The 142,055-nt window shown below is 55.1% G+C and overlaps 1 protein-coding gene and 1 long non-coding RNA gene across 16 annotated transcripts; both read right to left on the bottom strand.

Annotated features, from left to right (window-relative positions):
• Positions 1 to 17,769: 17,769 nt before the first annotated feature.
• On the bottom strand, positions 17,770 to 18,995 carry LOC140636357 (uncharacterized). The gene is made up of 3 exons (XR_012033622.1): positions 18,760 to 18,995; positions 18,513 to 18,652; positions 17,770 to 18,269 (listed from the first exon to the last, which is right to left on the bottom strand). It is a non-coding gene; the product is annotated as an uncharacterized lncRNA (long non-coding RNA).
• Positions 18,996 to 24,610: 5,615 nt separating this feature from the next.
• Positions 24,611 to 141,447, bottom strand: GRM4 (glutamate metabotropic receptor 4). Of its 15 annotated transcripts, none has more exons than XM_072833403.1 (12): positions 141,340 to 141,434; positions 129,130 to 130,024; positions 85,942 to 86,158; positions 59,412 to 59,547; positions 56,397 to 56,551; positions 54,109 to 54,249; positions 42,116 to 42,316; positions 41,766 to 41,902; positions 38,194 to 39,129; positions 31,906 to 31,938; positions 31,692 to 31,827; positions 24,611 to 25,604 (listed from the first exon to the last, which is right to left on the bottom strand). In XM_072833403.1, exons 2-12 carry the CDS (start codon positions 129,646 to 129,648, stop codon positions 25,555 to 25,557), a joined length of 2,661 nt encoding a protein of 886 aa, XP_072689504.1. In that variant the 5' UTR covers positions 129,649 to 130,024; positions 141,340 to 141,434; the 3' UTR covers positions 24,611 to 25,554. The 15 variants fall into 15 exon arrangements, 12 of the variants coding, with proteins under 12 accessions (XP_072689504.1, XP_072689502.1, XP_072689499.1 ...); XR_012034425.1 differs by lacking the exon at positions 24,611 to 25,604 and adding an exon at positions 32,218 to 32,335 and having other exon boundaries at positions 31,729 to 31,827; XM_072833401.1 differs by having other exon boundaries at positions 31,692 to 31,938; positions 129,130 to 130,016; positions 141,340 to 141,447.
• Between the last annotated feature and the right edge of the window lie 608 nt (positions 141,448 to 142,055).

Below are 142,055 nucleotides of genomic sequence, written 5' to 3'. Positions count from 1 at the left end.
ACCAGGTATTGATCCTCCCCCAGGGTTTGAAGAAAAGCCTCACTCCAGCTTGGGGTGGCTGAGGGCACTGCTCTGAAATCCCAGCCCCCTACCTCCCTTTCCCTCCTCCTCCCACCCCACCAGCTCCCCCTACCCTTATCCAGCTCCCAGCTCCAGCCTCTGCTCTTCACCCCAGAACCCCTACCCCAGGAAGCCCTACCTGACCCTCCTCCCACACACCACCACCGGGGAGTGGGAGTGGGAGCCCTTTCTCCATGTGCTCTTCTGTGTGAGCTTTGCTCCACCTCCACACCCACCTCTGTGTGTTGCAGCTCCTAGTTTAAGACAGGGCCCTGGGATCCCTGGGGGGTTCAGCGGGTTAGCATCTACCTTCTGCCCAGGGCGTGATCCTGGAGTCCCAGGATCGAATCCCTGCGGGGAGCCTGCTTCTCCCTCTGCCTGTGTCTCTGCCTCTCTCTCTCTCTCTCTCTCCTGTGTGTGTGTCTCTCATGAATAAATAAATAAAATCTTAAAAAAAAAAAAAAGACAGGGCCCCATTAGCTGTAAGCAAGTTGGTGTGTGCGTGGCAGGTGTGGGGGGAGCGGTTTTTCCAGCTTCTGGGTGGCCATCTTTCCTACTGTGCCCTAAATTCACTGGTAGCTATTCAGCTATCACTTCAGGTTTGCACCCTGCTGGTAAAATGGTCTATCTCTATGCTTCCTTTAAAAGAGGACACAGCTGGGGTGCCTGGGTGGCTCAGTCGGTTAAGTGCCTGCCTTAGGCTCAGGTCATGATCCTGGGTCCTGGGGTGGAGAGTCCACATTGGGCTCCCTGGTCGGTGGGGAGTCTGCTTCTCCATCTCCCTCTGCTCCTCCCCCTGCTTGTGCTCTCTCTCTCAAATAAATAAAATCTTTTAAAAAATAAAATAAAAGAGGGCACAGCTGTCACAAGTAGGATGTAAAGATATGGATGGGACAAGTGGTTGGAGTTCAGTTTCTCGGTGCTAGATTGGAGTGGGGGGCAAATCCTGGAACTCACAACCTGCAGATATGACTGATCTAGAGAGACAATGGCAGCGTGTTACTACTCCACGTTTCCTTATAAGGAGAGGGGGAAAAACACAGCGGAATATTATGAGTGAGAGATAAGATAGTGGCAAGACTCAGGGAAGTTAGGGCTCAGCACCAAGGTTATGGGCGTGTTTGTTACTACAGCATAACTGCACCTATCCTGACAATTGTGGGATCAGATAGGAGAGCAGCCTCTGTCTCCCCTTTATACAAAGAGAGGTGGTCACAGAGACACAGGGCAGCATCTTCAGCCTCACAGCACTCCCCAGTCAATCATTCAATGAGTATTTACTGAGCATATACTGTGTCAGGCATGTTCTAGGCACTGAGAATGCTAAGTAACAAACAAGAGTTGAAAGTCCCTGCCCTCATGGAACTTACAAGTCCAATAGGGAAACATGAACAATAAAAAAAAAAAAAAAAACAGATACATATCATGTTTTTATAGCACTAATGAAGGAAGAAAAAGCAACACCAGAAGATGGAGGCCTGGGGAGTGTGTGCTATTTTAGATGGAGTAGTCAGGGGTGCCTTTCTGAGGAGACAACATGTGAGCAGAGGCTAGAAGGAAGTGGAAGAGTGTACTACATGGTTATCTGGGGAAAGATGGGTCCAGGCAGCCATGATAGCAGGTACAAAGGTCCTGAGGTCTGCTCAGCACTTGGTATGCATCCTGGAAGCTGAAGCTGGGACCAAGACCTAGCTCACTCGCTCTCACGCTCACTCTCCAGCAGCTAGGAAGGACAATATTGGACCAGGTTCAAGAGAAGCAAGTCAGGCAGGCTGCCCTGGGACCTCCTTCCTTTGAATCCCCCCAAACCCCAGCTCTGGATGCCCCCTGCCAGCCCTGGCTGCCCTCCCTACGTAACAGGTAGCCACATAAGCTGCTTCATGCCAGGAATCCAGAGCATGCCTTATTTGCAAATTCCATAACGTCTGACTACCTATCATGACTCTCCCCAACCTGGATGCGATGAGCCGGGAACCAGACAGGGGCAAGTCCTGTCCTTGCCCACCCTTACTTAGGCAGCCTCTTTATTGTACAGGTGTGGGAGGAAGGAGGAAACCTTGTTGGTATATGTCCCACCCCCAACCCCTGAGAGCAACTAGCAAATGAGGGCCCTGCAGAGAGCTTGGAGCTTGTGGCTATAGGCCCAGTGGAAGGTTACAAGGTTACCTGGAATGCCCCAGGTGCTTCTAAATGATGCTGCTTTGAGGCCAGTGAAGCTGTATTCCAAGCAGGCCATCAGGGCTGAGCCATGAGGTCATAGGGCCAGGCTGTCTGGGCTTGAGTCCCACCTCTGTCCCTCACTAGCTGTCCACCTTGGGTGGGTTAATTACCCTATAGGTACCTCTCCCCTATAAACTGGGGATGGTAACAACAAGGTTAGTGCAGAGCTAAATGAGATAATATGTAGCCCATGACAAGTGCTATGAAAATGTTTTTTAAATAAAAAGGAAAGTGCTTAGTAAAGTGTATTTTAAAATCAGTCTCTTCCATGTAATTGTATTTAAAATGTTCAGTAAGAAAAGAGTTTGCCCCCTTTAAGAATAATCTGGGGAGAAACTGCTTCTGTCAGCACAAAGTCAGTGATTAGGAACCAAAGCAAGAGTTGCCAATGGTTTAATTAGTTCAGCATTAAAGCCAAACCCTCAGGTCTGCACAGGTGGGTCTGCTGGAGTGGTGGCAGCTTGGGGAGAGCCAGCACTCCCCGGTTTGAAGGCACCTGCTGGCAGTGACCTGCCACCCGAGCCTCAGCCAGCGGGCAGAACTGAGCTGTTTGAGCCCAGGACCTGTGGTCCAGAAGCTCAGCCTATAGGCATCTGACCCTCAACAGCCAAGGAGGCCAAATGTGAGGGGGACTGTAGGTGCCCGGGCTTGGAAGCTGGGTGATAGAATAAAATATAAGTGTATCAAGAGAATGGAAAGTCTAGTGATAACAAGAGGAGTATGTCAACAAGCCACCAGGGCCTGGCCTGCATTATCTGTTCAAACTTTCTGGACAGATGTTATCTTTCTTTTTCCAGCTCTTTGATTACAAAGGCACTTTCAGTTTGCGCTTAATCGGGAAAAAAAGCATGACTGGAGGGAGGTGGGCCTGAGCCTGGTCCTTTCTAGTTCTATGCCCACACTGGTGGCATCAGTCTTCCCTTGAGGCCAAAACAAGCACCAATATTATTTATTCAGCATCTACTGAGTGCCCTGCAATGTATATTTTTCACTCTTCACAACTGCTGCTCCACACTCAGGCACACTCCCATTGCCATCTCACAGATAGAAAGACACTGTAAATGGCTGCTCTGCAATATTGCCCACAGAGCAGGTTTTCCTCAAGAGTGGTGTTCAGAGGGGATCCCTGGGTGGCTCAGCAGTTTAGCGTCTGCCTGCGGCCCAGGGCGTGATCCTGGGGTCCCGGGATCGAGTCCCACATCGGGCTCCCTGCATGGAGCCTGCTTCTTCCTCTGCCTGTGTCTCTGCCCACCCCCCCCCCCCACCTTTCTCTGTGTCTCTCATGAATAAATAAATAAAATCTTTTTAGAAAAAAAAAAAGAGTGGTGTTAGTGATCAGGACGGTAGCCAGGGTCCCGGCTGCCCATTTATCTCCTTAGATCTCTCCATATATCCCTTTCCTTCTCTCAGGGCCTCATCCCTGGGTGTCCCTCAGAGGCACTGCAGTCAGGCACTGAACTTCCTTTGAGCAACAGCAGTCACAGGGATGGAAGTTAATTCCCACCAAGTGCCAGGATGCAGTGGAATTTAAGAGAAGTCAGGATGCTAGAAGAAATAAAGGAAGATATTCATAAATGGAGAGATACACCATGTTCCTGGACTGGAAGTCTCCATATGGGTACTGTCAATTCTTCCCAAAATGATCTGTAGATTCAGCACAAGCCGAGTCAAAGGCCCAGGTGGTTTCTATGGAAATCGACAAGCCTATTGTAAAATGTATATGAAAATGCAAAAGACCTAAGATAACCAAGAGAATCATGAAGAAGAGCAAAGATGAACAGCTTACACAACCCGGTTTTAAAGTTTTCTATAAAGCTATGGCTATTAAGACACTGTGATATTCGTTTAAGGGTAGACAAATAGACTAATATAATAGAGAGAATCCCAAAATAGATCCACTGATTTATAACAAGGGCACTGAGACATGACCCCAAAGTATGCCACTTTGGCATGAAGATTTTATATATATATATATGAATTTATTTATTTATTTGAGAGAGAATGAGCAAGAAAGAGAGCATGAGCAAGGGGAGAGGCAGAGGGAGAAACAGACTCCCCACTGAGCAGGGAGCCTGATATGGGACTCTGGGATCATGACCTGAGCCAAAGGCAGACGCCTAACCAACTGAGCCACCCAGGCATCCCTGGCATGTAGATTATATTGAATTGAAGGCAATTAAGACACAGCGGACTCAAGAAAAACTTTTACTTCTCCCTTAACTACTGGAAAGGATTTGATAGGGAGCGTGAGTCACAGAGCTATTACCAGAGATAACTTTTATCTGAAGGACCTACTTCTATGTCAGGGTAAACATCTAATCACCAAATATCTGCCTTCCTTATTGCCCTGTGAATTAACCTTCTCCCCTTCAAAGCCCTGGGTTCCTAAACCATTCCTAAGCACAGGACAGAATCTTAGCCTCAACTGCCCAACTGGCCCTTGGGTCTCATATTTTTATAGGCCTCCCACATGTGCACATTTTTTAAAGATTTTATTTGTGTATTTATTTATTTGAGAGAGAGAGAGAGTGAAAGCATGAGTGGGGGTGGGAGCGGCAGAAGGAGAAGCAGACTCCCCACTGAGCAGGGAGCCAGATGCGGGGCTCAAACCCAGGACCCCAGGATCATGACCTGAGCTGAAGACAGGTGGTTAATTGACTAAGCCACCCAGACCTCCCAATTTGTTTTTCTCTTGTTAATCTGTCTTCCATCAATTTAATTACTAGACCAGCCAAAGAACTTACAAGGATAGAAGGAAAATTTTTCCTCCTCAATGACAATTCAGTGGAGAAAGGATTGTTTTCAATAAGTGGTGCTGGACCAGTTGGCTTATTTGGATCATATAGGGGGATAAAAGCTTGACTCCCTCATACTATAAACAATAATTAATCTGAAATGGATCAGAGATCTAAATGTGCATGGTGAAATAATAAAGCTTCTAGGTAAAAATATGAGAATATTTGCATGACCTTGGGATAGGCAAACATTTCTTACACATAACACAAAAAACAACTAATCAAAAAAGAAACAATGGGGTTCATTGAAATTTGAAACATCTGTTCATCAAAAGACAACCATTAGGGGGCCCCTGGGTGGCTCGGTTGGTTAAGCAATGAACTCTTGGTTTCAACTCAGGTCATAATCTCATGGGTCTGCATGCAGTGGGGAGTCTTCTTGAGATTCTCTCCTTCTGCCCCTCCCCCACTTGCTCCCTCTCACCTCTCTCTTTCTCTCTAAAATAAATAAATAAATCTCTCCACTTTACTGGCAGAAAAACTGAGACCCAGAGAAGGCAACTAGCTTACTCAAGAGTGAAGCCAGGACTCAAAGCCAGGACCTCAACTTCATCAGGACCTCAACTTCATCAATTAAATATCTATTTCACTCAGGCCAGCAACTCCCCAGTCCTCTACTGGAAACCGCTGAGAGCTTGAGGCCCTTCTGCCCATCTCAACATCTTTGTCCCTCCAAATAGCCTCGTCCCATGATAGGCACCAGAGGGAAGAAAAGGGCTAGAGAGGGGGCAACTGGGGACAGAGGGGGGACTCACCTAGTTTTTGATGAGAGGGGCTGGGTGTGTATGTGCCACTTGTGTGTGTGTTGGGGCTGATCTTCCTGTTGAGGCAAGGCCTGGAGGGCTCGCTTGCTGAGTGGAAAGCCTGAGGGTGCTCTGGCCAGCCTGGGGAGATCCTGAGACCTGAAAACCCTCCTAAAGCCTTCAAAGGCATTTTTTTTTTCCAAAAGGGAAACTGGGCTGTTGCCACGTCAGGCTGAGCCACACAAAATCAATGGTGCTTGCTAATGAGGAGCCACTGTCAGTACGAGTGTTGATCTGAGCACCCCAGATCCCTCCAGTTCCATATGTGTTTTGTCCAAAACCCAGGCCAGCCCCATTATCCTGCTTCCCAGTCCCACTCGTCCACTAAGGGTCCCTCTGGAGATCAGAGCAGAGGCAAGAGACGTCAGAGGCAGCAAGAGGGCTTGTAGGTGGAAATGAGGGAACACAGGAGCTGAGGGCTGGGGAGGCCATGGCGAGTGGCCATGGACTGGTAACAAGAGGTGACCTCCGTGCCCACACAGGTGTTCTAATCCCAAAAGACTAAACACAGAAGGAAATCATGAGAGACTTTCTTGCAGGAGGCTGGGCGGTGCGGGGCTGGGGCTGTTCTCAGAGGACAGAGGGAACAGGAGAGACAGGGCTGGGGTCAGGGCCTTCCTCTCACATAAAACATGGCCTAAGGTTTGAAGAACAAAAGCTGACACTTCTTGAAGACTCAGTGGCACACTCTTCAAGAAGAGAAGACTCTTCTTGAAGAGTGTGCCACCCCTCTTCTAAGACTTCCTATATCTAGATCAGTGAATCCCTACAGCAGTGCTATGAGATCAATACAATTATTCTCTTCGTTTCCCAGATGAGCTAACACTGGCACAGAGATGCTAACTAGCATTCCCAAGACCACACAGCAGTAAGTGGGGAAGACAGGAGTCAGACCCAAGCAGCCAGGCTAGCCTGTTCTCCAATATCCACCATGGTAGGATGTGGGGGTCCCTCTCTCAACACTGAGCAGCCCATGCATATTAAAGTGCACACCACTGCCACTGCCCGGCAGGCATCCAGCCACAGTGTGCATCACACAGAGCTCCTGCCATTACACAGATCCCAGTCTAGGGGGCTCCCCAATGCTGCTGTGGGGGGTCTCCCATCGGCATGTAAATATGCCTAGGGTGTCTCACCAGAGCAGCTCAGGGTTGAAGATATATTTATCTGCCGTCACAAGCACGATTCCTTCTCATCCTCAGCCTCACCCCAATCTTGCAGGAAGGAAGGAGGAAATGAATGAGGACCAGAGGGGGAAGAGATTTGCCCAAAGTCTCGAAGCCAAAGGGGCAAGCAGAAATGTGAACCCCACACACAATGGATGCGGTCTCTCAGAGGCAAGGCTGTCGGCTTCCTCGGGCTAGGCTGTGATCACAGCTGGCTGAACAGGTGGTGGTGGGTTGAAAGCAAGTTTTGGGGTGCGGTTCAATCGGTGAACCAGCCGCCTCTCTCAGACACCCCCCCCTCCCCCCCGCCATGGAAGAGGCTGCGTGGTGGGTGCAGGTGAGCTAGCCCAGGCGGGTGCGGGCGAAGGCCAGACAGCGGGGGTGGGGCTGGGGCGCTGGAAGGCTTTGGGGGAGCAGAGGTGCAGCTGGAGCCGAGCTGGGTGCGGCGGCTTCTGCGGTCTCCATGGCGATGCGGGGGCGGGGTGAGGGGAGAAGGAGGGAGGAGGGAGGCCTCTGCGCATTGATCTTGCTCCAGTCAGATTCAATCCCGAGTGAAAATGGATTTTTTAATGCGTCTATTAGCTGCTTTGAAAACGCAAATTGAGTTCAGGAGAGACGGAGGCCGCCAGCAGAAACAATTTGGCGTCTGAGGCCCTCAGTGACAAGGAACACCCCAGCATGGGTACCCGCAAGGCTGAGCTCAGCCTCGATTGGGGGGGGGGGGGTGATACACTGGGGCTTTTCCTCCTCTCCGGTCTCCAGGATTTACTGGGAGCTGTGACTACCCAGCGCTTCTACAGAAACTACCAAACTGTGGTCCTGGAGGAAAGCCAGTTCCAGGGAAGAGCACGATCCAGGGAGGCTTCCTGGATGAGGCAGGATTCTAAGAGGCCTTTGAAGACACACACTCCACCCATCCTGGGGTCAGGTAAAAAAATAATGCCCAGCAACCTTTGGCCCAGCACTCTACAACTTATAAAACGCTCCCTCACTTGCTCTTAGCATAGTCGTCTTAAGGACTGCAGAGGGCGGGTGTGCAAACTCATTTTGAAGTAAGGAAATCTGGGTTGGGGAAGAATGTCGTTGCCAAGATCACTCAGGTAGAGCCAAAATTAGACTTCCCCATGGCTGCTTTGTGAGCCTGGCCTCTCTGCGTGCCAAAGGAGCTGCAGGAGCTGGTGTGGGGCAACGGGCATGGAGAGCAGGGGTCCTGATTGGCGGCGCTGCTGGCTGGCAGCAGGGCTGGCATCTCAATCCGCTTTCTAGAGAGGTTTAGGAGGGGGCTGGAGGAAGCAGGATGCTGTGGGGAGAGATGGAGGTGCCAGTCAGATACACAATTACTTCTCTCCATTGTCATTTGCTGTGTAGGGAGACTTCTTTGCATATGCAAATGAGTTCATCCTCCTACAATTACACAGTAATCAGAAGCAAATTACCTTCTTGCTGTTTACTTTTAGCGTCCTTAATTAATCTGGTTATTAGACGATTAATGAAGCTTGTTTGGTGAGAAATTCATAGCAAAAAGTGTGTGTGTGTGTGTGTGTGTGTGTGTGTGTGAAGGGGTGGGTGACACTGCATTTATCCAGAAATAGAGGCGGTCCCTGGGCTTCCCCTCAACCTTCTGAGCCTCTCTACTGTCCTCTCTCCTTTCCTGCACACACCCTAGGCCCACCTCTCCCCAGTCCTGCCACGCTCGTGTTCCTTCACCACACCTATGTGGATTGGAGAGATGACCTCAGGATCCTCCAGAGTCCCTTGAGGGCATGGGTCCCAAATAGGCCTGGAGGCAAGGCAGTGAATTCCCAGAGCCACTCCAGATCCCCTTAATTCACACTCCTTGTATTCACTGCCACCCCTGGGCTGTGCCCAGGCAGTGTTCCCAAGGTGGCCCTTTCTCCTCTCAAGGTACAAGCAACCTCCTGCAGCCTGTGGGCCAGGCTCTGCCCAGGTATTACTTAGTGTGCCCCAAACACCCACATACTAGGCTGTGCAACCACCAGGCCCTGGCTAAGGGGATACTAGGATTATATTTCTTTTTTTTTTTTTTAAGATTTTATTTATTTATTCATGAGAGACACAGAGAGAGGGGGCGGGGGCAGAGGGAGAAGCAGGCTCCATGCAGGGAGCCTGACGTGGGACTCCATCCCAGGACTCCAGGATCAGGCCCTGGACTGAAGGCAGAAGCTTAACCACTGAGCCACCCGGGCTGCCCCTATTTCTTTTAATATTTGAACCATAAGGCCCTACCCACTCATGTTGGCAGCAGTTGGACATTCCTCTCAAGGTACCCTTCCCTTGGTAGTCTTTGGGCATCCCAAGGCCAAATGTCCATGTCCCATAATTCTATCCTGGACCCTTTGTGATCTGACTGTTCCTATCTGGCTACTTTTAAGGTCTTCTCTTCCCTTTGGAGTTCTGCACTTTTTTTTTTTTAAGATTTTTATTTATTTTTTCATGAGAGACAGAGAGAGAAAGAGAGAGAGGCAGAGACACAGGCAGAGGGAGAAGCAGGCTTCGTGCAGGGATCCCGAGGTGGGACTTGATCCCGGGTCTCCAGGATCATGCCCCGGACCAAAGGTGGTGCTAAACCGCTGAGCCACCAGGGCTGGCCCAGTTCTGCACTTTCACATGATGTTTCTAGGTCTGGGTTTCTCCTTATCGATCTGCTTGAATTCATGCTTCATTCCCAGCTTTTGTCTTTTTTTTCATTTTTGGAAAATTCCTAATCAATATATTGTTAAATATCACTTCCCCAGTTCTCCCAGTTGTTGCTGCAAGAATGCCTAGATGACATTTGTTAAATTTCCCATTCTATATCCCATGTCTTTTTCCCACTTGTTCATATTGTTCTTTGTGTGCCCCATAATAGCTAACAAATTCTTTATATCTATTTTCCAGTTCACTAACTATATCATCAACAGTATCTAATCTGTTGTTTAACCTGTCCATTGAGTTTTAACTTTCAACATTATCACTTTCATTTCTGAGTCTTTGTTCATTTTCATGTTTGCCTGATTTTCCTGGAGGCATCTTTATTTCTCTAAACATTTTAAACAATTTTTTAAAATATTTTTTAAAATTTTTTTTAATATTCACCCTAATCACCCCAATCACCCCAATATCTTAAGCCTTGAAGGCTAATTCTATCATTTGTTGTTTTCCACTGACTCACGTATGATTATTTCCTCATGTGCTTTGTAATTCTGTATTGTAAGGTCAAGTTTGGTTGAGTACTATCCATGGGAATCCTGTACAGCAGGAGTCAAGGGTATGTCCTTCTCAGGAGAATTTGCTTTTGCTTCTGCCAAATGCCCCAGGTACTACCAGCATACTTCGGCTTAAATTCATCATTTGGAGTTTCCTGGAACACATGGGTAATGCAAATGCTTACCCTAAACATTTGTGTGGGTAGGCATGTAGTTACAAATGGAAAAGCTTTTTTTAATTCCTGAAGCATGTGCTGAAATAGACAATTATCATTTCTCTTTGCCACTGGATGGGTATTTTCCCTCTCTATCCTTTCACCCAAGCGCAGCCCTGGCTTTTGGCAGAGGTCTCAATTACAACTTCCCACCATGAGTGCCCACAGACTGTTTCTTTCTTCCTCTAGACCTTTATTTCTGGACCTGGAAAACTTTGTTCCACATGAGACATATCTGGTTGTCACAGCTGGAGGAGGGAGTTGCTATTGGTATCTCCCGGGTAGAGGCCAAGATTGCTGCCAAACATCTACAATGCACAGGACAGGCCTCACCCCAACAAAAAACAATCCAGCCCAAAATATCAACAGTGCTACTACTGAGAAACTCTGATATAGGTCATGGAGATGTATGTGCAAATAACCTGAGGTCTCCTTGCAGCTTTGGAGCTCCCTAACACCCAGGCTTCCAGCATCCTCTTTATGTTTGACATTCTAAAGGTTTTCCTTTCATTCATTCATTTGAAAGAATAGTTGTCATTTTAGGGAGCACTTCTGGGTGTTCTGTAAACTACTTGTCACTCCTGCCTCATTCCATCTATCCACCTCTCTAACATTTGCTGCTCTGGCTCACCTCTCATTGTCTGGTAACCACCTTCTCTATTTCTCCCCCTCTCCCTGTACCTGTGTGCACCTGGAAGCCCCAAGAATGTTACTGAAGGCTTGGGAGACCATCAAGACCATCCTGAGAGGGTATGACATGCCCACCAGCCCCAGTGACTCTTGGGGCTCAAGCCCCTAAATCCTACCCTCATGGCCCCTGCCTGATTCCATAATGCTGAGGCCTGATCCCCCAGACTTCCAGGTCTCTTCACCCACCCTGACCCACAGAGAGTGCCCTTTCCTCCTCCCAGGCCAAGGCCCAAGCAGTTCCCATAGCAGGAATATTCATCTTGTCCTTGGAGTCTGTGTTGGTCTTGTCCACTCTGGTGCCTGGTGCCTGGCCCACAGAAGGCACTCAGTATGGACCTGTCAAATGGATGAATGAATGAATGAATGAATGAATGAGTGAATGAATGAATGAATGAAAGGGGCCTAGTTTCTGGCCCAGGCAAGGTAGTCATAGTAACTGAGCATAGATTTCCCCTAGTCTGGATTATTCAATATCTACATGACACTGTTGGGAAAGCCACAGTTTAGCTGAGTTCCCCAAACACACATTTAGGGAAAATGGTTCTCTAATGCTTTAAGGGCACAACCAGGCTAGAAATGCTCCCAATTTACACAACTTAGCACACTTAACCTGATAAACTGCCACATCTGCACTCCAATTTGTGGTGACTTTATAGTTTCCTTCGAGAACAAATAGAGGTGGGCTCTGGCTTGTTTGTAACCACAGGGCCCAGCCTGGGATGAGGAGAAAGTAAACGAAGCCAGTTCCAAAGCCATTAGTTCACCACCTCCGAAAACCCAAACTGCACACAATGGCCTCTTCCTGGATGAAACAAAACAAGGTCTCTGTTGCCCTAGCAGTCCTTGGAATTCCAAGGTCATTCACGCCATTCGTTCATTCAACAAATGAATAGAACATCTTCCATGTGGGGGGCACTCTTTCTGGCATTCAAAGTTTCATAGAAAACAGTGTAGAGTCCCTGCCCACTCAGTGCTTTTGTCCGCCTCCCTGCCCCCAAGGGGAGAGACACAATCAGTGTATTGTGTGATGCCAGAGAGTGATGGTGTCCCTGAGGGAAAATGAAGTGGGGTGGCGAGGAGCGATGGGTGTGCTGTTGAGGGGCAATCTGGAAACACTTCTCTGTGAAGACAACTTAGTTGAGGGGAGCTCACCAGCATTAGGGAGAAGAAGGTTCCATGGTGAAAGAGCAGTACTTAAAGCTGGATACTGAGACATCCTGAGCTAGCCAACAGGATTTGCTGACACACCGGATGAAGGGTAGGGGTTAGGGGTCAAGGTTGAAGCCAAGGCTTCTTCTGACCACGAGGATGGTGGGGTCCTCTATTGAGAGGGCAGAGGAGGAAGGTGCAGGTTGACAGATGCTCAAAGGTCTGGATCTGCACACGCCGAGGTGGAGGTACTTGGTAATGGGGTTCAGGACATACTACCCCAAAATATGGCATATTGAATATTTTAAACTGAATCCCTTTGAGAAAACCGCTTTCTTCCCTGAAAGAGATCATAAAACTCTCATGTGAGAGGCACTTTCCCACCTGGAGGAAAGGAGCTTCCTTATCCCTGAAGACAAAGCAATGACCAGAAGAACCTTGTTACGTTCCCACGGTTTGCTATACTTCCCTCGCACTTTCTAACCCATCACATTTCTGTAGGACTGCCCACTCTTCATCAAACCTAGCATAAAAATACTCCGGTCTAACTGTCTCTCTGGGTCTTCATTTTTTATGAAGCCTCCTGTATCATGTAAGACCTACAGTAAATAAACGTGTATGCTTTTCTCCTGTTAGTATGTCTTTGTTTTTATTTTCAGGCCCAGACAGAGATCCTAAGAGGGCAGAGGGAAACTCTTCCCTTCTCTACACTGGCAGAGCTGAGGAGTGCCACAGGGGGCTACATGGGTCAAGCTCAGGTGCAAGAACAGGGATAAAGATGCACATCTGGGAGTCAAAGCCGCAGGACTGGGGGATGGGGGTGGACATTGGAGAAGCAAAGGAGGATGTGGTGGCCTGAGAGCACTGAAACATTTCAGAAGTCATTAAATGTACACATCAGGCTCATCCTGCTTCAAGCTTTCCAGAGGCCTTCTGGATGCAATCTACCAGGTCCTGGGCCTCTCTGTCCTCACTTCCTTCATCACTGCCCCCAAATCACTCTGCACCAGACTCAGCCTCCTTGCCAGACCCCTTCCCACCCCAGTGCCTTTGCACACGTTGTTCCTTTTGCCTAAAAATTTCTTCCCCTGCACTCGTTCCCTGACTTCCTTTTTCTTGGAGTCTCCTCTCAAAGGCAGCCTCCTCAGAGAGGACTTCCCTGACTCTCCATGCTAATATAGACAGACAGACACACACACACACACACACACACGCACACACACATGCACCATTATTCTCTTTCATAGGACCCTGTTCTTTGCTTTCAGAGTACTTATTACAAACTGTAATTATTTCTATATGAGTGTGATGATTTGAACAATGTCTGCTCCTCTTCCTCTTCTTGATCATAAACTCCATGAGACAAGGAACATTACCTGTCTTTCACCATTGTGTACAGTGAAATACACATTGAATGATAAATGGCTAAGGAGCAAAAACAAGCCCTGGTTGATCATTGCACTACATTCTCAATATCATACCAGACCTCTTACATAACTGACTGTGGCAGACGTCATCGCTGCTAACCAACTCATCTAGTCCTCTTCTCCTTCTGGGCAAACAGGATTACAAATCCTCATCTCCTTGGAGTTACATGGGGTTATGGAACCTGCTCTGGCCAATGCAGTATGAGCAGAAAGGAATGTGTCACTCTCAGGTGGAAGCATTTAAGAGCTATTATGCAAGTTCTGCATGTGCTCTTCTCCTGCCAAGAAACCCTTGTGGGGAGATGATAAGGGAGCCTCCATCATCTGTGGTCCCTGAGTAACTATGACAGGAGCACGGTCCTCTCCCCCCTTCCTGCAAGCAAGGTACAAAATCTTTGTGGTTTTAAGCCCCTGAGAATTTGGGGCCATTTGTTACACAGCATAACCTAGCCCACCTGACTAATACTCACTGAATTCTCCTGACAGCCCTGTGATGTGCTTCCCACACCCACTTCTCAGAATCACTCAACCACCACATATTGATGGAGTCCCCACTAAAAGCGGGCATTGACCACACAAAAAGAAATAAGGTATGGCCAGCCCCTGAGAAGCTTTGTGGTCTTGGTTACAGAAGTGGTCAAGAAAACTCAAGAAAGAGGAATGGAATGGAGGCACAGTAGGACTTGTCCCAGAGGAAGAAATACTAAGGTAGAATCTTGACCTGATGGTGCCCTTGTCCAAGCGAGTACAGGTGGAGGTGGTAGAAGGAATGGCATCCCTGGTACAGGGACCAACATAGGCAAAGGTGAAGACAAGGGTAAAAAAGTTAAACCAGCATGATGGAGAATCAGTGGAATATAGGTGCCTTAGTTCAAGGACATGCCAAGCTGCTGTTAGAGAGACTGCAAAATATAATGGCTTGAAGACAGAAGCTGAGTTCTTCCACACAAACAGTCCAGAGCTGGGTGCTCCTAGGCTTAAACTTGGCTCCAATCTCTGAGTTCAAGGCAGCTGCTCCAGCTCCTGCCATCACATCTATATCCCAGCCAGAGGGAAGGGGAAAGCATTAAGTGGGGTGCATACCCACTCCTCATAGAGATATAACCAAGAAACACAAGTTACCACTCTTCCCTTCTAGCAACTCCACCACCCAGTTATCCAAGCCAACCTCAGCCCCACTTTTTCCCCTAAGCTACCCTCTGCAACCAACCAAGTCTCTCCTCTCCAGCTCCTCACTTTTCTCCAGGTCCTCGCCTCTCCAGAGGTGCAAAGCAGTGGCTGCCTCATAGGTCTCCCAGTCTCCAGGCCAGGCCCTTCCAAACCATCATCCATATCATGTCCATCCCACTTTGTAGTTCTGGCCAAATCACTCCCTGCAGGCCACTTGGCAGATCCTCCGAGGCCCTCCTCCCCTCACCCTTGCCCACCTCTCCAGATTCACTTCTCTCCTCTGGACTGCTCATCTCCATCTTCCTGATGCCCCTACTTGGCTCCTCCTCTCAAATATCATGTTATTTATCACCTCTGTCTCTTTGCTCATCCCTGAAATAATCTTTCCTGCTTCCAGCTTACAGACCTCTCATCCTCCTGGGACTGGCTCAGGTGCTACTCCTTTAGGAAATAGACTCAAAGATCCTGAACTTTGGATGCATGGACCTACTTTCCCCCTTAGTTCATAATTATTTCTTCAAGCTAGTTGCTCCCCATCTCTGGTAACTAGCAGCGAACCTGGGCGCATGGCAGCACTCAGGAAACAACTGAAGGGAGAAATGGATGGTGGGCAGAAGCCAGTGCAGATTGGAGGCTAAGAGCAAGCCCCGGAGCTGCACCATCTAGGTTCAAATCCCAGCTCCACCATCCCCTGGCTGTGTGCACCTGAGCAAGTTATTTTAACCTCTCTTAGCCTCAGTGCCTCCACCTGTAGAGTGACAACAAAACCAGTACTCCCTTTATACAGTCTTTGCAAAGATGAAACAATGGGCGTTGTACTTAGAGTAGTGCCTGGCACTGAGTTAGCCCTTCTTGTTATTATTAGGCCAACATCACTGAGGAACCTCTGATAAAAATGAATATGGAATAGCATGAGCATATCTGCATCTTAGAAAGATAGGAGGACACTTCCACTTCCAACCAAAATGAAGTAGCAGGGACCAGATTTACTTTACTGTCTGAAATAGCAACATAATGCATGAACTACATGGAACCCTGGTTCTCAAATATTGGATATTAAACAACAAATGACAGTGGTCCTTGAGACATGAGAACAACTGAGGTGAGCTCTGCAATTGTCCCCCATATGCCCAGAGATAGCTTCCAGGCGCTGGCATGAGGAGAGGGGACCCAGGCAGACCCTGGAGTCTCCTATGTTTGGGCAGACAGAGAGGCCAAGGTGGGTAGAGTTCACAGGTCAGAGGCCAGGGAGGAAACAGCTACGCAGAGAGAATCCCAAAGAGTCCTCCCTCAAGAGTTCAGCTGAATAGCAATCATGTTCCAGCAGGAAGCACTGCAGCTGTTTAGAGGGAACGATCACTAGGATTATAAATGCCCCACCAGCCAGAGCAGGAAGCTTAGAGGTTTTGCTTCATAGTGGGACAAAACGAGCCCTGACTAAATGCTGTTCTGGCCCTCCCTAACAAAGCTGGAAAGCAAGACCTGAAAGGACTGAATCATTTCCAAGTAACTTAACCACACTCTGTACAAAGCTCAAGCATATTTATATGTATACAAAAATAACCCGCACCCTATGAGATAAAATTCACAATATCTGACATCCAATATGGAGTGCCTGGGTGACTCAGTCGATTAAGCAGCCGACTCTTGATTTTGGCTCAGGTCATCATCTCAGAGTCCTGGGATTGAACTCTGCATTTGGTAGGAAATCTGCTTAAGGATTCTCTCTTCCTCTCCCTCTGCCCCTCCCCATGCTCATTCTTTCTCTCTCTCTCTCTCAAATAAATAAGTAAATCTTAAAAAAAATTATCCGTTACACAAAGAAGGATGAATATGCAGCCCATAATGAGAAAATCAACCAATCAATTGAAAACAACCCAGAGGGATCCCTGGGTGGCGCAGTGGTTTGGCGCCTGCCTTTGGCCCAGGGCGTGATCCTGGAGACCCGGGATCGAATCCCACATCGGGCTCCCGGTGCATGGAGCCTGCTTCTCCCTCTGCCTGTGTCTCTGCCTCTCTCTCTCTTTCTCTCTGTGACTATCATAAATAAATAAATAAATAAATAAATAAATAAATAAATAAATAAATAGAAAACAACCCAGAAATGCCATGACATTGGTAGACAAGGATATTCAGTATTGTAACTGTATTCCACATGCTCAAGAAGCCAGAGGAAAACGAACACTTAACTGGAAGACATGGAAGATATGAAAAAAACCCACTCAAACCTCTGGAGATGAAAACTACGTACTGAGATGAAAAGTGCACTGAAAACAATTAACAGCAGCTGGACACCCCAAGACAAAAAGGTTAGTGAACTTGAAGACATAGTAATAAAAATATAGAAAATGAAACACAAAGAGAAAAAAGGCCCAAAATGAAAGAATAGAGCATCACTGCATTATTGGACAACTTTGAGGCCTACTGCATGTGTACAGAAGTCCCTGAAGGAGAGACGATAGACGGGAGGACACAAACAGTATTGAAGAAATAATGGCCAAAATCTTCCCAAATATGAAAGCCGCAAAGCCATAGATCCCAGAAGCTCCACGAAACCCAAACACAAGAAACATGAGGAGATGCCACACCGAGGCACATCGTAACCAAATTGCTTAAAACCAGTGATAAAGAAGAAACCTTAAAAGCAGCCAGAGGAAAGAGACATTATATACAAAAGGACAAAGATCAGGATTTTGGGCAGATTTCTCCCGGGAAGCACAGACGCCAGAAGGCAGGGAGCAACGTGTTTAAGGAACAGAAAGAAAGGCTGGAACCCCGGGGGCGGGGAGTGCGCGTGCGGAGGCTTGAAGTCCAGGGCGGCAGGGACCGCGGAGACTTGGGGTGCGAGGCCGCCGCAGGCAAGGGGCGGGGCTGCTGGCCCGGGAGGCTGGAGGCTGCGGATCACCAAGCGGACTGGACCGTGGGGCAGGGCCACATTTCGGAGAGGCTATGGCTTGCACCCTGGAGGATTCTGAGTGACTAGCACGGTGCACAGAAGGTGTGGTGGCTGGGAGAGCGAGATAAATTTGGCAGGTGCCCGATGATACATTAGTCAGAACAGGAAAAGCTAGAACTTAGAAACAAATCCTGAAATCTCAGCATCCTAACAAAAAAGCTTATTTTTTATTCATGCGAAGTTCACAGGGGGCTGGCAGAGGATAAGCTCCGACCAGTGAGTCGGAGACCCCGGCGCCCTCCACCTCAGATCCGCCGTCTGCACCCACGAGGACCGCCGCGGCCCCCGCGAGAGGCCGGGCCCGGGACACCCGCGCCTGCGCCCCAGCCCGGAGGTGATGGGCGTGGTCGCGCCTCGCCGCTAGCTCATTGGCCAGAAGTGTCACGTGGCCTCAGCCCACCTGCAAGGGACGCTGGGAAATGTGGGGGACGAATGTGGAATGTCGGGCACGTGCTGAGGCTGCGCGGCCAGACGCGAGGGACCCCGGACTTTTGAGGAGAGGGGAAGAGGGCGTGGAGGTGGCCTGGAGCCCCAGAGGGAGCCCCGGCGTTTGAGGACCGAGGGGAAGGAAGCCCTAACCCACCGGGGAGGGCGAGCGGGGCCCTGGAGGGTGAGGCAGCCAAGGCTCCAGCGCAGGCGCCGGGCCCCTCCGGACCTGCTGTGTGTCCACTCGGAGGCCTGAGAGCGTCTCGCGTGGGACTGTTAACTGCGTTCCACGGGGTCGGGCGGCCGAGTGGCCGAGTCACGGTGACCTGGCGGGGACCAGAGCCAGGGTCTTCCGTCGAGCTCCGCTCCCTGCTTTCCCAAGGGCCCCCCCAGAAGGGACAGTGTTTACCAGGAGAGGTCTGCCGGCGCCCCCGCCCGCCCCCGAGAACCGTGCCTCCCTGATTTCCCGGGCTGACCAGGGCGGTGGTGAGGAGGGTCTTTCCCGGGTCTCCCAGATCCTGACGAACTTCTTGACCCCTGGGCCTCGGTTTCCTCCACTGCTGCTGTTTGATCTGTAGGCCCGGACACCACACTGTGGCAGAGTGCGGGGCTGGCAGGCTCCCCCGGACTCGTCCTGCTCCCTGAGAACCCCACCACTCTCCATCCTCTTCCCCTGCCCCACCATCTTAACGGAGCCCCCTCTGGTCAGAGACGACCCAGACTGGGAATGCCAAAGGCCCTGATTTGCATACACAAGCTCCTCCCCCACCTCTTGGTGTGTGCACAGTCGCCATAGCAACATGCCCCCAAGACTCTCTTTTGCAGTCACCTCCCCTTACTGTACTGCTGGAATGCTGGCTCCCTACCCAGGCTCCCAGGGCTCAGAGCTCAATCCCTCACTTCACGGATAAAGAAACTGAGGCCCAGAGAGGGAAAGCAAGTTGCCCGAGATTGCACTGTGAGTTAGCAGCAGAGCCTTATGCAGATTCCAGGTCTCCCCATTCCAACTCTAGGATGCCTGTCACCCTGAGCGGGTGGTGGGGGTCACCTCCCCACCCAGTCACCAGTATGATACATTCAGGCTCACCTCAGGCCTCTGGAGAAGACCTTGGGCAGCTGCAATGAAGAAATGATCACTGGACTTTGGGCAGAGACTCAGAGATAGAGCCAAGCACTGGGGATTGTGGAGGGGGGGGTGCAGCTAAGTAGGTCCGTCTGGGTCTCCAGCCCCTCTCTTCACCCCCTAACTCATTCATTCCACAAATATTATATGCCTGTTATGTGTCAGGTACTGCGCTAGGCCCTGGGGTTCAACTGTGATCACGCTGACCAAAACTCCCTGCCCTGGTGGGCTGACACTCCTGTGGGAGGTTGAAGATGATGAACAAAGTACGTGAACATAATACAATGTTGGGTTGATGTGGGTTCAGAAAGTGGTGAAGGGATCACTTGCTGCTTGAGTTAAGGTAACCTGCATGTTCTTTCACGGCTTACCTGTCCCTTATTCTATGCCTCAGGGCAGCCGGTGTCCTGACACTTGACTCCAAGATGATTGCCGACCAACTGATGTGTTTTGGGCAAACACACCTTGGCCCATGAGTCTGAGGCTTTACCAATAGAATTTTCAGTGGCATAGGGGGCAGTTGGGAAGATGTTTGGGGTGAGTGGGCTCCCCGATGTGGGCAACTGCCTTTCCTGTTCCTAGCATGGCCTGTAGATTCACAGTCAGATTTCAGAGGCCCCCAAAAGATTGCTGGCCTGCCACCACTCGCCAGCATCAAAATACTGACTTTAGCGGAGTTCCTGGTGTGGAAAAACAGCCCTTCACCTCATAGTGAGAAAGAACAGCAAGTCACAAGTGCCCCTGAGAGCAGATTCCAGATACCAGGCTCTGTTAGCAGACCCTTTCCTGGGAGGGAGTTTTATCTCACTTTCTGCAGAAATTTTCAAACATGTAACAGGAGAGTAGTACAAAGCACTCCCAGGTGCCTATGTGCAGCTCAGGAAACATCAACTCCTGGCCACTATGGTTTTAGCCTGATCCCCTTCCTGCCCACTGGAATGCTCTGAAGCAAACTGGGGCTGCTATTATAAGGAAAGGAGGGGGAGAACAGGAAGGCCCTCCCAACCAAACTGGGAAGAGGAGGACCCCAGAAGTGCAATCCAGGCAAGCCAACAAGGCTCAGGGCGTGATCCTGGAGTCACGGGACCGGGCTCCCTGCAGGGAGCCTGCTTCTTCCTCTGCCTATGTCTGTCTCTCTTGAATAAATAAATTAAATATTAAAAAAAAAAAAAAAGGAGGCAGTCTTGGGCAGGGAGTACCAGGGTGGACCTTGAAGCTGAGGAAACCCAGGGGTAGCTGCATCCAAAACAGGGGCTCCTGGTTCTGCCAATGGGGTAAAGGAGCCTGGCTGTGAGCACCAAGCCCCATTTCCTGCCCCAGTTTCACCTCTTTGTTTTCTTTCCCTCTTCTTCCCCCTCCCTCGCCCCCCCCCCCGCAATAAAAACATAATTACGGGCTTTATAAAAAAAAAAAAAAAAGGCAAATTATGGTGACATGCTTTAATTATCTGCCGAGCAATGGTGGGCTGAATTACACAGGCAGGGCCTTGGAGGTTACCTAAAAATAAAGCAAGAAGCCTCATTAAATGCTAATTGCCACTTTTGCCAACTGAAGTGAGATTTGGGCACCATGTGCCATTCAGTGCCAGGCTGTCTGCAGCGAGGTCCAAGGCCTGGGAAGCTCAGAGTGCCAGGGCCAAGCCTGGCTGGGCACCCAGGGCAGTGCAGGGCAGGTACTAGGGGCAGAGAGAAGTTCTCGATGCCAGGGAGAGTGCCCCAATCTCCCCAGGATGTTGAGTGGGGAGATGGAAATCCAGGCTGGGAGGAGGAAGCCTCAGGCCTCAGAGCATCCAAGAGAAAGGGCCCACGGCCTGTCCTCTGCCTAGAGAGGAGCCACAGAGCCTCCTGGAAGTTGAGCATCTTCCTGTGGGCTCCTGACGACTGCTCCTCGGACCTGGAGGCCGAGATGGTGTGGGGGCCTCCAAATGTTCTTGGTATAAAAACAATCATGCGCTACATGGTGCTAACAGGCCACTTTCTGGTCCCCTTTGCCTCTGCCTCTGGGGCTTGAGAAAGCAGGATAGAAAAGCAGGTTTTGAGACATTGGAAACCACCCTCCCCCCATGAGCTGGAAGAGACCCAAGCTGGTATATCACCCCTCAAGCTAATACCCCAGGGAACTAGGAGTTCCATGAAGGTGTGTCCTGTGTGCCCCACTGACCCGGTAGCTTGGTGGCCTCCTGCCCGGGGCTGGTAGCAGCCCAGTCTTGGCTTTGGGCCCCAAAAACTCTTTAGTGGGCATTGTTCCCTCTTGGCTGCAGAAACCCCAAAGTCTGGTACCACATCTGTCCCATTCAGTACTGCGTACCTGGGGCCTGGCCTGCAGTAGGTACTTAATACCTGTTGAATGGATGGCTAAACATGAGGTCTGACAGGGTGGCCAATTTGTCTAGTTTTTCCAGGACTTTCCTGGTTTTAGCACTGAAGGTCTGGCATCCCAGGAACTCTGCTACCCATCCCCAAACCCTAGTCCCTTGATGACCCTAGGCCTGAATGCCACCTCCTCCCACCCCCCAAACACACTTCCACCATACACGTTGGCCTTCTTACACTCAGTTTGAAGTAGTGGTCCTCAACCTTGGGCTTGCATCGCAGGGACATGGAAGGCCTACAAGACAGAGTGCAGACAGCACCCCCAAAGCTTCCAATTCAGCAGGTCTGGGGCAGGGCCCATAATTTGCTTTTCTAACAAGTTCCCAGAGATGCTGATTCTGATTTAAAGAAAGAGGTCTGGTGTTAGAACAGCTTGAAAGCCACTGATTTACCTGGCCTGCTGCATGGCCCACACCTAGGGAGCTTGTAAAAGGTGTTGTCCCCAGCCCACCCCCAAAGGAGACTGCAGCCCTGGGTAGCCACCACAACTACCTCTGGGTCTCTCCCGGGGAGCCTGAGACCGGATCATCCCTCATACAGAACAAAGGTCTCTGGGGGGCACCAGCCCTCTCTCCAAGGAGCCTGGAGCCCTGCAACCCCACCTCCCCACCCCCAGCTATCTTACTGAAGTATAAAATTCTGAAGACCCTACTCATCTGTCCACCTCTCCTAGGTGTCCCGCATGAGCCCGGGGGATTAATAGCAGGACATAGGGAGTAAAGGGGAGCAGCCGTGGGTCTTTCCCACCCATGCATCAGAATAGGTCCCACCCAGGCCTCCCTGTGGGATCCCAGCCCTGGCTTCACTGGCCAGGCCTTCTGGGTGATGGGTGGCACCCACCCTCCCACACTGCTATAGCACGTCTGACTCCCAGAAGTCCTGGGGAGACTGGTCCTTCCCCTCTCCCTACCTCAGACCCATGGAGCCTGCACACCTCTCTCTAGCCCCCTGACATAGCCACTTAGGGTTCACACCCCACCCTTGGCTCCCCGCTTAACCCACACTATTCTCATAATTATGTTACTTTGGGATAGTCAGCATTTCTGGGTGGTGGGAATATGCTGGGGGCCGTTGTCTCTCCCATCAGACTGGAAGCTCCGTGAGGGAGAGGCTGTGTTTCTCCCCTTAGGGCAGTCCTTGAAGGTGGGGCTGTGTCTGCTCCATCTGACTGGCACCCCCTTGAGGGCAGGGCCTGTGTGCTTCCTCCCCTTTCTTCCTACCCCTTTCTTAGAGTCCCAGACAGGCTGGATGAGGCCAAGGCTCAGGAATGCCTCTCCCAGCTCTAGGTGCTGAGGGGAGCAGAGGAAGCAGCACCCTCCCTGGAAAGAGGGTGATTCTCCCCGCCGGAGCCTAGAATAGGGGCTCCACGGATGTGGGGAGGGCCCCTAGGAAAGTCCTGGGCTGAACAGCAAACCCTGCGCCTAGCTTTGGGCCTCAGCAGGGCAATCACCTTGAGGGGAAACAGACCAGAGGGGGGACAAGGTGCCCAGGCTGAGGATGCCACACTCCCCTTCTCCATCCGAGCCACCCCCCAGGGCGCACACGCGCTGCCCGGGGAGCTCCTGGCAAACACCCCTGGTCTGACAACCTAGTTTTGCCTGACTGGGCTGGAGCACCGGCTACAATCTATTCTGGGGTGTAGTCTTAGGAACTGTCCTGCGAAAGCAAGACCAACAGTGAGAAACAGGCTCTTCCCCCCTCCTTCCCTTACAAATACTGACTGAGCGGAACGCAGCTGCTCTACACACACGCAGTCTCACAGACCCTCCAGGGGAACAGATTTCCTGAGCAGAGGTGCGTGTGACACCCATCCTCCCCCAGGAGTACGATGGGCTCAGCCAGGGGCACTACCAGAGGCACAATCCAGTGCACCAGCCTCACCTCTACACACTCCCCCACACCCAGTCCCAGCCTGGCTCCGACCCGGAGAGGGGGGGTCCCCACACACACTCCTCCGCACTTCAGTCAGCTGGCCTAGGAGGTGGGCAGGGGTGCGGGGCTGGGGGTGGGGGCGCCAGGAAGGGGCGGGCCAGGAAGCCTGGGCTTCAGCTGCTGCCTGTGGCCTCATTGTGTCACCGGCTCTGTAATTTACCCCTGGCAGGGCCCAGCCCCTCCACTGCTTCCCCTTCCCCACCTCCCAACCTGCCAAGGACGCCAGCTGCTGTGAATGCACACTGGCACACTTGCCGCCGGCCTGTGACAGCCATCCTCACGATGTGGGTGCAGTGTGGACAAGCCCCCCTCCATTGGGCCTAAACAGACATTCACGCTACACAGACAAGCACACCTATGGAGGTGCCAGGAGCAGACATGCAGCCAAAATAGACACCCACACCTGTGTCACACCCCTGGCTCACATGGACACACGCTACACTCCAGGCTCCAGGACAGACACACATTGTCTCAGCACCTGTAACCTGGGGACAGGACAGGCAGCAGGGGAGCCCTGGAAGCCAATTTCTCAAGAGGAGAGGCTCAGGTTAGAGGCTGCGGGTCCAAGTCCCGTTGTGAGGAGTGAGAGTCAGGGGAGAGGCAGGGCAGAAATGGTACCTTCCTCAAGGGCTGCAGGGCAGGGGACAGGAATAGAACACCCCCCCTTACTTAGGGAACCTCCAGGGGCAGATTTCTGGAATCTGTTGCAAAGCCCTGGTCCCTCCCTGCCTGGGGCCTCTCCATGCTCCCACTCCCTGCCAGCCCCGGAGGCAGCCTCTACCACCCCAAAGCCCTAGGTCTCCATCACCCACTTTCTCCTTGCCTCCAATTCCAGGCTCTCCTGCTGAAGGTTGAGACAGGGGTCCCCCTGCAGCACCCCCAGTGGATGTGGAGCCAGGGTGCAAAACCATGTGTTTATTTTTATTAGAAATGTTATTGGTATAAAAACAATCATGCGCTACACATTGTCATCAATAACCATCACCAGACACCCAGGCACTGAACTCCATGTCATCAGCAGGAGGGGCAGGCGGGCAGGCGGGCAGGACTCACGGCAGACAGGCGAGGGCAGGCGGGCAGGCTGCGGGCCACAGGGACATACACAAAGGCCACCGGGAGGACGCGGCACTTCGCAACACACTCGAGATTTGTTTTTGTTTTGGCTTTTTTGTGTTTTGAAATTTTTTTCCTTTTTTTTTTCTCTTTCGCCACAAGTAAGAGTTTGTGAATTGGAAGACAGTGGCAGGGAAGAGAGCAAAGGCTGGATGTAATGAAGGCGAGGAGGGGGCCGAGGACAGGAAAGAAAAATGCACGAGAGACCCGGGTAGAGCACAAGAGAAAAAACTGGAGAGGCCTGGAGACGGAGGATGCACAAGGGAGACGGGGCAGAGGCAGAAAGGAAAGAAGATAGGGAAAAGCAGAGCACACAAACAGGTGGAGACACAGCGAGGAAAGGCAGTGATAAAGACAGGGATGGAGACAGACTGGGACGGTCACCAGTGGAACAGGCAGAGACAAAGGGAGGGTGAGAAAACCAGCATTGGGGCCCACTCGGTCGGAGCCCCTGTGATCTGGGGCTAGGAGGGGCCGTGGTCCAAGATGCAGGCTCTTGGGGTGGCCTGAAACTGCCCTGGCCCCTTGTCCTCCTCCTGTCACCTGACCAGCTTGCCCAGGCTGCCCAGCAGTGACCGCTGGGGGCTCTGCTGTCCTCAGCACCAAGCCACGTCCGTGGGCGCTCACGGGCAGGCAAGACATCAGCTGGGCCCCTGGGAGTGGCCCTGGCCCGACGTGTCAGCCACAAGGGTCTCGGGTCCTCCTCCTCTTGTTCGGCTCTGGCGGCCTAGCTAGATTGCATGGTTGGTGTAGGTGACGTAGGTCTGTTTGGTGGCCAGTGCTGGAAGGAGAGAGACCGGGGGTACCCAGGTATCAGGGGCTGGCTTCTTCAAACACCCCCTTCCACACGGGCACTGCCCTGCCCATGGCATCAAGTCCAGATTCCAAAAGCAAGCAGTTCACAGCCCCTCAAACTGCATGGTGGCCCCCCACCCATCCCATTGCTTCCCCCTGCTGCCCTCCTCCCACCCTGGGTCCCCACCCCCAGCACCAAGTTCCCCTATCCCTGGACTCGCCCAGTCTCTGAACATCCTTCCCACCTCCACACCTTTGCTGGGGCTTTAGTTGGAACATCCCCCCTTTGAGGACTCCCTCTCAACCCTGCTGCAATGGTAGGGTCCCCCAAAACCCAACCCCCAGTGAAGCCCCTGCCACCTCCCGACTCCACCACACTCGAGGAGAATCATTTTTATTTGATATATATAGCCTTAAGGTATTATCAACAGAAGTTTTTCAGGTCAACAGCACACATTCTGGAAGAGCACATGCGAAGAACAGACATGATACGTGGCCTGGCAGCCTAGGGGAAGGGAGTAGCCAGCTGGGACAGAGGGAATGAATGATGGAACCAGAGTGGGGGGCCTTGCGAGGCTAGACACCAACTAGTTGACCAGCCGGGCCCTCTGACTAACTCAGCCTCCACCCCTCACTCAAGGAAGGCGGAAGGCCTCCAGGTTCCATCAGGCCTCAGTGTGGCCAACTTCCCATTTCTGAGTGCCCCTGTCTCCCCCCAGCCTTGAGTCTCCCCTCTCTGCAGCCGTCGGCTCTGGCCCTCACTCAGCCACCACTGGGACCAGGGCTGCATGTCTGGGTACCCCTTGTTTCCCGGCCTCGGCCCCCTGGGGCCCTCCTCCTCCCACCCCCACAGCTGGGTGACAATGTCAACTCTTCTGGGAAGCACGAGTCTCCTCTACCTCCATATGGCTGGGGCTCAGGCCTCACAGCAGCTTACTGACAAGGCCAGGTAAGTGCCACCCTCCTGTGACAAATGAGGCACTGAGAGGCCAGAGGGGTGAGGACCCTGGCCAGGTCCTTGGTTTTGTCCTGTCCACACCCAGAGTTTCCCTGCATGGCCCAGGACAGCTCAGTGGAGAGGGATGCGGGTCAGGATTGCTGCCTGGGGTGGAAGCTGGGGGCTGAGTGCCGGTGTGCAGAGGAAGCTGGGTGGGAGACAGTCCTGGCGCAAAACTGCCCTGACGCTCCATCAAGGGCCTGTCTACTCAGAAAAGGAGTGCATCCACCAGGCTTGGCCAGGGACACCAAGGGGAACAGTATGGCAGGCTCCGGTCCCCTTTACCCCATTTTTGCTGGACGCAGGACAGCAGTTAAGGCTGCATTTCCCACACTCCCCACTTGATGACATTCCTGCTAATGGCATGTGAGTGAAAGGGCTGTGTGCAACCAGCATGTCATTTGATAAAAACAACCTGTTTCTCCTATACTTCCTCTCTTCTGCCTTCTGTGAGCAGAACAGACACAGAGTGACCAGCCTCAGCACAACCCCCTGGGAGCTGACGGAGCAAGATGAAGAAACCCGGTTCCTGATCCTGCTCACCCACTGCACCCGTGTAGCTGGAAGCCCACCAACATAGGCAGGGTGCTGGGCCCAACTCCCAGAGGGCCCATCAAGTGTGGCCAGAAGCAAACTTGTCGGGGTGGGGTGAGCAGAGGGGTACAACGTAGGGCCAATGGGGCAGCACAGGGGTGGCATGGAGTCCAGGTGCACTAAAGGAAGAACTTTCTCCTGCGTGGAGAGGGTGGCCCTGTGTGGTGGCTCAGTTCCCTACTTGAAATATTCAAGCAGAACATGAACAATCACTTGGCTGGGCAGCAGCCAGGAAGTTGCGAGTCTGCGGTGCCACCCGGATAGGTACAATGGGAGGAGACGGGCGCTGCGACTTCAGAAGAGGGTAAGAGCCCGGCACCTCACAGTGTGCCAAGACGTGCCCCCTTCGTTTCTAAAATGACCCATGTGCCTCCAGGGTGCCAGCTGACCGGGAGGGAAGAAGGACCATGGACGGGGCTGTTTTTGAGAGGGGAGCACCCAGAAGGGGACTGGGCTGGCACACTTGGGCACAGGAGCCAGGCCACGAGGGTAGAGGTGCTGAAAGGGAGGCGGGAGAGTGCACAGATCAGCACTCTGGGGACAGAAGCCTCTAGCTCCCTCCCTCTGTGACCTCTGGCAGCTCCTGCCCTGCCAGGCCTCAGTTTCCCCACCCACGACATGAGAGCACCCTTTTTTGCCCAGACTTCTTTCCCCAAGGGGCTCCCCACAGCCCCACATCTCCACCCTGCTCTCTCCAGCGCGGTCAGAAAAAGAGCCGGCTCTGTGAATCACGAGCTGCAGGCCAGGCCGGTGAGAATCAGTTCCCCAGGGCTCCATCACCCCCTGGGTGAACTGATAAAATGGAGTTTCCAAACCTGTAAAGCCGTCAGCAGCTGTGGCTCAGAGGTGAAGGAACACTGCAGCAGAAGCAGCAAAACCTCCACCAGCTGCAGGGCAACGGGCACCCGAGGGCAGGGGCATCGAGGCAGGCAGGAGGAGGAGACAAAGTGGTGAGGAGGTGTGGGACACTTGGGCCCTGCTGTCCCTCTAAGACCAGAGCTGTCTCCAACAGAAAATCCAGTCCTTGGGTTCCAGAACCTGGAAGCGCATTCGGCCCTCAGCTACAAGCCAGGGGCCCCAGAGTCCTTCAGCGGAGCTTCGGTCTCACCATCTGGAAAATGGGAGCAGTGAGTCTGCCCAGGCCCCCCGGGAGCTAACTGTGAGGCTCCAAAGGAAGCACTCTGGCCGGGAGTCAGGAGACTTCGGGTCCAGGCCTGCCTTCCCCAGTATGGGGGATCTCAGCACCTGCCAGGTGGCCCTTCCAATGAATTGAACCTCTCACAGCCTCGATTCCCTCATCTGTAAAATGGGGTCATAAACCTGGCTGGCTCTCAGCCACAGGGTGGACAGAGTTACTCTTCAAAGCTTGTGAAGTGGTGGGCAGAGGGGCAGGGCTGAAGTCACAGCAATAAGGACAGGGTGGGGAGAGCCACACTTCAGGGGCTTCCCCAGCCTGGAGGGAGGGACGGGGTGTACGAGCCAAGAGCCCCGACCCACCCCTTGCCGGTGACAGGCCCCTGCTGGTCTGCAGTCCCTGCCGCCTCAGATAACAATTAGCCGGGCGGCAGCAAGCACAAGCGGACAGCCCCCATTTGTTGCCCTGTGTCTTTGCGCCCCATCAGCCCACAATCGGGCCCCTGAATTATTTATTCTGTTGTTTGTTTAAAGATACATGGCCTGCCAGTGACAGAGTGAAAAATGTCCCTGCTCCACAGGAGTGACATCTCCCCACTCTTCCTGCTTACACCCCCCCAGTCTGGCATCCCCAGAATTAATCACCTGGCTCCCACCCAGCACCTCCACAGCCCCTGTTGTCGCCAAGCTAAGGGACAGGGGATGAACGAACCTGGCCTCTGGTTCCCACTGCAGGGTGGAAGGAGCAAACAGCTCTCATCCTTCCCTTGCAGAAAGTGGGGCCCGGAAGACTGCATCTCCCTTCACTGTGCCTCCACTGCCCTCCTTGTCTGGTTAGGGGCGGGTAGAGTGGGAAGGGGCATAATCCTACCCTGTACCCATGTGACCATGAGGTGCCATCAGAGCTGCCAGGGAAGGACCTGCCCTCTGGTTTCCCCTGGCCAGTGACAGCACCATAAGTGTCACCCTTTGGGGTTAGGGCATTATGTCCAGTGAGACTCCCCTCCCCCATAGCCCCCAGAGGGCTAATGCTCCACTCTGATGGGCCCTGGAGCAGAGCTCATTTGACAGACCCACTCCCGCACCAGCAGAATAAGGCATGACAGATGAATCCAGGAAGGATAAAGCTCCGTGGGAAAGAGGAAAACGGCAGTCAGGAGTGTGGGGTGGGGAGCAGTGAGGGATCCCTGCTTAGAACAGAAGGGTCTGCTTAGGGGCTGCATTTGGGGTCTCTGCAGATCTAGACACAAAAGGCCAGAAGAGGGGAGTCCTAGGAGGACCATGCCCCTTCCCATCTCAGAGTGGAAGGCCCAGGGGGCACCTGAAGGGAGTCCCAGGGCTGTAGGTTCCCAAGAAGCTGGTGGTCCGGGAGGAGGAGCAGGATTGAAGAGAACCAGAGGTCCTCTGGTAGAAGACGGGGCAGGGAAAAACACCTTGTCATCAGGATGTCAAAGAAGGGGGCATGTCAAAGCCATGTATCCTACTCCACACAGAGCATGGGACCCCAGAGATAGGGAGGCCATGTGAAGTCGGGGTCAAAGGAGAGACAGTGTGGGGCCAGCCAGCCAGCCACCGCCTTGCTGTGTGACCTCAGGAGAGTCACTCATCCTCTCTGGGCCTCTGCCAGGGATCAAACCTCTAGCCCTATCCTGACCTCACAGGACAGCTGTGAAGATCACTCAACAAGGAGAGGCTTTGGGAGTGAAAAGTTGTGTGTGGATGTAGGAAGTGACTTTCCTTCTTTCCACAGATGGCAGTCTCTCAACACGTGGGGGCCGTGCTAAGAAAGGAAGAGAAGATGCTTCCCTGGAGCCACAAGGCGGGGAGCCCATGAGAGGTGCTGCCTCAGCCAACACACACCAGGGAGGCCAGGTCTCCTGTTCTCCTGACCTCCTGGCAGGTGACCGTGGGCCTCCTCTCTGGAGCCTGTGTTCCAGACCCTCCTGTAGTCTAGCCCATGTCCTCCTGCTGCCATCAACAATGTCCATTTCTGGCCTTCTCCCCAGGACAAGACGGAAGAGCTGAGTGCTAACTCCCAGGTCCCGCTGATGGAAAGTCTGGGGCGAGGGGGTCTTCTCCTCCCTCCCCACCAATAAGAGCCCCCCAGGACTTTCAGAGAGCCGAGGAGGCAGGAGAAGCTGCCACTCAAACTATTTGGACACTTGGAGGATGTCCAGGGAGGGAGCCATGGTCTCAGTGGGGCGGGGATGACCACAGCCACCCCCACCAGAGCAGCTGGAAGTGAGGCCCATGGAGGTCCACCCCACAGGCAGGAGATCCCATGGCTCACCCCAGGGCAGAGGACTTCAACTCTTTGGAGGCGGTAGGGATACCACTGTGGCAGTCAAGTCCAGCCCCGCCACCTGCTGGCTGTACAACCCAGGTGAGTCCCTAACTTTGCTGAGCCTCCCTTTCCTCATCTGTGTTACACAGAGGATAAAAAATAACCTGCCTTCCAAGGTCGCTGTGAAGATGAACACTGGTACATGGTAGTGTGGGACACAGTCAGGGTTCAAGAGACAGTCGCCATTATTACTGGTGCCCCCGAGGTCTGATCTGTCCTTCACATGCCCTGCCCCTCTCTTTCTATCTCTTCTCCTCACACAGGGGAGGCTTCAGGGGGACCAGAGACACTGGCAAAGATGGTAGTCTTGGTCCCTCCCATGCACATCCCTGCCCAGGCCTGGACCTTAGGCCTGCCCCTCAGATGCCAAGGACCCCCTCAAAGCATGACTCTCTACTACAGAGGTGTCCTTGGACAATCCCTTCAAACACCCTGCCACCTGAGAACTGAGGTGCCTGAAAGCCCTCCATCCAATCTACTCTTTCCCAGACCCATCCTGGGGACTGGCCTCCTGAGTCCCCATATCTCAGGGCCCTGATCAGGGATGGCCAGGCTGGCACCGGGCCTCCATGCCCAGGAAGCAGAGACCCTCCAGACAACCCCTTTTCCCAGAGGGACTGAAAAGGCACAGGCCCAGATGTGGGTACCAGGGCAGAGAAATCCCAGAGTCCCCTTTTACCCTTCATGAACCAGGTTCCCTTCATGGCCTTGCCCTTGGCGGACAGAGGTCCCTGGAGGGGTGCAGGGAGGGCTACGTGGGGTGGGACCCTGAGGTTCTCTCCAGGTTACCACGATGGGCGGGGCAGAGGGGCACTAACTTGGTGCCTCAAGGTTCTCCTGTAACTCCCACTCACCTGTGGCCTTAGGGCTCTCCCGAGACCCTGGAGGACTAGGCTCAGGAGGGGCATGGCCAGGTTCAGGTTGGAGGGGGAGGCTGGCCTTCTCCCAGAAGGAGGCGGGCCTGGGTGAGCCCTGAGGGGAAGGGGGCAGGGCCGGGCGCTCACCTGGCGTCTCGAGGTTCTCGCAGAGCTCAGACTTGGCCTCACCATTGGGCCGGAAGCTGCCCTTCTGCGTGAACTTGTTGGACATGGTGGCGGCGGTGACAACAGCTTTGAGGCTGCGCTTGCGCTTGGGCACATTCTGCTCCGGGTGGAAGAGGATGATGTAGACCTTGGGCATGTAGAGCATCCCCAGGGACACCGAGGCGCTCAGACTCACCGAGACCGTCAGCGTCGTGGTCTGGATGTACAGCTGGAGGCGGGCGGGGGTTGGTGTCAGAGAGGGCTCCGTCCAGGCCTCACCGCCCCCAGAGACAGGCACGGGGGGATGGACCCAGGAGCCCCGCGCTGGGTCCCACGGACTTGGGCAGAAGGGAGTCTGAAGGGAGTCGTGGTGGAGCTGGGACTTCAGACCAGAATCTCTGGATTCAAAGCCTGGCCCCACCACTTCCAGCCGTGTGATCCTGGGTGAGTCCCACCCTGTGCCTCCGTCTCCTCACCTGTCACCTGGGTGTGATGTTACAGTACTTACCTCATGACAGGACTTGGTAAATGGCGACCGTATGTACAAGGGCCGGCACATGGTAGGTGCCTGGGAATGCTGCTCGCTGCTACATGCAGATACTGGGGGTAGCGCCCCTGGAAGGGCCCTCGGGGGATCACAGGGCCAGGAGTGAGATGAGCGTCTGCTGGTGCCCTGGAGTAACTCCCAGTGGCCGTGCCACAGCCCCTCCACCAGGTCCCCATTCAGTGACTGCGCCTCCCACCGCCACCCTGTGCAGAGCCGGCCACTGGCACAGGAGCCACAGCGCCCAGCCAGATATGGCGATGGCAGCACAGTCAAAGCTCATTTCACGCTCGCGAGCCAGCACTAACGGTGACAGATGTTTAGCAAAATGAAAGTCCATTAATCTGGGTGTCGGATAATCCATTCTTCAATAGTGGGGCCTTCCAGGCAGGGCCTGACAATTCCCACTGCCCCCCCCCGCCCCTCCCCGCCTCCTCCCTCCTTCCTAGTTCTCCAAGCCTCTGCTGTCCCTCCAGCACTCCTCCCCACCAGCCTGTGGGAGGTCAGAGGTGGCCAGGCTGTGGCCCCCAGGTCCAGGCATGGAGAGGGCAGGAAATGCTCAGCTTCCTAAATCTGCTGTTTCTAGGCCTGGGCCCCCTCCTGTGGGGCCTGGCTGAGGTGCCACCTCCTGTAGGACGCTCTCCCTGACCCGCAGCTCTATCCAACCCTCTATGACCCCCATTCTCATATTCCACCCATCTCCTGCCCTTCTCCAGAAATGCTTCATGACCTGGATCTGAAGGCTATCATTCTGGCTACCCTTTGGGAGAGAGGCTGGAGAAGCTCTAGGGTCTGAAAGGAGGGAGGGGTGTGATCCTGAGCAAGTCTCAAGCCCTCTCTGGCCCTCAGTTTTCTCATCAATACAATGGGATGATAACTGCTACCTCTCCCAACCCACAAGGTCACCCAAACCCAGACTGTGAAGCTCTGTGAACTTGCACAGCACCATGGGGAAGGAGGCTGGGACTGTGGAGAGGCTATTTCATTTGTCACCATTCAGAAAATGTCATGGGCCCAGGGAAATGACAGCCTGGTCCCCAGGCTGGAGGAGTAGGCAGGGGGACAGGTTCCACACCACTGGGGAAAATAATGAAGGTCTGGGCTAATCAAGATGAGGCTTGTTTTCTGGATCTTCACCATTGGATGGGGAGCTCCCTGGGTGAGGGTATATGTCTCCCTCATTAGATTGGGTGTTCCCTAAGGGCAAGGGCAATCTCTCCTGTTACACATGGGTTCTTGGGTACAGGAGTTGCATTTCCAAGTCAGATATCCAGTTTAGGCTCTCTGTCCCCACCTTGTTGATTGGGGGGTGGGGCGTGCAGTTGGGCCCATATGGAGTTGATAGAACCAGGGATAGAGGCCCCCTCTCTGGACAGAGTGAGTCCTGCAGTGGACACAGCCCTGTGCTGGGCGCCAGATTCTACTCTTCCCTGACCCACTGTGGGACGCTAGGCCCCTCCACTAACACAGGCAGAGTCAGCACCATGGGTACACACACTTGGTTTCATGAAACCTGAATCTTGAATCCTGAATCAATCATTTTTGAGCAAGGGGCCTTTACTCGCTTTTTGCACAGCGCCCTGAGAACTATGGAGCCAGCCCTGAGCATGGAAAAGAGGACAATCTTTGGTGTTCTTTTTTGCTTTTTCAGCCTAGGACCCTTTCTGCAAATAAAATAAAAGATGGGGTATCAACAGATCAAACCCAAGCAAAGCTGCCCCCATCTTCTGGGGCCCTGCCCTTCCAGCATGAGCCTCGGGGGCTCTTCTAGCCATCACACATGCATATACATGGATGTGGGGGTCTCTCCTTGCTCTGAGCACTGGAAGTCCCACCACACCACCGGCTCAGGCATTAGAGCCCCTGTGTGAAGGTGCATGTTGTCACCAGGAGGTAGTAGCGTGCCGATTCTATCAAAGAAGCAGTGGTCCTCTAGAGCCACTAGAACCGGCAGGTACCTCCTCCCCCCTAGGAATGGGGCCCAGGCACACATGCAGCTCTGCAAGGCAGGTGGGGTGAGAGGCGACCTCCAGGATGTGATTTCATCTTGTTTCCCAACCACCCATCTTCCAGACAGAGGTGTCTGAACTCCTGCTCCCATCTCTGATTAGGCCAGGCCTGCCTGCTACACTCTGTCCTCTGCAAGAAATCCTGTCTTAGCCTCACCAGTGAGTGCTCCTCAAGGTGAAAGAGGTTGTCAGAGCTAGGTCTGATGGGTGTGGATAGAGGTCACCGTAGGTGGGGCAAAGGGCAGAGTCCGAGGGGCCCTGTTGGGGGCACAGAGGAGTCCTGACGGCTCCATGCTTCTGTCCAGGTGGACCCAAGTGGCTACTAAGATCCCCAGAATCTCCGCAAACCGGATGAATGAACTTCCCCACAAGCTGGTCAGCCTGTGGCCAGGTCCCGCTCAAGTCCAGCTGAGCCGTAACCCCACGCGGTAGAGAAAGGACGCTCCAGACGGCTCAGAGTAATGCCTCGTGGCAGCAGCGACAACCCCTGAAAATCCGGACTAAGGCAGGGAAATCCATCCTCCTGCTCACCAGAGCAGGCTTCACTCTGCGCCACCATCTGCACGCTTGGGGAAATGGGTGCAGCTGAGCCCCTGAAAGTGCAGGTGCGCACACACCTGGGCATACCCACATGCCCACAAACACACACACCCATCTACGCATGCATCTCTGCATTCACACACACACCTGAACTCACAGCTATACACTCATACCTAACTCAGAATCATACTTGGGCATGCGCGTGCACACACACACAACACATTCTCCTTCACACACACTCACGTGCATACACACAGATACATTCACCCACATCTCCACACATTACTGAATATGCATATACAAGCGCATACACACATCTGCAGACACCGCTGGGCACACACAACTCGTCTGCACACCCACACCAGCAGCCATGAACCTCTCAGCATACACACCTGCCCATCCCCACTCAATGTGCACACATGCGCCCACCTGCACACAGATCCACATACCACCCAGCCACCCCTGAACATGCACAAAAAGGCACACACACCTCTCTAAGCCTACCACAACTCCCCACAGCAACCGCACCCACTCTATCTACACACACACACACACACCAGCCAGGCCTACAGCTTCCAATGCCCACAGCATTTTATAGTGCTACAGAACATGCACAGATACACCCCCAGGGCTGCCTTTGCCTCCTCACTCAGAAGCCCGGGAGGCAGGTCCACGTCCCCCCACCCCAGTGGGGGGCAGAGCAGGGCCTTATGGCCACACGTTGCTGTGAGGCTGGCCTGCTGTGTGACCCCAGGCAAGTAAGCCTCTGCCCCTTTCTGAGCTTCAGAGGAGATCATTTCAGAGGCTTCCTTTCAGAATCAATACTGAGCGGAGCCTCCTAAAAAGGGAGAAGTCAGAGGCAGGCCTGGGCGCCAGGAGAGATGTGGGGGCTGGGAGGGAGGGAGGGCCCGGCAGCTGGAGTAGGTGGGTGTGACACCCTGGGGGGGGGGGGGCCAGGGCAGCAGGATGCTGGCGGTAGCCCGAGGAAACTACCAGAAGCAGTATAAGGGGCGCTACCAAGCTGTGGGCCTTCCAGCCAGGTACCTTTCCTCCCTGAGGAACCAAGGGAAGGGGCGTCCTGTCATTGCTGAGGCTCGTTTCTCAAGCTGGAGTAGGGATGGCTTCTCTGGTGGGCTCTATGGGCCCCCCCACCCCCACACTGCGGGCCAAGGGGCTTCTGCCTGCATCTGTCCTCACCAGGGCGGGCCCCCCACAGGCCCTGGGTGCAGGAGCCCTGGCTCATAGTGTGAGCTGGGCCTGGTGGCTGCTTTGGCTCAGGGCACTCACTGCCAACCCCAACGTCCGCTTCTCCGAAGCCCTCAGCCCACAGGCCTCCCTGAGCCAGGCCAAGAGTTTCAGAACAAGAGCACAGCTCCTGCCTCGAGTTGCTGCGGCAGAAGAGGTAGCACCTCCAAAGGAAGCCCCAGGGCAGGAAGGTGTCCCAGGGCTGCAGGGACAGTGTGCACTAGGCTTGGGGTGGGGGGCTCCTGAGGTAGGCCAGCAGGGTCAAGTTCAGCCGTGCCCCTACCGGCGGAGTGATCTCAAACAAGTCACTTGGCCTCTCTGTGCCTGTGTCCTCCCCTAAATGGGGACAGTGATCCCTACCCCTACCCTGCTACAGCGGAGCCTGCTGGCCAGTAGGTAGTGCATCAGGCACATGACAAGCACCCCACCCATCGTGGCTTTGGCAGCAGCCTCACTGAAGGCCATGCATCCCCGGTAGTTCACACCTGGGCGGGCTCTGCTTCGGATGCTGTCCATGGGCTGAAGACCCCCCAGCAACATATCCAGCCCGGGATGCTTGCCCTTGGCCCCCAAACAGGCTCCTCTAGTGTCTTCCCCACCTTAGGACGCAGACATTCCTTCCTTCCGATCCTCACACCAAAAACCATGGAATATCATTCTTGATCCTCTGTACTTCTTACCCCACATGCAATCCATCCAGAATCCAGCCAGCCCACCTGCAGACACATCCAGGAGCCCCCACTTCTCATCACCCCTGCCGCCAGCAGCCCCTTGGTGGGGTCCCTACAGGCACCACCACATTGGCCGTCCAGCTCCCAGCTCGCCTTCCTCAGGGCCCCACCCAGCAGCCAGAGGGATCCTTCTAGACCTGAGCTATGTCACATTCCTCACTGTTCAGAACCCCGTGGTGGCTCCCTTCTCACCGACAGTAGGAGCCAGGATCCTTCCCACAGCCTCTGTCTTCCAGCATCTGCCCTGTCATCCTTCTGACCCTGCCTCTGTCACCCTCTGGGTTCCTCAGCCCCGGGCCTCCCTGCATTGGGCAAACTGTTTTCATGCCCATCATGCCATGTGACTGTTACAACACCTTAAGGATTGCTAGAGAAGAATCATGGCCCTAATACACTAATGAGGAAACTGAGGCAGAGAGGCCAGCTGGCTTGCTCAGGATCATGTGGAGCTCAGACCAGGCGCTGGGGTCCTTTGTCCCCATAATTCTCCCCTGTTTCTAGCCTCTGGCTTCAGTGACTCCCAGTCCTTCAAGATAAAACCACACGGGGGCACCCGGGGCACCACTCAGGGGCTGAGTGTCTGCCTTCGGCTCAGCGGGTGATCCCAGGTCCTGGGATTGAGTCCCACATCAGGCTCCCCTGCACGGAGCCTGCTTCTCCCTCTGCCTGTGTCTCTGCCTCTCTCTATGTGTCTCTCATGAATAAATGAATTTTAAAATCTTTAAAAAAAAAGAAAAAAATAGGTAAGACCCCCCCCCCCCCGCCCCCGCCAGAAGCCAGGCAGTGCTGGGGCTGCGATATGGGCAGAGTGCACAGGGCCCCAGGGTGCATCCAGGCCCATGGGATGGCCTGACAGAGCCAGCAGGAGGCAGCCCCTCTGCAGCTCTGGGCCGGTGGAAGGAAGGAGCCTCAGCTGACACCCCAGGCTCCCGGGCTTCGGAGGCTTGGGGACGAGGAGAGAAGGAGACAGTGTCGGATCCATCCCCCACCAGGGACCCATGGGGATCCTATCCTGTGAGGACAGAGAGAGGGGCAGACAGAAGATGAGGAAGAGAGGAGTGGATGGCAAGGCTGATGGGGCTGAGTAGGGAGAGAGGTGAGGGAGAGTCTAGAAGAGAGGGAAGGCTGACAGAGGAGAGAGGAAGAGGATGGGAGGCAGAGGCAGGGAGGGAAAGAGAGAGGAGGACAGAAGGAGAGGGGGAAGGGAGGAGGAAGGAAAGAGATGAGATGGTGGGGAAGGTAAGCTGGAAAAGAGGAGGGGCGACTCAGAGATTGGAGAACAGACTGGAGGCAGAGGAGGCAGTGAGGCGTGGGAGAAGGCATCTCCAGAGCAGGTGTGAGGCCAGGGAGCCCCAGAGGCTGCCCCCAGCTCAGGGCCCTCACTCACCCACCCCCACCCTGGCGCCATCACTCACCTTGTCTGCCGACTGCGAGGTGCCAAAGAAGATGGGGATGAAGGCGAGCCAGACGATGCAGGTGGTGTACATGGTGAAGCCAATGGGCTTGGCCTCGTTGAAGGTCTCGGGCACACCGCGCGTCTTAATGGCGTACACGGTGCACGTGACCATGAGCAGCATGCTGTAGCCCAGCAGGCAGATGAGCGACAGGTCTGAGATGTCGCACTTGAGCACGCCCCTGGCAAAGCGGGGGTCGAGCGTCCGCTGGTCCTGGAAGTCTACCACCGAGTGGGAGGGGTCCACCACAAACCACACACAGATGCCGAGCAGCTGCAGGGAGATGAGGCTGAAGGTGATGGCCAGCTGTGAGGCAGGGCTGATGAAGCGCGGAGCACTGACCGACCGCTTGCCCTGCTCGAAGATTCGGTAGATGCGGTTGGTCTTGGTGAGCAGGGCCGCATAGCTGATGCTCATGCCCAGCCCCAGGAAGATCCGGCGCAGAGAGCAGGTCCCCAGGTCAGGCTCAGCGATCATGAGGAAGGTGGTGGCGTAGCACAGGAAGATGCCGGCCAGCAGCACGTAGCTCAGCTCACGGCCTGAGGCCTTGACGATGGGTGTGTCATTGTAGCGCACGAAGGTGACCACCACGAAAAGTGTGGCAGCGATGCCCACCACCGCCAGGAAGAGGGGCAGCACAGCCCAAGGCGAGTCCCACTCAAGCTTGATGATGGGGATGGGCCGGCAGCCCGTGCGGTTCTCCGTGGGCCGCATGTCATACGGACAGGTCTTACAGGTGTAGCGATCCACCTGATACTGGTACCCCGTGCAGGGCTCACAGTGCCAGCAGCAGGGCATGCCCTTCACTGTCTTCTTCCGCTCACCCGGCTGGCAGGGCAGGCTGCAGATGGAGCGGGGCAGCTGCTGCCCACTCCCTGGCCAGTGCATCCGCTCTATCTGGCAACAACAGCACAGGGGAGCTAGCCTTAGGATATGCCGTCCAGTGCCTTGGGCTACCCTCCTGGCTGGCACCCTGGGGCCCCACACCTCCATCACCTGGTTAGGTGGTTAAAATCCAGCTGTCCTTCCCAACCATGAGCTGCTGCATCCAACAGCTGGATTTAAATAAGCCCACCCACATGACTTAGACACGGCATCTGGACCAAACCCGAAACCCTCAAGGACCATATGGAGACAGCAAGCCCAGAGAGCAGCAGTGACAACCCAGAGTCACATGGGGAAGCAGAGGGGACTCAGGAGCTCTGACCCCAGATCAGCATCAGCATCACCCAGGGGCTTGAGGGAAATGCCACATTTTGGCCGACCCCAGACCTTCTGTTTCAGGATCTGAGTTATAAGTAGGCCCTGCAGGTGACCATGCTGGAGATGCACTGCCCCACAATTCAGACCATGGGGTCTCCTCTGGGCAGCCCAGGAATCTGAGCTCAGCAGGGAGCAATGAACAGAAGTTTATGCCGAGGATACATAATCTGTGCCCAGGGGTTAGGGTTTCTTTATATTGTGCTCTAAATTAGTGCTAGTCACCGTTACATGTCTCCAAAGACACAATCGCTGTGAGCAAAGGAGCCACAGGCATGTTGGCACACCCTACTGAATTCAATGTTAGAGAAGCCTGGAAAGTAAGAAAAGTTCAGGGAAGTAGCTTATCCTGTGGCTCTGGGCACGACAAGGCCATGTGGTCCCCTAGAAGCCAAAGAGCACAGCAACAACCAGGGCCACCATCCTGTAGGAACAGTGAGGCTGGACAACCCCCATGCACGGGAGCTATGAGACCACAAGGGACACAGCGCGATGGTAGCTGTTCTGGAAAACTCTGGCTCCCGGGAGAAGAGCCGCGAATGCAGGCAGACCCTGCGATCACAGATGTGTTGCTAGCTGGCTGCAAGCCCTGCAGCAAACATCTCAACCCTTCCAAGCTTTTGTGTTCTCACCTGACCAAAGGGCAGCAGATATGAGGCCACTTTGCCCTTTGCTGCTTATTGTACCACTGCTATTGTGGCTTCCTCTGGCAAGTCAAAGCAGAAACTCTGAATATTTCCCCAGAATGGCTCTGTGCGTGTTCCCTGCCGCGTGTCTGGCGCCCAGCACAGGGCTGGCACACAGAGGGCCCAGGGAATCTCTGCGGAATCTGTGATAGAGGTAGTGAGTCCCAAGCACCAGCCACGAGAGGCCACCTTGCTCTCAGACCCTGGAGGAAGATAGCAGCAGGCGGGGCGAAGTCTCCTCCTCAGCGCCCCCTATCCCAGCCTGGCCTACTCAGTGGACCCCAAACTGAGCCCTCAGGAGAAAGTGGGGAGGGTATGAGGGCTGAAGCCCAGTTCTCCCTAACCCTCCCCACCCTCACTGCCCCAATCCATGCTGGCAGAGGGGCCTCGTATCATCAGGGAGGAGTCCGCTGTGCACCCCACACCGAGGCCCTGCTTTCACTTACCACATCTGTAGAATGAGACAAGAATAGTACCTGCCTCGCAGGGCTGCCGTCCACACAGTAAGGTCACATGCTTACAAGGGTCCCTGTACACAGCAGGTACTCAGTAAGCATTAACTGCCGATGCTGCTAGTCAACTGAATCACAGGCCCCCACCGCTCCTCCCACTGCACCCAAAAGAGACACGCCTCCACCTGGGGTATCGCCTCACTTGGCAAAGTGAGTCTCCGTTCAGCAGCCCAGGGAGCATCACGACAAGAACAGGTTCGGCCCCTGCCCTGCTACTTGGCCTTCAGAACATCCCTCAGGCTGGGCTTGCAGAGATAGTTCCTTTGACTTAGAAGATCATCGGAGCTAAATGGGATCATGGGCAGAAAGGGCTTTGAGGAGTTCAAGAGGTTCGCCGCTGGAACAGATTCTTACAAGAGGGGAGAGCAGGGACACGATGCAACTCTCCCAGGATCTGGCTCTAGGGTAGCTGTGGCCAGACATGGGCCTGGGCCTCCTGAGTCTTCTGGTCCATCCCTCTGACTGTCACACTGTGCCCACCCCAAGCTTGGCTCGCCCTGCCACCAAGGCAGGGGCCAAGTCCACTGGCATTTCCTCGGGGAATGAACCACAGGTCCTCGCTCTCCAAACACCTGGCTCTGTTCACCGCTGGGTACACTGAAGGAGAGGGAGAACCACCTTGTCCCTGGGACGATCACGGGCTGGGAAGATGTCGCTAAGAGGACCCAGGAGAAGACCCCCCACACCCACCCAGCTGCCCCAAAACCCAGAAAAATGATGACCTTCTGGGTGCACTTTGACAGCTTTAAGAAACGCTCTCGAACAATACTGTGCCCTTTGCCTTAGGCCACTGTCCTCCTTCGCCCCATGGCAGCCCCTCCCCACCCCTACTCACCTAGCTTCCCGACCCCTGCTGAGCCGCCAAGGCCCTGTTCCTCCATTTCAGGCAGGAGTGGTGCCCAGGGCCCTCAGAAGCCAGAGTACGGCACGGAAGGAAGCCCCAACCTGGCAGCAGCGCACCTGGGCTCAGGGCTGACCCAGACTGATCGGGGGCTGCCTCCCAGGGGCTGGGTGGCACGAGTGACTCTCTCCATCCCTCCAGGGGCCCCTCCCTGCCCTCCTGCTGGGCACTTACTCTGAGGTGCAGGTGGTCAGTCCAGGAGCCGATGACCTTATACTCAGCAGAGCCATTGCGCAACTGGTACTGGTAGATGTCATAGCGCCCAGGGGCGTCTCCGTTCTCATTGAAGGTCACAGGGTTCCCTGCGATGCCTGGAGGGGCCGGTGAGGGTCACACACTCAGTATATTGGGTGAGCTTTTACTGAGAAGCAGGGAGTACCACGAGGCCAGTGCAGAGACCCCTCGGGGGAGGCTCCTGCATGGAACATGCCCTGGAAACATCTGAGGAGACCGCCCCCCACACACTCCTACCCTACGGAGCCCCAGGACCCCTTCCCCTGGGCTTCAAGGCCCGGGACGCTCACCTGAGAAGTTGACACTGCGGATGTACTTGAGCAGTTGGGTGCCATCCACGGGGTCCATGCGGGGGCAGAGACCCACGCGGCCGGGACACAGGTCACGGTGCATGGCGTGCAGCGCATGGCCCATGGCATACACAGCATCGATCACAAACTGCACCTTCCCCTCCTGCTCATATGCTGAGTCCTGCCCAATGCGTTCTCGGTCTGCAATGAAACGCGCAAGGCGGGGGCAACCATGAGGCTCACCGTCCTCACAGACCATGTGGCAGGGACCAGAGACGAGAGAGGTGACACAGCCCGTGTCTGCACACCTGGGCCTCCTGGCTCCTAGCCCAGGGCTTGCTCTGCCACACAGGAGATGGTCTTATGGAGGCACACGGGGGCACAATTCCAAAAGGTGAAGGGGAGGGTCCACTACCCTCACCACGGTACTGCCAGACCCTATCCTCTGAGGCCCCAGAACAGCCAGGGCAGGTCCCCGTGTCACAATCGCCTTCAGAAGGCAATCGGCCAGGGGGTTTCCCTGTGGCTGTGGCCTCCCTGCTATCCCCCAGCCTGGCCTAGACTAATCTGGGAGCAGCTGGCCCCCGCACAGGCTGGGAAATCGCCAGGACAAAAGCTATGTCTTGCAGTGGTACCCTATGGCAGCCCACTGATGGGCAGCCGCTCCAGCCATGGGACAGATGGGGAAATTAAGGCCCAGAGAGGGTGAGAGCCTGGCTGCAGATCCCAGGACACCTGGCGCCCTCAATGGCTTCCAGTCACCCTGGACACCAGAAGTCACCAGCATCCCCACCCACTCCATCTCCATTAGCCAGGCTGAGTGAGATTTGCCAAGTGGGGAACCACTCCCACCTCTACCCTCACCTTGCTGCAAATGGCAGTAGCTCCCCAGGGCAGCATGGTCTTGGGGCTCTGGTCTCCTACCCTTACTCCCTGGGCCCAAGCTCCTTGGCTGCCTAAAGCTTCAGTGTCCTCTAGTAAAAAGGGGATCATAATCCTGCTCCACAGAGGCTTACATGAGAAGAGGTACAGAAAACACTTGGCACTGAGGTGACTAATCCATGTTATTGTGCAAAGTGGTCAGAGTGGGGGGTTTCTGAGGTCCCTGAGCCAGAGCAGGCCAGGAAGGCTTTCTGGAGGAGGAGGCACTACCTGAGCCTGGGCCAGGGTAGCAATCATAAGGAAGAATAAGGGTTGCTAACTTCTAGCGAGTACCTGCCCTATGCTCAGCATCATTCTAAGCTCTTTATGCATATCAACTCATTGAAGTCTCACCAGGGTGCTAGGAGGTGAGCAGTTATCCCCATACCAGAGAGGAAACTGAGGCACAGAAAAGCCCAGTGACATTCCAGAACCACGAAATGCCGATTCTGAACCCAGGCACGCTGGCTCCCAGCCTGGGCACCACTCTATGCCTGAGGGATTCTAAGAGCGGGATTGGGCGGCGGACAGGAAAGCAGGGAGGTTGAGAGGAGGAGGGGACAGGAGGTGGCTGCAAAGTGGAGGGAGGCAGAGGATGGCCAGAATGCCAGAGAAGCCTGGCTTCGCTCCTGAGGCCACAGACCCTGCCCACATCACAACCTGGAACCTCCTCCCTGGAGACCAGGACAGAGAAGCCCGGCCACAACCACCGCCTCTGTGCCAGAGGGCCAGTGCCACACCTTGCAGAGGTGATTCCCCAGCGGGCAGCAGGATAAGTGGCTGCACCCCAGCCTAGCCCCATGGGCCACAGTCTGAGCCTCTCATGTCTACTGTGTGGGGGCCAGGCCGGGCTGGGTCAGCCCCAGGCCCTGCTCCCCTGGGAACTCCAAAGGTCACTCTGTCCCTCCCTCTCCCTTGGATACCTCGGAAGCAAACACCGGGTAAAGGGAAACACACTGCTGTCCCCAGGCTCTCTCTACCATCTAATCCTCTCACCCCGGAAGGACAGATGCCACCCCACCCAGATGTGGGGATGGCTGGGCTATGCATCAGTCACCCCTCAACTGGCCAGGTCAGGTGGCCAGGACCCCACCCCATTCTCAGCTTTGCTCAGGGTTGAGATTCAACACTTGCTGAATGGACAGCAGAAATCATGGGATCATAGTGCTAGGAACAACAGGACCAAGGCAGGTCATCTGTTCCAATTCTGCTATTTTACAGATGACAAAACTGCCTGCCCAGGGCTCCTGCAGAGCTGGGGGCACATTTCGTATCCCTGCCTTGGCCACCAAGACTGACCAAGGGCAGAACTTGACCCCAGTCACCCCAACCTCGGGGATCAGAGATCAACAAGAGTCACTAGTACTCAGATTGCACAGCTGGGGGGCAGATGCCCACTTAGCTCGAGGCGGGGGGGGGGGGGGGCACCGTTCAGTCCAGACAGGGCCCCAGCTCCTCCAGGGTGGCCTTGGGGCTGGAAGCAGGCCAGGCTTCGGAGCTGCCTCACCGGCTCTCTCCTGATCACCAAAGGCCCTCGCTACCTGCTGTCACTGTCCTCTGTGTGCAGGAGCCTGGACTTGAGTCCAGACTGTCTGGGCTGGAACCCCAGCTCTACCACCCACTCTAGCTGTGTGTGACCTTGGACCTGTCACTCCATCTCTCAGACTTCAGTCCTCTCAACTGCAAAATGGGGACAGTGATGGTACTGATCCCAGAGGGTCAGGATTAATAGGTTAGTATGTACAAGACCTGAAGAGAGGCGTGGTGCTTCCCAAGTGCTACAGAGGTTGGTTAAATCTTTGCACCTGAGGGCACAGAGAGGTGTGAGTCCTGCCCTGCCTCAGAGCTCCTGGGCCAGCAGAGCCTTGCTAACAGGCAGCATTATTTCTAGGCCAAGGAGCAAACAAGAATGAACATGAAAGGCAAGTACTCCAGCTTTCCAGCCTGCCCTTGTGTCTGAGCTTCTGATGACAAGGTTCTGAGAACCAGAAGAGAAGCACAGGGATGATCCTGTCCCCAAAGGGAGGGCAGTTGGCGGGGGAGGGTCCTAGAGCAGGATTGCCTGGAAAGCTCCAGCCCTGGACCCTAAGGGGACCTGCTCCACTGAGCCTGAAGAATGGAAGACATAAAATCCCACTCAACAACCCACATTCCCATCACACCTTCATTTCATCTGGGTGAGAGACTAAATTATTAACCAGGACGGAGGGAAGGTTGTGGCCACTAAAGCAAGCTGGCAGCTCTCTCCCAAAGCCAAGGACACATGGGGCTAAGGGGATCTGGCTGCACCACCCCAGCTAAACTGCCCTCACCTCTCCTCTCTCCTCCTCCAAGGGTCCCTCCTCAGGGGGACCAGCTGAAGCATCCATTCCTGGGCCACTTTGGTCCAGGACAAGTGCCCTCGCTGGGGTCACGAGCCGCCTGCACCAACACCAGATTGAGGACCACCCTCACTGGGAGAAGCCAGCTCTGGCTGGGGAAGCTCCCACTAAAGGGGCTCTGGGCTCCTGTGGAGCTGTCATTGCCCCCTCAGCGCAGCCCCTCCAGAATCTCTACCCCAGAGCTGTCACAGTGCCAGCCACAGACTCCTAGAGACTTCTCGACACACCCGCACATCCTTGACTTTTGTCTCACGTCCAACCCCAATGACAGATGAGAAAATGTGCAGCAAGGCGGCTTGCAAAGGACCTTTATTTTCAAGGGTACCCCAGGCCTCAAGCATGTCCTCTACACACAGGCACCCCTCAAACCCCAAGGGCCCTTCCCCTGCACCCCTTGGAAGGCAATAATGAGAGGGCCTAAGTGGCTCACATGGTGGGGGGCGGGGAGCAGGAATCATAAATACAAGTTAAAAAGGACAAGATGCTCCATCCTGAATGTCTGAAGCTGTGCCAGTAACCAGCGCAGCTCTCCACGTTCCTCCTGATTCCTCAGCAAATAACCTTTTGGCGTAGCTGCTGCTCACCGAGAACCTTCACATGCCTGGCATTTTCTGTTCTGGGAGGCTCTGGGAGGTAGGCAGGCTAAACTGGCCCCTCTCACAGAGGAGGTAACTGAGGTGTGCGAGTGGCCGAGTGATGTACCAGAATCTTACGGAATCCTGGCACCTGGCATGTGCTCCTACGTCCCTGGGGATTGGCCTGGCTGGGAAGTGGCTGAGCAGGGATTTGAACCCGGATCTCTCTAGTTCCATAAGAGTTTTCCACCACCTGTACCATCCCTCTCCTACTTCTTCCACCCAGCCTCTAACCTGCCTCCTTCCCCTTTTCTGGGGTCCAGGCTCAACCAGGAGTTAAGGATCCCTGTCTGTGGGGCTAAAGCAGGTGGTAGCCGTGGAGAAAAGTGGGGATCAGAAAAATCCCCTCATGGGTGGGCAAGACCTTCAGAAGGTCCAGGTGGCTCTGGAAGGAAGCATGACACACACCCCTGAGAGCCACTGTAGGAGATAAATCCCAGACATACGGTGGCAATAACTGCAGCAACAGTTTGAAGATGTCCTAATTGTGTCCCGGGGTACAGTGAGCCAGGGATGCGTTTGGCTCTGCCACAGGTGACAGCCAGCGGGGGAAACTATTGGGAGAGGATTTTCTTCGTCAAAACCCTGCAGCTATGGTTACTACGGTGACTGCAGCCTTTGTAAGCAGGTTGTAAATTGTAATTGAAATGAGTTTTCAAGGTTGAAATAATCAGAGTGCCTCCTTGTCTCTCTCCCATCACCCGCCACGACTCACCCCGCCCAACTCACCCTGCCCAACCGCAACCCTCCGGAGTTCTACGCTCCCTACCCACGCACGCACCCAGTTCTCGAAGCGGTTCCCTCACATAAAGGAATATGAAATCCATTACGTACGCACGCACGTATATTCACATCCACCCATCCAGGGTGGCTGCACGCAAACCTGCAGGCGTTGATACACATGTCTAAACACACACCCATGTTCAAACACAGATAATCACAAGTATATGTATAAACACGGGTAACACATACATCGCTACACAACTAGCATGGCACTCATCCAAACACAGGGTCATCCAGAGTCACCCACTGTTGGGCTGAGATGCTCACAAGTGTTTTCTTTGGGAAGTGATACCTGGAAGGACCAGTAGGGGTAGGAACCTGGGATGGGGAAGGGCGGCCACTGATGCCAGGTGTGCGGCTCCATCCCTCTGGGGCCCTCCAGGAGACCATGTAGAGGACGCCTCAGGGCTGCCCATCTGAGGAGACAACCACTCCCGCTCCCACCAATCTTAGGCCAAGGCCTGCTTCCAAGGGCACTAACTGCACTGGCAAAGACGGGGCTGGTGAGCACTGCAGGGACCAGGGAGTGGCAGCGTGTCTGTATTCACAGGTAGAGGCCCACATGTGCAATCCAGCATAGGTGCACGTACACACATCTACACACAGAAGCTTGCATTTACATACAATATACAAACGTACACACCAGCTTTCATCTCTTGGGCAACTTCCGGGGAGTAGGATAAGAGGGTCCCAGGGTCCCCCCAGGAACAGCAGCCTAGCAAATAGCTGTGCCTGTCTCCCAGCCTGCCACGGACCAGCTAGTGATATGACCTAGGTCAAGCAAAATGCACATTCCTCAGATGTAAATGGGGGGTAATAATACTGGCCTGCAGGGCCCCTCAGAGGATTAGGGAGGTACAGGTACAACACACAGCATCATACCTTCTATACAGAAGCACTTTATAAACTTGTTTCCTCTCCTCCCAGGCACTCCTCCACGGGATAAGATCCCACATCCCGGGCCTCCCTGCTCCATCCTGCGTGGTGCATACAGGCCCTCCTACCCTCAGGATGACGTGAGCACAGGGTACCCGACCCCATGCAGACCGGGGCCCAGCTGAGGTCCGCCCGCCGAGATCTAGATTCGAGGACAAAGCTGCCACACTGTCCTTCCTGGCCATTCCCCTTCTTTCCCGACTCACCGGTGGTTGATCCATCCTCCCCAATATCTCCCTGAAACACCCAAGTCTTGGCAAGCGATAAATGCCATATAACTATTAGCTGTTATTATCATTGGTGGTGGTGGTGTGGATGCTGGCACAGGCTGGGCGACAGGAATCCCCCACACATCCTCAGCTGCCATGCACCCACCCTCCCTCTCAGAGCTCCCAGCCCCTGTGAACAGAAGGCAGTAAATTTTTCCTATTTCCTCATAAACCGGGCCTTCCTCCGCTCAGCCATCACCTGGCTGGCAGTGCTGTCAAAAAGATGGATGCCACATCTGCCTTGTTTACAGCTTTAATTCCCAAACCCTCTCTGCATGCTCCCAGGGAGGGGGCCAGGAGACAGAGAGGGAGGCAGGTGCTGCCCCTCCCTGGGCCTTGACAGCTGCAAGCCTCCCCCTCAGTGACTCCTTCCTGGCTCAGGTGTGGGGGGAGTCCCTGGGCAATCTGCAGGTGCTTCCCACAGATCACCTCCATCCCTTCTCCGGGAAAAGGTGAGCAAGGTGGCTCTGCAGGGATGGGGCTCTGTGGGGATGGGCGTGGGTAATAGGATTCCCATTTTACAGATGAGGAGACTGAGGCCTCAAGAGGTATAAGGCCCTGCCGAGGTCACACAGCTAGGAGGCAGCAACAGGGGGATTCACACCCAGCTCTGCAGGACCCTCACAGCAGAATGTGTGTACCCTCTCCCTCTTACCACTTTGAGACACACCGGCCCAATCTCCAGCTGCCAGCATCTGCTGCTCTTTGGAGACTTTCTGTGGTCACAGCAGCTCTCTGCCCAGCCATCCGGCAGGCAGGCTGGAGGCGCTGAGGAATTAGCACCCTCCAGGAGCAGCCTGTGGAAGCAACAGGCAGAGGCCAACTGTGCAATCTGCTGGCCTCAAGGGGACCAGAGTGGGCCAGTACAAGGCCACCAGTGCAGATGGGCAGGCCTCCTGGAAGAAGTGAGTGGGAAGCCAGGCTGGGAGATAGAGCAGGGGTAGGTGGAGAACACAGAGCACACCTGGGCTGGCTGGAGGCAAGAGGGGGTGCCTGGGAGAGCAGGAGGGCAGGAAATCGGAGATTGGGCAGAGCACCAGCCCTAGAGCCAGGCTGCCTGGGGATAAAGCCAGTTCTGCCAATTCTGGTGCCGTGATGTTCTCAAATGGCCTCTGCAGCCTCTTCTGCAAAATGGGTGCTGCACCTGCAACAGCCTCTACCAACTGCCCTCCCTCATCCTGGATCCTACAGCTGACATGCAACACCAGTACCAACAGATCTGGCAATCCCATCACTCCCACTCCCTATCCACATCAACAACCATTTTACCAGCACCGATCATGCACATCATCTTTCAGCCAGCCTCTTCCTACCCTTCACCTCCAATCCTCACGGCAGCCCACTGAGATGGGCAGTGACTCCCATCTTCTCTGAGACGCAGAGAGGTTAAATGACTTGTCCAAGGTCACACAGCAGGGAGGACACGGAGTCAGATCCAGGCCCGGGGCTGCATCCTTCTCCTGCCCCCCACCAGGTGCCCAGTGCAGAGCCAGCCCCCCACCACTTCCCGTGGGTGTCACCCTGGCCCTCCTGCCTAAGACACTCTCCCAAGGGAGTGGCTCAGCTCAAACCTGGACGGGGCCACGGGATGCTTGAGCCGCCTCCCCCTCACCCGGAGTGGGTCTCAGGTCCCGCACACGTTCCCAGCGGCAGCCCTGCTCCTCCCGATACCCTGAGGTGGACCCGATACCCTGAGGTGGACCCACTCACCGCGCCTGACGTGGGGCCACACGGGGACTCTTAGCAGCCTCTGCTGCCAGAAGAGCAAGACGCAGCAGGAAGGATCGGGGTCAGCTGTGAGGTGCCATCCTCCGCTCCTCCTCCCCACCCTGTGTTCATTCCAGCCTCTGCTCCTTGGTTCGCACCTTCCCCCTGCCCGGGGTGCGTGCCATCACTGCCTCTCCTTCTGAGCCAGGGGCTCCCACACTTTGCTGCACAGGAGAACCACCTAGGCCACTTTAAAAAAAAATCCCAATGCCCAGGTTGTACTCAGTACCAATACACTTAGAACGTCTGGGGGTCAGGCATCAGTAGCTTTAAACAATCTCCAGGTGACTCACTGTGAACAAGGCTTGGGGACGACAGCTCCTACTATGGTCTTCAGCCCTGAACACACACAAAATCACCCAAGGAGCTTTCATGAAGTCCACAGCCCAGACCCCACCCCTGAGATTCTGACTGAACAGGTCTGGGGGTGGAGTGCTGGCATAGTTTTAACAGCCACCTGGTGATTCTAATGCACAGCCAGGCCTGAGAGCCACCATTTTACAGTTCACGAAGTACCTCCATCCATGCTTTCTCATTTCCAACCCAAGACACTCTCTGGGCTGGCTCACCATCAATCCCATTCCTCCAATAAGAAAGCAAAGGCCCGAAGAGGTTAAAGAGCTTGCCTCAGGCTCCCAGCGAAGCTCTACACTCCTGAACTGTGCTCCAGCCCTCCCTCCTCCACCTGCTCTGACAGCCCAAACACCTCCCTCAGGGCTGCGGAGAGATGCCCCTGTCCCCAGTTCACCAGCCAGGCCGAAGACATTTGTGAATCCAGACCCCAGGACTGGGAATCTAGGTAAATAGAGTCTACAGGAGCTGACCAAGGTCCTCTCCTCTCCTGCCCCTCCCAAACCAAGAAGTGACTCCAGAAAGCCCTTTGCCCTTGGCAGGCTGGACACTGGAGGCCCTGTTACCCATCCTGCCCCCATTTCCAGTCTCACCATTCCCCATCCTCCAGCCAGGTCTGGGGATTTATAATCAGGGTGAACATACAATTTTCCATCCCCACTTAGGCACTTTTAAGAATAAAAGGGATGTGGGACGCCTGGGTGGCTCAGCAGTTGAGTGTCTGCCTTTGGCCCAGGGCATGATCCCAGACTCCTAGGATCAAGTCCCACATCAGGCTCCCTGCATGGAGCCTGCTTCTCTCTCTGCCTCTGTCTCTGCCTCTCTCTTTCTCTCTCTGTGTCTCTCATGAATAAATAAATGAAATCTTAAAAATAAAAGAAGAAGAGGAGGAGGAGGAGGAGGAGGGATGTTTTTAGGGGCACCTGGGTAGCACAGTTGGTTAGGCATCCAACTCTTGGTTTGGGCTCAGGTCATGATCTCAGGGTCATGAGCTCGAACCCTGCATCAGGCTCTGTGTTCAGCTTAGAATCTGCTTGAGATTCTCTCTCTCTCTCCCTCTGCCACTCCAGCTCATACTCTAAAACAAATAAATCTTAAAAAATAATAAAAGAGATGTTTTCCAAAATTATGTAAGATGCATAGTCACCCTACCCATGAAAGCTCAGTCTCCTGTGCTGTCATTTTTGCATTTCTTAAATCTTCAATTACTGCCTGACAAAGGCATTTGCTGTACAGCCTTTGGCAAGTTGCTTGGCCTCTCTGACTCTTCAGACCCTCCTCTATAATATGGAGATCAGAAAAGCCCTTAGAGCTGTTATAAAAGTGAAAAAAGTGAAATGAGGTAATGTGTATAAAGTGTCTGGAACACAGAAGATACACAACAGTGAGTGATATTTATGGTTATTAGCTTGCCTAGGAACATAAGCCCCCACATCAGACAAACACACACACCCCTTCTCCCATAGACGTACTGACTCATGTACATACACAGTCACACACACCACCATGTACACCCACACATGAGCTTGCCTGCTGGGCCCCTGGGGAATACCCATGATCCTAACTAGCCAATATTCCTGACTCCCAGAGGACCCAGGCCACCAGAGGGCAGCACCCTTCCCACCTGCCTGCCAACCTCCTCAAGCTTCCTCCTCCTGAGTTCTGTGACTCAGGAACCTAAGATCCCGCAAGCCAGGCCAATGGCCCCTTGCTCACCTGGCCCTCTGCCCAAGCCACATTAATCCGTCCAGGAGGATATGAGAGGGAGATCACCATCCCCTCTCGTGACCACTCAGGTTGAAGGCACCCAGAGCTCCCTCAGTGTCACTAAGGGAAGGTCCTGCTGCAGGCTACCCAGATCAAGAATATACAGGGACCCACATCTGAATGTATCCAAATGTGGACATACCACGATGACTACCCTAGGGGACTTAGGGCCTGGACCTGGGTCCAAATGCTGCTCAACCACCTTCCATCCATGGGAACTCAGATCCTTTTACTTTCTTGCACCTACAAATTGTTTTCCAATCTGTAGAATGGACCCACTGTCCCATTCTCAGGTGGCCCATTCCTCACCCTTTTCAGGACTCTACTCAAATGTTACCTTTATAGGAAAGCCATCTCTTTGTTCTAGTTGTTTCTAGTGTACATTTCCTTTCTGATATATTGTACAGTTCACTATTTATCTCGTTTAAACGTTTTCCTATTAGGATAAACATTCAAGAGATTTTTGACTCACTCATTCAGCGCCATATCCACAGTGCTTAGAACAGGGACGAGTATACCCTAGGAGTCAAATTGGTGTTTGTTGAATGACCAAGGGAACCGCAAGGGATTAGAGATGGTTTCTGCAAAATGCTCTGATGGGTGAATGTCTGGACTCCCACACGGGGCAGCTGGGGTCAATTTCGTGGGCTCATCCCCCAAGGTGGCTACAGGCAGGAGGAACCTCTTGCAGAGACCCAGGAGCCTCCTCCTGCCACACCCCACACCCCAGCAGCATCCCTGATGGCTGAGAGCAAGGCGGCTTCTACTGTTCTAAGCCCTCCTGCCCCAGGCCTCGGAGCCAAAGGGACCCTCCTAGCCCCGCCCCTCAGGCCCCACCCCGCACCCGCAGTCGGCCCGCCCCCAGCCCCTCCTGGCCCCGCCCCTCAGGCCCCGCCCCACCCCGCAGTCGGCCCGCCCCCAGCCCCTCCTGGCCCCGCCCCTCAGGCCCCGCCCCACCCCGCAGTCGGCCCGCCCCCAGCCCCTCCTGGCCCCGCCCCTCAGGCCCCGCCCCACCCCGCAGTCGGCCCACCCCGCAGTCGGCCCGCCCCCAGCCCCTCCTGGCCCCGCCCCTCAGGCCCCGCCCCGCACCCGCAGTCGGCCCGCCCCCAGCCCCCTCCTGGCCCCGCCCCTCAGGCCCCGCCTCACCCCGCAGTCGGCCCGCCCCCAGCCCCCTCCTGGCCCCGCCCCTCAGGCCCCGCCCCGCACCCGCAGTCGGCCCGCCCCCAGCCCCCTCCTGGCCCCGCCCCTCAGGCCCCGCCTCACCCCGCAGTCGGCCCGCCCCCAGCCCCCTCCTAGCCCCTCAGGCCCCGCCCCCAGCCCCTCCTAGCCCCTCAGGCCCCGCCCCACCCCGCAGTCGGCCCGCCCCCAGCCCCCTCCTGGCCCCGCCCCTCAGGCCCCGCCCCACCCCGCAGTCGGCCCACCCCGCAGTCGGCCCGCCCCCAGCCCCTCCTGGCCCCGCCCCTCAGGCCCCGCCCCGCACCCGCAGTCGGCCCGCCCCCAGCCCCCTCCTGGCCCCGCCCCTCAGGCCCCGCCTCACCCCGCAGTCGGCCCGCCCCCAGCCCCCTCCTGGCCCCGCCCCTCAGGCCCCGCCCCGCACCCGCAGTCGGCCCGCCCCCAGCCCCCTCCTGGCCCCGCCCCTCAGGCCCCGCCTCACCCCGCAGTCGGCCCGCCCCCAGCCCCCTCCTAGCCCCTCAGGCCCCGCCCCCAGCCCCTCCTAGCCCCTCAGGCCCCGCCCCACCCCGCAGTCGGCCCGCCCCCAGCCCCCTCCTGGCCCCGCCCCTCAGGCCCCGCCCCGCACCCGCAGTCGGCCCGCCCCCAGCCCCCTCCTGGCCCCGCCCCTCAGGCCCCGCCTCACCCCGCAGTCGGCCCGCCCCCAGCCCCCTCCTAGCCCCTCAGGCCCCGCCCCCAGCCCCTCCTAGCCCCTCAGGCCCCGCCCCACCCCGCAGTCGGCCCGCCCCCAGCCCCCTCCTAGCCCCGCCCCTCAGGCCCCGCCCCCAGCCCCTCCTAGCCCCGCCCCTCAGGCCCCGCCCCACCCCGCAGTCGGCCCGCCCCCAGCCCCTCCTAGCCCCGCCCCCTCGGGCCCCGCCCCCAGCCCCTCCTAGCCCCGCCCCACCCCGCAGTCGGCCCGCCCCCAGGCCTCGGCCCGCCCCCTACCCCTCCTGACCCCGCCCGCGCGTGCTCACTGGTGCACTTCTTGACGTGGCTGCCCTTCTTGAGCGCGTGGCGGCTCAGCTTGCAGTGGAAATTGTCCTCCCAGAACTCGGCAAACCAGATGTTGCGCCGGTTGTTGTCCAGCGTGCGGCTGGAGAAGTAGCGGTCGAAGCCTGGCGGGGAACCAGGGCATCAGGGCCTCGTGCCCCCTTCCCTACCTGCCCCCAGCCCTTCCAGCTCCCGCATCCCCCAAGGGTTAGAGATGCCCAGGCAGAGGGAGGGAGGAAGGCAAGAGCAAGCCTCTGATCCAGGGCCCAGCTGGCAAAAACAAAATGTGGAGCATTTCATTTCATTCAAAATGAAAAGAGCTGTATTAAGTCCCAGGGGTAGCATGTGTAATCTTACAACTGCTGCCTTTATGGAAGAGAGGTGCGTGGGGAGGATGCTTCACGCTTGGCCTTTTAACCACCAAAATGCTAATATCCGGGCTCTTTGAGAAGAAGCCACCTGGGGGTCCTGAGATTAGAGTAGAGAGGCTGTTGGGGGCTGACCAAAGCTGGGGGCACCTGAGCTTTCTGGTTCTGAAGAGGAGGCCAGACAAGAGAGGGAAAGGGGTAACCCAGGTCACATAGCAAGACCAGGGCCAGGATCTTCTGCCTCTGCGTCCAGAACTTCCCCATTTCTGACAGAGGCGGCTTCCTCCTCCAGATGTTCCAAAGGAGACTCCCACCTCTGCTCTAAGTGCAGAAAACCCCACCCCAGGGTGGGCAGCCTGGCCAATGAAGAGTGCCTACTCTCTCCCCACAGTGCTCCTTCTGCATTGATGACTGTTCCCAGCAACATGCAGAGTTGACTGAGCTGCTTGGGGTGGGCCCAAACACCTGAGAGTTCAGTAGGGTCCATGCCATGCAGTGAGTGTCCTGCCTGGGGCAGCGTTCAGGTGGAGATTCAGTGGCTGTCGGAGCTGTAGGAGAATGCTGACATTGATAAGGGATTAGGGTTAGGGCAGGGTTTCCCAAGCCGTGGCACCATTGACAGTCTGGGCCCTATCATTCCTTGTTGTGGGGGGCTGTCCTATGCATTGTGGGATATCGAGCAGCACCCCTGGCCTCTACCCACTAGATGCCAGTAGTATCACTCCCGAGTTGTGACAACCAAAAATGTCTCCAGACTCCCTTGTCTCCCTTGGGGGGTCAAATCGCTCCTCTCCCCTATGAGAACCAATGCTCAAAGTCTTCTCTAGTATCATAGGGAGAAGGGACTTGCCAGACAAGTTCTGGGTTCCAATCCCAGCTATGCCACTTAATAACCATCATATGTCACTTCATCTCTCTGAGCCTTAATATATTCACTTACTAAATGTGTATAAAAGTGTCCTGTGGGGTTGCTGGTAAGAGTAAATGAGATGTCTCTCAACAGCCATAGTCACTACTGTTTTGTGTTTACCATAGCTCGAGGCTGAGAGGGATAATGTGGAAACTTCTGTGGCCTGTGTCCCCTCTAGCTCAGGGTAAAGAACACGCTGCCCTGTGACCTTGAGCAAATGCCTCCCGTGCTCAGGCCTCCATCTCTTGGAAAGCTCAGTAGAGACGGATGTCTGCAGGCCTTCCCCACAATATCAATGCTGGCTTCTATTTACCGAAGCAAGAGCAGGGGAGAAGGCCCTGGGAGCCTGCCTCCCCCATGGTGAGAACAGTGAGGTCCCTGCCAGACTGGGCCACTAATGGGAACCTCACGCCTCACTCACAGAGAGGTTCTAGTCAGAGCAGGTTGTTCCTACCCAGGGTGATTGTGGGTTCTGCCCCGAGAGGAAGGGATGCCGGACAGGACAGGCCCAAGCTCGACAGCACCCAGGGCCTGGATCTGGCAGGCCCTGCAGGGAGAACCTGCCTCCACCCCCACCCCAGCACAGCATCTTCCTCTTGTCTCCTGCTCCCAGGCCCTTTTGACAGAGGACTGGCCCCAGGCAAGGAGAGGGCCTTGGCTCTCCGTCTCAGATGGGAGAAGGGATGGAGGTACGTGGGGATGAAGGGAAGTCCCTGATAAATAACCTTCCTGTATGTGCCATGCATCTCCACACCCAGAAATATCTGAGAAGGAGGAAGAAAACTTCTGAATCTGGATTTGAATCCTGCTGGGTTGAGTGTAGCCAGAAAGGCCACCCAGCCTAGACCGTCAGCACCAAGGGGATGTGGACCAAGGAAGAGGAAGGACAGGATGTGGGAAAATGAGGAATGGAGTAGGGGGACAATAAAAAGGGACAGCTGGGGAGGATGGTGGCAGCAGTCAAGAGCGGTGGGCGTGCCTTGCCCAGTCCTACCTCGCACAGACATCCTCTTGGGGAGGATAGTGACTGCACCCTCAGCCACCTCCTCCAGGTGCAGCACCGGTGTGCTCTTAGAGCCCCAGCTGTCCGAGCCCATCCAGAAGAAGTGGCCTGTCTGGTTGGCCTTCCGTGCCGCCTCTAGCACACGCCTGTGGGAACACACACCAGCCCAGCCCAGCCGTGTCTGCCCATGCCACGACCCCACCCCAGCCACACCTGCTCAGGGGCCGTTAGCTGACCCTCCCCACCCCAGGCACACACACATCCCCCTCATAGCCCATGCCTGTTCCACCAGGCCCATGCTTCCACCTGCATCTGGCCCACACCCTCCTCTGGCCCAGGGTGCTCCCCCAGACCCACTTCTGCCCCTAGGGCCACATCTGTCCTACAAAGACAAACCCATTTCCCTAGGTCCGTGCACGCCCCATATCTGACTTGCACCCCCGGCACCACATCTGCCCAGTCTGTGTCCTCTCAGGCTCATGCCACCCTGGTCCTGTGTCACAGCCACATCTCTTGGTTCATTTTCACATCTATATGCCTGCAAATGCGTACATACACACGCACGTGTGCAAACATACACACACTCCTCTACATGGTTACCCCTCTGCACCTGCTGCTCCCCTGCCAGCGGAGCCCTCTCCAGCCCACCCCCTTCTGTGCCAAAAGCCTGGGCCTCCAAAGAGCTGCTTCCCAGACCCTCCTGGGTAGATGAAAGGGTGAGAGGCAACCAGGTGCTCACCTCACCCCGTCCACAGTCCTACTGTGACAGTGGTTGTAATCAAATCAAATTGGGGACCCTAGAGCCCAGCACAGGGCGGTACCCACAGGAGGCACTCTGGAGGAGAAAACCAGCCAGAACTCCCCCAACCCAGCTCTGGGGAATGCCTCCTCAGAGGAGGGGAGGCAGAGGGGGGCAGGGAGGCCGGAACTCCAGGAGGCAAGCACCGAGCTCAGAAGCTCACAGTGAGGGAGAGGCTGTGATACTAGGAACTGGGACACGGCCCCCAGGGCTTGGGGGGGCTGCGGATCCTGGGAGCCTGTGCAGGAGGCAGCCGCTGGGGCCGGACAGCCCAGGGCTGGGGGAGAAACTCGCTAGCAGGCCCCAGAGCCCACGCCTTCCCTCCTCCAGCAGCTCTCGACTCTCCAAGTCCCCAAACCCACCCTCCCCAGGGCACATTAATGAGGGGGTGAGGGGGAGCTGTTCCCAGAAGCCATGCCCACAGCCTATTAGTACCCGCTAGCATCAGGCCAGCCAGAGATGACCAGAGCTCCCAGACCTTCCTCCCTGCAAAGTCACCTGGGTTTATTTTTACTTCTGTTTGCTTCTGAAAATGCATGTGGATTTCCCGAAATGCCTCTGCCCCCCCTCCCTGCGGCATTCCCTCTGGAGTCAGCCCCTCCCCTAGGTACCTCTGCTCTGGGAGGCATGGCCCAGCGCCCTCATCTTCCCTTCCCAGCACATGGGTCCATCTGAGCTAAGCAGGAGGCCTGGAGCAGGGTGCACTTCTGGATGGGGTATGGGTTCTGAGTCCTGGGCTTTGAGGTGGGGATAAAGATAGGAGTGCAGGGACCAGTAACTGAAGGAGAAGGACTTCTGAAGGGAACCTCCTCCTCCAGGAGCTGGTGACCTGTGGATAACAGGAATGTCCTGATGGCAGAATTTAGGGGGCCTGTAGGCCTTGAGGGGGTCAGGAGCAGCCCTAGGCTCCACAGCCTCTGACTCCTCCCTCCCAGCCTTGGGCTGCCTGAGACGCTGCCCTTAGAGCTGGTCTCTTAGCCGTTTGTGGCCTTAATGATCTTCCAGAACTTCCCCCTCCATCCCTGCAGGGACCTGGCAATGTCTCCTGGGGGAAATCTGTCCAGGATGGGGTCGTCACCAAGTGGGGAAAGGGCTGGAAAGAAGAGGACCCAGATGGACACTGGTTAGCAACAGGGAGGGAAGCACAGGGGGGCAAGGGCAGACAGGCAGCCCTGGCAGAGCAGGAGGGCAGGGGAGGCTGAGGGCACAGCAGGCTATAACACGTCAGGCCAGCCAACTGAGGGGGGAGGCCTGGGGAGGATCACATCTACTGACTCATCCTCCCCCGCAAATGTGGGGGCCTGCCTCCCCCATTGGACTCTAGCAGGGGCTGTGTGTCCCCTGAGCCTGGGGCTTCCTGAGCTCAGAGCTTGCATCTCTCCCCTTGGCCAGGACAATCACAGAGGCCTGGCACATCTTGGCCCTGACATCAGTCTGAGAGGTAGTAGCAGGGAAAAGGCAAGGCAGGAAGAAGGGAAGTAGGTTAAGATGGGTGCTTTGATGTGCACCAGACTCGGGACCAGAAGAGATGGGCTGGCCCAGCACTGCATCACATGGTCCTGGCACCCTAAAGTCCACCTGTTTCCTCAGCAGATGCAGAGACTGAGGCCAGGGAGGGGACGACACCGCCCACAGAGAGTGTGCACCAGAGCCAGGACTAAACCCACAGCCCAGGCCTCTTCCCACTACTCCAAGCTTTGCCAAAGAGAAGAGGCAGGGGCTAACAGAGGTGGGGGTGGTGGGGACTCCACACGCCCCAGGCACTTGCTTGGAGCCTGACTTTAAGCCCTTTAAGCACATTCCTGCATTCAGTTCTCAAATAACACTACCAGGCTTGCATCCTTAGCACCTCCCTCCTTTTTTTAAAGCAGAAAAGAGGCACAGAGAGGTTGAGAAACTTGCCTCAGGTCACACAGCTAGGAGGAGGGAGAGTAGGATTAGACCTAGTTCTTTGGCTGACAGTCCAGGGCCTTAGCTCCTTTGTTAAAGTACCTGCTTACCATCCCCAGCTGATAGAATGGATGCGGGGGAAATAGTGAGGGGGGATAAGAGTGCCCATTAGCAGTAGCCTGTGCCCCAGCTGTCTCCCACCCCACCCCTCCAGATCCTACAGTGCAGTCAGGCTTGTCTAGGAAGGTCTCCAGCGGGACCCAGGGCTCTCCCCGTGACTGGCTCCCAACCCTCACCCCGCTGCCGCCTGCTCTCACCTGATGTCATCCTCATTGGCAAAGATGATGACCGCCCTGGCGTTTGAGGTCTCCAGGAGGCGACGGATGATCTTGTCAAACTCCCCAGGCTTGGGTTCCCGCGGTATCTTCACTGACTGCGCGATGCACACGCCCCCTGTGGGAAGGGCGCCAGTCAGCCTGGGGCAGGGGGCAGCACCAGTCTCTCCCCGCTTCACCCTACACCCTCCAATACATACTCCCTCCAGGAGACAGAGGCCAGGGCTGCCCATGGCCCCCCCAGCCAGACTTCTAGCTCACAGGTCCTGATCTGTGCACAGGCACAGGCTGTGCAGTCAGAACTGCCACGGTACAAATTTTGGTTCCACCACTCACCAGCTGGATGGCCCTGGGCATGTCACTTCAGTTCTCTGTGCCTCAGTTCCCCAGCCTGTAAAGCAGGCTGGTAGCGAGAGACAATACAGCATCATGTTTAGGAGCTAGACTGCCTGGGTTTCAATCTCAGCTCTGCTGCTTACTGCAGTGTGACCTCAGGGTGGTGACTAAACCTCTCTGTGCCTCAAATTCATCATCTATAAAGTGATGACACTACTACTTACTTCACAGGGTTGTTACCAAGCTAAGTGAGTTAGTGCACACAAATACAATAATACCTGGCACATAGGGAGTACTTAGTAATGGTGGTTATTTTCGTTGAAACCATCTCATAAGGTTTTTTTGGAGGAGTAAATCTGAGAAGAGAGCAAGTTGCCCACCCTGGGCTATCAGATCACCACGCATCCACATCCATGTCATGTGCACCTCCCAGGGCTCTTGTCCCCAGGTCATGTGCTCATCAAAAGGTCCCTTGATGAGACCGCTGTGCATGGCTGCTGACTCATACCTGTGCATCTGAGGCCTATCCCTCCAGGTCTTCCCACCCTTTCCAGGCTCTTCAGCAGGTAGGCTCCCCAGCTCCCCCTCTATGCCCTGACCCCCACAGGGTGCCTTGATGCCTGCCTCTCCCCCCATTCCCAGTTCAAGAACTCACAGGAAAGCCATTCTAATGTGTGTGCTTCCGGTGGAGTGACCAGAGGAGCTCTGAATGGGTCAGGGGGTTTGGGAGCCCCCCTGTCTCTCCTCCTTTGGCCCACTGCCTGCCTGGCTGGGTCCTGGAGGAGGGGCCAAGGGCCGGAGCCTGACTATCTCTTGAGCTGTCTGCCTACAAGAAGCCCAACCCCCACGTCTGCAGAAGCATCCAGGAGGCAGAGTCAATACATCCAAGGCCAGATTCACATCCAGGCTGCAAGGCTCACAGAAACCCTGGGAGCACTTCAGACTTCACCCAGCCAGTTCCTAGCCTTAGACACGTCTCCAGTGTTGGCAGGGGACAGATGTCATTCGTGCATTGAAATCCCACCTGACCTCCTGGTACAAAAGCACCTATGGATCACTGTTGCTGTTATCAACAGCATTTGACAGATGAGGACGCTAGACAGGAGGAGAAGTCACACAGTCCCCTGCCCCTACTGAGATACAGAGCAAGGGAGCCTCCAGGGGCTGAGAACACCAGGGTCCCTGGTGGCAGAGTCAGGGCTCAACTGATGGAAGAGCATGGGGGATTATTCTTAAGGAAACAGATCTTTTATCTAAGACTGTCAGCCCCTCTGGGTCCTACTCAAGGGTCACAGCCCAGCTCCACCCCAAACAGGATCCCCTGGGGACCCAGCAATGCCTCAAACCATCTACCTTGGCTGGGCACCTGGCTGCTGCCCACGCTGGGGCCACTTGACACTTCTGCACAGACTCCATGTGCCTCTGTGTGGGGCCCACCCACCAGCCCCACCAGAAGTGCCAACAGTACCCAGCTCCACTCCAGAAGGAGCCTCTAGGGGCGCCTGGGTGACTCAGTTGGTTAAGCCTCTGCCTTCAGCTCAAGTCATGATCCCAGAGTCCTGGGATGGAGCCCTACATCAGGCTTCCTGCTCAGTGAGGAGTCTGCTTCTCCCTCTCCTGCTCCCCCTGCTTGTGAGCTCGCTCGCTCTCTCTCTCTCTCTCTCTCTCTCGTAAATAAATAAACATCTTTAAAAAAAAAAAAAAAAAAAGAGCCTCTACCCTTGGAACAGAGGTGGCAATCAGGGAAGGCTGCCCAAAGGCGGTGACCCTGAGCTGAGTCTGAAGGAGGAGGCATAAGCAGCCAGATATGAGGCATTCTGGAGAGGAACAAGGTACACTCACTAGAAGGGGGGTAGTTCTGTGCCAGGCACCTGCCAGGCCTGGGGCCACACGACACATGCACACTCTCACATCCCTGTCCCCAGGAAGTAGACCCCACCCTGGTTCTCCACAGCAGGCAAAGCAGCCATGGTGCTCTGCCCTCGCCCCTGACTAGAACCCACCTCCCTTACTTTCTGCCTCTTTCAAGCAGGCCAAGCTCCTCAGGTCTCTCCTAAGGCACCAAAGAAATCCAAAGCACCAGAGAAGACCATGGTCACCAGGAGCTCATGGGGAAGGAGGGAGGGTCCTTGGGCAGGACTGGTCCCTCCAGACCCAGGTCCCACAGAGAGAGCCAAAGGGAGCCAGTCTGCTGCCCACAGCACGGGCCATGTGCTAATGGCAGCTGGGCAGGCGCTCAGCTCCCAACTAAACCTCCATATGGTTCCTTTCCAGTTAGAAAGTGGGCCAATTGTGACATTTCCCTCCCATCTGGAGAGACAGATGGACAAGGGGAGGTGGCTGGACAGGGGGTAAGGGTGAGCCACCTGGCTCCAGGAGGGAGGAGGGGGGCCAGGGGCATAAGGAAATGGGAGTTAATTGTCTTCAAATGGGGAGAAACTCTCAGAAAAGGGGTATTTCTGGGCCACGCCCCCCCCCCCCCCCCAGGAGGATCCACGGGATGGTCCCACCTGACAGCCCAGGGCCTATCTTGCATGTTTCATTTCTCTGGTGAAAGAATTAAATGACCACCACTCCATCAGCTAGAATGAGAGTGAGCCACGAGGTACCTGAGATGGGAGGATAGTCCAAGCAGGATACTCTTACAACCACAAGAGAGGGAGGCAGTTGGAGGCGGGCGGGGGCGGGGGGGGAGGATGTTCTACAAAGCTCAAAAATACCAGTGAACATTTATGAAGCATCTAGTGTGCATTGACTATTACTCTGCAAATTTTACATGGATTCATTCATATGGGGTGTCATCAGCACATCTCTAATTTCTAGATGAAGAAACTGAGGCACAGAGAAGTTAAAGGGGCTTCCCAAGGTCACATAGATAGTCAGGGGGAGGGGGAGGGTTTAAACACAGGCCATCTGGCTCCCCCATTGTGTCATGGCTCAGGCCATGTGGGGAAGGGGCTGGTGTACAAGGTCAAGGGAACACCTGCAGCCCGTAGACATGGGCATGTCTGGGCACACTGCCCGTTCTGGAGTAAGAGCCCACTGGCGTCCGGGGTAAAAAGCGAAGTACCCACAGGGTCCCTTTGCATTGCTGCCCAAATGTCAGCATGGCTGCTCCAGGGACCCCAGGATGGGGATTAAGCAACTGGCTCACCGGGGGCTGTGCCGGTGTGACACAAGCTCCCAGCAGTGAGGGGCACGGCATCTATCTCAGCTGCCCTCCTGGCCCCTTGCTGCAGCCAGAGAGGACCGGAGTAGCCCCAGAGGGACCAGCATTTACTGAAGCATCCACTCCAAGCCTGGCACGCAGTGAGGCCTCACACCCCCCAGGGCAGGTGCTAGTAGTCCCATCTTACAGATGAGGGCTGAGGCTCAGAGGTGCTAGGCAGCCTGACGGAGGTCACACAGCCCGGAAGTAGGAATGCAATCTGGGTCTGTGTCCAGACCCTCTCTCAGGCAGAGAAAGAAAAGGCCTGGGTCACTGGGTCTCTGTTGAGCTCTGCTTCCCGCAGCCCCTCCCCACCCCTGAAAAGACCCCAATCACATGCGAAACCCGCCAGCCCTCTTGCCTGCTATCCTGTAGCTGTAGCTCCATCACCATCGCTGTGGGGATCGTGGCTAACACACCCCTGGGACCCCCTCTTCAACCCTCTCTACCAGGGAGGGAGTTCTCCTCACCCTACTCCTTTCCCCCATGGCCTCCCTCATTGGATAAAATACAAACCCATGAGTCCATACGGACAGTAAACAGAATTGAATTAAACCTAAGTAGCAAGAAACAAGCCCACTCCCTCCCTATCTCTGCTCAGAGGTTGAAACCTTCTACGTCTCCCAGACTCCAGGCATAGGATCATAAGAAAGCAGGGAGCATGGAGGAGTCCCTCCTAAGCGCCCCCTTGGCCAGCCCCTCACTCTACACCCCAGCCTCCCAGGCCCTGGGTGAGCACCCAGCTGCCAGCTACAAGCTCTGCTGCCCACCAAGTCAGTGCATCCACTCACAGGGCCACGGGCACGAAGCCATGACCGCTTGCCAAGCACATCTGAGCACTTGGGAGCGCAGGGACCTCACAGACCTCCTGGCCCAGGTTGGACAGGGAGCAAGGAGGACGAGGCCCGAGAGGAGGAGTGCTTTCCCCAGGGGCACACGGCAGTTGGGGCAGAGCCCACCTCCAGATGAGGCTCTCGCCACTGCACCAGGGGGTTTAAAATCCAGGCCAGCCCTCTGTGGCTTCTTCCCACCTGCTTTGTCACAGAATAAGCAGAGCCCCCCCAACTAAACCCAGTGAATGTTGGGACATCCCCTTACCTCTCTGGGACCCCTCCCACCCCCGCCCTCCCTCAGCTGTGCAGTGAGTGCCCCACGTACCCCCAGCTGTGGCAGCCCAGAGCCTGCCCTCTCTCCACGCCTTCCCCTCCCACTGGTCAAAACTGACCCATCCTTGGTCCCCTCAAGGCCCTGCCTCTGCTCCCAGAAAGCTGGGAGAGTGGCCACTGAACACTTTGGAGACTACATAGAGACATTCAGTAAAGTGGGGTGCGCTGATCACCTATAAGCTGGCACGCCCCTTTCTACATTCCTCCCACAGGAACGCACACATGGGCACAGGAGCCCCACGCAGCCATGCACTGCAGCACCGTTTGCAAAAGCAGACTATCGGAAATGACCTAAATACTTTACAACAGAATGGATAAACTGTGGTGTTTGTACAGTGGAAAGAAAATAGCTCTCACAACAGTACCAGCACAACCGAATCCTGAGAACAGGAAGTTGATCAAAAAGGCAAATTGCAACATGATGTGTCCCGTCTATGAGGAGCTTAAAGATCACATATAATAAGACTTAATGTATAGGGAGACACACATCCATATGAACAAAAGCTGCAGGAAGGCAGGAGCTTCTGTCTGTTGCACTCATCGCAACCTCCCCGGAGCCTAGAACAGTGCCCAGCACATAGTAGGTGCTCAATAAAAGTATGCTGAATGACTTCCTTCTACCACCTTCAGAGTTGTGGTTACCTCAAGAGAGGAAAGCAAAAGAACAAGACTGAGAAGGGCTCCATGGGGTGGGAGGGGGGCAGGGGGATTGGCTTCTAGACAATCCATGTTCCATGTTTTACTTCTTTAAGCAATAATCAGAAGCAAATATGGCAAAATGTAAATGCTTAGTAAATGTGGACCACAGAATCCAAATCGGACAAAACTTTCAGACACAAGGCACAATGATGGTATGCTCGTCCTCATGTGGTTTGTGCTGCCCGATGGAGGACACAACAGGACACACCCCAGCCTTTCCTTTCCATCTGTGGAATGGAGCCCCTTAGCCGCTCCCAGCCCAGTGGCATCCACAGGGCACTGGAGGGCGGGGAGTGGGGAGCCTGCCAGAGACCGCCCTTCTCCCACCAGCCTTCTGGCTCCTGAAATCCTATCTGCCCCTGAGGACAGGCTATTAGCCCTCCCCTGTGCCTCCCCCAGGGTCCAGACACCTGCCCTGACTTGAATGTGACATAGAGACTCCACTAGCAAAACTTGATACTGGCTTCCTGTTGTATTTTGTGGTCTCTGAGCCCCTTCTATTTGCGGTCTGATGACCTTTCCCGGTGTTCTCCGGGTCCAGCCAATGTATCTGTGTCAGTGTCTGCCTCCAACTGCACTCCCCAAGGGCAAGGCCGGGTCCGTGCGTTCGTGTGTTCCTTCATTCATGCATGCTTTCATCCAAGAAGCGCCCTGCTCAGTTCCCAGCACAATCAGATGCTGAGAAATGATAACAAGCGAGATCCCTACCTTGGAGCTCATGGTCTAGTTGGGAAAAGCAAGACCAGGAAAGAGAGCAATCAGCCGGAGGAGAAGTGCAAGGGGACACCCTCTGGGCTGGCAGGAGTAGACAGTGGCAGGGGATGGCCCCTGGGTGCCAGGCCCACCACATGCTTCTCTGCACTTCACGCATCCACCAACACACCCTGCCCGCATGCTGCTACTTTCCCTTCATGGAGTCAACAAATGTTTACCGAGCTTGTCTGGTGCCTGGCAAGTTTTAGATGCTAGGGCGCAGCCGTGAGGATGGGGCCCCTACCCTCACACAACCTGCTCATGGTGGCAGAAAACCTCTTGGAGGCGGGGCAGAGGAGGAAACCAGCAGGGTGATGGGGGGCAGGGGTGGGGGCTGCATCCCCTCATTCCACCCCGTTGGGTCCTAAAGGACAAGGAGGGTCAGGCCAGTCTGTGTAGCTTAAGAGGCAGAGGCAAATTTGAGTCTGCTCTGACTTTTCCCTTGGAGCTGCTGCCTTGCCCGAGAGCCAGGAACTGAAAACACTTTAGACTTGTAAATCCCACCCTCAAGTGAGAGCTCCCTGCTAAAATGACCTGGTTTCTCTGTCCCCCAGTGCCTGGGATTGTCAGCACCTGGCTCCCTCCATCAGCACGGGTGACCCAGGGAGTTTGTTTGAGCACAGGGACACAGAAACCGCCAGGCAAGAAGGGACACCCCGGGGGAGCCAGTCACCCAGCCTTCCTACCTGGAGGGCTCTCCCTCGTGCCCCAGGGGACTCAGGTTTACACACACTGCACCTGTGCCCAGCTTCCTCGTCCTCCCCACACCTCCCTGCCCCCCACTAGATGGCTCTTCCCATTCTACCAGTCTAAAGAAGCCCTCCCCACCATCCTGCCACCCGCCCCCAGGGAACCTCCAGGTCCCCTGCCTTTGCAACACCCCACTTGAGGTGGCCTTCCACCAGAGCAGCCTGCTTTCACCTAAGTCCACCCCCCCATGTTGGGGGCAGTCAGGGGACCCGGGCTCTCTCCTTTCTCCTTCCTCCTTCCTTCCAGAGGTCTCACCCTCCAGGCTTGGGCATCTGTCTCTCCGTCCTAGTCTCATTCTCTCACTCACCAGGAGACCTACCCTTGCCAGGCCCTGAGTAAGGAGCTAAGTGGCCAGCATGCAGGCAGCGGGATGGGCCCCGTTGGGCAGAGAGGCCAGGACAGGGCGCCGCATCCATGGCTCCCCAGGGGACTCCACGTCCACCCCGTCTTTCCCCAGCTCCCAGGGCCCTAGGGTCACACTCTTCTACCCAGGCTGTTCAACTGGCCTGAATAGCACCCTGAGTGCTAGGCTCTAGACTATGGAGGAGAAATTTCCCTACGGTGGAAGCATGCAGGTGGCCCAGGAAGGCCTGTTCCCTCACAGCACAGTGAGCAGCTGCAGACCAGCACAGACACGGGCTCCTCTCCTCTTTTTCTTTTCTTGCTTTTTTCTTTTTTTGGTCCTTTTAAATTTAAAAAGGGAGAAAAACAATAAAAAGACAAATCCTGGGAAATCAAGTGGAAAAATCTACATTACAGCAAAATGTGAAGACAGCAAATTGCAACATAGAAAGAAAGGTGGGGGGAGTTACACAACCCAAGGGGGGTCCAGGTTCCTATAGGTTCCCAGCAGAGGGGGAGGTGGGAGGAAGGCATGAGGCAGGCTAGGAGTTACCCTGGACCATATGGCACCACACACATACACATACGCACACGTACGGGCACACACACACATGCACAAGCACGCACACTCAGCCCTGCCTCCCACTCCAAAAGCCAGGTCCTCTTCCCAAATCCGCTTTCAGGAGAGGGACCCACTCAGGGGGTCAGTGACTAATCCAGTGCTACTTTTGTTTTCAGGCAGCAGAGCTGTGGCTGGAGGGTGTTTTGAGGTCAGGAAGATGCCAGGCCCTGAGAGACTGCCTGCCCCTGATGCCTGGCTGTTCCAGGGTGAGGAGGGCTGTGGGAGCAAGTGAGAGGTAGGCCTGGACTCTAACCAACCCTGGCTCCTGCTGGGTCTGGGGCTCCCCAGGGGGCTTAAGGCCTCTAGTTGGGGGGAGGGTGGCCATTCAGGACTGGTTCACGGCCACTGTCCCTTTCTGCTCCTGCTCCCAGACCTACTCCCCACTACTCTCCACTTGACACAGCTCCCTGCCTACAACCCCCAGTGACTCTGTGCGTGCATGCACGTGAATGTGAGACAGAGATGGAGACAGGGACAGGGATTCGAGGTCCACCCCTCCTCCTCAGGTCTCTAACATCCAGCCTTACCCGGGCCCCTACAAGATCTGCTATCCAACCACATCTGCTGCCTCCACAGGCCTTCGCAGAGGATGCTCCCTCTGCCAGGCCCCCACCTGGTGCTGCAGGGACCCTCTGCAGCCTTCCCTCCCTGCACCTTGGATATATCCTTAGTGTCTGTAGCTCTGCTCAGAGCCTCAAAGGGCCCAGGCCTCGTGCTGTACCTGCTCGAGAGATAGGCACTGATTCATGCTTGCTGCATGAATGAGCCACTGCATAGCTAACTGAGGGGGATGGGAGGGACAGAGGGACAGAGGGGCAGGGGCAGCTAGCAGGGAGTAGGGGCAGAGGCTCTGCAGGAATCCAGAGTGGGGACCCGTACCTGCTCAAATCCTTCTGCCTCCTCTGGGAGCCCCTGACCCCTGCACCTGTGACCTCCCCTTTGAGTTGCCGCCCAGTCATGCTGAGTGCCCAGACATTTGTATGCCAGGCACTGGGCACCCACTTTGTGCCTGGCACCTCGTCCATGCCAGACTCTGGGCTCCAGAGATAATCCATTCACAGCATCTGCCCTTGCAGGATGCACTTGTGAGCTCTGCGCACATGCATGGGCCGGGCATCACACACACTTGGACATCTTCCTCAGTCTTGCCTTGCTTGGAGATTTTACTTCTCCAACTAGATGAAAATTCCTTGCTGTGAACACTTAGGAAAAACAAGAACAAGTGAGGGGGCACCTGGCTGGCTCAGTCAGTGGAACATGCAGTTCTTGATCTTGAAGTTGTGAGTTCAAGTCCCACGTTGGGGATAGAATTTACTTAAAAAAAAAAAAAAACAGGAAGTGAAGAAAAGTGTAAGAGAACCATACAAACTGGCAGGTCCTCAGAGTCTGAAGATAGCAGGGCCGGTAGAAAAGCATGAAGTAGAATATTCACCCTCCCTGTATGACCAGGGTGACTCTACCCCTAGGGAAGAAGTGGGCCAACTGTGAGAGATTTGGCTGGAGCCAAGAAGACTCAGGTACCAAGGGACAATGAAGAGAAGACAGTCCCCCAGTTTCCTGTCCAGGTGCCTCCCTAACACATGCCACCAAAGGTCTGTGCCAAGCATGAACACTGCACCTGCATTCGGCTTCCCCCCACCCCCGCCCCGCCCCTCCAGCTCAAGAAAGAGCATGCTAGCTGCACAGCTTACTGGCTGTGTGGCTTTGAACAAGTCACCTAGCCTCTCTGAGCAAAAGACCTTCCAACTACAAAATGGGAAAGGACTGGGACACCTGGGTGGCTCATTGGTTGCGCATCTGCCTTTGGCCCAGGGCATGATCCTGGAATCCCGGGATCTTGTCCCCACATCGGGCTCCCTGCATGGAGCCTGCTTCTCCCTCTGCCTCTATCTCTGCGCCTCTCTCTGTGTCTCTCATGAATAAATAAGTAAACTCTTTTTTAAAATGGGAAAGGACTTAAAGAAACTGCACCTGATGGAGTTGCAGTGAGGGTCAAAGGCAGTGGCGCCTGTGAAGACCTGGGTCTGCCTCCTGGGGCCAATGCCTTTGGGGACAGTTGAGGACAGTGGGGGTAGGAGCTGCTCACACAGGAGGGCGGGAGCTGGGAAGACAGAGAACTCATTCCCCAGGCCAAATCAGGACCCAGGGCTGCTGAGGTGTGCTCTGGGGGACCAGGGACACCATGATAAACCAGGACCTGACCCCGGAAACAAATGCTGGGCAAAACATACACGTTTCCCTTCCTGAATAATCTCAGCACCTAGCATCACTCCCAGCCACACCCCAACACACACATACACACACACGTGCACACAGGCAACACACCCCTTCACAAGTCACATACCCCAACCTCACACTACCTTAGGGCCATGGACCCGCATGAGGCCAAACCCAGCCCCACCCCATCACCAGCACGAACCTGATGACAGCCTGTGCAGAGGACAGGCACATGGCCACACTCAGGCACCAACGCACAGTCCCACTCACACAACCAACAGCCACACAAGCTCACGTGGTGACTGCAAGGCCTCACATGACCACTCGCCGCACCCGGCCTCCCTCAGTCACTCAGCCACAGAGCTGGGTACACCAGCACACTCGTGTGTCCACTCCTCCTTGAAGCTGCCACACCAGCAGGACCACACCTGGGCACCATTCATACCTCCCCTGCACTGCTGCCTCTGAGGCGGGCCTGGCTTGGGAGTGCCAGGGGGGTGGGTTAGTGACCTAACGGCGGGGTATGGCACCCCTGTCTTCCAACAACTATTTACCTAGCAGCTTCGGTGGCTTCTCTGTCAAGGCAAACCCTGTCTTCCTGCTGAAATCCTGTCCCTCTGCCTCCACTCCAGCCCAGCCTTGCCCCTGTGGAGAAGCAGGCTGGCTCTGGGGATGCAGGGGACACAGATCCAGAGCCCTGGCCTAGTGTGACATAGGAGGCTGAGTATGGGCACAGAAGGGCCCATGTCGCACTTCAACCACCGGGTTGCTTTGTGGTAAAAGCTACTTTGCCCAAGCTCTCCGAACATCCATTTCTGCATCTGTGATGGAATGACATTACCCCCACCCCCAGAAATACAAGGTTGTCGTGAAGATGGACGGGATCCCCCGTGGACATATCTGGCCTCCAGGGCAATACTTAGGGGAGGGGGAGAGGGCAGGTTAGGGGAGACTTATCAGGGCAGCTGTGGGGCTCAGTGCCTTGGAGCTGAGAGCTGCTATCTCCTCCCCAGGAGGCTGCTGGGCAGTGGCAGCCTTGTTCAGAGCTGCATTATTCATGGTGCTCAGCTCTGAGCAGAGGGAAATTTGCTGAGTGATCGACCTAATATCTTAACACAAACCCATTTAGGCAAAACACCTTTGAAGCAAGAAAGGCAGGAAAAAAAAATAGAAAAGAAAGCAAAGAGGTTCGGAGGCAGGTAGTGACAAAAGGCTGGTTCCTATCTGCCCGCACCCCCAGCACCCCCCCCATCCACAGGATACCCCTGCCCCGACTCAGCCCCCCCAACCTCCACTTTCCCTGACTCTCAGGCATCCTTTGGTTGAAGGAATCCCACCCATTTCTCAGATTTGGCTCAGAGAGGAAGGAGTCTGCCTAAGGTTCACACAGCATGTCAGGGGTCAGCCGGACCCAGGTCTGCTGAGTGCTAGCTCAGAATTCTCTGCTAAGGAGCCCTTCACAGAGCAAGACCCCAGAGCTCCAGTGACACCCCTGCTTCCTCAGCCTCTAGCTCCATACCCTCATACAGCAGGACCTCTTTCTCCAGATCAACTCTGATTTTCCCGCCCTCAGCCTCTGCTGGTCCCTCTGCCAGAAATACCCTTCCTGCTCCTCTACCCATCCAATACCCTGGAGGGGCTCATTTTCTCCTCCACTTCCCCCTGGAAACATGCCAGCTCTCTGGCCCAGCTGGAGCTCACCATGCCCACGTGGGCTCTCCCCACACCCTCTCCACTGGCACACGGCATCCTCCTGCTTGTGCCGTGGCCCATCTGCTAACTCTCCTGCTTCAGGGTGCCAGGGCTCCCAGCTCGGCCACCTCTAGGCTGGGTGACTTTGGACAAGTTACTTACCTCTCTGAGCCTTATTTCCCTGTACTACAGTGTGAAGAATACACATAAGAGGTTAATACACATAAGGTGCTCCGAACACAGCCAAGCGCACACGCACTCAGTAAGTGTTTGCTCTTGTAATATTGTCGGGTTTCTCCCATCACCCCATAAGCCCCTTTCAGGGGAGACCATGTCTTTCTCCTCCCTAACTCCCCAGTTTCCAGCAGAGTGCCAGGCACACAGGAGGGACTCATCAACATTGGCTGAACTGAGCCTCATTTCCAGCAGCATCCTCCACCTGGCCTCTCCACACCAGACTCCTTGAGAGGAGGAGTCAGTGATGGGCTGGTTGCGGGGGTGGGGGGTGGGGAGGGGTGTCCCCTGGGGGGGGCAGGGGTGTGAAGATGACCTCTGGCTCGCTCCACCCCCACAGCAGGAACGTATGCTCGGATGGGCAGAGAGAAGCCAGGGCGAGGGGCCGGCTGCCTGGCCTGCGGTTTGGCCAGGGAGGAACAGGCAGCTGCAGGCCGGGATAAAATATTTAGGAGCCCACATCCCCAGGAAGTGGAGACTGACAAGCAAAATGAAATGTTGAGATGTAATTACCCGGGCAGGCCAAGCATGTCTCCCCGCCGGCGGCGGGCTCAGCACCGCCCCAACTGCCACAAGCAGGCACTGGGTAATGAAGTCCTCCTGGGCCCTCTCCCATGCCAGCCCTTGCCCCCTCCTCTTCCGGCCAGGCCAGCAGGAGGGGCAGCAGAACAGCAGGACATGCAGCAAACAGGGCGGGCGGGGAGGGCATGGTCCAGCCCTGGCATAGATCCACCCAAGCAATCCCTTCACCTCCACTGGGCCTCAGCTTCCTCAGCCAGAAAATGGGGCTGCTGAGCCATGCCCAGGAGGGAGGACCAGACGGCGAATGTGCGCGTGCTTCATTAACTGGCATGGGCAGAGGACAATGAAAGGACAGCAGTGAGGACAGCAGCAGACACCAGCCTGACCCAGCATGCCACGAGAGGCATTCTTGAGGCGCTGGGCTGCCCAGGACTCAGCTTAGCAGAAGCTGGTAGAAAAAGGTCTGGGGCTGAGGCCCAGATGTGGGTGGGCCAGTCTGCTGTGCTCACCTCACCCCCAGAAACCTTCCCCAGGCCCTCCTAACATGGTTAGGCCACATCCAGGAGCAGAGAGACAGGCACCTGGACAGGGGCTCCAGGCCTAGATCCTGCTTTGCTCAGACTCTTATTTCTGCCTTAGTGCCCAATCACCCTGCCCAGACTCCTCCTTCCTCAAGTCAGCACCTGTCCATTCTTGAGGATTCAGGGCATGGCCTACTCCTCCAGGCAGCCTTCGTGGGTATCCCCAGGCTCCTTCTCCCTTGGGAGCCTGTAACAATTCCAACATCTCCATCACTGCACTTAGCACAGTGAATGAAAATTATGGGAGATGGCCGCTGTGGGGCCCAGAGCATTCACTGATTCAGCAACCACTTGCTAAGCAGCCCTCCTCCCAGTACCAGGCACTGTCCTCGACACCTTGGCTACAGTTACTAATAGGACAACCAAGAATCCTGCCCTTGTGGAGCTGATAGCCATCTATGGAGTAGACAACAGATGCTGAGGAATGAACGAACGAATTAATTAAGAGTCAGTCTACCGTCCAGAAGGTCTTGGCCTCAGCTCTGCTCCTGTCTTTCTACTTTCCTCTTCCTGTCCTCTCCCACCCCATCTTCTGTCTCTTATCTCTCTCTCTCTCTCTCTCTCTCTCACACACACACATACACACACACACACTACCCCATTATTCCACAGACCCTCATGTTCATACAGTGCTCACATGTTCTCTCATTAATTCCTCCCAATCAGCCCACAGCTTAGGTGACCATTTTACAGATAAAGAAACCAAATCTCACAAGCCAGAGCCTCATCCTGGCTGCCTCCCTGTTCCCTTTTGCCAGCTTCTCTTCCCACCCCCTCCACCTTTCTAACTCTTTCTCCCACCTTCTGGGGTGACTGGCAAGTTGCCTCCTCTCTCTGAGCCCATTTCCCTCTCTGTAAAATGAGGCAGGCAAGGCAGGCTCTGGGAGATGGTAAATGGGACCCATGCTTCTTTCCCCCATTCTCCACTCAGCAGCCCAAGCTGTGTCCCTCTCCATCTTCATTCTCATCCCTCCCTCCCCTCTCCTCTTGCTTGTCACCTTGTCCTGCTTCCTCCTCCCATCCCAAGGCCTCCCTTGGGTCCCAAGATGTCTGTAAAATGGTCGTTAGCTTTCCTTCCGGCTCATTAAAAATGCGAATTTGCATAGAATACCCATATGACCATTCTGTCTACAGCAAAATGGGACATGAATATAAGGCACCATGCAAGTCAGGGAGAAAAGGGAGGACGGTCACAATGGGAAAGGCAGGAAGAGGCCAAATGCTCACCACTAGAGTCTCAGGCCTCAGAGTCAGCCCCCCTCGGGCCCTTCAGCCCTTCCTTGCCCTTTCTGATGGCTAATTCACCTGTTTTTTCATTCTTAACAGTAACCAGCAAAGTAGGGACTGCAATTATCCCCATTTTACAGATGGTAAAACTGATAGCCAAAGAGGAACAGTGGCCTGTCCAAAGACACCTACAGCAGGTCTGTGGCATTCCTGGGGGGCAGCACTCTCTGCCATGGACTGGACTCCCCCAACCCACGTAGGCCTGCTGCTCTCACCAGAATGCTGCCCCTCCTCCCTCTCAGAAGGAAGAGGTCATGAAGAGCCACACCAGTCATGCAGTTCTTCTACCCAGAACAGCCCCTGCTCCTCTGGGACAGGCCCACCTTTTTTAAATTCTCCTCCCATCGCCCTCTCCTCAAGGAAGCTTCCCCTCTCCAAAACAACCATTTAGCCAGGTACAGAAATTTTTGGAGACAAATGTTTCCAAACCTCTTCTCCCAGCTATAGACAGTTGACCCTTGAGCAACACGGGTTTGAACTGTGCAGGTCCACTTGTACGTGGATTTTTCTTGGCCCAGTAGAGTACTGTAAACATCTTCTCTCTTTCTTGTGATTTTCTGAGTGATATTTTCTTTTTTCTAGCTTGCTTTATTATAATATCACATACAAAATATGTGTTAACCAACTGTTTATGTTATCAGTAAAGTTTCTGGTCGACAGAAGGCAATTAGTAGTTAAGTTTTGAAAGAGTCAAAACTTATATACAGATTTTCAACAGCACAGGGGCCAGTATTCCTAACCCCTATGCTGTTCAAGGATCAACTGTAATTACATTTAGACCTGCCTCATCCCAAAAATAATTTGCAGCAGTGCCCAAAAAGAAATATACTTGGCTAAAAAGAATTTGATAACAGAATTGAGGAGATAGAACCTCTACTCTATAGATGAGGCTTTGCTCAGCAGCCACAGACTGGCAGAGAACTGGCAGTTTGTTGGGACCAGAGCCAACCAGGGCTTCCCCCAGATGGCCCACCTTGGGGCAATTGCCACTATCCGTGGTGCTGAACCCAGGTGTGCACGCGTGACCTCCCGTCCACATGCAATTTAGGAGCAAGTCCTTCGGGCTGGAGCTTCAAAATACACCCTAAATCTGTCCCTTATTATCAGCCCCACCCCCAGCCTAAGCCAAATCACTTCTCACTTGGATGATGGCAATGGCCTCCTCACTTGCATTCCTGCCTCAGTGCCTCCCTCCGCCCAGTCTGTTCCCCACACAAAGCCAGAAAGATTCTATTAATCTCAAGTCTGTTAACATCCCTCCTCTTCCCACAAACCTCCAATAGTTCCCATCTCATTCAGAACAAAATCTAAAGTTCTCCCAGTGGCCTACAAGGCCCCATGTGACCTGTCCCTCTTCTTCTACTTCCCTCTACCTCACTCACTCTGCTGCTTCCTCTTGGCTATTCCCCAAACGCCAGGAAGCTTCCCACCTCAGGCCCTTTGCACTTGCTGGTACCTCTGCCTGGGGCACTCTTCCCAGAGATCACAAGCCTCACTCTCTCACTGCATTTGGGGCTCTTCTCAAATGTCCATCTCTGCAGAAAGGCATCCCTGACCACCTTATATGAGATAATCTCCCCTATCTGGCCCTCTCTGTCACTTACACTGATTTATTCTTCTCCATAGAATGTCATCAGCTCCTATCTAAAATTGTATTACACAGTGATGCATTTACTTGTTTGTTATAAGCTCCTTTGGCCCTCTCCCCAAATGGGAGCTCACAAGGCCAAGGATCTTTGTCTGTTTGGTCCACTGCCATAGGCCCAGTGTCCTGGTTGAATGCCTGGCACACAGTAGGTGCTCAATAAATATTTATCCAGCAAATGAATGAATTACCACCCAAAGGCAAAAGATGAAGGAGGAAATCCCTCACTCCTCCTCACCAGCTACATCCCATGGAGCTGGCTCTGTGTAATTTAGAGGCCTAGACTCCATCTTTCTGAGTCCCTAAGAACTCTAGGAACGAACACGAGGGGAGCTAGCATTGAAGAAGTGACTAGCAAGGGATGTGTCCCTCTCTATCTTTGGGGACTGTTAGACAGGGCCTCTCATAGGCTCATACACAGCCATCATGATGGTGACACCTGACCCACCTCCCACCACCACCCCACACACACACACTCTCCATCAGAGGAACCCCTCTACCCTCTCCTCCTACTCTGGCTCTGAGCAGAACCTCTGGCCTTTCTTGGGGACAGTCCCTGTAGGTCCCTCCCTCTGGCTGACCCACCAGCATTTCCCTGGAGAAGGCCAGGTAAAAGGCAGGCTCAACTGCCTCAAAGAAGGCTCTACCTTCCTTCCCTCAAGTTCCAGAGTCACACAGACCTAAGTGTCAACCCCAGCTCTGCCACTGCCAAAGCAGTGAGGGCCCAGGCAAGCCTGTGGGTAACCTGAGCCATACTCGCCTCTACTAAAAAAAAAAAAAAAAAAAAAAAAAAAAGGGACAAGTCTCAGAGTGGCTGTGTAGGGGCTCATACTGGGGCCAGAGCCTAGCAGCTTCCGTGAGGACAGTTAATGAGATATCCCCAAGAACTATGTATATTAAAACAAAAGGAGATTCAGGGGTTTTCCCCAGGCCAGGCCAGCAGAGGAGCCAATGCAGGAGTCAGAGCCTGTTGGGGCTCAAAGACCCTGGGAAGGGGCTGGTGGACATAGAATAGCAAGGCAAAAATGGCTATGAGCATCCCTCTGTGTGTCCATGTGTGTGACCCCATTGAAGAAGGCACCCAGCACCTTTGTGGTCTTACTGATAAAGAACTGGAAGCTCAGGAAGGGAAAGGGACTAGCTTAAGGTCACACACGGTAGAGGATAAGGCTGAGAGTCCCCCCTGCCCCAGGACACTCAGCAGCCCCATAGAGGCCTGAAGCAGGAAGTCTTAGGGTGGAGAAGAAAGAAAACGGTGAGCTCACAGGGTCTTTCTAGAGCTGCAGGGAAAAAGCAGTCTGGAGCTTGCTTCAGCTGCATCTCCAAGGAGCTCAGAGTGAGGTGGACCCCACCTCAGATGGGAAACAGGACTGGGGACCCCACCTCAGATGGGAAAACAGGATGAAATCCAATAGTCAGCCACTAGGTGCAGAGGGTTCGTGTAAGTCAAGTCCCAAACCCCAGCAGGGAAAGGTCACTGGTCTTCACTGCTTGCTTTTTAACAAAAGGGAAGAGGTCAGAAGGGATCAGGTTGCCATGCACAGGGCTCCTCTGTGGGCTCAGGTCCAGACCCAAGAACCAGACACACTGGCAGCTGAAGGCCAAGCCTATGGTATCCAGATTTTCATGTGATGAGGATGGACAGAAAAGCTAAGAGAGGTGAGTGAGGCATGCAGAGATGCATGCTGGGGGAACTCGCAGGTCCCCTAACCTATCACCTTCACATTGGCCATCAAGCTGACACTCCAAGAGGGAAAGTGACTGGTTACACAGCCACCCAGAGACAGAGTCAGAACCAGACTGGGCCCCAGTGCCCCTACTCTGATTCGTCATGGTGACAATGGATGCACCTTTGGTAGCCTGGTGTTTCACTTAGGGACCAGACTGTGCTAAATGCCTTACACCAATTCATTCACTAAATGCTCACAGCAACCTAATGGGGGTACTATCTATATCCCCCTTTCATGAAGTAGAAACTGAAGCCCAAAGACCATAAGGGACTGCTCAAGGCGGTGCAGAGTCTGGCGGCAGAGACAGCATCTGGGCTCTTAACCACTCCACTCTACTACAGCATCCAGAGGACAGGGTTCAGAAGGTCAAAGCCACAAAGGGGCTGCAATCCACAAAGGGAAGTTTTTTAAACCCCAAAGAAATCTTCAAACGTGTTCCACAAAGGAGGCTGGTGAAAAAAAAAAAATGTTGCTTCCTGTCCAAGAGGGCAGGGATGCAAATTCAGAGCAACAAGGGCTTGGTGTCTAATATTTTCTTCCTCCTGTAACTCCCATCAAGCTTAGAGGCAAACCCAGAATGGAGCACATCCCTGCTATGATAGGCCAGGGTGAACACATCAAAGACGGAATGGAGAGAGAAGGAAAAGTGACCCAATGCCACCCATACCAGGGGACTCACAAAATAAAGAGGTGTCAGCACCTTGCCAAAGGCCAGAGTGGCAGAGAAATCAGAGTGGACAGGCAAAGTCCCCAAGGCAGGTCAGGCAAGCTTGGGGTTATCTTCACAGCAATACGAAGATTGACCTGGCAATCACCGAGCAGTCACATTGATGCCAGCACCTTGCCAATCTCCAAGCACTGGCCAGGAGACTCAACTGGCTCGTGGTAGGCCTCATGGGTTGGCAGGGGGTACCCATGCCAGGTCCACTTAATTTCCATCTATAGTAGAGTGACAGGCAGCAGACCAAGGCAGGGGAAGTCATGATGGGTATCAAGTTCAATGAGGACTGACTACTAAGCTAGAATGGTGGGTACTGGCTGCAAGGTGGGGCCCATTTCCCTTCCGCATCCTTGGAAAATACATGGCTAGTGGGCAGGGCATACTGGGCCCCAGCTGCTGGGTCCCTGTACTGTGACTCCCAGAAGCAGCTGGGGGGAGAGTCCAGAGGTCTCCCCCTCAGAAGATGCTACAAGCTCATATATACCAAGCTAAAGCCAGCAGCAGGACCCCTCCCTGCTTCCAGCTCCCCAGCCCTTTGGCTAATGTCAACCACATTTCATCTGATTACATGCTCCAGGCTCTGTCCCTGTACAATTGGCCCAAATCATCCCTGAACCAAAAGACCAAACTCTGAAGTGCTACCATTTGATACTCATTCCTCTGGGTCTTCAGGGATGTCTTCTTTTCCAGCACTCCTCTGAGAGCCTTTGCTTATGGAGAAAAATGCCTGGAGCCCAGGGCCATAGACTGTGAGGACACAGCCTGTAGGGGGCAGAGTTAGACACTGGAGATGAACTGATTACAGATGAGGGAAGGAGGGCCCAGAAGGACAGTGATGGGCCCAAGGACACAGGGCTGGTCATCTGCTGGCCCACATGTTCATTCCATAAACATCTATTAAGCTCCTGCTGTGTGCAAGAGAGGGCAAGGAGGACAGAGCCAAGGAGCCCTTCCTTTCCCAGCCTCAAGAAGCCTAGAGTCAAATGGAAGAGGCCCAGGGAAAGTTCAGTAAGCACTGGGGTGGGTGTGCTTGAGGCTTCCCAGGTGGTGAGCCCTGGGGACCATCATCCTCCCTCCTGGTGAGCATCTCTGCCTCCCAGGCAGGAAAGCAGATGACAGAAGCCCTCAGGGAGGCAGGGCCTTGGCCTGAGCCTTAAGGGCAAAGAGGACCCGCCAGGGCCCTGAGCAAATGAGACACAGAAGGTGGAGACGGTGTGTGCTAATACCATCCCTTGGGTAAGCACACATGACCCCAACTGCCAAAAAATTTTTAAATAGGATTGGCTTGAAAAAAACTCTGTTCAGTTCCATGTCACACTACTCCCTGTCCCATGGCCATGAGGACCAGGCCAAGCCCCTCAGCGGGGTCCCACCTGCCTGACTCACTCCTACCTCCAGCCTCTTACTCATGCTTTCCCCCAGCTGGCATGCCCTTCCCCTCCTCTTCACTTGTCTAAGCTATGTCTTTGGGCCGATCCCCTGCAACCCTGGAGTATATCCCTTACTTTACCAGATGCATGGTAAACTCTACTGAGCCCCTACTGCATGCAGGGCAGTGCGTGAGGTCAGGTGGTACACTGCTCCCCTCACCCTACCCAGAGCCAGCAGGGCCCCTGGGACCTCTCCTCGCCTCACACAGGAGCTGCATACCTGGAGGGTGTGAAGCCCAGGCCAGCTGGGAAACTCAAGCAGGTCTGGAAAGCTCAGTGTCCTCCCCTTGCTGCACTCCAGGAAGAAAAAAAAAAAAAAAAACACCCCCAAGCCAGGCACTGCAGCAAGAAATGAGAGGAAGCAGGGCCCTTCATGGCAGCCTGATGCAGCTGCAGAGCAGCCCCGAGCTCTCATATCCCTGCTTCTGCCTCCGGGAAAGGATTCTGTCCTCGGGGAGTCAGGAGAGGGTCACTGGCCAGGGAGCTTAGTGGGAAGGGAGCTGGGGTCTCAGGGCCCCCGGACCTAAGCCCAGGTGCCTCTGCTCTGTCGACCTCAGTCTGCCCTTCTGCAGGTTGGGAGAACAACCTCAGGCGCCCTAGGAGAAGAGCTAAAGAAGAAAGCAGCTGGGGGTGGAGTCTGTGATCGATCAGCCACTCGTTTCCCAGATATTTACTAGGCAGCTGCTATATGCTGGGGACTTGCTGGGGATGCAGCAGAGAGCAAAACGGGCAAAAAAAAAATCTCTGCCCTCGTAGACCATAAACAAATATAAATTGATTTGTCAAGTGCTATAAGAAAAACAGAGCCAGGAACGGAATGGAGAGCAATGGGCCAGGGGAGGGGCTATAATACTGTGGTCAGAAAGGCCTCTCTGAGGAGGGGACAGCTGGGAAGACACCTGAATGTGGTGAGGATGTGGGCATACGGACATTCACAGAAAGACGGCTCCAGGCAGAGGGGCCACCAGCGCAAGGCTCCTGAGGTGAGCTACTACCCAGTGTCAGAGGAGCAGGGAGGAGGCTGGTGTGGCTGCAGCAGAGATGGAAGGGAGGAGAAAAGGCCAGGGGCAACGGGAAGGGAAGCAGGCATTCGGTCCACTCTCAGGGCTCTCTGGATCCTGGAGGCACCTCTCTGCTTTCCCAGATACATAAGCAGAGCTAGCACCCCCCAACCCCGGTGGCACAAACCTTTCTGGCTGGCCAACCTCTTCCCCATCCCCTTGGAGCCTCCAGGAGGTGAGTGTTCCCTTTACAGCCAGAGAAGCTGAGTCCAGAGATGTCACATACACAACCGGACGAGGAGGTGCCCCAGCCTTGAGCCTGAGCTGCCGTCCCGCCAGTCACTGCCCAAGCTGCTGCGCTGCTGACAGGGACCATCTAAATGCAAGCCTGAAGCTCAGCAGTGGGAGCTGGAGCTGGAGGTCAGACCAGTAACAGCTTGACTCACCAGTGTCTCCGGAATATCAATAGGGGACACAGGGACACAGCAGGGAGATGAGGCTTTGGAACTCCTCACTGTGCAAGGGACAGGGTGTCCTCCAAGGAGCTGGCCTGATCCATCCACCCCCACCCTCTCCTGCTGCATCGAGTGGCCACCTTGTTCCCACCTTAGAAGCCCATGCCTGGAGGCACCCAGGAGGCTGGAATCGCTCCCCAGAAAAGACCAGAACCAAACTCCCCAGGTAATTCCATGGAGACGCCCTTGTCAGGAGCTGACCTGTGTCCTTCCTGCCACATGCACTTGAGGTGGGGGGACCATCAGCTGGATTCAAATTCCACTCCTGCTATTCTTCCAGCTGTGTGACCTCAGGGAACTTACAACTTCTCTGATCCTCAGTTTTGCCATCCGTGTAATGGGGTTGTCTTGAGGGCTAAATGAGTTAACATGTATGAAGTACACAAAAGGAGATCTGGTCCACAGAAGGGCTCCATCAATATTACCTACTACTACCATCCACTCTCCCGTCACCCACATAGGAGGCCCTAGGATGCTACTCCTGTTTGACCTTAAGCAGACCTTAACTGACCTTAACTTCTCTGAGCCTCCATTTTCCTCATTCGTGAAATGGAGCCCTACAGGAAATAAACCGAGGCTCACATAGGGCCCCATGGACAAAGAAAGGTTGTGGGGGTATAAGAATTTATACCCCAGGCCCCACCCCTGAGAGGGCCCAGGATGGTGGAGGGAAGCACCCAGGGCAGGGCCATGTCTCATGGGTACCACCCCCTCATGCCTGGGTGACTCAGTCACATTATCTCCAGAGCCCAGGCGGAGTCTGCTCTGCATGCCTAATCCCAACATCGGTTTCACTCCTGCCTCTCTGCCTTCCCCTCAGCACAGGCTCCCCCTGGCAAGGAGGAGGGAGTCCCGGCATCCAAAGACGACGGGAAGAGCACCAGACACCGCACGTGAGCACGCACACAGGCCCACCAGTCACATGTCCAGAAAATCACAAATGTGCACCCCCACCACCACGTGTGTCCTGCCCTCACGGCTTCTGGAGCTCACCTGGCTGCCCTGTGGCTGCCAGACCAGCTGTCCTATAAGTACCAGCAGGCCTGGGCTCCTATGGCTTTGTCCCTAGCCTTGTCCCTGAACATGAACTACAGCTTCAGTTAGCGCCCAGCATGGTCCCCTCGGGCGTTCCAGCTCACCCGGGGCCTCCCCAGGAGTTGCCCGGCAACTCCTGGGGAGGCCGGTAGCCACCAGATCCCCCAATAATAACCCTCCGATATGTGTTCCTGGGCTCCCACGGCTGTGGGCCAGAAGCATGTTCCACTCTGGTAGCAACCAGGTTTATCCTCATTTCACAGGTGAGAAACCCAAAACTGAGCAGCTGAGTGACTTTCCCGGGTTCTCACAGCCAATAGGTGGACAAGCCAGAGCCCAGATCTGCCTGCCAGAAGCTGCCCGCTAGCCACACGCTGCCGCCTCTGCTACGTGGGCGGCGGGGAGACGGGCAGCATAGTGTTGAAAGGCCTGGGTGGGGGATCCCTGGGTGGCTTAGCGGTTGAGCGCTTTCCTTCAGCCCAGGGCGTGATCCTAGAGTCCTGGGATTAAGTCCAGTATCGGGCTCCCTGCATGGAGCCTGCTTCTCCCTCTGCCTGTGTCTCTGCCTCTCTCTCTCTCTCTCTCTGTCTCTGTGTGTGTGTGTGTGTCTCATGAATAAATAAATAAAATCTTAAAAAAAAAAAAAAGAAAAAGAAAAGAAAAGAAAGAAAGGCCTGGGTGTGACAGCCACACTCCAAGGCCTGCTCCAACACCTCACTGTGTGAGCCTGGGCAAGCCCCTCTGAGCCTCAGTTCCCCTATCTGTAAAATGGGAACAAAAAGACCAGCCCCCACAGGGTTGTCACCAGGATTCATGATGGTGCAGGGAGGGTGCCTGGCACAGGACAGGGCTCAGTCAAGGGCCACAGGAAGGTCTGGGGGCTGAGCCACAAGACTGAATGTTCAAAGTAGGAGCACACAGCGCTGATGCGGGCTGGGAAATGCAGGACCAGGGCTTCCTTTAAGCCCCAAGCCAATGGCCCAATCCGTGCTGGGTGCAATGCAAGAGCTCCCCACACAGAGGACAGAGCTGGGTTTCAGTTCCTGGTCCTCCATATCCTGGTTACGTGGTTGGGGAAATGACCTACTCTCTCTGGCCTTAGTTTCTTCTCTTATAAAATGGACACAACTGTGCTCCCCTACAAGACCCCAAGCCCACACAACAGGCACCCAGGACTTGCTGGCCAAGCTCTCCCCTCAGCTCTGATGTGTGTCCTCAGCCTAGCAAGTGCACCCTCCCCTCTACTCTGCTCCCTGGCACTCTTCTGAGCAACTCACAGATGATTTATATTTCAGAGAGTGAATCAATACAATATACGGCCAAAGACATCTTTAATCTTTCACAGGGATTAGGCTACAAGGTACAGTGGCCTCTTTCTACAGGCCGCTCAATTCTGATTTCAATTTGGCCAGCTGGAGCACAGCTTTCTCTCTCCTTTTTCTTTTCACCACCTAAAGACGTTCCTCCAAATCAAGTTTCATTTTAGCAGGTGGGGTGGGGAGACCTAGCTGCCCATACCCGAGGGGAAGCCTAGCCAGGGCCCTGGGGCTGCAGGGGGACAGAAGGAGCTTTTAAGGACATGGAAGTTCAGGCCGGGTGGGAGGCCAGGCCCTCGGTGATGGGAGAGCACACAGAGGGCAGGGGTGCGGTGACGGACACCTGTACCAGGCCAGGAGAGCCCCTGAGCTGCAGGCGCTGGCAGCACAGCTAGTTTTCTTATTTTTCTAGAATTCTTTGTTTTTAAACCTTTTGTAACAAGATATTTTGTGTGTGTGATTTTCTTTATTTATTAGAGAGAGAGAGACAGAGATAGTGACAGAGAACATTAGCAAGGAGGAGAGGGAGAAGCAGCTCCCCGCTGGGCAGGTAGACAGATGCGGGCTCGATCCCAGGACCCTGGGACAAAGGCAGACGCCCAACTGTTCCAGCCACCCAGGCACCCCTTTTTAAAAATCTTGAGTAGGCTTTATATTTTCTAGCCACCAAATGAGATGCTTGTGGAAAATTCAAACAGTAGTCTAAGTTTCAGCCAAAACACAAATACCTAGAGCTCATCCCAATCCCATGCTTCTCCCACTCTTAACACACCAGCAAGTGTCCCTCCAGGCTCTGTGTGTGTGTGTGTGTGTGTGTGTGTGTGAGACTGTCATCCCCCCATCCGTGGGAAAGGGGGGCAGAAGATGGAGCGATGAATACAAAAGCAGTTCCGACGTCTCATCCTGGAGCCAGACAGCCTGGGTTCAAATCCCTTCTTCAACTCATACGTGGATGGCCTGATGTCGGTTTTCTTTCTCTCTATGCCTCACTTCCTCCCCTGTAAAATGGGGATATCCACCTCACAGGGTAGGGAGGATTCCCCAGGACCACAGGTGTGAAACAGGTGTTCAGCAGGGGCCAGGCATGTAGGGAGAGCTATGTAAGTGCTGGGAGTGGCTCCCAGGGCCCTATGGCTGTGTCTGAACACAACTGAAAACTAAAGCTCTAGACCTTCTGTCCGTCCCTCTAGCACCTTTGTTCCCAAAGCCTGTAGAGGTTACACCATAAACAGGGAGGTGGTGGGCTTGTTTGGGAAAGGATTCCAGCCAACGGGCAGAGCAGGGGATGGGGCTACCCCAGAGAGAGGCACCCACCTCCGAGCAAAGCAGCAAAGGACCTGTAGGCAGCCAGAGGGAGGGGGCTGTGGCACCAGGGTCTGACACTACGGGCGGGGGGGGGGGGGGGGGGGCGGCAGGGAGCTGCAGCCCGCCTGCTTTAGGTGGGAGTGGGACCCCTCCAGCCCGTGCTGCCCTCTGCCTGGCCAGCTGCCGGAGCGGGGAGTGGCCTGGAGCTGCGGCCATCGGTCAGCGCCGCCCCACTTCCGTCCTCTCCACCAGGTTGCAGGCACCCGAGCTGCTCTGGCTGTACAATTAAAGGGGCTTATCTGAGATTTATAGCAGGATTATGTCCGCAGGGTGTTACCAACACCAGCCTCTGGATACTCTGTGGTCCTTAGGAAAAGCAATTAGAGTCCTGAGGTTATTCGGGTATAAATATACAGATGCCATCCTCCAAGGTCGAGGGCGCCACAATGAGCTATTTAGAGATAGAGCCTTGGGAGAGGCCAGGGGCCCCTCTGCGAGGAGCTGCCAGGAGGGGAAGAGCCTGTCTGCCTCCCCCGCACACCCCACCCATGTGCAATGAACCATCCCGCTTGGCAAGGCTCACCCAGACCCGGGTGGAGCCCCCAACCCGGGGCCTGACCACAGCGGCTGGATGCACACCACCACCACCACCACCACGGCCCCAGGCAGCCTGCCCTCCTCAGCACCATCAGAACTGAGCCTTGCAGTGCTGGGGGCTTCAGGCTTGCCTAGGTATTAACCCTTGTTATACCAGTCTCTTACCGCTTGCTGGTATCTAAAAGCGTTACCCCTGGAGCTTCTGAGGACAAGTAAGGGAATGGGGGGAGTTTAAAGGGGGAAAGCCGGCTTGTGGTAAGGGTAGGGGGAGGCCTCCAGGAGAGCACATCACTTTCCCAGGTCCTCACATTCCCCCCAGGGGCACCAACTTCCCTGAAGACACCAGGAACCAACACAGCCCTGCTGGCCCTGCCTCTCACTCCCACCACACAGCATAATCCTTCCAAGAACCTGCTGGTGGAGCCCCTGTCTCCCGGGTCCCTGAGACACCCCCCCCCCACCGCCCCAGACAAAGCCACCTCCATCCCCACCCCTTCCCCTTCTCCATCTGCCTGAAAACAGCAGCTGTTCCACTGGATCCCATGCCAGGAAAACTGACACTCCCTCTGTCTGCCTGGCCACGCTGGCAAAAGTCATTCACATCCCCTCCTACCCCTGGGGGGTTACCCAGCCAGCTGGGGAGGCCACGGACTGCTCCCCAGGGCTCAGGGGGCTGAGGTCCCTGAGGGGAATGGCCCAGGGCGGGCAGGGCCCACGGCAGGACCCAGAGAGCGGCTCTTGGGCAGTGCTTGGCCACCAGGCCCTGACACCCGCCCCCCTTCCCCACCTGGGCCCAAGCACGACTCACCATCCTCCCGGGACTTCTGGATGAAGGCCTCCACACCACTCTCACCATAGCTGCCTTCCGAGGCCAGCGTGGACACGTAGTTCCACTTGAGGGCACGGACGATGTCCACCATGGCCTGGGCCTGGTACGTGTCCGACGGGACCACACGGGAGAAGAAGTCGTAGCGGCTGTTGTCACTCAGGTCGGGGGCTGTGGAGGCGTAGCTGATCTGGGGGATCTGGGGGCGAGACGGGCCGCTGATGGGGCGGCTGGCACCCCCTCCACGCCAGCCAACACCACACCACCACTCCACACCGACCTCCTTCCCATCCCCAGAGCCACAGGAGGTTGGGGGGAGACCCCTGATGCGGGCTGGATGGGTCCTAGCCCACCTGACAGAGGAGGAAACTGAGGCCCAGAGAGTGTGAGCACCTGGTTGGGTGGCTGTCCCCTGGCTCCAGACCAGGGTCCCAATGCCTCCACCTCCTCCTGGTCCCCGCCAGTCCTCCCCATGTCCTCCCCATGTCCTCTGCATCCCCGACAGGAATCAGACTGGCATCAGAGTGAGAAGTAACTGGTGCACCAGCACAAACCCTCCTCTTCCAGAAAAGTGTTCCAACCAGCCTCACTGGGTCCTGTGAAGTCCTCACCACATACCCCATATACATATGTGCACACACAGACACACACACACACCAGAATCATAGAGGATTACACGTGTAAACACACACCAGAGCCTCTGGGTGCCTCCATTTACACAAAGAACTGGAAGATCCCAGGAGCAGATGTCCCCAGATGGACACCACAGCGCAGCCCAAGGATGGGGTGGGGCTGAGGGTGTCAAGATAGACCCCTAGAGGTCATTTGGCCCATGACCTTCCCCCAGGCAGCCCCTCCTGTCACCACCCAGTGGACCCTGTCCCCACAGCTCCTTCGTGCTGCCCAGCTCAGAGGAGACAGAACCCAGGTCCCTGCTCTCCCACAACCCTGCCCACCCCGTGGATGGACTCGCAGGAAGACAGAGTGTGTGGGGACCCCGGGAGGTCCCTCCCTCTGCAGCCTGCAACACAGGCCCCAGACAGGCCTCCATGGCAGACTCCAGCCCCCTGCCTCCCGCCCCAGCTCTCCCAGCCACAGAGCACCTTTCTGCCCCCGCAGACCTCACCGAGGCCCTCTTGACACAAAGGTGAGCTGCAGAGCCCTTAAGCCCTTAAGCTGACCCTCTTCCTGTGGTTGATATCCAACCATTCCCGAAGGACAAACACCTCTCAGCCAGTCTATGGCACCCTCAGTTGAGGGTGGGAAATGTTGCAGGGGGCGAGAGGATTTGGGGTGCACCCTGGACAAGTGGCTGCCCACCTGGCCTATGCCTATGATGTCCCTACCCCCAGGGACAGCAGGGTCCGCCTTCCACTAAGGACACCCATTGGGACAAGGACACGGCTCAGCCCCCCATGAAGTTCCCCAGATGGGTCCTCATTGAACTCACTCACGAGAAAGGTAAGGATGGGGTAGGAAGGACTGGTTTTCCAGATCTGGGGAGCCAACTAAAGGTAACCCCAGGCCGTCTCACATAGTTCTTGTGGTCCTTCTAGGATGCCATGAAACCATTGTGATGCTGTTTGTAATAGCAAACCTTTGGAAATAATCCGGTAAAAGAAGCCAGGGCCCCACAAGAAGTACATCGGCCGTGAAAAAGAACCCGGCAGCTTTCCATGCGCTGCTCTGGATAGCTCTCCAAGACCCGCAGCAGGAACCGAGCACCCAGACACAGCTCTGTGTGTGAGCGGCACCTTGCTTGTCGTGTGCGGGGGGCGGCACAGATTCTCACTCTCTGACGCAACAGGGAACCAGGTGGCTGGGGGGCAGGGTTGATGGGAGACCTTTCCCCTGATACCCTTTGTACATTTTGCATGTAGAATAATGCAAACATGCCACCTGCTTGGAAAACAAATCACGCTAAAATCTTCCCTCTCCTACCTGTGTCGACAGCCTCCAAAAACTAGCCAGTCCTCTCTGCCTCGGAGAGCACTGAGCATGAACACAGCACCCTCTAGAAGTGGCCTCTGGTTGGAGAGTTGATGGTTAATTTTAGGAGTGTCGTTACTTTTAGGGTTGTAGGGGTTGGTTGGTGTTTAAGGGGCTATTATCCAGAGCAGCATCTCAGCCTTGGCATTGTTAACATTTTGGGGTGTAATTCTTTCTTGGGAGGCTGTTCTGGGCACTGAAGGATGTTTAGCAGCATCCCCATCCCCTACCCACTAGATGCCAGTGGCATACCCCTCCCCAAATTGTGATAACCAAAAATGTCTCTAGACATTGCCAAGGGTCCCCCAGGGTACAGAACCAGTGCAGAACCCCTCCCCCAAGTGGGGACCTACTATTTTAGAGATCTGTACAGAAACATTGAGGGATGCGGTGATACAATGAGGTCGCGGGTTTGCTTCAAAAGAACCACAGTGGGAGCACATGGAAGAAAGAATAATAGCCAAGAGCAGACAACTCAGTCCCACGTACACGGGGGCTCACCGTGCCATTTGCTTTGTATGTGTCTGAAGTATCCATATTTAACAAATTTTTTTAATGCTCTATTTATTTATTTGACAAAGAGTGCGAGAACGTGCACAAGCAAGGGGAGGGGCAGAGGGAGAGGGAGAAGCAGGCTCCCACCCAGCAGGGAGCCCGAGGCAGGGCTCGACCCCAGGACCCTGGGATCATGACCTGAACTGAAGGCAGACGCTTAACCAACTAAGCCACCCAGGTGCCCCTGTACTTAACAAGTTTTTAAGAATAAGACAAAATAAAACAGACGGCACTCCAGGGTCATCCCTCTGAACAGGAGAGCCCCGCATTTGGAGCCGGAGCAGGTGGTGGAGATCGTGAGGCCAGGGCCTGCCCTACCAGCCTGCCTTCCCAGCAGGTCCCTGAGAGAAGATGGATGTTTGTCAGCTTCCCTCTGCGCCTGGCCCTCAGCAAGGAGCGCTAATCAAACACCCAGGAACCCACTCTTCCTAATTAGAAAAAGCTGGTCTCCTACTTCTGATGTTTTCTCCCAACCCGGCGCTGAAGTCAAAAGGGACTGCGGGGATCCCTGGGTGGCGCAGCGGCTTAGCGCCTGCCTTTGGCCCAGAGCGCGATCCTGGAGACCCGGGATCGAATCCCACATCGGGCTCCCGGTGCATGGAGCCTGCTTCTCCCTCTGCCTGTGTCTCTGCCTCTCTCTCTCTCACTGTGTGCCTATCATAAAAATAAATAGATAGATAGATAGATAGACTGCGTACAGCAGAGGGGTGGGAAGCCCAGGGAGGTCTCGGGGCCTCTCACACAGGGGCCTTCTCACTCTTCATCCCTCACTCCTCCCTCCAAGCCACCTCCCACCACTGCAGTGCAGGACTCAGCATAGGCTGGGACGACAGATGGACAGATGGATGTCCGGACATCAGGACCCAGGCCCTCCCCGCACTGCAGGCCTCCATTCCCACAAAGTGGGGAGCCCCAAGCCTGGGGTTCCTGCAGGGGAAGTCTGTCAGCCTGCAGGGGTGCCCCGGCCTCAGATTTCAGGAGCCCAGGAGGGGCCCCTGCTCTGCTGCCAACAATTCCTGAGACCCGGGAACAGGGACCCAGCCCCTGCTGGTTGAGAGGGAGGAGCGAGCCTCCAGAGCAGAGTCAGGAAAACAAGCCAGCATCCCTGCCTCCTCTCCCCCACACCCCCCTCACAGGCTCCTCCCCAGCTCCAGGCCCTCCCAAGCTTCCTAGCACGCTGGTTTTGAGTAGAGCTTTGGGAGCTCAACGGCTCAGATTCAAACCCCAGCTCAGCCCCCCACCAGCTGGGAAGCCTCCAGCAAGTTACTTCACCCCTCCAGACCTGTTTTCTCAGCTGCAAAATGGGAATAATTATAATCCCTGCCTGGTATGGTTGTAAGGGTCATATGAGGGAATTTCCATGAACTGCTGACCAGCAGTAAGCACTCGAAAGGTTAGCTCTGAGGCGAGCTACAGTCCCTCCTGCTACACCCTCCTCAGCCTCTGGTCCCTGTGCCAGCTCTCTCCCAGCTACAGCTGTGCTCCTAGGGGTGAGGCACCTCCTCCTGGAATGCTGATGAACTGGCCGGCCCTCCAAGGGCCTCCCTCCTGGGCCCACCCAGGCCTGCAGTGGGTGGGGAGGGGCAGGGGCCCCCCCAGGATGCCCTGGACGGGGTGCCTGGGACAGCCTGGCCTCACGGGGCTCTGAGGTCTCCTCAGCTGTGTCTTTGCAGCCCCGCTGGAGCAGGAGGGGCGCCTGATTAACATTCTTCTCAGAGAAGTCTTCTCCTCTGACAACAGCAGCATGGCAGAGGAGGGGGCAGCCACAGCCATGCCAGTGCCAGCACAAGTGTCAGCTGGAACCCAGATTCCAACGGCGCCTAACCAACCACAGCTGGCCCACTCGCAGTCCACCTGCCTGGCTTCCTCTGCCTACAGAGCCTGTATCACCTCCTCCAGGCAGCCCTCCCTGCGTTCCAGAGAGCCTGCTCAGACCTCCCACAGCACCAAGTGGAGGTCCTCTAGGGGCACCAGGCCTGTCCCCCTGGTGTGAGGCCGCCTGGACTACTTGCCAACTCAGCAGGCATTCTAAGGTGCCCTCGACATGCTGGGCAAGGCCACTTGTGGAGATTCAGAAAAAAGTGGACTATTCCCAACACCCACTGCATCCCCCGAAAGGGGCAGGTGGGCCACCCCAGAGTGACACACAGTGTGTCTGGAGCTGGCACCCAGCAGAGCTTCCCACCCAAGGATGAGTGACTGAGGGGAGAGATGGAGGAAGTGAAGAAATCCCCCTTTCTCTCCACCCCCCCACGTGTTCACGTTTGTGCTCGCGCAGTCTCTCTCTCTCTCTCTCTCTCTCTCTCTCTCAGGTTTCTGGAGTGACAAGGAGGTCCATGCCACGTGGGGAAAGACAAAAGCTGCTTCCGGGCTTGAGCAACAATGAAGATGAATGCCAAGCGCATCAGACGGGGGCGGGGGGCAGGGCGTGTGCGCACACGCGCATGTGCATACACGTGCTGGAGCGTGTGCCCTAAACACATGAGCGCAGGGCACGTTCATTCATTTATTCCTCCTACCAATAGTCGCTGAGTATGGACAGCCTGCCAGGCATAGTTCTGAGTGCTGGCGACAGACGGGTGGACACTCTGACCTCGTGCAGCTCCCAGTCTACACGGAGGCAGGCCATGGAGGGGTGATCCCAAGCTGTCATATGGGATGAAGGATCCAGGAGAGAAAGGAAGAGCAGAGCAGGGGACGTTAGAGGGGTTGGGGGAAGTCTCTCTGACCAGGCAACATCTGAGTCAAGACCTTAAGGAGGTGAAGGAGGGAGCCACGTGGGTATTTGAAGGAGGGCATCTCAGGCAGAGGGAACAGCCTATGTGTGCATGTGTAAGTATGTTACATGCATGTGTGTCCAGGCACACACACACATGTGTTTAGAGCCTGAATTTATTTTCAGGCTGTCTCAGGCCTGGCCAGCATCAAGAAACTTCTGAGAGTGGCTGCTCCGTGTCCCATACCATCCAGAGGAGTTTGGCCACCTGCCCAGCCCCTCAGAGCCCCCCAGAGCATGGTCCCTGAAAGCTGATACTTCATTCAAGTCTGTTTAAAGCACTCAGGGATGAAATTCTACCCTGACCTCCACGAAGCCTGCAGCACCCCGAGCCAAGAAGCTGGGTGTCCATGACCATCACACGGACACCTCAGGGCCACCCCACAGTAACACCAACCCTCTTCCTGTGAGCTTTAGTGTTTAAAAGCACCTCCCCTTCCTGCCTCTTCCCTAATGCTTTGCACAGCACATAAGCTTCCAGCACACCCTGGAGCCATCCTCCCTGGACTGTGCAGTGACCCAGCCTTGTCATCCAGCTTTGTGACCTTAGGCAAACGAGCAACCTCTCTGGGCCTCAATTTCCTCCCCTATAAAGAAGCCACAGTAACAACAGAGAGGACTGCACTAGCCTGGTACATGCAAAGTGCTCAAAACACACAGGCCCTCAGCAAATGCTAGCTATTTGCATGAGAGGAGGAGGTGAGGCAAGGACCATTGTGCCCATTTTGCAGATGAGAAAACAGAGGCTCAAAGAGATGAAAGTATCCTCTGAGTATCACAGCCAGAAACAAGGCACAGACGGAGCTCTTCTGCCTCCCTGCTCACCATCCCCAAATCCCCAGCATAGGGCCCTGCCCAGCCCCTTCCAGCTGACTCTGCTCCTTCCACTCCACCCTGAGGCCAGGCTGGGCAGCCACAGATGAAAGCTGGACCCTGCCCCCACCTGTGGCCACCAGCCCCAGCCAGGGCCCTCGTGGACCTCGGGACCCCACCTGGCCGGCTGCAGCCCCTCTCACCTGAGCAGCAGGGAGGCCCTGCATTGGGCCGGGCAGACCCTGGGCCGGCTGCCTGCTCCTTGCCTTTCTGATCCTGGCTGCTCAAGGCCTCAACTGCCCGGCCCTCAGCATCAGCCATTTCCCCGCCGGATGAAAGGCAGCCAGGCTTTTAGGTACATGAAAGCGGCACAGGCAGGGACGTGTAGTTCAGAGAACCGGTCAGAGGAAAGAAGGCCTGGCCTGCACTAGGTCAGGGCTGAGAGACACCATCCCCCACCTCAGCACCCCCCACCCGCCTGAGCCACACACAGTCTCCCAAGGGGCATCTGCTGCAGACGCACAGCACCCAGAGGAGCAAGAGGTGTTGCCAGCCACCTCTCCTCCCTCTACGGGGCCTCAGGAGGGAGTGTGTCTCCCTCCGAGCTGGGCACACGGTAGGCACTTCACACGCTCTAGTGGGGCACCAAGCACCTCCTCTTAGCCGGGTGCTGAGGACCAGCCTGGTGGGGGCGGGTAAAGGTGGTCCTCAGAGGGACATGCTGTCTCCAGGCTGACACGCCAGGTTTGGGGCAACGAGGGGTTCACTGGGGGCCTCGCAGAGGAGCTGTGTGAGAGAAAAGGTGGACAGTATGGGACATGGGCTTGGACGGGCCGAGGAGGTGCACAGAGGGGAACACAAGGTCAAGGAGGTTCAAAGCAGCTAGGCAGGGCCGTCACAGTGAAAGACCAGAGGTATGGGTGAGGGGTTCAGGAAGACATGAGAGGAGCAGGGGCAAGGGGGGAGGACCAGCACATGGAGGGGGTATGGATGGCCCCCCCGGCCTCAGCCCTGAGGTGGCCTACTTCTAACAAGGACCCCAGAGTATAAGAGCAAAAGAGTGACCCTATATCTTAGGGCCCCCCTCAAAAAAAACAGAGGAGCAGACTTCCAAGGCCTGGGAAGTGGGCAGGGGCAGGACGGGGCACCCTGGGCATGAGACTGAGGTGGCATCTGGGTCATCTTTGGAAGGATTAGGATAGACCCAGGTAGGCCTGTCCCATAAGCCAAAGGCCTTCCCCTGTACTCAGTAGGTCACTTGGGGGCTGCTGGCCACTTCCCCTCAGATCCTCTGGGAATTTGGGTCAAGCTGGCCTGCACCACCCACTTCAGGATGGCCTCATCAATCAGACCTCATTACCCTGCTCTGCAGACACAGACCCGCCACCAACTCCCAGCCCCAGGTGTCCAGCCACTCGGGGGCCTGGCCATGCACCCCACCGGGCCCTGAGCCAGCCTGTGCCTCAGTGCTGCCAGTCACTCAGCGCTGGGGGCTGCGCCCACAGTCTCCAATCTCGGTGTCCATCTCTGCTCCCCGGGGCACTCGGCCTCCCTGGCCCTGCCACCCCCCCAGGCCTGGAGACTGGGTGGCCCTGGCCCTACTCTACCTTTACACGGACCCCCTTCCTCTCACACCGTGCCCCATAGCGTCTCCTCACTGCCACTAAGCAGTGGACATGACTCTCCCAGAAGACGAACGCTATCTTAAAAGACAATCAAATTTGCCCATGGGACCCCCGTGTTTCCTCTGCCACGGCCGCTCTCGGGGCCACCAGCCTTCCCCTCCCCCACTCTCCAGGCCTCCCCGCACTCCTCAGAAAGTATTCATTCGTTCATTCATTCACCCACCCAATAAAGGTTTACCCAGCACTCACTGTGTGTCTCGCCCACTCTTCGGCACAGGGGTGAGCACCCAGAGACACATCCCTGCTTTCATGGAACAGACATTCTAGCGAGAGGTAACAAACGAACACGCACACAGTTAACGTTGTCCTCAGAGCTGCTGGAGGCATCTCCAGCTCTCGGCCTTCCCGCCGCGTGGTCAAATTCGACTCCCTGACCCTTATGGTTGGCTGGGGCCGTGGGCCACGTTCTGGCTAATGAGGCGCAAGCAGAAAATGCCATTCCTTCGGAGCCAGAGCATTTCACTGCAGTTGTGAGACCCTACAGGGTCCACGTTCCCTCTGCTACCAAGACCAGCCTGGGTCCCTGGGGAGACGGGGCGGAGCACTCAGCCAACCCACACAGAGCTAGTAAGCAGCTTGTTCATGCATTTTAAGCCACAGAGCCTGAAGGGTGGTTTGTTCTTTCAGCACAGCCTCACTGATGCTGACGACAGTGGCAGGAGCTTCGGGACAGCCAGGCATGAGTCTTCTTTATCACCACCTCACGAGCCTGGGCATGTCAAGTTCCCATTCGGTACATGCTGGCTTGGGCTGAACTGAATTACATTCACATTCACACACACACACACACACTCACACACACTCGCAATCATCATCACCGTGAAAACTAGCACTTAGGAGCACCTGGGGGGATCAGTCAGTTTAGCATCTGCCTTTAGCTCAGGTCATGATCCTGGGGTCCTGGGATTGAGCCTCAGATTGGGATCCCTGCTCAGCGGGGAGCCTGCTTCTCCCTCTCCCTCTGCCCCTCACCTCGCTCATGCTCTCTCTCAAATAAATAAATAAAATCTTAAAAAAAAAGAAAAGAAAAGAAACTAGCATTTATTGAGTTTACTATGTGCCAGGACCTGTCCTCAGTGGTTACAAATGCCTTCACATCTTTGATCTTATGAAAAGCATATGAAGTAGACCCTTTTATTGTTCCCATTTTCCCAAAACTGAGGTACAAAGGGATTAAAAACTTGTCTAAGGTCACACAGTTAGCAAGTGGCTGAGGCAGGATTTGGACCCAGAGGGACAAGTTCCAGAGCCCAGTCTACTGTCATGTAAAACCCCAGCCTCCCCCTTGTACCGGTTGGCCCAGACATACGTGTGCGTGCACACACGCGCACACAGAGTCTGAGGGTGTGGCTGACAGCCTCCAGGGACCCGGAGGGCTGCCCACACCCTCTGCGGGGCAGGGTCCTCAGGGCAGCAACCGAGGAAGCCACCCCTGCTCGCCCTCCATGCCCAGTCCCTGCCTCTCCTCCTGGCTGTCACACTCTCGGCTGAAGTGGCCCATCTGTCTCCAGCATAAAGGATCAAGCAGAGGTGAGGCTGGGGCCCTAGAGGGTTGTATAAATGGCTCTGCTTTGAGCAACAGCTAATTTCTAAACACAATTACTAATTTCATGCTTATCATATGCAAACCTCTGTCTCCCAGACGAGATGAAATTGATTTAATTAGAAATTCCATCATCAAGCCTTTCGGATCCAAGCTTTTAATTAGGATCACCAACCCCACCCAAGGCTGCCAGAAAGTGTGCCCTGGCCCCTGCTTCTCTTCCTGAGGCCCCAGGCACAGCCAGGATGTGTGGGCCACTCCGCTGTCAGCAGGGCCCCACCGGCCAGGTCAGCGCCCATGACCTATGTCCCACCCCAAATGGGGGACATGGCTCCACAGTCACCAGCAGCCTCTTTCCAAATGGCATCATAATGGGGGAAACAGCTTGGAGAGAACTCGTATCATCTTGCAGCAAGAAGGACTGGGGTGTTAAAGGTGAGCAGGAGACAGGAGATGAACAGACCTCCACTCTTCATGCAAAATTCACATACGGCCTCCCTTTGGAGCACCTGCCAGGTGCTAATAAAATGCCTTTCACAGCTTAGCTCAGGGCAGTCAGTCAAAATTATCAATAGCACTTGGCGTTTTATCAAAGCATTTCCAGCACATGACCTCTGACCTCATCCCACCTTGGCCTAGCTTGTGTTCTCGGGGCCCCAGTCACACAGGTCTCCTTGCTGAACCCTGAACATACTGGGCACGCTCTGCCTCAGGGCCTCTGTGCTGGCTGTTCCTCTGCCTCAGTGCTCTTCTCCCAGGCACAAATGTGGCTCACTCCTTCCTTCACATCCTTCCCTTGGAGAGACTGCTCACATGTCACCTTCCTGGGAAAGCCTTTCCCAACCTCCCAACTTAGTACCCATGCTGCTTCCAGACGCTGCACCCTGCTGTCACTGCCCTTGCTTGGATTTTCCCCCATAATAACGACCACTTTCCAGCACGCTCAACCTTTACTTACTTTTCACTTAACATCCACCTCCTCCTGCCACGTGAGCTCCACAGATCTGGGGACCTTCCTTTGATTCCCCACGGGGTGCCTGGCGCAGCACTTGGCACAGGGCAGGTGCCCCATACTCAAAGGGGCTCCTTCATTCCTGCCACGTAAGTGGCCCGAGGACAAGCTCACGATCTCACAGACGCCTTAGACAGGTGAGGAGACCCAACCTCACAGCCCAGGTCACAGAGCCGGCCAGGGGCTGAGTTCCAATTCTCCCGTGCTCCGATGCTTGACCTGGACAAGCAGGCCACTCTGCACCAGTGCCTGGCACACACAGATGCTGCTCTGAGGTCTCCATTCTCCCTCCCCAGGGCTCAGCAGGGGCATCCCTCACTTCCTAGGGCCTGCCGTGCCCAATTCCTACCCCCCTCGGCCCCCTGATTTCCCAGCAACACCCTAGAAGGCAATCATTGTGGGGCCATCCCACACCCACCCCTGTCTCCCCCTCCCTGGAGCCCACCTGGACTCTTATCAGGACAGCAAGCAGACACTTGGATTAATTTCCAGAATGGTTCTGAATTATGCTTTCCAGGAGAGAACCCGACAGATGCAGGCAACAGGCCTTTGAACAAATATTTCCCCAGAAAGTGCTTTATTCAGTCCCTTGTCTCACCCCTTTAAACATTATGTGTTTTCTTGGGAGCCCAGGAAAAAGGGGGCTCAATAAGGCAAGGAGGCTGGAGAAGAAGAGGGCATAGGGGTAGGGCGGTGGGGGGCCTGGGAGGGACGCTGACAAAGAAGCTGTTCAGATGCAGGGGTGGAGGGCCTGCATAGATAAGAGCACAGGCGGGGAAGCAGGCGGTGCAAGGGCAAGAGCAAACAAGATCCTCAAATCAGCACTTGTCCTATTTCATAAGCAAAATGTAGATCAATAAATTACACTCACTTTTACAGGTTTTACATGCTGACTCCGTAACCTTGTCAAGAGTGATACTTACGGGGGGAGACTAGGGGGTGGAGGAGCCCAGAGACCTAGACAGGAAGGGCCAGGGACCTGGTGGAGCCCCTGGGGCCACAGGGCCTGCACCCCTTTTTCCAAGAAGGGCTCAAATCCCAAGTTCGCAGAGGCAAGGAAACAGGCTGCCACACCCTCAGCCCACTGCCTCGCTTGGTAACCGTGGGCAAGTCACCACCCCTGTGAGCCTCTAACTTCTCATCTGTCAAATAGCCCCAGCAGTGAGAGCCTGGGCTCTGTAAGCCTTACTGTGAGGCTCCTATGGAAGGAGGGACGTTAAGTCTTAGAAAGCAGACTAAGACGCTAGAATCATGATACCTCTTGCACACACGCACGCTGGGTACAGTCAGCCTATACAGACTCTCCTTTTGTTGATTCTCACCACAGCCCCGAGACAGGGAGCCGTAGCCACATTTATATGAGGCTCAGAGGGCTGAGGGGCATGCCCAGGATCACCCAGACCCATCTGGGTTTCTCTGTGCCACAGCACTGCCTAGAAGCCGGGGAGCTGGGCAGCACTGGGCCATACCCACGTGTCCAAGGGGGCTCCTCAGACAAGCCCAGGGTGGCCGCAGCTGGCACCCGTAATGGGCTCAGCAGGGACTGGGCATGGGGGGGTGGCAGGCAGCAGGCAAGAGGCTGCTCAGTGTTGGTGGTGGTCATAACAGGCCTGGTAGCTGTGCCTTCATGAGCACCTACTCCACGCAGAGCAGGTCACGGGGATTATCTCATTTAATCCTCACACAATAACCCCATGAAGCGAATGCTATTTATTACCTTCGCTGTTCAGAAGAGTAAACAGAGGCCCAGGAAAACACAGAAATAAAACTAGAGCACATGGCAAATCAGGACCTGAACCCAAGGTCTGACTCCAGCCCCTGAGAGCTCACAAGTGGCCACACCGGGCAGGCCCGCCACGTTCATTGCCAGGTCCTGCCCTTTATCCACACCATCCCCACATGGGGGCAGGGGGCGGCAGCCGGGATGGGGAGTCCAGGGTCATGCTCCAGGTCTCTCCCCAGCACATCCTGTGAGCACAATGCTTTGCATCTCTGAGCCTCAGTTTCCACATCTGTTCAAGGGGACAGTTAATGACCCCTACCCACTGGACTTATAAGGTTGGGACAGAGGGAGGGGCCTCCACAACATAAGAGTGACATCTGCCCACAGCCACCAGCCCTGGGAGGTGGAGGCGAGGCCGGGACAGCGTCAGCCACTGCGGCGTGCCTGAGGCTCCAGGAATTAGCCCTGCGCCCCACCACCCTGCTCCTGCGCACTGAGCACCAGCCGTGGGGCACAGCCCAGCTAAGGGAAAATTACCCACGGCGTCTGCCCCAGTGTTCTCCCAAGTTAATGCGCTGTGCCGTGGGTAATATACGGCTCTGTATTAATATAATATGATATAATGGGATGTATTAACATTATTGAATACATGAGCCGATAAAAGTCACATCACCATCACTCCGTGTAATTTATATCACAGCCTGGGCCAGAGCCAGGCTGGCGGGGCCGGGGAGGCCCCACTGAAGCTCTGGGGCTCCTGCTGGGGGAAGGGCCTGAGCCCTGGGTGGGGGAGTGGAGCCAAGACCAGAGAGAAAGTGATGTGCCACCAAGCAGGCAAGGCCAGGTGATCCCCAGGCCAGGGTGCCAGGCTATGGTCTGGGAGCTCTTGACCTGAGCCCTCTGGCCAGTCCTCAAGCACTTGACCCCACAGCGACATCTGACCCAGCAGTCCCTCCACTTGGCTGCCTGGCTCCTTGCTCCCCTGGGGCCCTCCTTCCTCTAAGACAGCACCTCCTCAGCCTCCTTGGCTGGTCCTGAAGGCCAGCAACCCCAGGACTCAGTCCTCCATTTCCTCTCTCTCCACTCATTCCCAGGCCACCTATAGCCTGATGACCCACCCCCAAACTCCAGGCTCCCACCCACTGCTTGCTCCTCTTGGCTGTCTACTGGGACCCCCAGATCCCCCCAAAGGCCTTCCTAGCCAGGATCAGACACATCCTTGATTCCTCTCTCTCATGACCCAAACCTGATTTATCAGGAAATACTTTTGGCTCTATGAGGAAAATAAATCCAGAATCCAACCACAGCTCAACCATGCTGCCACTACCACCCTGGGCCATGGCTCCAGCATCTCTGGCCTGGACTAACCCAGCAGCCCCCTTCCCTGGTCCCCCAGGTCCCATACTTACCACCCATCTCATCACCCATTCCTTGGCTAGCACCCATTTAAAATTCAAGTTAGGGGGCACCTGGGTGGCTCAGTCGGTTGAACATCTTTCTTTGGCTCAGGTTATGATCCCGGGGTCCTGGGATCAAGTCCTGCATCAGGCTCCTCTGCTCAGTGGGGACCTCCTTCTCCCTCTCCCTCTGCCTGCCACTCTGCTGGCTTGTGCTCTCTTGCTCTCTCTCTCAAATAAATAAATAAATACATAAAATCTTTAAAAACAAAACTCAAGTTAGATCATGTCCCTCCTCTCTTCAAGAGTCTCCCATCTTGGGCAGCCCGGGTGGCTTAGCGGTTTAGCGCCACCTTCGGTCCAGGATGTGATCCTGGAGGCCCGGGATCTAATCCCACATCAGGCTCCCTGCATGAAGCCTACTTCTCCCTCTGCCTGTGTCTCTGCCTCTCTCTCTGTCTCTCATGAATAAATAAATAAAATCTTTAAAAAAAAAAAAAAGAGTCTCCCATCTTAGCCAGAGTTTACCAGGCCCAAGGAAATCTGCCCCCTTAGCCTCCTGACCTCACCACCCACCCCTCTGTCCCTCACTTGCTCTGCTCCAGCCACTCGGGCTTCATGCTGTTCTTCCCAACACACCAGGCAGGAGCTTGCCTCAGGACCTTGGCACTGGCTATGCACTCATCACTGCCTGTTGATACTATACATTCCATTCATGTGTCCTCTTGACCATCTGCCTCACCAGCACTGCCCCCAGTGGGGCCCAGGGTGAGCAGGCTGCTGAGCACCCAGCCTGCAGGTGGTGCTACCACCCTCCTAGGGCTTCTCCGATCCCTGGCTCCCCTCACTGCTGTCCTCAGGCACCAGCAGCCCCTTACTCTGAACCATCATCTTCAGCACCATCTAGAAGGGGACCCACATGTGGCATACTCCAGGTGGTATCCCACCCCAGGGGTCCTTCTTGGGGGACATTTGTTGTGGAAGTCCCATCTCAGCCTACAAAATGAAGGCTTCTGGTCCCTGGCAAAGGTAGAGGTGGTATGGGCTTCCCACCACATCATGCACTCATTCAAAATATGTTTACCAAGCACTCACTAGTGTCCAGCACTATGATAAGCACCAGGGATGCCAGAGTGGGCAAAAGCAGACAAATATCTGTTCTCATGGAGCTGAGTCTAGTGGAAGAAATGGCCCATAACCAGATATGCACACCTACACATACATAATCACAACCTCTGAGATGTGCTGGGAGGAAGAGGCAAGGTGCCTGTGAGAGCCTGGAATCAGGGCCTGGATCTGGTCAGGGGAGCCAAGGAGGCTTCCTGAGGAGAGGTAGGAATCTGACATCCAAAGGATGGACAGGCAATACCCAGGTGAAGAGGGAAGGAAAGAGCATTCTGTGCAAAGGCCCTGTGGCCAAGAGCCCATGGCAGTTTCAAGGAAAAGCAAGACCACAAAGAAAATGGGAGAATAGAGCATGAGATGCACCTGTAGAGAAAACAGATGTGGGGACAAGATGGGGACCAAGAACAGCAGTGGGAAGGCCACCACACTGGTCCAGGTGCGAGGTGAGAGCAGCTGGGCCAGGGGGTATCCGTGGAGACAGAGAGAAGTATGCCCTCCCACAAGCTCTCCAGCTCCCGAATATCTCCCTCCTTGTGACACTTAGTGAGCTCTTCACTAAACTCCAAGCTCACCAAAAACCAGAGGAAGGGCCTGGAGCTGAAAGACTGGCAAACGGGGTCTCGGGTGCCTGCCTCTCCTCAGAGCCAAGCCCATTCCTCCAAGATAAGCAGGCTTCCCAGGGGTTCTCCAGCTGCCCCAGTGACACAGGCAGGGTGAGGAGGCGGCCAGGGTGTAGACACAAAGCAGGAAAGGGCCACCCTTTGCCTCTCACTTCCACTGCCGTCACCCCCTACCTACAGCTCTGTGAGCTTGCCACGATGGAAAGAACCTGAATTCATCAGCCACCAACTCACTGCATGGCCTCGAGCTAGATGCTCCTCCATCTGTGCTCCAGGTTTCTCATCTAAGAATCGTAACAACTACAGTAATAACTTACATGTATTGAGCGCTTACTATATGCCAGACTCTGTTCTCAGGGTTAATTTCTTTACTCCTCCCTAGAATTCTGTCACAGAGATACTAGCATTCAGCCCATTTCACAGGTGAGGGAACTGAGGTACAGAGAAGTTAAATTACTTGCCCAAAGACATGCATCTGGTAGGTGGCCAAGCAGGGACTTGCGCTCTTTCAGCCAGGCTGTCCTGCCTCCCCACCGAGATAAGGACTGGATGGAATCCCCTCTAGGACCCTCCAAACTCTGCTGTGGCTGCCTCCTGGGATCTCAGCCCAGAGATCCAGCCTCCAGCCGGCAACTCCGGAAGGCTGGCAGCTTGGACTTGGGGTGGATCTCACCCCAGACCCTTCTACTTCTCTCTACCTTCTGCAAAAACCTCCAGATGTTGCATTCTATTCAGCAAGCACGTTCCACTGGCCCACAGTGTGCCAGATATTAGGACATGGTGGGGGCCAGCACGGTCCCTGCCCAGTACCATGGACCTGTTCTGTGCCATGTCCCAACAGTCCCCAGGGGCATAGGCCCTGGCCACCACTGAGCAAACCTGCTCTTTAACACACCTGCCTGGCTCCTCCCCTTGTTCTCACTTCTCCTCTATCACTGGTACATCCTGAGGTCACCTCGAGGGGACTGACCCCAGATAGAACTTTCTACCATTCCCTCACTTAATTTACTCCTAACAAAACCCTTCCAGGTTCCATTATTATCTGCATTTTTAGGCAAAACTTAGAGACTGGGAGAGAAGTCGTTCTCCCTCTGTCACTCAGCTACTGATTGAAACCCAGGCCCACCAATGCCAGAGACAGAGCCCACGGCAGGAACCACCAGCACGTCTGGGTCCTGTCCAGATAATGAAGGGACAGGCTAGAGATGCCCACAGGCTCTCCCTGTCCCAGCCCGACGTGTTCAGTTTCCAGAAACTGGTAATCCGAGCTGACACGGCTCTCTGAAAGGGAAGCTCTGAGTGGATCTTGGGCCCTTCCACCCTGTCTCACTCACTCAGGCCCCTGCCTCAGGATCTCTGGGGTGAACGAAGCTCTGCCCATTAACCCAGGCCTCAGCAGGTCCCACTGGGGGCAGCCTCGGGTAGCAGAGCCTGGAGAAAGGTCCTGCCACCGTCATAGCTGGGAACCCCAGGCCCTCTCTCAGTGCCACCAGGCAGCAGGGTAAATTCAGAGGAGCACGAAGCTCACCTCAAGTTCCCAAGCATCTCCCAACTCCTGCCCCACAGGCCAGAATCCCCATCACTGGGATCAAAGTGGCCTTGCCAGGGACCTGTGCTTACCATCTCCTAGAGGGAGCCCATCCCAACTCCCAGGCTTGCCAGGCTTTTCGGGACTCTGAATTGAAATCTACCTCTTTGTCACTTTCATGTGCTTCTATGTAGTTCTCTGGAGCAGCAAACACCCAGCCTGTGCCCCCAGCTGGAAGGCCCCCCAGGGCTCCTTGACTCTACTATATTTACACCCCTACTTGCAGCCCTGCTTGGGCTTCTGGCCTGTTCTTTGTCTGGTGGTCTAGGTCTGCACGTGTACCCACATGGACATGCAGGGGCACAGTGGAGCACACCCGGGCAAGACCACCACTCTCTCCCCAACATCCCCCCCAGCCCCCAGCCTCCCCCTTGGAAGGAAAGCCCAAGCCCTGTGTGAGCCCTGCTGCCTTGCTGACCTCAGCTCTTACCAACTGCCCCACTTTACTCCTCAAACAGCCCCTGAGCATCGAGCACTGTCTAGCCTCAGCCTCTGCACCTGCCATGCCCTCTGCCTAGCTGGCTTTTCCCCCCACACAGCCACAGAGCATACTCTTTCACTCTATCCTCGTCTCTGATCAAATGTCACCCTCTGGGATGCCTGGGTGGCTCAGTGGTTGAGCATCTGCCTTTGGCTCAGGGTCCTGGGATCAAGTTCTGCATTAGGCTCCCCACAGGGAATCTGCTTCTCCTTCTGCCTGTGTCTCTGCCTCTCTCTCTCTCTGCATCTCTCATAAATAAATAAAATCTTAAAAAAAAAAGTCACCCTCTCAAAGATGCTGTCACTCATCTAAAGCAGCCCCACCTCACACCCTGTCCCCTTACCCATGGCCCTTCTCACCCCAACTATATATAACATGTCTCTCTTCGAGTAAGTGTCTAGCTGTCTTTTGGCTGTGCCTCACAGGATTGGCAGCCCCAACAGCCTGAGAGCCACAGGGGCCAAGGCCCCCAGGCGCTGGAGATCACGACTGCACCCCTCCCCTGGCCCTGGCTGCAGGCCCTGTCCTTCACTGGACTCATTCCTCCAACTTCCTTTTTTTTTTTTTCTTTTTTTCATTCCTCCAACTTCCATCTGAAGATAAGGAAGGCCCTCCAGGGCAGGCTGTGGGTGTGGAGAGTCAGGAGCCCACAGGAAATGGCCCCTCTCCAAGGGGACCCTGTGACCACAGGAGCCAAGTGGAGACAGTCTTCTCCACGGTCACCCTTGGGGCTGCCGTGGCCAGGCGGACAGCTCCAGACAGTCCAATCGCACGGTCCATAGTACCTGCTGATGGTGGCAGGGGCCAGGAAGGAGGAAACACACATACAGATGGACGTACACCCTATAACTCAGCCCTGCCAGGCCCAGCAGACTCAGAGTCAGTCCACCCAAATCGAAGGACCTGCACACACATGTGTGCCACAGGAATATCCCAGAAAGGCTCACTCACTCATGTGAGTGCGCACATAGACACACACACATACACACCCCACTCTGGTACAGTCTGGTGGAATCATGATTTACAGCACATTTGGGGAGCACAAAAGAATGTTCATCCCCCACCCCGGAAAAGTCACTGCCCTGCCCAACTGCCCATTAAGCAGCTGGAATTCTTAACTGCCCACATGTGAGCAGGAAAAGTGCTGACCTGCTATCACCCATTAACACCCAGCAGGTGGCAGTTTTTCTGCAGGGCTGGAGGGAGCCAGTGGGAGATCCAGCCTGGCAGCCGCAGAGCCCAAGGTGGGCGAGAGCTGATGGGCCGGGAAAGGGTCAGACCAGGCAGTGGGGGGGCCCTGGCAGCAGAGGAGGATTGAGGAACTGGGCACCAGCGTGGGGCAGCCCAGAAGTTGTGTACCCACCTACTATGCTCACCTGCCCATCTTGCTCCCACAGATACCAGGGGTGGGGGCTGGGGTTGGCAGGCCTACCTCCTGCCCCAGGCCCCAACCTGCCCAGGTCATTGGCATTGCCGGGAGTAGGCTGTGCTGGCAAGCACCCTGTGCTCATCTTTCTGGTTGTCCAGATCGCCCATGAGGCTGTGAGGACATGAAAACTCCAACAAGAAACAAAGGGACCTTGTGTAGAGATCCTACGGTGAGGAGGCCCCTCCCTCAACCCAGGTTGCACCTAAATACCCATAGTGGAAAAGCAGGGGGGGGGGGGGGCAGAATCACTCCCTGTAAGCCAAGGCCTGCTCCAGCCTACGGAGGAGAGGGCAGTATCTGTAATTTGTTTTAATAATCCTGCTGAACAGGGAGAAAATTAACAAACGAGAAACCAGCTGGAAATTAATCAAACTTCTCCCTGTCCATCCCCCCACCTTCCATCTTAATGAAGGTTATTTATCCAACGAGCAATAAAACATGGAATTAAATTAAACAGGCCTTTTCTTTTGGTGCTCTCCCCCGCCCCAGGGAGGCGGTGTCTCCTGCTTACAGCTCTATAAGCCGGGCCACGGGGAGGAACACGGCGGAGCCATGATTCCCAGATGCCTATCACAGGGGTTTCCCCAGAAGGAGCCCCTCAATTAGCACGCTCCCAGTTTAGGTCTCCCTGCCAGCTCTCTGCCAAAAATATGAACGGCAGTTAACTCAACCACCCTTCAGAGATGGGACAGAGGGAGGTTCCTGTGGTTAGATGGGGGACTCACCAGCTTCCCTGTGGGGAAGAGAAGGGCCTGGATGTGGAAGATGGGGAGCATGAGCATCCCCCCAAAAGAGGATACTCTGATGCCCACGATTCTGGCTGGAAACACCATCCTGGCCCCAACCTCTTGGTAGGAAGGGGCTGGAGGGAGTGCAGGGCACAGAGGATGCTGAGGAAGGACCTCCCTTGAGGACAGGACTCAGTCTCCCCAGCTCAGGGCACAAGCATCACAGGTCAGTGCACCTGCCCTCGGGCCGAGACTGCGCCCTGTACCCTCAATTTCCTCTGGCAGTTTCTTGGGCAGCTGAGTCCCCAAATTTCTCCTCACAGCCTTTAAATCCACTTATGCTTCTGTCAGGCCATGTCTTGGAGTCACAGGTTCCTAAATAACTACTCTCAGGGTCCCTCCTCAACCACCCTCTTTGGTCTTCCCTCTGGCTTTGAAAATGTATAATAATTGCCTTCCATTTACAGCTTTCACATACATTCTCCCTTTGAAACCTCACATCAGCCAGGTGAGGGTTTTTCACTGATGCCCACTTAACAGGGGAGAAACCCTGAGGCTCAGAGAGGACCATGGGCAAGGTGCATGTCGCTGTGGCTGGGGGTCCTAGCCTTGGTGGGCTGGGGCTTGGGGACCAGGGGTGTGGGGCAGGCAGCAGGGCAGGGGTCTTCAGAATTGCCAGGTCCCTGGGAAGCCTCTTCAGGCTCTTTCGGTGGAGGACGACTGGGAGGTCGATTGCTGGCCTGGAAGGAGGGGAGGCGAGGGAAGAGGGGAGGCAAGAATGGAAGAGAGAGGGATGGATGGAGGATGGAGGGTGACTGCAAATAAACTGCTCTAAACTGGCCCCCCCGACAATGCTGCAAATCCAGTCTACACGGGGCAGCCAGAGAGCACCCTGGAAACCATGCAAAAGATCCCATCATTCTCTGCTTAAAACCCTCCAAAAGGGAACCCTGGGTGGTGCAGCGGTTTGGCACCTGCCTTTGGCCCAGGGCGCGATCCTGGAGACCCGGGATCGAATCCCACATCGGGCTCCCGGTGCATGGAGCCTGCTTCTCCCTCTGCCTGTGTTTCTGCCTCTCTCTCTCTCTCTCTATCATAATAAAAATAAATTTAAAAAAAAAAACCTCCAAAAGCTGCCCAGAACAACTGGAGGGAACAGTCCAACTCTGTCCCAGGACCCAGGAGTCCCTGCTGGTCCAGCTGCGCCACCCCTTCCCCACCTCTCTGAACAGCATGCTTATTGTTCCTCAAATGAGCCATGAGTATTTCTGCTTCCAAACCTTTGCACCGCCTGTGCCCTTAACCCAAACACCATCCAGCCACTGGCTCCCTTCCTTACTTGCCTGCATCTATATTCAAACACCCTCTCCCCAACCACCTTGTGTAAAATAGCCTTCTCTCTCCTCATCTGTCTCAAAACCCCTGACCTGTACGCTGTTCATCCACAGTGCCTGTCACCATTTGAACTATTGCTCACCTCATTTACTATCTTCTCCCCCTCTAGAGGGTCAGCTCCATGTGGGCAAGGAGTGTATGTGTGTGTTTCTTCACTGATGTATTCCTAACCTAGCCCAACATCTGACTATTTGGTGAATGAATGAAGGAATGAATGCTCAAGGCCATTATTTGGGCCATCATCACCTCTCGTCTGAATTGTTCCACTGGATCCCAATCACTCTCTCAAGACTCAGGCCTCAGCCTACAACCAACCTTCCACTCTACACTCAAAGAAATATTTCTAACCCCCAAATCCAACCAGGGCACTGTTCTACAGGATCAAGTCCACACTCTTGGCCTAAGCCCCCAACCCACCCCAGCACCCCCCTCCACTTATCCACCACCCAACCCTCTCCCCCCAATGCCACAAGCCTTACTGATCCAACCAGACATATCTGAAGTTTTAGCCCTTTCCACTTAGAGCACTCTCATGGCTCCCTCTCTGCCTACAGGATACTGACCACCTCCTCTAGGCAGCCACCCTATGCATGCCCTGTCAGAAGTGACTTCTCCCTCCTCTGAAACCCCATAGACCCTCACTTGCACCTCCACCACAGCCGTCCCATACCCCAACTTAAGCTATGACAAATCACACATATGCCACACCTCCCATTCCAGGAAGGACACAGATTTATTCACTCTGGCAATCTCTGCCATCCCTACCACCTGCTCCAGTAGCTTGCACAAACTCGGAGCTCCATAAACATTTGCTGAATCAAACTGAACCAGTTCAAACACAGTCCAGGGAGAGTGCCCATTAAGAGGGGTCTTTCCTCCAGTTTGCTGGCATTTCAGGCTGGTCTGAGGACAAACGGACTTTTAAGTACCTCTTAATTGCAGCACATGGGAGCAGCTGGCCCCACATTCCACTAACCTCTCCTTGAGGGATGCCTGAGAAGAAATCAATTCCCCAGGGTTGAGAGGTGGCCAGGGCCCTGTTAAAACGGCAATGCACGGAATGAGCACTGGGTGTTACACTATATGTTGGCAAATCGAACTCCAATAAAAAAATATACCAAAAAAAAAAAAAAAAAAAAAAACGGCAATGCCCTGCCTCCAGTCCAGCCCATAATAGCAGCTCCTGGTCCACCCAGCAGCCTGCATATATGAGCACAAGCATGGCCACCCCCATGGGTGAGGACAGCAGGCACAACACAGCCACTGCTGAATTATTTATTCCTTACATTGTTAGCACAGTAGAGAGAGCAACCGTGTCTCCAGGCTTCAATTAAAATATCAAGGCACTCGCACCGTCTGCCGGGCCACATGCCCAGCTCCCACCAAAACTGGCAGGATGGGACCGCCTGGGAAGCCAGAAGCTCCCCAAGGCCAACCCTGCTGCCCTGCTTTGCCTGCCCTCAGCCAAGTCCTGTGTCTGGACCACAGACAGGGACCCCTCCTCTAGGGGTCTGCAGTGAACTTTAACCCAGAGGCTGCCCCTGAGGCCCCTGGCAAAACCGTCAGGGCTCTAAAAGACCACTTAGTACTTCAGTGACCTAAAGGAGACTCTCTGGCTTCCCAAGGCGGCCCTGGGACAAGCCTGGCTGGGTTTGAACCTTACTCCAATTCTCTATCAGCTCCCAGCACCCCCCGAAACACTTCACAGCCTGTGGCTGGGAGGCAGGAGTTCAAGGCTCACCCCAGCTCTTCTCCAGCCTCCACGATGAACTCTGGCCACATCACACCACCTCCCTGGACTCTGCTTTCCTTTTTTTTTTTTTTTTTTGGCTCTGCTTTCCTCACTCAGAAAATGCAAATGACGATGCCCAGGCTGTGACCCCATGGGAGCGTCACAATCACTGGAGAGGGGCTTGGGAAAAGTAAAATGAGGTATAAATGTTGGCCTTGCTAGGAGAGGGCTTTCATTTCAGAAGAGTGGGTTCTACAGCCTTGCCACCCGTACCCCAACCTGAAAACCCCTGATTCTGAGGCTCAGACTCAGGAGGAAAAAAGGGCTGGCAAAGCCAGGAGCTGGCTGGGTCACAAGCTAACTAGGTCACCCACAAGATTCACTTCAACAACCCCCGGACTGGAATATGAGGCCGAGTGAAATCAAAGTGGGCGAGCTGAAAAAGAACAAGAAATTGCAAACACATGCCGCCAAGAACAGTGGAATGAGCACAGGTTTCGGGGACAGGCGGTGCTGCAGGCCTCCGCTACACCCTGGACAAGCCCGCTTCCTCACCTGTAGGATTTCCCAGCTGGTCACTTACATTAGATAACCGTTATGAAGCTCTGACTCAGTGCCAGGCACATAAATTCAACCATGGGTGTTATTAAGCACCTACTATGTTCTGGGCCAGGAGGTAGAGCAGTGAGGAAGAGAGGCAGAACCGTGACTTGCAGAGCTTGACATCCGAACCATCACTGTTATCCATCAAGATGATGACAGAGGTAGCATTTGAGATGGGCCTTGAAGCACAGGAGAAATTTCCACAGCAAAAAAAAAAAAATAAAAAAAAAAGGGATCCCTGGGTGGCGCAGCGGTTTGGCGCCTGCCTTTGGCCCAGGGCGCGATCCTGGAGACCCGGGATCGAATCCCACATCGGGCTCCCGGTGCATGGAGCCTGCTTCTCCCTCTGCCTGTGTCTCTGCCTCTCTCTCTCTCTCTATCATAAATAAATTTTTAAAAAAAATTTTTTTTAAAAAGTGGCAAGAAGGTATAATCCTTTCGGAGAATTGTTTGGCAGTACCTTTTTGTTTTTTGAGATCTTATTTATTTGACAGAGAGTGAGAGAGCACAACAGGGGGAGCGGCAGGCAAAAGGTGAGGGAAAAGCAGACTCTGCTGAGCAGGGAGCCTGCTACAGGGCTCGATCCCAGGACCCCAGGATCACGACCTGAACTAAAGGCAGAGGCTTAACAGACTGAGACACCCACCCTGTGGCACTGTCTTTTTAAGCTAATCATTCATTTAGCTGATGAGCCAGCAATTGTGTGTGTGTGCATGTTTGTGTGTGTGTTCATATACATATATATGTACGTGTTTGTATATGAAATGAGTGCTCGTGTCCACTAAAAGACATGTCTACAAATACTCAGAGTACCTTTATTCATAATAGCCAATCACTGGATTCACCCCAGATGTCCAGCAGAAGCAGAATGGGTAAACAGTTATGAACCAGGCAAACAACCACACAATGGAATAGTATGGAGCCATGAAAAAGAAAAATGCCAATTATTCTTTCATCTAACTACATGGATGAACCTCCCAGACAATGTGGGTGAAAGCAGCCAGATACAAAAGACTTACTGTTTGTGTGATTCTGTTTATAAGAAGCTCAAAGCCAGATGCAAGTAATCTATACTGTTAGAAGTCGGGCTCGATTAGCCTTGGGGAAGGAAGGATATGGACTAGGAGAGGCTCAAGGGAACACTCTAGGGTACTGGAAATGTTCTCCGTCTTAATGTTCATACAGGTACATGCATTTTTGAAAGCGCATCAAGTAGTACACCTGAAATTTGTGTACTTTACTATATATAAGTTATACTTCAATTTTTTGTAATGTAGAAGAAAGAAGAGGTGGACAGAGTATTCTTCAGGGACTGAGGGAACACTAGAAGCAGAAGCCAGCAGATTGGACTTTAGGAGGCATAAGGAGTGGCACAGGGGACCTGGAGCAGGAGTGACAGCGGCCAGAGGGAAGGACTAGGGTGAAGGTCGGCCGGATGGGCTGCTGAGGCAAAGCCACCCTGGGAGCCCAGGGGCTTCCACCTCCTTCTCTGGGCACCCCCTGCCACACACCCCACCTGTGCACAGCAAGTGGTACAGGTGAGGTCATTCCCCCTCCCTGCCAGCCTGTCCCCCCACCCCCACCCCCACCCCCACCCCTCCCTCAGCCACCACCCTGAATCGGAATCCCTGAGTTTAATTTCTGGGGCTTTTGGGAGGCTTTCATCCTGAGCAGAAATAAAGTGATAGCCACAATCTCTCACCCCCATGCCTGTAGTTCAGCCAAGCAGGTTTCTCCAGGCCCCCGTATCCCACGCCCACAGCATCACTGAGGACACCTGGCTCTGCCTCCTACGCTCCACCTGCCATGTCCACCTTCCCATCTGCCCTCTCAGGGAGCTCACCTGAGCACCTGTCTCTCCCAGGATAACTGGTCCAATTAGGTAGGACCCTCCCACCTTCTGCTTCCTACCACCCAGCACCCAAGCCTTCGCTATCACATCACCCCTTGGAGAGAGAGAGAGCACTGGAAATGCACGGCTGAGGGAGCAGCCAAGAAACCTCACACCCCACCCAGCCACCAGTGAGACATAGCACATAAAAGGGCCCCCTGATGGGGGATTACGGAGCCATTACACACCATGTTTCAAAGACTATTTAAGGATAGTGGAAAATGCTCCCAACTGTAGTCTGGTGGGCAAAAGCTGGCTACAGAACCACAGAGGTGTTATTGTCTCAACCTCGTAAATTATATATAAGAGAGGCTAGAAGGAAATACACAAATGTTTCAAGTTTGTCACTCTGGATGGTGGAATGAGTGGGCAATTTTCATTCGCTTCTTTATGCGCTTCTGCTTTCTTCCAAATCTGCAATGAGCACATTGGCTTTTAGAAGGAGTCGGACCATCAGGCCACACTCACACATAAGGACCCCGGGGCTGATGGTCCTATGCTCCACAGGGCAGAGGAAGACCTACACGATGCCAGACTGCAAACCACCTTCAGCACCACCCACAGACTCCCACACTAAGACAGGTGGCCTCAAAGGACCTGCATGTCACATCCAGCTATGTGGAGGGGACGGGCACAGGTCTGGGGATCTAGGACCGGGTTTTTTGTTTTTTTTTTTAAGATTTTATTTATTTATTCATGAGAGACACAGAGAGAGAGGCAGAGACACAGGCAGAGGGAGAAGCAGGCTCCACGCAGGGAGCCTGACATGGGACTTGATCCCATGTCTTCAGGATCACGCCCTGGGCTGAAGGTGGCACTAAACCGCTGAGCCCCCCGGGCTGCCCCTAGGACCGGGGTTTAAAGCCCATCTCTGATTCTGACTAACCAGGTGGTCTCCACACATTAACTTCTACGGGCCTCAGTTTCTTCCTGGAAAGTAGGGCATCTGTTCTGAGCACTCTGTAGTACCATCGGCCTGTGGAATAACCAAGAAGGGACTGTGAAAGGTTGTAAACTGTCACTGGTTGTAAGAGACCCTGGTGTTCCCATTCTTGTTTTTCTGTTTTTCACCAGGCCCTAAGGCCCTACCACGGTTTCTTTTTTTTTAGATTTTATTTATTTATTTATTTTGTTTATTTATTTAAGAGAGAGAGCATGAGCAGAGGCAGAAGGAGAAGCAGACTCCCTGCAGAACGGGGAGCCCAATGCAGGGCTTCATCCCAGGACCTTGGGATCATGACCTGAGCCGAAGGCACACTCAACCACTGAGCCACGCAGGTGCCCCCCTCCCATGGTTTCCAAGAAATGCTCAGAAGCTGCCTACAGCAGGTGCCTGAAAGTTCCCCAAATCATGGACCGTACCCCTATGCTGAATCCGAAGCTGTACAGAAAACATACGTATTTTTAATTAAACTGGAAACCCAACAAAAGCTAAGGAAAAAGCCACTTCCTCCTTCAACATTGCCAAAGACCACTGTGCACACTAGAACAAAACCCACTCACTTCATCTCTATGAAATAGGGAAAAGTTCAGTGTCGAAGCATTCTTACTGCCTAAGTTCTAGCCAACTCTGTGCTGGATTTCCTTTTGGAAAAGAGGTTCGGTGGTTTTTTTGTTTTTTGTTTTTTTTCACGTTGACATCTTTCTGTTAAAAATATTTTTCAGGGATCCCTGGGTGGCGCAGCGGTTTGGCGCCTGCCTTTGGCCCAGGGCGCGATCCTAGAGACCCGGGATCGAATCCCACGTCAGGCTCCCGGTGCATGGAGCCTGCTTCTCCCTCTGCCTGTGTCTCTGCGTCTCTCTCTCACTGTTGCCTATCATAAATAAATAAAAAATTTAAAAAAATAAAAAAATAAAAATATTTTTCAGCTCATCTCTCTAGATTCTATGGGGACTCCCCAGAAGAAATAGGTGACATAGTCCCTGACTTCAGGGTCCCTCTCTTGGTGGGGAGGCTAGAGGGAATGAAAGCTTTAGGGGCCAGCACAGACCCAGGTGAGGACTGGTGTGGGAAGGGTCTCAGGGGAGGAGGTTTGTAGCTGGATATGAAGAGCGGGGAAGAATAAAGAGGGTTTTCAGTAGGGGAAGCCACGTCTCATTCAAAGGGAGTTCGGTGAATTATGTAGAATTAATATAATAAATATGTACAATGGCTGCAGGTGACAGCATCTCCCTGAATAATTTGGAGGGGGGAGAAAGGAGGCAGCAGAGCCCTTGATTCTTCAGAGGAAGTATTACATGGAAAATCCACATGGAAAACAAGAACAGCTTCAAGCCCCCCAAAAGAAGAATTCTGAGGCCCCTCCAGGAAGAAGTAAGAAAGCTCCTGCCTCACTACCCTCAGAAAGTATTCAGTAAAACTGGGTCTTGATGCATCGCGCAGATGGGGAAATGGAAAGGCAGACAGTCTAAGTGATCTTGTCAAGGGCCCAAGGCTGGTTAGAACAGAAGGGGGGCCCTCCAGCAGACAGCAGTGTCTAAACCAAGGTGCAGACGGAGGATAAACATAATGTGCGGGCCTGGGCCAGAAGCACTCCTTGGGGAGCCAGAGAGGCAAAGGACCAGCCAAACTCCAGCCCTGAGCCGCTGCGGGACCCAAGGAGTCACCACCCCTCCAAGCCGCGTCTGTTACAGGGATACACAAGGCAGCCGCAGCGTCCAAAGACAGCAGAGTATGGGCACTGAGGGTTTTACTAGGGGTAATCACACCTGAATGATGGGGGGTGGAGGGAATGGGTGGACAGATGGCCAGCCGAGCCAGGCCAGCAATGGTCACCCCCGCTGCTAGTTCTCAGCACCTTCTGGGACCTGCAGAGAGGCCTAGGGCTGCCTCCACCCCACCCTACACAGACTCACAGTGAAGAGGGCGCACTCACTCCTCTGAGCCTCTCCTTAGCTAAGGACTGAGGTCCCTGCTCCCCATGATCTGCTACACAAGGCTGCACAGAGGCCAGGTCAGCAGCACCAGCCACGGGGCCTCCTCCCAGCCCCACCCAGCTGGCAGCAGAGGTGGAGACCAGGCCCCAGGGAGTCCAGGCCCCACCCAGGGCTGGCAGGAGGCCATGAGATTACAAATACACTGGCCCTCTGACCCGGCACTCCCACTCCACTCCCACTCCGTAGGAATTCACCCCACAGAGATGTGCAAAGCAGTCAATGACAAAGGCAGCCATCATGACTCTGTTCACAAACGCACAGGGTGGGGAACCACCTAGTGTCCATCACCAGGAGACCGGAAGCAGGGAGTACTGGTGGCCATGCAAAGGACAAGGTCCTTACTCGCTGATCAGTCCCCAAGGTCACCCCTGCTGCAGTCATGTGAAGACAGTGGAGGAGAACACAGGTGTACACACCTTGCCCTGATACACTAGGTGAATGGTGCCCCCAGCGTGTGCCATACGGCAGCCCCAAGTCCAGACTCATGCCCTCTTTGAAAGGAAGCAGTGGCTGCCTCCATGGTGGGGCTGGGGTATGTCCCTCAGTACCTTTGAATACCCATGGGAAAGTATTTCACACTTAAAAAATACTACTACAGGCCTAGGGGGTCTGGGGCCCCTGGATAAAGGGCACGTTCAGGAGAGAGAAGCATCTCCATGGGAGATCCTCTCAGGCACCTTCACCTACAATCTCTCTCTCTGCCTACCCCCCTACCCCTCCACTCATCCTGTCCTCTCCCCCTACCTCCCAAATTGCTTGAGAGAGAAGCCAGGACTCAAGGCCAGGGGGGCCAGCACAGAAGTTGGGGACTCCCCAGCCTGATGCTAGAGGGGAATGGACGGGGTCCTGGTCCAGGCTGACAGGCCAGGGCCGAAGCCAGGCCCAGGTGAGCGTGGGGGAGGACAAGCAGGGGAGGGGGCTACTCTCCATCGGTTGGGTTTGTTGCACTTTCCTAATTGATTTTATGTCTGTGTCCCCAGGATACTTAGGACCATCTTAGAAACCACTTAAGCAATTTAAAATAATCAAAGTACTTAGAAGGCACTTAACATTTCCTCACACTTCAGGCTTCCCATAAACCCCCTTTCAGCTGCAACCTGAGGCCTCAGTCAGGAGAAACCACTGCCAGGAGGTAGGTGCCTATGTCAGGCCCCTACCTCCTGCCATGTCACCCCAAGCCTCAGCAGTACCCGAAGCAAGACAGCTGACCCCGACACCAGCACCAGGCTCTCTCTCTCACCACCAGGCCTTCGGACTCCTGGGTCCCTCTGCCTGCAATGCCCTCCCCTGCTGCCCAGCACAGACCTCCACCTACCTAATTGTATCCTGGCTATTGAGCTAGTTGTCCTCCTACAGGAAGCCCTCCCTGACACCTCCCACCAAGCTGAATAAGGCCATCTCATCTACCCCAATTAAAGCACTCATCTGTCACACCTGGGTGGCTCAGTGGTTGAGTGTCTGCCTTGGGCTCAGGGTGTGATCCTGGGGTCCTGGGATCAAGTCCCACACTGGGCTCCCTACAGGGACCCTGCTTCTCCCTCTGCCTGTGTCTCTGCCTCTCTCTTTGTGTGTCTCTCATGAATAAATAAATAAAATTTTTTAAAAACACTCATCTTGGGCAGCCCAATGGCCCAGCGGTTTAGCACCACCTTCAGCCCTGGGTGTGATCCTGGAGACCGGGGATTGAGTCCCATGTCGGGCTCCCTGCATGGAGCCTACTTCTCCTTCTGCATGTGTCTCTGTGTGTCTCTCATGAATAAATAAATACAATCTTTTTAAAAAATGTTTCTTTAAAAAAAAAAAACTCCTCTTACTGTCATGAAATTACTGACCATTTGACTCTGGAGTCAGGTGTCTTCACCCCAACCCCAAGTTTCAGAAGCATGGGGCATGGTCTGCATAAAGCAGAGATCTGTCACGTTTGTTGTGTAAAACAATGAATCAAGCCTGACATCACAGATGGAGTCGAGGAGACACAACCTTCCGGTGGACAACACTAGAGCCTGAGTCCTCAGTTATCCTCATCCCCATTTTATAGAGGAGGACATCCAGGCTCAGAGAGATCCAGCAACACTCCCAAAGTTGCACAGCAAGTGAGCAGCAGACCCAGAGGAAGCACCTCCAAATGCAAGTCCACAAGGCACCCGGGAGCTTGATGAAACAAGACTTCACACCCTGAGAATCCTCTTAGCAAGGCTGCGTAGGTCCAGGCACCTGGTGAAAACGTGTGTTCTAACCAGCACCAGAAGGGTCCAATGTGGAGGCAGGTTTGGAAACCAGCATTCCTGCATAAAACGTAGAGAGCAACCTGCCAGGCTCTGGGAAAGTTCAGGAGGCTTATTCCCCACGAGTCTGCAATTCCACTCCTGGGTGTGACCTACAAGAAACTCTCCCAAGAACACAAAGACACAGTGGCCAGCTTTGTCGTGCAGCACCCTTGGTAAAAAAACTAGGAAGATCATCAGGAACCTTGCTAGGTGTCCACAGTCAACAAACAAGAAAATGAACAGGGTGCTGTTCCAAGGGGGGGGAGTATGTGGCCAAGGAAAAGTTGAAGAGCAACATGATACCCAGATCCCAATTTTAGCAAGCTTAAAACACACAAAACAAAACTATTTTTAAGTGCACAGTAACTGAAAGAATTACAAACAATCCCTACAGGACAGGGCAGTGGCTGCCTCTGAGGAGGAAGCGGAGGAGGGTGCAAGACGCACACATGGAGCCTCTGATGACATCTGCAACGTTTTCGTTCTTAAAATGAAAACAAATGTTGATATTATTAGGGCAAAACATCAGTATTTGACCAAGCCAGGTGTTGGGTACAGAGCAGTTTATTAGGCTCTCTAATTCTCCATATGCTTGGAATTTGGGGGTAATAAAATTCATGATGCCTTGTGAGAGAGAGAGAGAACCCCTTTCCTGCCAGGCTCCTGTGGATGATGCCACTCACCTTTGATAAAAGGCTCCTTTGTGAATGCTGTGTGCTCCCCACTTCCCTCACCTCCCCTCAGAACAGACCTGATTCTGGAAGCCATGTCCCTCACACACCTGGGGGCAGGGCCCCCAAATGTCCTAACCCTCAAGGTTTCCCCTGAGGGGAGGAGTGTCCTTTGCCCACATTCCTTCCTAAGGATCTAGCTTTGCTTTCTATCTGCCGCTATGGTGCAGGGGCGGGGATGGGGAGAGGGGGAGACATGGGACTGGATTCCCTGACAGCTCTCAGGCCCCAATTCCAAGGGAGGGAGGCAGCTGCACTGAACACAGACACCCACTGCCCTGACCGAGGTTAATGCTGCTGGGCCTCCCCTGAAACCACAGACCACAGGGGATGAAGAATGAGCTAAGTGCTGTCTCTCTACTCTGCAGCCCTAGCCAGAGACACCAGAGGACCATCAGGGCCCCTGGCTGCTCCTGCTCAGCATGGGGGTGCTGCTCAGCGGGCTCCCTCCCTCCCTCCAGCATATTTCAGCCTTAACAATTTTAAATTCCTCCTAGGCCCCTGGGGATGGCTAGAGAACAGGCTGCCAGGCCTGCTTCTACCTTCCTGCACCTGCACTTCACACCTCCTGTGTCATCCAAGGGGCCCCTCTCAGTGGACCCCAGGAAAAAACTAAAGCCTGGGTGGGGAGGACTCAGGCCTGAGAGGGGATAAAATAGGGGGACAGGGGGAAGAATCCAGCCTCCCTCTCATGCATGAACAAACTTCACAACAGTTACTGCTTCTTGAGGGCCTACCACACGCTAGGCACCAGGCCAGTCAATTTACCTTGTCCCATTCATGCTCACAACCGTCCTACCCATTTTACAGATCCAGAAACAGGCTCAAAGACGTTCTGTGACCTTCCCTGCCCGAGGTCACACAGCCAGGAGTGGCAGAGCCAGGATTTGCCCTGTCTGAAGTAGCTTCACATCCCTGCAACTGACCAAGTGTCCCCACCACCCTGGGATGCCTGCAGAGCCAGCCCACGGTCATCCCACCGGCAAGGGGGGGGACGACAACGACAACGACGACGATCTGAGTCGGGAAAGGGGGCCTCGAGGGGTTTGGTGCCCACCAGGAGGCTCTCAGTACTGAGATATGGATGGCCATCATCAAGGCGGGCAGGTGGTCAGAGTGGCTGGGAGGCTAGGGCACACCTGTCCAGCCTCAGGTGAGCTGCTGGCCAGTCCTACCTCTTGGCCTTAACTGTGGATGAGGCCACCACATGATCCAGGGAGAGGCCCAGGCAGAGCCAGAGAAGGTGGAAGGAAAGGGAGAGATGTGGGTAGAATATGAGGGAAGCAGAGAAAGCCACAGGGTCCCACAGAATGAGGCAGGGACTGGAGACTAAGGGTGGCCCTGCTTCCCTCCCCCCATCACAGCTCGGGGGTACCGCTCTCCATGGCAGCCCCAAGGCAGAAGGCTGGGGCCCGCATCTCATCCCCTCACCCAGGCCAGGCCCCTGAGCAAGTGGCAAGCGTAAAGGTCAACTGGAATATAAAGCAGAATGTGCCTTATTTTCATTTCCAATATGTCTGGGTCATAAAAATGCTAGTTTAATAAATTGGGAGGAAACCGAAAAGCACACAGCTCATTCAGGGCTGGGCAGGGGAGGTACCATGAGCTTAACAGGTCTGACAATGTGGGTCCCACCCCTCCACAGGGCCCACTCCCTCACCAGGTTCCACACCTGGTCCCAAGGCTGACGGACTCCCTGGCACTGACAGGGCCTGGCACTGGGGTGGAGGGGAAGGGGCCTAAAGGTGGGGGTGTCCAGCCCGATTCTGCCCTCGATAAGCCCCTGGACCTCAGGGAGCCCTACAAGAGCCATGCAAAGGAAAAGGACCTCACGTACCAGGATGGCTGCAGCCCACGAAGGCTCAGGGAAGTCTTGGATTTTGAGTCAGGGTTTGAAGGAGTCTGACTCTGTCCATCAGACATCAAGAGGGGCACTCGAGGGGCACCTAGATGCCTCAGTGGTTGAGCATCTGCCTTTGGCTCAGGGCGTGACCCCGGGGTCCTGGGATCAAGTCCCGCATCAGGCTCCCTTCAGGGAGCCCGCTTCTCCCTCTGCCTGTGTCTCTGCCAATCCCTGTGTCTCTTATGAATAAATAAGTAAAATCTTAAAAAAAAAAAAAAAAAAAAAAAAAGGAGGGGCACTTGAGGAGGAGCACTTGACCAGGAAAATCCCTAAGGTAGGTTTGGAAAGCAGGGCCCAAGTTCAGAGAACATGCAGGGTTGAGGCAGGCTGGACTCCACTGGAGAGACGACCAGAAAGGCCACGGGGGCCATGGCAATCCCATGGTGACCTGACCCCTAGGAGGTAAAACTCAATGCTCCTTCTGCAGGAGAGGCCACGGGGGAGAGGAGTGGGGTCAGCCCACCTGATCCAATGTCCTCCTTCCACCCAAGGTCACACAGTGAGTTGGCAGCAGAGCCAGACCCAGAATGCAGATTCCTGAGCTATGGGAAGCCTCAGTGGTAAAAGGACCCACAGCTCTCCCCTGAGTGGGGAGCCAGTGATCACCCCAGCATCCCCAGACCTCATAGTGAGGTTCAGGAGAGCCCCAGGACCATCCCACTGGGGACACTCAGGTACACTCACCAGTCATCCCTCTGCCAAAAGCCACAGACCTGCCCAGCTCCCCAGCTTGCATGGCTCAGACCAAATCCTCTCACCTGAACCCCCCTTGGATGCTCTGTCAGCGGGAGATGAGGACCAACATTATGGAGCCCGGCTGTGCACCCACCCACCCCACCGCCAGCTCCTCTCTACATTATTCCACATCCTTGGCCTGAAAGGTACATTTGAGTCTGCCCATTTCACAGATGAGATGAGCAAGGTCCAGAGAGGTGGAGTGACCTGGGGCCAAGCTCTGGGCTACCTACCATGTGGCTACCTGCAAGGGCAGGGAGTGCTCTGGGCTTCGCTACAACCAGGCATTCAGCCGCCATCCACAGTCTACACGCTAGACGCTACCCTAGCACTCTCCATGCATTTGTGCAGTCTTCACGGCGCCCTATGAGGTGGGTTTCTGGCATTTCACGGACAAGGAAACTGAGGCACAGAGAGGTGCCCCCCAGGTAGTAAATGGCAGAGCAGGGGTTTGAAACCAGGCCCTGGAGCCAATACCTTAACCACTACATGCTACTGCCTCTTGGGGCTCCCTGTCTGGCTGGCCCTACCTGGCTCCTGTCTCCAGCTCTCCTTCCTCAGATTGGGGGAGAGTGGAAAGGGACAGCGTGGGGGGGGGGGGCATGGGTAGGAGGAGGCCAGCAGGATAGGATCCTCCCTCAGGCTCCGCCCTTATGGCTCCTCCCCCATCACCTGTGTGGCTCCAGGAGAATTGTGCAGGGACCACTTGCCTATTGTACAGGTGACAAAATTGAGGTCCTGAGAGGCCCAGTGATTGCCCAAGGTCATCAGACTCCTGCCCGCCCCCCTTCCACAACACCCTGTGCAGCAATAAGGAGCAGGATGTGGGTTTTGGAATCCCTGTAGTCCCCCTCTCCCTGCCCCCAGGGCTCAGTACTTCCTCTTGGGTTCCCAGGTCAATAACCAGGAAAAGCCATGCCCCAGGGCCTTTGTACTTGCTATTCCCTCTACCTAAACACTCCACCTCCAGATATCCATAGGGCAACCCCCCTTACTCTACCAAGCCTATGCACAAATGTCCCCTTTTCAGTAAAGCCACCCCCAACCATCCCATTGAAATTGGCCCCCCACTCCTTCACCTCTCTAGTTACTTCCCTGCTTTGTTCTCCATTAAGTATTTATATGCTTTACCTATCCACTGCCTGCCTTCCCCCTCAAACGTGGAAGCCCAGCAAGGCAAGGCCTTCCTCCGTTTTGTCTCCTGCCTTATAAGGTTCCTTAAAGCAGTAGTCCTCCACCTAGGGTGCACGTGGGTTTCACCGGGGAACCTGAGTCCCATCTCAGACCAATTAATCTGAATTCCTGGGGTGGGGCTCAGGTACTAGGATTTTTTCAAATTCCCCAGGTGATTTCATCGTGCAGCCAGATGGAGACTGCTGCTGGCAGGGCTGGGCACAGGAGATGCTCAGTATGGAGTTAGTAAACGAAAGAGTGAGTGAATGAATGAATGAGTGAGTAAATGAGTCAGTGGAGAATTAATTGATTTTTATAGGTGGACAAGCCGAGGTCCAGTCAGGAGAGAGAGCCAGATGCTGGCAGTAGTGAACTTGAGCCTCCCAGGCTCTGTCCCACCTCAACCGCAAAGTCACACCCCTTGCCCACCCAGGGGCCGTCAGCTCCCACCTGGACTCCAGGAGCCCACCAGGCTTCCCTCAAGGGCATTTCTGGGAAGTCCCCCCAGAGGCCCCACTCCCTCCTTCTACTTTCACAATAACAGACTTGTTTGCCAGTCCAGTCGCCAGGGCTGAATCCCGGCTTCCACTCCCAAACCTCCTGCATTCCGAGCGGCTCTGCAGGCACAGGGGGCACCTGGGAAGTAGCAGGCTTGCCAGGGCTGCAGGGTGGGTGGGGTGCCCCCTGGGGAAGCCAGGTGGAAGGGGAATGCCGGGCCCACTCAGAGCACCTGGTCTGGTGGCCAACCCAGCCCCCTCGCAGGTATCCAAACACAGGTCAGGCCTCCACGTCTCATCAGCCCCCTGGAGGCTGAGGAATCAAATGGCTCTAGTAAATTCCCCTGGTGGTTGCAATGAGCAGCCAGGCTTGAGAACCACTGAAGCCACACAACCTCTACCCCGGCAGCCCTACCCACCCGTCCTCCCGCTACCCCTGGATCCCCAGCATCTGACTGTATTGCGGGGGCTACCCCTCCACCATGGACAACATCCAGCTGGTTTGGACAGAGCTCAGAGGGCATGGAGAGAACTAGCAAAGGAGTAGTCAGGGGGGCTCTGAGCCTGGGCCTGCAGCTGCTTCCTGGGGCCACGTGTCCCCCCACCCCCCTCGGTGCAGGCTTCAGCCTGACCCTTATGTCTTGAGGCCCCCCTTCCCGGACTCTCACCACAGACGGACAGCTGATGATTGTGGGAAAGAGGGGCACAGTCAAGCAAGGCCTATGTGCTACCCCTGATAGTCACCCTCAGCAAGACCCCCTTCCCACACCTCCTCCACACATTCCCCACCCCTCATGCGGCCTAGCACTTCACAAACACTAACCTCTGGCAAAACTATTCTGGTGACACCAGTGTCCCCTGAGCACCTCCTCAGGGCTTTGCACACATTATCACCTCTGCCAGGCAAATACCATCATGCCTGTGAGCAAACAGACTCAGAAAGGCCACACAGAGTATCAGGCCAGGTCTCAAACCCAAGTCTTTCTGATGGCCAAGAGATAGGAGAGCAGAGTGGCGAGCTGGGTAGCTTCTGGGCCAAACAGCCTGCATTTGTATTCCAGCTCCACCACACATGCTGTGTGACCTTGGGCAAATTGCTCAGCTTCTCTGTGCCTCAGTTCTCTATTTGTACAAAGGGAATAACAATTACACACCAGGGCTTGCTGTGAAGATTAAGAAAAACCCTGGCACAGGATGTGTGTTTTGTTGTAAATGTGGGATTTTTCCACCTCAGACACCTCTCCTGGAGGGTCCCTCACTCACCCTCAAATATTTATTGAGGAAGCTTTGTTAGAACAAATCTCTAACAACAGCCTTAAATGGTACAGGATTAGATATGCACTAACAGGGAACACCGGAAGTGTTTTGGGGTTGGAGATACATCCAGGTTGGTCCTGGGATGACCAAAGTGGTGGGCACTGGTGGGCACTGGTTTAACCCAATGGTAAGATGGGCCTGGCTACAATCATGCCCACAGCCAAGAGCTGATACAGAACTCTGTAAACCATGGCGACCCTGCTGATAGCACAGAGTCTGGGGGGACATGGGGACAGCAGATGCCTCACTCTCCATGAGTTCATTCAGCCAAGATTCCTGAGAGCCAACTGGGGGTCCTGCAGGTGCTGCTGAGAGGCTGGCGGGGTCAGCTGATGTCCTCTGACTCATCTCACTTCCCAGGTGGGAGCTCAAGTGTAGCCCTACACCTGGCTGCCTCAGTTGGTAGAATGTGTGACTCTCGATCTCAGGGTTGTGAGTTCCAGCCCCATGTTGAGATTACTTAAAAATAGAGATTACTTTAAAAAAAAAAAAAAAAGAGTAGCCCTAGATTATACATAAATGTGGGCCTGGTATATACCCACAAAACTTTATTTATGGGCACCAAAATTTGAATCCCACATGCGTTTCCTGTGTCGTGACATTATTCTTTTGATTTTTTTCCTTCAACCACTTAAAAGACCAAGACTATTCTTAGCTCATGGGTCATACAAAAACAGGTAGCAGGCCAGATTTGGCTCTTGGGCTAACCCCTGGTCTACAGGGGAAAGGCAACAGCCAAGAGGAAAACAAGGAAATGTGCACATGAGTACAAACCATGATGAGTACCATAAAGGGAAAGACGGGGAAACAAGACCGAATAATTGAGGGGTAGGGGGGCTCCTCTGAAGGGAGTCCATTTAAGCTTCAGGTTGAATGAGAAGTACCTATCCCCACAGAGTGAAGGGAGAACATTCCATATACAGGGGACAGCAAATGCAAAGGCCCTATGGTGGGGAAAACAGTGTCATCAAGGACCATAAGGAAAACTTATGAGTTTAAGGAGTGCACCCAGGAGAGACAAAAGATGTGGTCGGAGTGCCTGGTAGCACAGAGCCTCTCAGACAGGCAGGAGTTTGGAAATTTGCATTTTAATCTAAAAGCAATGACAGGTTTAATAGGAGTGAGATCTGGCTTTTAGAAAGCTCACTATGGCCACTGAGCAAAGGTTTGGCTGTGGAGAGGCCCATTTGGAAGGAGAGAGAAGAGAAAGTTTCTGCAGTGGTCTGGGGAGAGGCCCCAGGGGTGGGAAGGGTGAGGGGTGTCATGTCTAGGGCACATTCTAAGAGGAAAGCCTATAGGGTTTGCTGACAGTAGAAAAAGGATGGACAAAACTGTCACCAGATTTTTTGGCCTGGTGCTGGAAGGATGAAGCTGTCTTCAAGGGAGTGGGCAAGCTGTGGGAGGGTGGATAGACTTTCTTGAAAGTTCCTCCTCGTTGTGCAGTGAAAACACTTTGAAGACACAAAGCCACATCCTCAATAGAATATCTTGTGTTATTTAAGCCATAAAGTTTCCCCCAGAGTCCTGGGTCAGGCACTGAGGAGCAGAACAAGCCAAGCACCAGGCAGGCAGCTTTCTCCAGAAGTAAGCCACAAACCTTTACAGCACTTACAACCCCATGTGGGTCCAGAGTATCACACAGCCAGGAGGGCTGGTGGGGGGTTGCACAGAAGGCCTAATGTGGCTCACCAGCGCCCCCGGCCCTGCCTTTCTTAGGAAGCTGGGGCACCTGCCCATCTCCACCCTCTCCCCAGCTCACCAGTGTCCCCTCTGCCCCCTCTTCTCCCAGCCCCCTTCTGCCCTCCCTCCATTTTACCCCACTCCTTCCTCCCATGCTCCATTGTCTGACAGTGAGACCTAGCTTGTTATCTTAAAGTTAGGTTGGCTGCTTGGTCTGCAGGAAGACGAGAGGCCCAGCAGATGGTGGGGCCTCTCCAGGATCAGCCTCAAAGGTCACCGTCTGTCACTGCCCACCCGCTCCAGCCTCTTCCACATCAATGGAGTCTCTCATGCTGATTTCAGGCCCCACAAGCTGTGCAGTGACATTTCCTGCGGGCTGACTGTGTGCCAGGCACCGTGCTAGGCCTTCTCTGGACATTAACTCTTAATTATCTCACCTGGTCTATGAGGATATGTTCTCATAGGATAGGCCTATGTTCTCATCCCCATTTTACAAATGAGGAATCAGAGGGGCACCTGGGTGGCTCAATGGTTGAGTATCTGCCTTCAGTTCAGGGCGTGATCCTGGGGTCCCAGGATCAAGTCCCACATCGGGCTCCCCACAGGGAGCCTACTTCTCCCTCTGCCTATGTCTCTGCCTCTCTCTCTGTGTGTCTCTCATGAATAAATAAATAAATAAAATTGTTTAAAAAAAAATGAGGAAGCAGAGGCACAAACAGGCAAAATAATTAGCCATGGTGACAAAGACTCTCTGGCTCCAGCATCCAAATTCTTCAACACCAGGCTGGATAACCCCACACACACCACCCTCTTCAAGCCTCAGCTTTTCTGTCTGCTGCAAATGAATGAGGGACTCAATGGAACGATTTCTGGATCCTTCTAGCCTTTACAAGTCTGGAATTTAAAAACTGCTTTCTTCCAAGGCACCTGATATATTCTTTCTCCCCCCCAACAGTGGCTGCTCTCAGGGAAAGATCTTCTTGGCCCATTCACACTATGGTATAAATGACCTACACGGTGAATGGAGGTGAGGGGACTCTGGTGGAAAGATTCAAACCCAGGCCTAACTCGTTCCAGAACCTGGGCTGTCCCAACATAGCATTGCGCTAGCCACATCCTTGGGCTTTAGGAGCTCTTCCAAAAGGTACTCTTTACACCCATCAATATTCCCTGTTCCCAAAGAGAGAGCCAAAATGAGGATGAAGGAAGAGGATGGGAACAGGAAGTAAGGGATATAAGCTATCAAGTCAGACCCACGAATTCTGAGAGTCAGGGCTTCTGGTCCCCATGAAAGCCTGGGTCCCACTTCCAACCCAGTTTATTTGGACAGGCATTCTGGAAGGAGTCAGGCCTGGGAGCTGAGGACCTAACTTCTGGCCCTGCCTAGAAGGACTTAGATTCTACATCTGTACGATGGGGAGTTGGCCCCTTCCAGCTCTACTAGTTTTGAGTTTTGCTCATACCCTGACCCCAAAGGCACCCCATTAGCTTTCTCCAGGTAGGAAATCACCTCTAGTGCCCCCAAGCCCAGAGCTCCTCTCTGAGCTGTGCACAAGAAACTCACCTCTTAGAAGAAGGGGAGCTATAATCACAGCCTCTGGTAGAAGTTCCCAGCAGGCCCCACTTATTGGCCTTGGCAGAGCAGGGCTGGGGCTGCAGTGATGCCCTTTGAAACTGACACCTGACACAGCAGCTCTCCTGGCCTGGGCGCCCCTCCCTCATGCTCCCCAGGCAGTGGCCTCTGCTCCTGACCGCCCCCAACAAAGTTCAACCTTTTTGCCTCTGTAAAAGGCTTTTAAGTTTCTCACCCAGCCTCTCATTTCTCAGTTTAATTATTGAGGAGCCCTCTTGTCGCCAGGCTGGAACATTAACACTGTTAAAAAGGAACCCAAGGAATGCAGACCACAGATGACTGCCTCCCTCTGGCTCTCTCCCCATCTCCCCTGCCCTGAATCTCCTTTCCAACATGTCCCTCCTGCCCCCATTCCTTCTCTCCTCCCCAGGCCCCCACCTCCCAATCCCATCTCACTTTCTGTGCAGCAGGGAGGCTCCTGACCCCCTGCCTCAACCCATTCATCTCTCGGGCAATCTGAGAAGGCACAGATAAAACTGAGGCCTCAGCCATGTTCATAGGTAACCAGATGGGCAGAAAAAAAGGAGTACCTGTGAGCCCTTAGGCTGGTGAGGCCTGGCTCCAGGCACCCTCACCCTACCAGAGACCTTGTGCCAACTAGAGAGAGATTAGCATGGAAGTCACAGTGCACTCCCAGTGGAGTCATTGATGCCTCACTCCAAAATATCCATGTTTCCAAGAACTCACAGATACCATTCTTGTACCCTTTACCCTGTGTCAAGTGACACCTCTCCACTCCTTTAGCCTCTCCATCTCTCCATAAAGTGGGTACTGGCTCATCTCTGGGAGATGGCAGGGAGGCACTCACTGAGGTCATGGACACAAGGGTCCCATCACCTTTGGTTCAGGATGTGATCCCAGAGTCTCGGGATCCAGTCTCACATTGGGCTCCCTGCACGGAGCCTGCTTCTCCCTCTATGTCTCTGCCTCTCTCTCTCTGTGTGTGTGTCTCTCATGAAAAAATAAATAAAATCTTTAAAGAAAAAAAAAAAAACAAGGGTCCCATCAGACTGTCTTCTAAAACACCCACAGTCCCCAAAAGTGTTTTTTTTTTTTTTTAAGATTATATTTATTCATGAGAAACAGAGAGAGAGAGGCAGAGATACGGGCAGAGGGGGAAGCAGGCTCCATGCGGGGAGCCTGATGTGGGACTCGATCCTGGGACTCCGGGATCACACCCCGATCCGAAGGCAGACAGACACTCAACCACTTGAGCCACCCAGGTGCCCCCAAAAGTGTTTAATAAAAAGCTCCAATAAGGAAACTGCAACAGCCCCATGTATATAGTCTGGGCCTCTTCTCCAAGGCCGAGGACCTAGGCCCCACCCAGACAGATTGACAAGGAGTCTGGGGCTTGTCCTTTCTGCTGATGGCCCCAGGTGGCCTTCCCTCTCAGGCCTGGGGCAGGCAGGCTGAAGCAATGACTCAGCTAACCTAAGCCATTGCCAGGACCTGGCCTGGGCAGCTGAGCCCTGCTTTCTCCTCCCCTCTGGGTCTCCACTCCTCAGTGCGGGTGGGAGAAGTGGACCAGGCTACCCATTCCCAAACCATCTGTAAGGAATGATCTCTGGCAGCACAGCCCCCTGGGGGCTGTTTGGATTGTCTACTGCAAGGGCAAAGTTTCCTTCAAGTTTTCTGTTCAGCTTAATCTGGCATTCTTCATAATTCATCCATTTGCTTAAAAATTAAGATAGTGTTTCCATTTGGATTATAAGTAAAACCAACACCCCAGGAAGAAGGCCCATAGGTAAGGAGCACAAGGCACATGACCCCACAAAGTTCTAACTCCCACCCCACGCTGTAACAGGACAACTCTAGCTTCATTTCTTTCCCACTCCCACCCCATGCCCAACTTAGTGGACTTCTACACCATTCACCTCCACTTCAACCCAGGCCCCTAAAAATGCTCCCAAAGTACTGATGCACTATGGGACTGGACAAATGGGCTCTTGAAAAGGTCTAGGTGAGAGAGTCACAGCCTCACCACTTCCCACTCTGCATGGGCCCAGACAGCCTCTCTCAGCCCACTGGGTCTAACTTTGGAGACTGAGGAGGGAAGGGGCCACCTCCAGAGGCTGGGAACCTGACACCAGGATGAAGGAGGGACCCAGTGGCTTCCTCTGTGCTTTCCTTCCTCCTCCTCCCACATATTTTCCCTCCCTCCCTCCCCCCCCCCACCCCGCACCCCTTACACAACACACACACACACACACAAGCACACAAGCACACACAAACACACAGCAAAGAAGGCAGGCTCCAAAGAAGAGCGGCTCATAATTATTGGTAAAATGCTTGTAATGTTTTTCTCTCTACCCGGTAGCTTTCAGTTGTTTTAGCAGCTTAGCGAAGCACTTGGCTCCAATTGAATTGCAAATCAGCAGCTCTTGCCCCAGGAAGAGAGGAAGGGAGGTAGCAAGGAGGGGGCAGGGAAGGATTCCAGACGAAAGGGAGAAAGGTGTGCAAGGAAGAAGGGCAGGAGGAAGGAAATGAGCAAATGAGCAAGGGAAGCTTGGTTCTGGGCCCAGAGCAACAGCTACAGAGACCGCCTGCTCCTTCGAGGCCCTTTCCCTGTCCTCATCCACCATCCACCTTCTGCTGTAGCCCACTGCCCCATCCAAAATATCAAGACACATTTTATAACCATAATCTTGGGGTGAAGTGTGAGGGCCACACTGGGCTTTCTCAACTACTACAAGAAAAGCATATCTTTCTAGGGAATTACAATTTATTTGAAAACAATGTCAAAAACAAAAGTCTTGCTTTATCTCTTTGGCAGTCTCCAACATTCATATTTCCATTTTATCTATTTCTTTGACTCTGTTTCTCTTTCTGACTACATGTATTTCTACATATCCATCTGTCTGTCTTTTTACACATCTGTCCACCTATCTCCTTCCTTCTGTCACCAGCACTTCATTCTCCCCTCTTGGTTCAGAATTCCCCACAGAGGAGCGGAGTTGATCAGGGAACTCTGGGCGGCCGTGCTGTTTCAGCACCATGGTCAGCACCCCGGAGCCGCTCCTCCCTGACACCTACACTCCTCGGATCCTCAGCTCTCACCACAGGACTGCCCCCAAATTCTCAGATACTGTTGTGGGGGATGGTACAGTCCTCAGAGTCCAGGAGGGAAGAGGAGAAAGAAACTAGCCAGGCCTGGCACCCTGGGTTGTTGGCGGAAGACCACGTCTGGGGCCAACTGGCCAGACACTAACCTTGAAGAGGCGAAGGATGTTGGCCACCATGATGGAGACAGAGCTCCCTGAAGCACCGATGACACCGACCACACGTTCCGGTTTGGTGATGATGGGGGGGCCGCCACTGCCACAGCGGACCTCTGTGCCATCCTTCTCGATGAGCGCCTGCACAAAGGTCAGGGACTGCTCGAGGGCATGGGTGTCCCTCGAGCAGGTGTCCAGAATGCGGGCGCCCAGCGTGATGTTGGGCAGCAGGTCCGGGTCATTGTTGATGCGATCCAGGGCAAAGAGCATGGCCTCCAGCCGATGGATGCCCTTCTCCTTCTTAAGTTCTCCACAGGCCTTGCCCTCTGAACCCCGACCGTGCACTGGGAACAGGCCGCCCAGTGTGATGTCCCCATCTATGCGAATGGAATTCATGTGGGGGTGGCCCTTGGGCTTCCCCAGGGAGGAAGGCACCCAGGGGCCATAAAGGCTAAGGAGCAGGCAAAGAGGCAGCCGGGCCCACCACCAGCCCCAGCCTGTCTTCCCAGGCATCTCGGAAATCCCTAGAGACCCATGAAGGGCAGGCCCCACTCCTAGCCTTGGCAGGCCCCTGGCCCCACAGCCTGGGTGAGCATGGGCAGGGCAGCCCCCACAAGTCTCTCCAGGGCTGCTTCAGCAGCAGGGTGGCTGAGGGCAGCCAATGGGGTCACCCATGCTGGTGCTCCTCGCCACTCAGGCAGTGCTCAGTTGCTGACATGGGCCATTCCCACAGGCAGCAGGGAGTGGCCAGGGAGCAGCAAAGCTCTAGTCTTGGTCCTCACGTTCTGCGGGCCTGTTCTTGACGGATGAATGTGAAAAGAGAGTGCTCCTAGCTTCACGTATCTTGGCATCAAGGAGAAAACAGCTTCAATGCTCTCCTCCTACCAACCTTAGAAGGGAGAGAGAGGGAGAGGGAGGGGGAGAGGGAGAGGGATGGAGAGAGGGAGAGGGAGGGGGAGAGAGAGAGAGAGAGAGAGAGAATCAAACAGAAGCCCAAAGAAGACATTAGCTATTCTGATCTCTCATGAGGAGCCTGAGAGAAGGAGATGCTGGAGGTTATCGCCACAGGCTCCACAAATCTGAACTTGGTTTTCTCCCAGCTGCTGCTCGACTTTGGTTCAAGTGGGAGAGCCTGAGGCAGAAATTAGGTCATGTTTGAAGATTTCTTAGGCCTAGACCCACTGCCATCAGAAACCAGGGGATCAGAGTGCACACTCCCCAGGAACAGCCTGAACTGACTTGAGAGGAAGAAGGGTCTTCCTCAACACTCACCCACATGAGGGAACAGCAAGAAATCAGGTCCACAGGATCCAACCCCATTTTAGAGATGAGGGAACTGAGGCCCAGAGCAGAAGAGCATTTTGTCCAAGTCACACAGGTAGTGAGAAGCACAATACCACGCGGACCCCAGCTTCCCAGCTCTGGAGCCAAAGACACTTAGGTTCCTTGGGGACTGAGGAATAAGGAAGCCAGCAAGGCCCCCTGCAGAAGAAACCAGGCTGGGAGCTGCTCACTCTGAAGACCAGGGAGAAGCTGGGGCTGTCCCAGCTCAGAATCCTCATCCCAAATCCAATCGGGCAATGCAAATTTCACATTTCTACCTCAGCCACACCCCTGGCAGACGGTAACCCCAGGGGCTCCAAGCTCAAGGAGGTAGGCCTCCTTTTCATTTGCTTGGCCTCCCTCCCCCACCATCTTTCTCATGGTCTTTAGCTCTCAATTTCTCCACTGCTCTTTCTCTCTCCCCCACTTCCTCCCTCTGAGAGGGGGGGCTCAGGTTATGGCGTGAACTACTGCACATTATTATGATCATTGTCATTATTATTGTTGTTGTGATTAAATATTTATCTGCAAGGGTAGAGGAGAGAACACCAGCTCTTCCTCATTCTCACTGCTAATTTGGGCTAATTTCCCCTGGGGTTCCTTCCCTTGCCCCAGCCTCCCACTCGCTCAAAACCAGCAACCTCCCTCCCCTCAACTTAGAAGGCCACAGGGAGAAGCACTGGAAGCTGAGTCAGGGATTGGTTGGGGGGCTGACACCCAGGCTCCCATTCCAATGGGTTTGTCAAATGAAGACCAGCAAGCCACTCACCCATTCTGTGCCTCAGTTTCCCTAGCCATTTAGAAGAAGGGCTTGTGTTTGGATTAGGAGGTTTTCCTAGAGATGCAGTCCCTGCATCCAGGCCAAGCAAGCCTCTCAGAGCCACCTGTCCCCTGCTTGGACTTCCCCCACACAGAGGCCCCAACTGCTCCAGTTCTGGGAAAGGAGAGGAAGAAGAGAGTACAGCCTCAATTCCTGAGCTTCCCTGCCTAGCGCCTTCTGAACCCTCACCTCACACATCTGACCCCTCATCAAAATGTTCCCCCACCCTTTAGCTCCTCAGAGGCCAAGAACAGCTATTAATTCTCCTTCAGCCCATGCCACAGGGGAACCAGAAGCCCCGAGGAATCCCATAACCCTCCCAAAGTCACAAAGCAAGTCAAGATGGGGCAAGACTCAAAGCCAGCACCAGTCACACTGAGAGGTCCGAGGTAGCCTGCAGGAAAGCTTCCTAATCCCACAGCCACTCCTGAAGCCAGGAGCCAGTGACCTAGTGCTGGGGCGGGGCGGGGGTGGGGTGGGGTGGGGTGGTGGTGTCAGTACCTGGGGGAAGGCTGAAGAGTAAGAGCTGCTAAAACACCGGAGGGGGGCTACACCTCAATGGAACTGTCATCCCCACTTCCACCTCCCTGTGAGTGAGTTTAGCAGATGGCTTTCTGGGTGGCCACGGGGAGTGAAGGGCTGTGGGGTAGTTGCCACTGATGCCAGCACCAGGCAAAGGCAATTCAGACAGGAACACCGGCGGTCCCTGCCCCTGCCATCCCCTAGAGAGATCTCCTTCCCAGATCTCCAGAACAGAAGGGGATGGATGAGGATGCGGTCCGGGGGAAGACTGCCCCTGCAGGGCACTTTCAGCTGGCACAGCCATGGGAAGGAGTCCCCTCCCGGCCGGTGTCCCATGGGTGGGACAGCCCACACAATGAAACACTGTCTTGTCCAAACACCATGGTGGCCCTGGAGCGATGACAACACTGCTGTGTGCCGGGCACCACACTAAGTGCTGGGCGTGCATGGCAGCGGGCTCACACCCCGGAGCGGCGGGCTCAGAGGAGGAAGGGGAGCTCCACCCCAGGCCCAGGCCTGCAGGCCCCCCGGAGCCCGCGCTCTGCTGGCGGCCCTCTCCTAACATCCTGCCATCCTGCGGGCCGGGCCTGGGCGGCCTGGCTTAAACATGGAGGGAGTCCTGGCCTCAGATGGGCCTTGTGAGGAGGCCGCAGTGGGGCCGATGCTGGCGGAGGGCCGGGGCTCCTCGCGGTCGGCCCAGCTCAGGCTCCAGATTCCTCGTGAAGGCCCAACACCGGCTTCTCCTGGGAGCCCACGCACCCCAGGCGGAGCAATGTGCACACACCATACAGACACAACACACACTGTACACACAGCACACAGACACGAACGTACCACACCACACACACACCCCATACACACAACACAGATATAAACGTACCACACACACCATACACATAACACATAGACAAACATGCTACACACCACATACACCAGACACAGACCACATACCACATACACACCATACACACACACTATACACACACCAAACATACAGCACAGATACAAACATAGCACACACTATACACACATACCACATACACACATCGCACATGCATATACCACACACACCCACACACCATACACACATTATACACACATGCCATACACACACACCACACATATATATATCACATAGACACAAACATACTACACACCACATATGCCACAGATACAAACATACCACACAGAATACACACATACCACACGTGCATACACCACACACACACCATACAGATACACCCATACCACACACATATAACATATATCACGTAGACACAAACATATCACACAGCATGCACATACCACATATACCATATGCACACACACCACACACATATATACCAAACATATCATACATACACACTTGTACATACATATATCACATACACATAAACACATTACACACATGCCAGACATGAACACAGCACATACCAATACACACCACATGCCATATGCACACACACCCTACATACATACTACACACCACAGACACCACACACACATACACCACAGACACAAACATACCACACACCAGACACACACACACACAATGGGGAGAAGCAGAGGCCACATGGTGGAAGGAGGCCTCAATGAGGAGAAAAGCAAATTCTTGCAACATTAGAATCAAGAGCCCAAGGCCCCAGGCCCTGCCCCCTAACTGCTCACAGGCTTCCCTCCACCCCGACGGCCCTGCCCCCACCCACAGCAGTCCCGCTCCATCCCTGGTCTTCCCCATCCCTGGTCTGCTGGGTCTGCCTTTTCTGAACATCTCCAAAGAGCTGGGCAAACCACCGCCTCTTTTAGCCTCCCCTCCTTCTTTTGATCCTGTAACAGGAACAAGGGAAAAGTAAAAATACTCTGAGTAAAAGGCGCCACCAGGAGCAGAGGCTGGGGGTGGGGCAGCAGGGGGAGCCAAGGCCATCCTTCCATACCCTTCCGTACCCCCACCGGGCAGCCTCCACCTTAGCAAAGAGGGGCCAGATGGGGGGAGGTTGAGTCCTCAGGCCACCCCCTCAATTCTAAAACAGCCAGGGAAGCTCACACTTCAGACGTTTGGGGGCTGGAGGTGGGGGGTAGGGGGTGGGGAGTGGGGGGCCTCTTATTCTACCCTTCCCTCTCCTTCCCCACCTCTCTCCTCAACCTGTCTATTCCCTTCCCTTCCACCCCCTGTCAGATCTTTGGCTCCAGATAGGCAGGGAGGGACAAGGAGCAAAGGAAAGAGCACATGGTCATCTCCACACACAACAGCATCTTTCAGAACATCCTCCAGAGAGGGGATGTAAGGAGAGCCAAGGAGGGAGGGTGCAGTCTGCCCTCCTCCCCCTCCAGCCCAGGCACCCTACAATCTGAGGGCCTCTCTGATATCTGCAGGCCTGCAGGGAGAAACTCCCCAACCTGCCTTAGTGATCCTTCCAAGTCCCATGCTTCCGCACGTCTAACCTAAATCCTTCCCTCCACAACCAGGGCCTGAGCCAGGAAGAACCACAAACCATGGAACGACAAGCGGCTCCAAAGAGAGCTACTGCAACGTTTACTAAACTCACTCAGCTTTTTATTCTCCCAAAGCTAGGGAAAGAGAATTCTCCCCAAACACCAAAGTAAGGGACAGAGTCAGAGGGAATGACCCTGCACTTGGCACCCAGAGCTGCTCAAGCAGGCTTTCAGCCCCTGCAAGGCCACTCAAGCTCTGGGCTCTTCCCCCTGCCCTGCCCCAGCACCCCCTCTCAACCTCTGCCTTCCTTGAGCCAGGCCTCCTCCCTCCCCTCAGCTTTTCCACATTTCCTCCCCAACTTCAGTCCTCTCCATTCACCTCTGTCTCTGTGGCCTGGCCCAGCCCAGGTGCTCAGCAAAGCTGGGCGTGGCGTCTGTTTTGAATCTCTGAGCTGTTTAGACACTTCATCACCCACAACTCACACTTCCACGGGAGGGGCTCTGCTCCCCAGCAGGAAACATGAGGGAGAACCAGGGCCCTTCCCCTTCTTCCCCCACCACCCCAAGCCCACAGGTGCCCACGCAGACCTGAGACGCTGGACTGCAGGCCACCTCTGAGGCCCCCTCCCTCCTGCCCCCCTGGGGGCCCCGCACTGGTCCAGCAGAGGTGCGCTATGCTGGACAGTCTCCTCCCAAATGGACAGAGCCTAGACCCAAGGAACAAGCAAGAAGACGCTGCACCCCACAGCAACGAGGCCCATAGTTTGATCCCCACCCTTGTGATCCCTGGTCCATGGGGAAAGGGGATGGCTAATTAGCTCCCTCAACCTCAACAGCCCAACCCTCTCCCCACAGGGACCACAGCTTGAGGAGACCGTGTCATACTCCTCTTGCTATCTCTGCATCCCAGCCTGGCACATTGCCTGGCATCCCCCACCAGAGCTTGTGGAAGGGAACGAATGATGTGATGCGAGTGAAGAATTCTGGGCTCTTCCCACCCTCTCTCCCAGGTCATCAGTGTCAATATTAATAGAAACAGCAGCCCTGCTCCCAGACACTCCCCAGGGCCGTGCCAGGCCATGTTTGAAGAGCAAGGAGGAGGGCACAGTGGGGGTCCAGGCTCCGTGGATCTCATTCTTTTCCCATCCCCAAGAAGCTCCAGCCCACCAGCCTGTATCAGGAACCCTCCCAAGTACAGAAATCCCCAGATCTTGCTTCATAGGCCATCCCCTCCCTGTTACACCAAAAGAGCCTGATTCCAAAGTGACTGGTTCGCTGGGCATGTGGTGGGCATTGCAGAAACATGCAAGGAAAGAAGAAATGATAGAGGACAGGAGGGATGAGAAAGTAATTCCTCAGCTCAATGCCCATAGAAACTAGAGAAAACTTCAAATCCGCCATTGTGGTTCCTCCAATCTAGGATTCCCTCCAGCCTCCTCCCTGTGACTTTCACCCTTCAGGTAGCAACTGAGACCCTTCCTCCTCCAGGAAGCCTGCCCTGATGATCCTAGCTCTATTTCCTCCTTCTTGCACATTCACATCTCCCTCTCTCTTTCTCTCTCTCTCTCTCTCTCTCTCTCTGTGTGTGTGTGTGTGTGTGTGTGTGTGTGTGTGTTATTTGGCAATGATGAGCCTGGAAGATTTTAAGGGCCTGTGTGGACCACACTCATCTCTGCATCTCCTGTGCCTAGCCCAAGGCTCAGAAACTCTCAATAAGCAACAACACACGGTCTTTGCCCGGAGCCAGCAGGCAGCCAAGGTGATGCCCAGGGCAGGGTCTGAAGCAGCATTCTGCGTCTGCAGAGTAAAACTCTGACCTGGCACCAAATCCTCACACGTCCCTGGTGTGGTCAGGCATAGAATACATCCTTTCTGCCATAACCATTCAGTTATTGACCGTGTCGATCAAATGTGTGCTGGCTCTGCTCTGGGCACTGGAAATGTGCTAGGAGTAACAGACACAGACAGCAGCACCCACCTCTTGGGGCCAACCTGGGGGGTGGCCCAGGAGATGCAATAAACATACTTACATAAAGATATGTGGCACTTCAGGGAGTCCAGAGGTTATGAAGAAACTAAGGCAGGTAAGGAGAGAGGTCAAGACCCTGGGGTCTGTTCAGAAAAAGATAGTCAAGGCAGGCTTCTCTGAGGAGGTGGCATAGGAGAAAGCAATTAAAAACAGTAGAGGTGTGAGCCACAAAAGTGTCCCAGGTAGAGAGAAGCAAGGGCAAAGTCCCTGAGCTCATGTTTAGCATTGATTGTTCAAGGACTAGCAAGGAAGCCGGAGTACCCGGAGGGCAGTGGGAACAACGGGAGGGGGGAGAGGAGGTCAGAGAGGGCATGGGTACAAGATCAGACAAGACCTGTGCTGATGGAGAAATGGGGGCCCACTGGAGGGCTCTGAGCGCAGTGACAGGCAAGGATTCATGGCAAGAGAAACCTGAGACTCAAAGAGATGCCACCTGCTAAGGCCACAGCAGCTCTGGTCAGCTGAAGGCAAAGCAAGCCCATCTCATCAGCCCAGGAAGGGCCCGACACTGACCTTCCCCTTCGCCCGGAGGGGGAGCGCAAATCTCCATTTGCCAGCCCCCACTTCCATGTAGACTTCCAGGCCTCTCCTTCCTACCCCAACTTGTCCTGCCTCCACCTACCACCACTGCCAACCCGCCCCCCTCCCAGTCTTCTGGCACAATCCAAGTGGGCATGTGTCTTTGTTTGCAGCTGGTGCTACTGTGAGCTTCCCGACTAATACTGTTTCTTCCTCTCTCCTCCTTCTTCCTGTCCAAACACCTCCTTAACTCAGAGCTCCCCCTACTCCAGCACTGCCCCAGAGGGAGAGGGCCCACGGGCTTCACAAGTCAAAGCCCAGACTCTACCATCTTACACAGTCATAAGCACAACCAGTTGTGGGTGACCCTCCCATCCCCAGGCCACACAGGAGCCAGGCACAGGGAAGGGCCAGTGCTACCTGTGAAGTAAATGGCTCACCAGAAAGTTAAGATCAAGTCCCCAATCTTTATTCCTAAAGATCAAAAATCACCCAGTGATTTTAGAAACAATAAAGGTGTAAGCCACAGCAATGACCGTGTTTTCACTAGAAGTCACAGGCCCAACCAGAAAACAGGTCCAGAGGCCAGTTTCTATCACCCTGAAGAGCAGAGAGGTGGGAAGGCTGAGGATAGGGGACAGGGCAGGACCCAACCTCGTGGTCCAGCCTGGGACTAGCAGCCAGCTGGCTCTCCTGGGACCCCCCTGCATTACAGCCAATGGGCAGCCAGTGCTTTCTCCAGAATGGGGAGGCTTAACCAGATACTACAGCTAGCTAGTCAGCGTGGCTCAGCCTGAAATGGCATGGGCTGGCATTATGGGCTGGCATTTCCCAATTACCACAGATAATATCTCCCTTAATTGAATGGGGTCCAGATAATGTCATTATGCACTGCATTCCCCAATTTATTTAATATACATGTGTACACATATATTTATGCCTCACTGCTGCCAACGACATTGCTAAAGGTGAGGTTGATAATAAAACATTTCGACGGGAGTCATCAGCTTTAATTTAAGGGGTGATTTTTACTATCCTTGTGGTGCTCATTTTTCCAAGGAGCCAAGAGAAACAACGGACAGGCTGGAAGAGGCTGGCTCAGGCCTGCGGGCTAGGAAGTGGGGTGGGCAGGGCTGTGGGGTAAGCTTGTCTTTTCCAAGCAAGTTCTGCTGCTACTCCTCCTTCTTAGGAGTGAGTTCAGGCAGGGAAAGGGGGGGGGGGACAGGGGGGAGCAGAGGCAGAAGCACCACCCCCCCCCCCAGCTTGACTGCAGGACTGGCAGGGAGGAGGAAGCTTGTCTGGAATGCAGAGCTACGAGGCTGGGGTAGCACTGAGAAGCAGCAGGGTGACATACTGGGAGAAAGGCAGGGCAAGAAGACAAGGGAGGCCAGAGCCAGGCCAGAGCCAGTCCACAGCCAGGAAAGAAGCAGAGTTCCCAGGAGCCAGGAAAAGACAGTCTGCACTCTGCAAGGGTCAAAGACAGTGAAATCTCTAAACTAATTTTTGATAGTCCCCTGCTAACTGGGGCAGAGTTGACACGAAAACAAGCCCTCCTTGCTCTTTCCAGGAGTCAGCACCAGGCTAGGTGGGAGCAACGGAAAGCCAGTGTCCTTGGCCGCAGGCCAGCTACCCACCAAGGCAAGCCCCTGAGTCTCCTGCCTCGGGTCAGCCCAGCTAGCTGGCCACTCCTCTGCCAGCCCCAGCAAGCAGGACCAGAGCCCAGATGCCGGCTTCCCCCTATGCCTTCTCCGGGTAGCAAAGGCAGCTTCCACTCTGCAGAAGTGAGATAACCTCCCAGCCAGCAGCTAGCGGGCCCAGCTGCCCAGGCTGCCAGTGGGGCCTGCCCACTGCAAAGTTAGGTTCTCAGCCGGCCAAGCAGAGGAGGACAACGGGGTGGGCAGATGTCTTGGGGTGGGTGGTAATTAGGGGCTGTGAGCTCCAGACTTGTCTAGGGTAGAGGATGTGTCTGTTGGCTGTAATTATAAAGCTCAGAAACCCGTGGGTCCCCTGATCCCATCTTTTCCTGCCAGCTACCCCCCTGCAGCAGGGTGGGTTGAGGTGTGGCCCAGCATCCTGGAAGCTGGACCAGGGGACCCCCCATAGAGCTTTTTGCTCCCTCCCCTTCCTGGTAGCAGGTAGCATGCTAGCTGCTCACTTACTGGCTGGCTTGCTCACTGATGCTCTCACCTACCTCGGGCTGCCTGTCTGCCACTGTGCCAGGCACTCCTCTTGGGGACGTCACGCCTCCAACAGAATGAAGACGCCCAGACGCAGGCTGGGGGAGGAGGGATGAGGGAGGAAGACAGGTGCGGCCTACACTAGGCCACAAAGGCCAAGAAAACAGCTCAACTCCTGACATGCTCCCGCCCCCCCCTTCCCCCCTGCCAGCTCAGGACTCCTTCTCTGTGCCCTGCAGCCTGCCCTACCACCATCCCATATATCTCTCATTTACCACCAGTAGAGCATCCTTTTGGGTTGAGCATTGCCATCTCCTCTCTGGGCCTCTTGCAAATGCAAACATCCCAGAGAAAGGTAGCCCTTGCACTGACTGCTGCCTGGCGGGAGGAGGCGGGTAATAACTTTTTGGTATTTTTGTCTCTGAGAGGTTGAAGGCATTGACAGGTGAGGGAAAGTTTATGGCTAACAGACAGAGGTTGGAGGAAGGGGAAGACAGTGGTCATCCAATACCTAAGTGGGCAGGCATGCTCATCCAAGGCTAAGCAGAGTCTCAAGGGTACCAACCCCAAAGGCCCCCAACCCCATGTCAGGGATAGGACTCTGAGTAAGGGCCAAAGAGGCCCTCCAGTGGTCTTCTGTGGGGCCCAGGGAAAGGGACAGAGCTCTGAGCCCCCCCTCCATTGCAGACAGGTCCTCTTCAGGGGCCCTCACCACTAGCTCCCAGAGCCTGCCCAGGAGCCGTGACCACACCCAAGAGCCCCCAGACACACCTGTGGGAACTCTCTGCCACCTCAGGAAAGGTCACCCCGAAAGGCTCCCTAGGGTCCTCACCTCTTGACTGAAGTGCTCCCACCACCCAGGCACTGGCTTCTGAAGAGTTCAACCAGCAGACGCAGAACCCCAGGCCCACATCCCATGTGGATCTCAGAGGGGAAAGTGGGGCAGACCCAGCGCGCACCCTGGGGGAGTAGGGAGATGGAATTTAGAACATTCTTTATTTCCACCATGAGCTGGCCCCAGGGACGTGAGGCTGAGTAGCAGGCTGTGGGAAGGGGGTGCCCAGCGTGGAGACTCTCAGAGCACTGGCCCCGCCGCCTACCCTGAGGCCCCACAGTGGCCCAGAATGGAGGATGATGGGCGCACACGCGCGCGCACACACACACACACACACACACCCTCCCCCATCACCGAGAGCTTTCCGACAGACGACAGAGGGTCAGACAGACTAACCACGGCTCCCACTGACACGTGGATTCGGGCACCCCACTAGGCAAGCCCAGCTCAGTCCGCAAAGCGGCTCTCCCGCACCCAGGGGCAGGCACGGTGCCGAGACAGGGTAAGGAAGCGCGGAGCCTCCTCCGAAACGGACTGAACTCTAAGGAGGGGGTGTCACTCGTGGCCTGGGGGCAGGGGGCGCTCGTACGCGGGGCCTCAGGACTCCCCGCCGCCGCCACTGCCGCCCCATTTCTGCACAAACAGCTTCAGACCGCCCCGGTGCGGGGGCGCCTCTCTCAGGCCGGGCCTCCGCCTCGCAGCCCCGCCCCCGCGCGGGGAGGGGGCGCCGCCAGTTCCCGGGCGCCGGGGAAGCCCGACCCCGGAGGGGACCCCCCAGCACACACACGCGCGCACACACACACGCGCGCGCGCACGCACGGCCTGGCCACCCGCCCGGCGGCCCCACAGAGCCTCGGGTTCACCGGGGTCCCGGAGAGGGTCGGTGCAGAGTATCGGAGGAGCCCCTGACCCTGAAGTCCCGGGGCCGCGCGGAGCCCCCAGGCCCTGGGGCGCAGTCCCAAGCCGCAGCGGCCGCGAGCCAGCGGGTCCCCGGCTCGGCCAGTGGCGAAGGTGCCGCTGGGGCGACCAGGGTAGCGGGACGCGGTGCAAGGGAAAGGAGCCGAGGCGCGCGAGGCTGGCGCTGCCCGCCCTGCCGCCGGGGGACCGCGGGGAAGGGGTGCAGATGACGCCCCGCGCCCCCGCCTGCCCTGCCCCTCCGCGGAGGGGGCGCGCTAATGCCCCCGCCCCCACCTGAGAGCTGCCACGACCCCCATTTGGCAGAACCTGACATAAGCCCCACTGCACAGAGACACTTTCCCCCAGGCCCGGAAAATAAATAAATAAATAAATAAATAAATAAGCCGCTGCCCCGTCCCTCCCTCGCGGGCGTTCGGGGAGCCTGCCCTAGCCCCGAAGGGAGACCCTCCAGCCCGGGTCCCGCGCCCTCCGGCCCCGAGGGCTCCGGTCCGCCGGCCCTCCTCCGGGCAGCCCGAGCGCGGGAGCTCAGAGGCCACCTCCGCGAACCCCGAGGTCCCCGCCGCAGCCCACGCCCCAGAGGCCGGAGGGCACCGTCCCCTCCGCCGGTTCCCCGCGGGCCACAACTCACCGCGCGCCGGCGAGGTCTGAGCCGCGGCGAGGGGTCGGTTGCGCTCCCGCCTGCCCCGGGGGCGCCGGGAGGCGGCGGCGGCGGCGGCCGCGGGCTGCTCGCGCTGCCCAGAGCCCGGGCCGCGGCGGACGGCGCTGACGCTGCGGACCGAGCCGGGCGCCGAGCCGCCCGGAGTCCCGGACGCAGCGGGGATGGGCCGGCGGCCGCCCGGCCGGAGCCGCCTCCCCGCGCGCGGCGTTCTGCTGCTGCTCCGGCAAGAGCAAGGGAGCGGCGGCCAGCCCTGCCCCGGCCCCGCGGAGCCCGGCGTCCAAGCCGAAGGGAGCGGGCGAGGCGGCTCCGGGCAGCGGGGTCCGGCCGGGGGCTCCGGGCGGGGGAGTGCAGCGCGAGCCGACCTGCGAGCGCAGCCGGCCGAGATGCGGGCGCCCGGCGGCGCGGCGGCAGCGGCAGCGGCAGCGGCAGCGGCGGCCGCGGCGGCAGCAGCAAGGAAAAATGAGAGCGAGCGAGAGAGCGCGCCGGAGAGCGAGCGAGAGACGGGGAGAGCGCGGAAGACGCGCAGACGGGAGGCTGCGGGAGGGGCGGGGGCGCCCGGAGCACCAGGGGGCGAGGGGACCGCCGCAGCTCAGCCCCCGCGCCCGCCGCCGCCGCCCTCGAGGAGGCGCGAGCCGGGCCCGGCAAGTTTGCGCTGCGAGTGCGGACCGAGCGCGCGGCGCCTCCGC

Source organism: Canis lupus, chromosome 7 (assembly GCF_048164855.1).
Source record: "Canis lupus baileyi chromosome 7, mCanLup2.hap1, whole genome shotgun sequence".
Classification (NCBI taxonomy): domain Eukaryota; kingdom Metazoa; phylum Chordata; class Mammalia; order Carnivora; family Canidae; genus Canis; species Canis lupus.
The sequence above is the reverse complement of the archived record's forward strand: the minus strand, read 5'-3'. Positions and strand labels throughout refer to the sequence as shown.

What these genes read in the sequence shown, in the direction of transcription:
- GRM4 (XM_072833401.1), bottom strand. Translation starts at nt 129,648, where the DNA reads ATGCCTGGGAAGACAGGCTGGGGCTGGTGGTGGGCCCGGCTGCCTCTT. An exon ending in ACATCCTTCGCCTCTTCAAG is followed by an intron (nt 86,159 to 129,129) that starts GTTAGTGTCTGG and finishes TCTCGCCCCCAG; the next exon opens with ATCCCCCAGATCAGCTACGC. An exon ending in CCAGAAGTCCCGGGAGGATG is followed by an intron (nt 59,548 to 85,941) that starts GTGAGTCGTGCT and finishes CCCTTCCCACAG; the next exon opens with GGGGCGTGTGCATCGCGCAG.